Below are 113,603 nucleotides of genomic sequence, written 5' to 3'. Positions count from 1 at the left end.
TGCTAGCTGCCTTAGTGGGGTCATGCTGGTTGTAGTTAATTCATCCGGGTCCTGGTCTCTCATCATCCTAGGTTATGAAAGCAGAACTGAGACTCTAGTTAAGAAGGTTCAGGGGCCAGCCTGAGGGAGATCATACCATTCCTTCCTCCAGTGCGACCAACTTCCTGTCACCAGTGTGTGTGTGTGTGTGTGTGTGTGTGTGTGTGCGCGTGTGCATGTGTGTGTGCGCGTGCGCTCTCTCAAATTTAAAGCACCTGTGGCCACCAGGTGACGCTGGTTCTCTGTGTTTCCTTTCTGGCTTCCCTGTTGAGGACAGAAGGTGTCAGTAAGACTGGGAGTCCAGAGATAAACGCCCCGTGCTGGCCAGCAGGGGTGGAGACCCAGGGATCTGCATGCCTCACTTTTCCCCAAAGCTTAGGAAGAAAAGTGAAGAATTAGACACTATTCAAGAGATATTTATTGTCTATTTTGTTGGGGTGGGAGAAACAGGGTGGGTACCAGGGCTTGAATGTGAGAATCATGTTGGTGATGCTGCTCTGGTTTCGTGCTATCCCCTCCCTGCCCTCAAGTCCAGGGTTTGAGAGAACAAAGTGAAGTCCACAGAGATTAAGACGAGGGCAGAAACAAAGTCGGGGTGTGCCAGATTGATATCCTCTTATTCAACACATTTCCAGAGTCCAGGAATCCTGCCTCCTAATGGAGAACATATGCTTTCGAGTGTCTTCCTCCCACAAAAATCACAGAAGCCTATACTGAGTCAAGTTCAGGTACCTGAGGCAGAGGTCGAGGCAGGTGGGGTGAATAGAACCGATAAATAACATCAGCCTGGGAGCACAGAGCTCCAATCAAGGCTCTCTGAAAATTAGCTCTATGAACTTGAGCAGGATCTTGCGTTATTCTGGACCTCAGGTTTTATCATCTGTGCAATGGTGGGGGTGGGGTGCACCTTTATCAGATGCCTCATGCTGTCCTAAATCCTGTAAATATTTTGTGTAATCCTCACAAAATTTACCATAAGGTATCTATTATAATCTCTTGCTTACAAATGAAAAGAGTAAAGCACAAATAGGGTAAGCAATTTGTCCTAAGTCCAAGGGCGTGTCAGTAGTATGATCATGATTTGAGGGTCGAGAGTCTGACTTTAGTACCAGCCCCCATGTCTAGCAACTATAGGACAGAAGCCTTTTTATAACTAGAATCAAATCACCAGATGATCCCTAAAAATCCTGCCTGCTCAGACCTTCTAAGATTCTGAAAGTTGAGAGTTCTCTGAAGGGTTGTAAAAGGTTTCACTTTTCATATTCCTTGAAGGTGATTCAAAAGCTTTGGCAAGGAGCTCCGCTGTGGCACAAGAGAATTGGTGGAGTCTTGGGAGCGCGGGGACTTGAGTTCAATCCCCGGCCCTGGCCCTGCACAGTGGGTTAAGGATGCACCATTGCCGCAGCTTTAGCTTGGGTAGAGACTGCAGTTCAGATCTCTTCCCTATGCGAGCTCCATATGAGGAGAGGCAGCCAAAAATGAAGAAGAAAAAAAAAAGAGAGAGAGAGAGAGAGAAAGAAAGAAAGAAAAAGAAAAAGCTTTGGCACGTAGAAAGGAGCAGCAATAGGGACTGAGGTTAGACCTCAGGAGGGACTTCCCAATTATCAGTCGCTGGAAAAAGAATGACTCAGGGGACACAGGAGGAAACCCTAGAGTCTGAGACCAGAGAGGACAGATCTTAGCAGGAAAGCAACCCCCTCCTCCCCCTTCCACAGCTCACACACCCATCCCAATCCCTGATCTCGGAAGGCGCTGAATGAGGGAAAAGAAGAGGAAGATTATCTCAGTCTTTCTCCTGCAGCTGTGTATGGCGCCTGTGTGTCCACGCACGAGGTCCCTCAGGATGCGGAGCTCACGCGTGTCTTGGGGAAGTGTACGCATTTGTCTTGGGGAAGAATATCACGGGGGCCTTCCTGAGTGTGTCAGTGTCTGTCTCCCTTTTCTCTTTATCTCTGTCAGTCTCCCGCACGAGCTCCTGCTCTATCGCGGACTTTCTGACGCTATCTCTCAAGGCTTCTCTTTGTCTCTCTCCATCTGTCCGTCTCTCCTGTAGGCTGTCTTCATCGCTTGTACCTCGGTTATCGCCTTTTTTCTCCCGAGCTACTCCTCTCCCGCCCGCCCCCGGCCCGCTCTCCCCGCTCCCCCTCCCCGGTCCCCCGCCCAGGCAGCTCTAGCTCGTCCGCACACTCTCTCTCCAACGCTGTCTCTTACGGGCAGATTTATGGTCAGCCCAGGGCCTTTCATTGGTTAAGCGCTGACAGGACTTGATTTAACGCCGCCTCTCATTGGCTGAACTTGACAGGCCGATTTACGAGTCACTCTGCCATTGGCCAAACCGCCTTGGTCCTGATTTATGGCTCGGCGGCGGCGAGGCGGGGGAGGGCGCCGCTGGGAAGCGAGGATGCCCCTCCCCTCTGCACCGCTTCCGTCTCCCTCTCCCCTGCTTTTTCTCCCCTTGCTCTCCCTCCCCTCAAGGAACCGCACTCCCTCTACCTGTTCCTCAAGCCCTCTCCTTTTTCCTCCAAGGAGAGGGGAAAATAGGGGTGTGGTAGTGTGGGAACTGAAGCAGACGAAGGGGTCTGAAGGGGTAAATAAGAGCGGAGAAATCTGAGAGCTGGAGTGGGATAGGGAGAGAAAAAGAGACTGGAAAGGGAAGTGTCCTGAACTGAAGAGAGAAGGGGAAACGGGCGCGAAGGGGGTGACAGAAAAAGGAAGGCTGAGGAGAAAAGGAAGGCTGAGGGAGACAAAGGGAAGTCTGAGGAGAAGACGGGGAGAAACTGAAAAGAAAGCGCGCTTTTGAGGGGGCGGGTAGGCAGAAGCCGGGAGATTCGGGCCCTGAGAGAGACTTTTCAGACCTCATTATCCAGACTGAATGAAAAACAGAAATTTCCTCTTCAGACAATGGCTCTGAAATGGGAGACTTGGAGGAGTAAAGACGCAAAGAAAAGGGCAACAGAGAGGGGAGAGGGGCGCAGGAAAGAACGGGAAGGTAATAGCAAGAAAGGAAGGAGGGAGAAGGATGGAGAACTAAGGGAGCTCCAAGACAAAACTAGGGTTGGTTTTTATTGGAGGGGGTTGGTGAGAAAAGACTAATCCCCAGAAGAACTATTGAGAGCCCACAACTCCTCCTCCTCTCCAAGAAGACCCAGAGGCGTCTGCCTGGAGGCAAGTCAGACGCCACCCCCAGGAGATGTTCTACTTCCTCGAGGCTGCAGTAGGCTCCCCTTCCCAACACCTCACTCCTCTCCCTTGCCCACCTCCCCAGTTAAATTTATGAGTTCAGGGCTGGCCTTCAGGAATTAGGAATATTTATGCTTCTTTGAGAGTGAGGTTTGGAAGGTGATAAATAAGGGGCCATTGAGGGGGGTGCAGCTGGGGGCTCCTAGTTTTAGTGTGGCCACTTTCCCAAAGCCCCCACCCACCAGTTCCCTCTCATCCTGAGCCAGAGAAGAGAGAACTGAGGGAGGTGGGGAATGGGTTTCAGATATCAGGAAGGGGGTTCGACTATTCTGGAGAGCCCCTCAGAGGACTGCAGAGAGCTTTGCAGCAGAAAGGATTGAAGGCAGATGGGGGAGGAACTTTCCAGTCATCCTGGCATTCTTATAGCCTCTGGAGTGCCGTCACAGCATTTCTGCAGAAGATGGAGAGACATGGGGAGAAGCCAGTTTCCCCTCTGCCCCCCTAAACTCGGTTGCTGAGGAATAAGGGAGAGGAGCCAGGAAATTCAGAGACAGGTTTCTCTGACTTGTCACCTCCCTCACAGGCAGAGGAAGATTTGAAACCTCCCCCCCCCCCACCACCACCACGGACCACAGCTGGGTCCCTGGGAAAGGAGGCTAGGAATGTGGGGCTCAGGGCATCTCCTAGGAGTCTCAGCCTCCAACCTGTCCACCCCCACTGCCAGCTGAGAATTAAAAGCAGCCAGTAGTTCAAGATACCCCTTGCCCTGGGCCTCCAGGAAATGAGGGAGGGAGAAAGGATCTGTTCTGTGGATCCACAAGACTTCTCCGGCCCTCAGCTCCAGGAGCCGAGTCTGTGACACCCAGCCCAGCCAGAGGACTTGCTCTGAGCTTGGGGAGGTAGTGAACAAAAAGGGGGTGTGCGGTCCATATGGGGGAACCTAAAGAGAACAGAGAGAGTTGAGGAAAAGCCATCGCTCCTTCCCCATACACACATTGTGCCTCCCATCCACTGTGGCTTCAGCAAGGATGGCCACCGTGTTTGCATGTGCACACGCGTGTACACACACACCCGATTGTGCTGCCTGGAGTGGGAGAAGGGAGGGACAGAAAGGTCTAGACTGGCCCTTTAAGAGCCACTTAGGGTCAGAAAGCCTGGGCTACAGAGAGGGGAAGGAGCTGATGTCAGAAGACGGATGGGCAGCAAGATGGGGATTGATGCTAATGGGGGAGTTAAAGCTAAGTACCCAGACACTCAGAGGGCAGAACTGCAGATCTGTCTTCCTTATGCTCAGCCCCCTCCCCAAACCAGGGCTGTAAATCTGCCTTCTCAATTGGGGGAAGGGGGAGTGAGGAAAAACGAGATGCTCACTACTCCCTTTTCCTGTTTTTTTTTCCTTACTCTGTGCAAACCTCCCCCCCAATTCTTTTGTCCACTCCAGTGTCTCCTCTCAACAACTCATGAATACTTCCCTCTGAAATTTCCAATTTCTGGCTTTCCATCTGGAATTGAGGGAAGGGTTTCAGCTTGCAGAGGAGTTTAAAAAGAAACCAAAGAAGGTCTCCCTCACCAGCCCCCTGGGTGGGAATGGGTTGGTGGGATTGTGGTGAGAGACTGGTAGATGGGAAGCTCCCCGTGGCCTCGGTCTCTCTTTCCTTCATCCTTTGGCAGGAAGCAGGATGTTGGGTGCCAGGAGCTGGGAAGGGTGCAGCTTCAGAGTTAGGTTTGGGGAGGCCTCTGACTCATGGAGATTCTGGAGGGGCTGGTGGGCCTCTGAGGGCCGCTAGGGAAGCTGCGGGAGCTGTCCACTGAAAGATATATGGTCTGGTTTCTCGGAAACTCCTGGATCATACTGTTCCCTCTCTGTGAGCACACACCCTGCCTGCTGAGTAGAGACAATTTCGGGCGAATAGTCTATTTACTCTCAAGCCAGGGTCCTGCTGCTCCTCATACCTCTTGGGAGACAGCTGGGGACCTTGGGGAGGAAGGCCTCCTCAGAGGGGCTGGGGCTAGTAACCCCTGTGGCATTCCATTTCTTCTTTTGCTTCCAGGTGAGACAATATTTCCCATCTTTGGTATCTCCCATCTTTCAGGGCTCATCATCACCCTTATCTCCGTCTTTATTGGGGGCAACGAGGGTCTGTTCTGGAGAAGTCCTTCTAGATCAGAGGAAGTTCCTCTCCATCCCAGCTGTTGTAGTGCTAAACCTGAACTCTTTTCTAGTCTTGGAAACAATTGGCACCTGATTGCTGCCTGGTTTCCAAATCCTCCCCAGTATTTGTAAGAAAATGACCCTAAGACTCTCATCTCTTCCTTCCTCCCAGATTTTCCTTCAGAGGCCTAAAATCACCTTGAGGCCATCCTGTTTCCTCAGTCTTCAGGGACAAATGAGAGAGCGAGGTTAGAGTGGAAAAAGAGGAGGAGCGGGGTTGTGAGCAGGAGCCTTTGCAACCCAGGCTTCCTGCCTCCCAGCATCTGGCCAAGCATTCCCTCCCATCCAGGGAGGTCAGCCATTGCCCTCAGTCCTGGTCTCGGGGCTGCTTCTCTATCCTGGTGATAAATCCTGTCTTTGTCTCCCCTCCAACCCAGGCCCCAGGCGGCTGGGGGGTCAGAGGCTGGGGGAGGGGTCAGTGCAGAGGAGGGAGTCCTACAAGGAGAGTGGGAGGAGAAGATGGACAGGAGCAGCTGGTGAGCAGGCATGGGGGGTGGGCAGTGAGGGGATGGGGCCTCTCGATGCCTCAGATCCTGACTGCACATTCCAGCAGGCCTGCATTCCAAGTGAAAAAGCCAGGATTCCTTGAAATCCTGGAATTACCTTGGGAATGGCCTCTGGAGCATCAGGGATACTGGGGGTGGGGGTGGGGCTGGTACGGGGTGCCTCAGGGAAGGAGGCTGCCGAAAGAAATGGGAGAATGAGAATATTGGGGGATCATCTCTGTCCCCACCACAAACTCCTCCATGTGTGTGCCCTGCATGCATGCGCATAGATGGACAGACACATACACATTCATATGCACAAGATTTAAGGCCCAGCCGTGTGAGGCAGCCCAGGAGGGCCAGCCTGCTCCTGGCCTGGCCTCTCTCCAGCTGCCTTCTCTTGCTGTGACTTTCCTGTCTCCACCGTTCCATTCTTCCTCTCTGCTCCCAGCCTTGCTGCTCTCTTCCTGTGGGTGTCTCTTGCTTCCCCAGTTTGCTAGGCTGGCTTTCTGCTAACTCTCAGCCTCTGCCCTCTTTTGCCTCTCAGTCACTTTTTCTGTCTTTGCATCTTCCTGTCCCACTCCTCCCACCTCTCCTACTTCCATGGACTCTCCATCTGTCCTGTTCTGCCTCTGCTGCCCTTTGGACCAGCCATCTCTCTACTCCACAGCCACCCTAGAGCCCTCTGTCTGGCCTGGGACCATCAGATTGCAGAGAGGGGTGGAAAGGAGAGATGAGTGACAGTGAATGAGTCTCTGCTTTGATGGGAGGACTGCACTGTGTTATGATATGGGATGGAAGGAGGTGGGGGGGGCAATAGGTAACCAGGATGTTCAACTAAGGGAGGAGGGGTGACATGGGAGGGAAGAGAGATTGATAGAGAAAAGACACAAAAGGGCAAAAGCACTAAAGAAAGAAGGATAAGGACTTAGGCTTCCCTTTATTTTATTCATTCATTCTTTTTAGGGCCACACCTGTGGCATATGGAAGTTCCCAGGTTAGGGGGAGAATCAGAGCTTTAGCTGCTGACCTAGCCACAGCCACAGCAACGCAGGGATCCAAGCCAAGTCTGTGACCTACACCTCAGCTCACGGCAATGCTGGATTCTTAACCCACTGAGCCGGGCCAGAGATCGAACCCACAACCTCATGGATACTAGTCGGGTTTGTTACCGCTGAGCCACAATGAGAACTTCCTAGGCTTCCCTTTAGGTGTATGGTTTGGGTCAGTCTGAAGGCAAAGCCGAGGGGCATGTACTGAGTCCAGTTGAGACACAGATCCAGAGACGAGATCTGGAGTCCCAGTCAGAGAAACGAGGGTGCGATCATCCACCAGGCAGCCACAATTCTGAGCTCTCTTGCCTACCTGGGAAGAGCTCTGAGACCTCTTTCTCCTCTGCAGACAGTTCCCTCCCCACTCCCCTCCTCCTCCCCAACCCCTCCCCACCCCACCAGTGAGAATGACATCAGCGCTGGCTGCCACCGTGCTCAGCCCTGCTGATGTACTCTCCCATGGGTGAAACAGAGGCCAGTCACCTCTGCCCCATTCATTCTCCAGTCCTCCAGTCTGGGAGCTGGGGCTCACACCAGCCAGCACCCTGGGGTGGGAGTGGGAGGAGGCTGTACCAGGAAGGCCTCTGCAGGACATGGTGGAAAAAAAAAAAAAACGGGAAGGGCATTGACACCGGGGGGAGGGAGAGGAACTGGAGGGGGCCACTGAGGAAGAGGGGCTGCAGCACTAAATCACCCTGTGGGGGGGCTCCCTGTGCCTGAGCTCAGTGGGGTGGGGAAAGGATAGACATTTGGAGAGGGGGAGAGAAGAATGGGGAATCGCCACATCTGGCAGGCAGGTGTCTGGCACTATTCAGACTGTAGTCACTTTCCCAGCCAAAGGGGAAGAAGGGGGAGAGGGAAGGAGGGGCTTCCCAGGGTCCCTGGGGGAAGAGGGAAAGGCTCACAGAGACAGAGGCCTGGCCCAGAATCAGACAGAAAGAGACCAGGGGAAGGAGACAATCAGTCCCTGGTCCCCAGCCTCCTTTTTCACTCAGTGCTGGGGATGGCTTTGTTGGATAGGCCAGGGCACCTAATGGGAAATAGAGGAAGCAGGAAACGTTCAAACCAGGCCAGGTTGAGGAAACAAGCTCAGAGAATCCCAAGTTTGAGAACCGGACAGAAGCCCGTTCCCCACATCATCACTGATCAAGCAGCCCTCGAATGGAATCTCACACCGACAGGGACTCACCCCCATCCCCTCCACACACACACCAGGGTCCATGCTGGGTGATGACTAGGAAAATTAGGATGGTAATCTTTTTTTTTTGGTCTTTTTGTCTTTTCTAGGGCCGCACCCACAGCATATGGAGGTTCCCAGGCTAGGGGTCTAGTTGGAGCTGTTGCTGCCGGCCACAGCCACAGCCACATCAACACCAGATACGAGCCGCATCTGCAACCTACATCACAGCTCACAGCAACCCCGGATCCTCAACCCACTGAGCAAGGTCAGGGATCGAACCCACAACCTCATGGTTCCTAGTTGGATTCGTTAACCACTGAGCCACGATGGGAACTCCCAGGGCGGTAATCTTAATGACTGGACAATGCTTTTCCCGTGGGTCAGCTGGGCAAGCACAAAAATACCTAGCCCTCATCCAGCCCCCTGTACCCCAACTTTCAGTGCAGGACTGCAGGGTGCTATATCCAAGCATTTTTCTTTTTTACTATCTGCTAAGGGGAACCCTGGGCCCAGGTGCCCCAGAGCTGCTGAGCTGAATTGCTAGGCTCTCAAAGAACAGGCAAGACTGGGCAACTCTAGGTTTCGAGTCTTGATGCTAGAGACATTCTTCCTCCTGCGGTTACCTTCCTTCCCTCGTCCTTTCCTATCTGCGGTGCTAATGCAGTCTCTCTTGCCTAACCCTGGAATTACAGGCCCATCTCCTGGGCAGTAGAGGTGACAGCGGAGACCCTTCAAATGGCAGTGCAGAGAAGGGCTCCCCACACTGCCCCCCTCCTTAAAATCCTGCAGAGGAAGGGGGAAAGAAAACCAAAGCATTCTCCTGTCGCCGAGGCAACCATAAAAACCCCCAGCTAAATCCATCTTGTGAGCTCACCGCCCCATTAAGATGCAGGGCCAGGCTCTGCGCCAGCCCAGCCACATTCATTTGTGCGAATAAAGGTGGAGGAGGGGGAGGGGAGCAGGCTCTGGAGGGACGGGGAAATGGCGAGGAGAGGTTATTTACACCACCGTCCTGACCTTCTGGAGCAGCGCTGGCTCCGATAAATAACCCGCTCAGCGCCGTTTCAGAGCGGGAGTGGGAGGTGCAGGAAGGGAGCCGGGGCTGCAGGCGAGCCCCCACGCAGGTGCGCGTCTCCGGGTTACTAATGGCTGAGGCGGGAGCAGGCAGCTGGCTTTGGGGGTGGTGGGGGAGAACTCAGTTCCCTGGGACTCCCACTGAGAAAATACCATCCCCACCCCACCCCTGGCGCCAATTTCCAGGCGAGTGGACGGAGAGATGCCAAGGAGGCAAACAGCCTTGTAAATTAGGGATGGGGGGGCGGGGGAGGGGAGATGCTGGGGAGTCTCTGAGGTAGGAGAGAAGAAATATTATAAGATGGGGAGCGCGGGGTGGGGGGGGAGGCTAGAGGAATAGGAGCAGCTGCCAAAAAGAGAGGAAGAGGAACAGAAACATCACACAAAGGCAGTTTGGAAAAAAAAATGTTTTATTCCTTTTTGCACAGAGCAGTACCTGAAGGTGGCCATCATCCTGACTCCATACATCTCTTACACAAAAACGCCCCCCTCAAGGATGCCCAGTTATCTGCCCCCACTTCAGTCTTGGAGAACTGGCAGTGAGTGAGTGGGGCAGAATGCTAAGTCTCAGGAAGGTTTTTTGAGACATTTTTGTGGGAAGTTTTGAGACCCAACAGTGGTGTTCCATCCTCCATCTTCCTGGGAAAATCCAAATCCCAAAGGTTTTCGGAAGAAAGGTACCTCTCTCAGCGACCAAGGCTGGGGAAGCGCCCAGACCTACTGCCTGGATGTAAGACTGAGGCAGAGAGAGGACAGAGTTAAGCGGCAGAGATCGCAGCCCCAAGACAGACGGAGGGAAATGCATTGTGAGGGAGAGAAGGGGACTGAGAGAACCCAGAGGCCCAAGTCATAAATTCCACTCTGTCCCCCAGTTCTGAGCAGATACTCTTCTTCCCAAGACCAGAATGGAGTTTTGATTCAGGGACTGGCCTTGCTCCAGGGCACAGAGAGAACGAGCCAGGCAAAGATCCCACGGGTGGTGAAGGTAGTGAGTTAAGCTATTCGGACCAAGAGATGGACACTCCCACAAGGAGCACTCACAAACCACAGCAGTTTGAAGCTATAAGCTAGGATCAGAGTAAAAAACTGCAGCTGTGTCTGAAAAACAGAATTTTATAAGCCCTCTCCAATAAAACTTAAATCACCGCTTCTTCCCCTCTGTCTTTTGCCTATGAGCTGTTCCCAATCTTTCTTCCCAGGCTGGAGGACTGGGCAGTAAGAGGGACCCGATGTGCCTCTCCCCACCCCCACTCTTTCTATGGAAAAGAATTCTCTCTCCCTCCCCTCGTTGGACATATGGGCTGCTGAGACGAAGGCCGCGTAAAGGCAAAGGGAGGAAAACGCTCAGCACATTCTTTCTCCTGCTTTGATCTGAAGGGTACAGAAATTGAGGAGAAAATATGGGGGATAGGAGAGCACGGGAACATAATCCAGAGGAGAAAGGAAGAGGGTGCCTTCCCAGCCCTGTGTCCAAACCTGCTGAGAGCTTTACTCCCAGAACCGCAGAAAAGACCGAGAAGGAACAAGAAGCATATACGGGTTTGGGGGGCAACCACAGACAGGATGGAGAGTTAAGGATCCCTGTGATCCCCGAGATGACCCTGAGAGTGTCAGTTGGGGGACTGGATGAGAAGTCACAGCAGACATGTGGATTTTTTGAGGGAGTGAGGAGCCAGGCATAGTGGGGTCTTCACCGGAGGAGTGACCACTTGATCTGTTCCTTGGCTGATTGCAGCACCTGCAGGGACAAGGGCGGCATTGAGGGGCTTTGCTGGGGGGAAGGGCAGGGGTGGGGACTGGGGCTCTCCTTCCCCTCACTTGCCTTCCCTGTCCTTAGAAGAATGGCAAATAGAAAATCCCCAAGGGTAGAGGGATGGGAAGAAGCTCTCTAAGGCCCTAGAGGACTGTCAGTTTGGGAAATTCCAAAAAAATTCAAGTCCACTGGGGGGATGAAGAGAGAAGAGGTATACCTGGGAGAAAAGAAAAAAACTGGGGGTTACTGGACATATGTTAAGCGGGGAGGGGTTACCACATCCAGATGGACCTCTTGGTGAGAATTCCAAGTGGGCAGAAAACAGAATCCCTCCCTGGTGTGCCACCACCTCCCACCCTCCCACCCCCCACCATCAGGTAGAGACAAGCTATCTGCAAAGTAGCAGAATGGATCTGCAAAACCTGCATATTCTAGAATATGCATTTCCAGCTTAGCCCTCATTTGAATAATAAGAGAAAGAGAGAGAATGTGTGTGTGCAGGCACACAGACCATCTGCTTAAGGCAAGCCTCTGCTGGGGAATAAATCACTGAGTGAGGCATCAGGCAGGGAGGGTTTGAAGGGTACAGTGCAAGGCTGACAGCCACCGCTCAGAGGAAACTGGGACAGGAGTTGGGGTGGGGTAGGGAGCAGTGGGCTCTATGAGTCCCAGTTCTCTGGATGTGTCTTCAGTCTCTAGCCTCCTTCAGGCTGGGTGGGACTTGGTGCAATGCTACGCTAGCCCTCTTTAGTGACCCAGTCCATCTGGAGAGGGAGAAGGAAGAAAGGCATACCTGAGACACGGTCTGCTCCGTCAGGGGAACGTCTTCTCCCTACACACAGAGAGAGAAGCACTCAGCATGGGAGAAAGCTGGAGGAGGACCTGACTGAGGTTGAGCACTGAAGGAAGAGGTGGTCCTTTAAACTGAAGCAAAGGGCAGAGGCCCTGAACTTCTCAGTCCCTCCTAGGGATTAGTTAAGACAGCAGCAATTTTACTTGGCCAAAGGGACTGTGAGTAAAAAAAGGGTCATTTCATCCATCTTGTTTTAAGGCAGGAGCACTTCCTAAAAGATTTATTCCATTCCAAGTAATCAGGTTATCTGATCCTCAACTTGGGGGTGGGAGACCTGATTCCCTAGTCAGAGAAGACCTTCCCTGAATATCAATATCGCTAGGGAAAGGATGAGGGGGAGCCGGGGTAGTTTAATGGATCCCGCAAGGCCTGATGGGTAACGACAGCATGTTAATTTGAAGAAATAAACTGCTGCAACAGCAGCCTGAGAAGGGGAAGGAGGGAGTTGGTGAGGAGGGGGGGACCTTCTCTCTTGCCACATAGAGACATATGTTAGAGGAGAAGATTAAACTATGCAAATGGAGCCCACGGCAGTTAAGGGAGAAGATTTCCCATTACCCGGCACCGCCAGCCCTCACTCTGTGGAGGTCAGAGCTGGGACATTCTGTGAACGGGGAGAGTGGCTTTGCTCAGACAGCTCTGCACCCCTACAATTTGCTGGTGGGCACCCAGCAGGCTTGGAGCTTTCTATGGTCAATTCAGAGGCCTCCTTCTGCTATCACTAGCGCCAAAGAGGACAGAGGTCCCAGCAAATAAGGAGGTCCTGAGGGAGAGGTGGTGGTCTCGGTTACATAAGACTTGAAAAGACAAGCAAGACATTCCTCTGCCTCAGATGATTGGGATTCATCCCCATGGGCAGAATAAGCCAACATCAAATCCCTTTATTGTTTTACAACCATCGATATGAAAGTTCCCTTAATTTCATTTATGATTTGAGAAGGATGTGTTAAATGTGCACTCTGTGCAAAGACTATTATAAGATGCTGGGTTACCAAGTTAGGGGCAGAAATACAGTCCTTCTGCTTCCCTTCTTTGCAACAATGAGAATTTGAAAGGGAAAGAGATGGTTACAGGTATTCCACAAGCCCCGACCCGTGGCTGCCCTGAGCAGGTGCTCCGGAGCGCTGGAGGGTGAGCAGGAGAGGGAGGCAGCAGGGCATAGTCTCACTTACCCTTAACGCTACCCGGTGTACCACTTGCTGGGGATCACTCTCCAGGATCACCCTGAAAAGACAAAGCAGAGGCCACTGTTGACTCTGTCCTGAAGGATCAGTTTTCTGTGGGGATCCTCTGGTGGTTCAGCTTGCTTGCCTTAGGAAGGGGCAGCGGCCCCACCCCCCTCACCCCAGATCCAGGGAGGTCAGAGAACTCACCCTCCATCTACGATTTCATCCACAGCCAAGAAGAGCCCCTCCATGTTCTCCAGCAGAGCTCGCTTTTCTACGTTTTTCCTGAGTCCCCAAGAGAAAGAACAAGAAAGACCTGGGTTTGAAAGGGATCTTAGGACACTGTCTGAGGTGGTGAGCCTAAACTAGACCAATAAAGGTCTCCACCAACCACGCAAAGTAAATAAGAACTTTCTGGCTAACTCACTCTATCCCCCTGCCTACTCGAACTTGCTGACTAAGGATTAGGAATGCCAGGAAAGAGATTTTAAATACACATACAGTCGATTTCTGACTATTCGAGGGCTGATTTCCAGAGCTATTGTTTCTTTCCTACCTGCCATGATGCTGCCGGCAACATTGCTCGTGAACACTGACGTCAGTGGGTGGGAAAAGGAAAGATACAGAGCGAAGAAAACTCAATGTGGAGGTGGCGGGAGGTGGGGAGGGGCTGAGTACAGACTCTCTTTGCACTCAAGCTCTGACAAACCTTCTAAGCTCTCTCTGCTCCCCCTCCCCCTCTCTCCACAGCTCTGCTCAGGCCTTGAAAAGAAGCCTGACTAGGGGCCTGGGACTGGCCGGCATCCACCCCAGATCCGGTGGTGGGTATATGTGGCCAGTCACATCCGTCCGTTTGACTCTTTCACTGGATCACTGAAATGAGGTCTATTCATTCACCTGGCTAAGGAATAAATCATCCCCTTCCTGAAGAAATCTGAGCCATTCACCCTGCTGATTTGGTGCGGCTGAGAGTGCCTGCTGGTCTGGTCCGGACGGCTGTCTGTACTGGGTTCACTTGGGAGCCCTGCATGTCTCCAGGAAAAGTATCTTATATCTCTTTCGTTGCCCAGCTTTGTGGGGAACAGAGGGCTGCTGCAGAGGTGGAGGCGGGGAGAGGGTAAAAGGCATATTTTTCCTGTTCCAAGGAGGGAAAAACTAAGGGCTGGATGTGAAAAATTGCTGCCCCCATTCTCAAGGTGTTGATGTCTGGGACATTTCCCTACACTTGCCCTTTCTCTACCTCAAAAGTAAAGAATGAGGCCCAGGAAAGCACCGTGAGGGTGCTCGGAACTGTGAGAGAGCCACTGGGGAATGCAAGAAAGAGTAGACACACAGGTGAAGATTCTGCTCCCTGCCAATCTCTTTTCTCAGGAGAATTATTCCACAGGAGTAACAGACTCTCCCATCCCGTCTTCCCCATCAGCGCAAATTACTCTGAAATAATAAGCTCAACTTCTCAAGGTAAGCCAATCCCTAGAGCCTCTGCTGATCCTCCACAAATCCCTGGCCTGAAGAAGAGTGACTTTCTCTCGCAAACAGATGTCAAGGATGGCCTGCTCACCTCAGCATCTGGCTCAATGAGTCGAAGAGGCAGTTCAGAACAGCCATGAGCATCAGCTATTTGGAGACAGAGAAGCAGAAAGATAAGATTGCTGCTACCTGAAAATAAAACCCGCTAATTCATTAAGCATCAAAAGACACAGGCTTTCGGAGTTCCTGTTGTGGCTTGGTGCTTAATGAATCCGACTAGGAACCATGAGGTTGAGGGTTCAGTCCCTGGCCTTGCTCAGTGGGTTAAGGACCCGGCGTTGCCGTGAGCTGTGGTATGGGTCGCAGATGCGGCTTGGATCTGGCGTTGCTGTGGCTGTGGTGTAGGCCGGCGGCTACAGCTCCGATTAGATCTCTAGCCCGGGAACCTCCATATGCTGTGGGTAAGGCCTTAGAAAAGACAAAAAAAAAAAAAAAGACACAGGCTTTCATAAAGGACCAATAGCATACGGTGGAAGTGAGAGCAAAATAGGAAGAGGACCTGTGGTTTCTCACAGAAATAAATTCTGCTACATGATCCCACAATCTGAGTTCTCTGACCAGACTGTTCAAATGGAACTTTCTGTCATGGTCCTCTTTGTGTCTTTACCAACTGTATATGTGTTACCCTAAGTCTTATGTAGAGAATCATTAACCAAGCAATAGCTGAGGTCAGACAGCTGTGGAATGAGCAGGGACTGTGGAATTAGACAGACCTGGGCTTAAATCCCAACTGAGCCATTTCTAGATGTGTGACCCTGGGAAAGTTATCAGGCTGAACCACATGAAACTGCCACTTTTGTAGTTCAACAGTGGTCATATACAAGTAATTCCATATGGTTTTGCAAGCTTTAGTTTCCTCATCTATAAAACAAGCGCACTAACGCCGAAAACTCATAGAAGTGCTAGGAGGTTTAAATAACAATGTATTCTACAGAGCACTTATACCAATAAGAGCTCGGTAAGAGTTGGTTCACTCAAATTTTTATTTTGCCCCAAATTGTGTGGGGGCCTATTTTTACTTATCTACTCTCCTAGAAGTTTCCTGCACACAGGAGGCAGGTTAGGGCTATATCCTCGGTCTTTTCAAGCGAGCCATGTTGTACGGCTTCAACGTGTCCCAAAATGTTGCCTAACTGACCCAAACTCAGTCAGGTGTGGACCCTTCATACAGGAGAAGCATCCCCTGAAGCTTGACCACACCTCAGAAATCCATCTTAAAGAACGCTACTCAGAAGTTCTCTTGCGGTGCAGTGCGTTAAGGATCTGGAGTTGTCACTGCAACGGCTTGGGGCACTGCTATGTGGCAGGCTCAGTCCCTGGCCTGGGAACTTTCACATGTTGTGGGTGCGGCCCAAAACACTATTCAGGGAAAGTCATTGATATTATAGGTTAGTATGTAGGAAAACATAGGTGGTGTGTCCAACATGGAGATAAGAGAGAAACCTGGGAACACTTCCATTCTAGGTTGATTCAGCTGCTCAGCCATGTCTGTGAGGCTGACAGGGATCTCCGACAACTTCCTTAGCCCGTCCGAAGCCAGAGGGATGTGGCAGTCATGAGATCCTGCCTGTGGTTCAGGAGGTGGGAGCAGAGCCGGTGGGGATTCTCACCTCGTTTTCATAGGAGCTGCCGATCACATAGAAATAGAGATCGATACTGCTTTTGTATACCACCGTCAGGCCTTCCAGGAGGGCGATCTCACCTGGGGGGGAAAGAGCGGGTGGCCTGAGGAAGGTGGGGACGAGGAAGTAGGACAGAGGGAGTTACCAGCAACTCCTGGTTTCCAGCTGTGTGGGGCTGAGGTGAGGGAGGTCCTAATGACCCCCAAAGACCGAAGTTAACCCGCTTTTTCTTTTTGGGTGGGAGCAGAAGGTGGCAAGTATGAACTTGGGGGCGTCTAGATGCATCGTCTCCTCTAACCGTACCACCCCCTGCCCACCACCCTGATTTCCCTCCTTGTACATGAGACAGGATACTAGTCGATCCTTCGGAGGTGAAAATGCAGAGCGGTCACCTTTACAGACTTCCATTTACCTGCCCTAATGGATGCGGTACAATAAGCAGAGCTGCAGTTAAATTTGTCAAGTGAGGCTCATAAATCCAGGGACTAGACAGGTAGCTAACAGCCAACCTTCTAGCACGGTATTCCCGCGTGAGGTACACTCACCTCCCCATTACATTTCTGAAGAGTTTATTATATGAGGGGAGGAGGAAAAAAGAGAAAAAGGAGGCAGAGTCATTTTATCCTTTCTCCCGCAGTCCTGCCGCCACCCCCTTCCCGCTGTGGCTCCCCTGCCACCGGGAATAGTGAAGGGAAAACGACCTACTGTCAGTCCGATGGGTCTTGTTGAAAATGTTCTTCTCAAAGGCCTTTTGCTCCTTGACACTGGGGTAGGTGTCGTCATAGTACTGGTCAGAGGGAAAAGAGACGGGTTGGGTCGTTAGAGCTGGGAGCCTCGAATGATTAGTGACTGCCCTGGATCTTGGATTTCTTTCCTTTGAGGCATGAGAGAGGGAGAAATATGGGCACAAAGAAGGAAGAACTCTAGAGGCAGGGAATGGGTAATGTGTAATCTGACACAAAACACATTTTTTAAGGACCCTGCTGTAAGCCACCCATCCTCACATTTCTAAGACTGTAAAGCAAGAGGCCTACAAGCCCTGTGAGGCAGCTCTGCCCTGTGGGCATTCAGGGACAGCAATCCTGAGCCATTCCTAGGCGCCACCCAAGGTCAGGGGGCACTGCGAGAGAACATAAAAGGCACCAGACCCTCAACCACTGTGTGAAGCTGAGGAACGGGAAGGGCTGCAAACACCTCTGCAAAAGAAGGGCAAGCCCTGCCCGATGCCCTCTGCTCTCTTGGACCGTAGCTTTCTTTCCAGCAAACTGAAAGGAGTGGGAGGGCAGCTAGCCCATGGCAGAGCCCACTCCCAAGCTCTCCCTGGCATGGGGGTGGAGATGCAGGCTGCTAAATCGCTCTGCTCTTTAGGGGCTAATCCGTCGCAGTCAGCTGAAGACCTATGACAGGTCTGGCATTTAGTAACTGGATAACTGTTTCAAAAGGTGTCCTGCATAGTTACATCCAATTACAGGGAGGAACAGCTGGTGAATTCTAAACTAATCTCTACCTGCTGATTGATTTATGCCATGCTCGCCCGGAGTTAATACACCAGGGACAGAAAAAATTTCTCCAGGAGGGGGGGAATATGGAGGGAGAGGAGAGGGGTGTCCGTTCTCCTCTCTTTCAATAGATTCAAAGTTAGAAACATCACGCTGGGTAAGTCAGGAGCTAATGTGCTTGCTGGTGACTGCAGACCTAGGGCTGGAACCCTGGACCTGCGAGAGAATCCCCTGGAAAAAGCCAGGCAAGGTGACAAGGTAGAAGGAAAAGGGACAGGAGTGATGGACACGGGCAGGCTGCTTCTCACATCTAGAAGCTGCTTTGTTCAGAAACCAAGGTTTCAGAGCTTTTCCCTGTTCTGTGCTGATGACACAGTCTGAGGATGGCAAGGAGGGAAGCAGGGCAGCTAAGAGACAGAAGCAGGTTAGGTTTCATCTGGAGTAGTCACAGGTAGATGGAAGAATTCTCAAAATTATAGCATCGATGAAGATGCGTTAATAAGGCTGGTCCCAATATCCAAAGCTCAGAATAAGTCTCTTGCTCCTAAACTAATCTGAAAGGGAATCTCACCTTGGCAAAAAGTCGGTCTCCATCATTGTCCAGAATCAGGATGGCTTTGACAGTATACAGGGAGGGTTCCTGAAGAGATATGAACATACCTTCAGTCCTGAAGGCTCTGGCCACCACGAGCAAACCAAAACCCTTCCCTTGGTCCCACTGAGACTGCAAGGGGATAGAGAGGTGCCTCTGCATGTCCCTTGTCCCAACCTGGACACTTCCCACTGAGAATGACCAAGTGGTAAATGACCTGAACTGGGGAAAGGGGCATTTCCACAAAGGACTCCAAAGCAGCACCAAAGAAACAGTTTATGTGAGCCAGACTCACAGAGGGCTTAATCAAGGTAGGTCATGCTGTGTTTTCAAATATTATGCTACAGTTATTTTCCAAATTACTCTCCCTCCCCAGTCTCCCATGCACAGGTGGGTATGGAATGTGACCAGATTAATTCGTAGGCACTGCACGAGGCTATCTGCAAATGGGGCTAAATGCCCTAGTGTACTTGGAAGTTTCTGCAGTCCCAATGCAGCAGCAATGCAGAGGCATAAAGCACGGCTTCTCTAAACCACCCACACACTGAGCAGAGGGAAAGGAGCACGCATGCGTGCAGACACAGACACACCAGTCCTGGATGCAGCCCAGGGAGACATCCATCTCCCAAGACCTCCCCTGGGATCCCAACTCTTCTACTATATACCCTGACCACTACCACTTAACTTGCCAAGACAAAAACCAGTCTGAATTTCCGGGGAGTTAAGAAGCAGTAAGGAGAAGAGCCATCTAAGAAACACTGTGGAGCCTGGCGATAACGAGCAGGAGAGGAGTGTTCTTTCAAGACCAAGAATCAGAACTTGAGGAAACTGGCTGGCTCTCATAAAGAAATCAGAGCCCCAGCCTTCACGGTTACAACTCAAACTCAAAGCATATGACTCTGCAAAAGCGCCTCTACTCCTGAAACTTCTAGGGAACCAGCTAACCAGGAAAGGAAGAGGAGGAAGGGAGGGGAGGTGGTGGTACTTGGGACGAGGTGTTTGCAGGCTCACATTCCCTGACTTTCTAATCAGCATTTCTTACCATGGACATCCTTCTCCTGTGCTATGAGACAAAGCTGTTGCTTTGCTAACTCCCTTTGCTGGCCTTACTTAGGAAACACAAAGTCCTCACAGGGGCCAAACATGTTCACCAAGCATATGGTTAACAAAGACCCAAGAGTGAGGAGGAAAGAATCACTGCCAAGGATCTGCCGCCCCACAGGACAGAAATGTTTTGCTCGCCAATTTATTACAAGTGTCCGGAACAAGACCTGACATATTAAACTCTCAATGCATAGTGAATGGTTATGAGAATAAATGAAATTTGAGAGTGAAGTAAAATTTATTGATGCAGTCAGCATCTAGGGGACCCTCTTATAATCAGACTTCACATGTAGGTGGATTTTCTGGTGTGGTCATTTGGGGTGATATTACTACCAAGTCATCCTCCTCTGATAGACGCTCCTTAGAGATGCCCTCACTATACACATTTCTCTCTGAAATACTCTGTCAAACTAAGGGACTGTGTCTAGCAGAAGGAAGTCCTCTAGAGTCTCATCTAAAAGGTCACAAATAGAGCAGATTTCTTAACTCCTAATCCCCTAGAGAAAGAGCTTTCCATAAAGCAGGCTCGATTCTATAGCAACCTGGTTCCTCAATTCACCAAAAAGGAGTGACACCTAGGGAAATGAGTTTAACAGAGGAAAGGAAGTCCATAAGGAAGGAACTTTAGAAGAAATAGTTTTTCCCGCAACCTTCCCCCTGGAAATCTTTGAACCTGTTCCTCTATCTTAATTCACAGCAACCTTAGAGAGCTTCTCAGTGGTTTAAACCAGGCATTGACCTGGCACAGGTAACTGACACTTGCAGCCAGAGTCTGGCGTTCATAGAAAGAATGGGATCCCAAAGCAAAAACAAACAAAAAGCAAAAAAAACCTTATGGCCACCAGCCAACTAGGAGCGTCAGACAGTGTCTTCTGTGGCCAATGGGATAAGAAAATGTCTAAAACAGCTGGCAAAGAGAGACAAAGACTGCTGGGTTCTGCTCCCAGCTCTTCTCACTGGCTTCCTGGAAGATACTATCAAGGAAACCCGCAAAGTAAAAACAGGGTTCTTCCTGGGGAGCATAAAAGACAGGCAAAGGAAGGCAAGGAGAAGACCAGCTGTGACTCACTACAGGTCTGAAAGGGGTAAGAAGACATAGAGAAAAGGCTGGTCATTTCAAACGTCCAAAGGAATAACCACACTAAATAAAGCTGAGAACTTGGGCAACAGCTGAAATGCTGCTTTACTTCTCTACTCTTGCCACGGCCAGAGCCGGCAGCTTCTCCTTTACTTCTCCTGCCACCTCCTGACTGCAGCTGGTTCCACTTCGGCCTGGGGCCTTTACCTCTCAGGAGTGGGGAGGGCCTGGAGTTCCTCTCATATCATAAAACCAGCCAGTTTAAAGGCCCTAGAAGCCATTACTGATCATGTAATTTCATTTTCAGGTTTTTTTGCAAAGGGCAAGTTTATAAATAACTCCCAGCTACTGAGAAATGGGTTTCCTGGGCAATGGACTAGGCTTGACCTTGTAACACATTAAATGCTGATTATTGAGAAAGACCCTGTAAGCTTAGGGCTATGTTCAAAGGATTGAAAAGGTCTATTCTTCCCTCCCACTCCCAAATGGGTAGCTGCTAGAAAGCTTTCGAGACAAAGTTCTGTGATGCACTGACTTTCAGAGAGCCACAGCCTGAGTGTATAACAGAACTTCACCTCAAATGCTAATGGTGCCTGGAAATGATGTGTGGGCAGACTGGCTTGTGGGAGGTTGGGTGGCTCAGATTTTCATGTCTGTTTTTATTATCAAGAAAACCAAACTAGACTCCTCAGGAGAGCTGAACAACACCGAACAAGCAACGAGCCTACTGCAAAGGAGCCTCTGATCTCAATTAGGGGCTTCTGAAGCCTAATGAAAAACATCAATATCTCCCAGTACCCCTACCCCAGCACACAGAGGACTAGAGGGAAAGAGTCATTCCTAGTGCTGCCCCCTGTGGGCTTCTGGATGACCTGCAGCTTCCTCAGGACTAACAAAAAGAAAAAGATAGCTCTGGAGAAAAGCACTCCCTATTTGTATCCTGGATGTCAAACTCGGAGAGATGGGCTCTGCAAAAGCACTGAGTTAAGATCATGATATGCTACCAGAAGAGAATTAGACTAGTGTTTGTAGCAGGGAGATATCTGGGGCCATGACTATTTGATTCTTTGTTGAGGGAGGAGGATGCCAGGGAGAGGGAGGAGTGGGAAGGAGGGAGCCAAGAAGCCTTAGAGGAGCTGGAGGATGCTATCCATAAAGCTGAAAGGACACAAGTAAGAATATGGTTGAGTTTCCTAAAAATGTCTTAATTCCCTACTTGTAAAGAAATCTTGGGAGTTCCAAGGTGCAACAGTATCTGCAATACCAGGATGCAGGGTTTTTTGTTGTTGTTGTTTTTTTTTTTGTCTTTTTGCTATTTTTTGGGCTGCTCCCACGGCATATGGAGGTTCCCAGGCTAGGGGTCGAATTGGAGCTGGAGCCACCGACCTACGCCAGAGCCACAGCAACACGGGATCCGAGCCGCCGTCTGTGACCTACATCACAGCTCATGGCCACGCCGGATCGTTAACCCACTGAACAAGGCCAGGGATCAAACCCGCAACCTCATGGTTCTTAGTCGGATTTGTTAACCACTGTCCCACGACGGGAACTCCCAGAATGCAGGTTTGATACCTGGCCTGGCAAGCAGCTGGATATGGCCTGGGTTAAAGGATCCACTATTGCCACTGCCGCAGCTGCAGCTCGGATCTGATCCCTGGCCTGGGAACTCCAAATGCCTTGAGGCGGCCAAAAAAGAAAAAAAAAGAAAGAAATCTTTATGGCCATGCCAAAAAGTAGTACTCTGGGTTGTCAATAAGTTTTTTTTTTTCTTTTTTTTTTTAGGGCCACACCCACGGCATATGGAGGTTCCCAGGCTAGTGGTCGAATCAGAGCTACAGCCACTGGCCTACGTTACAGCCACAGCAATGCCAGATCCAAGCCATGTCTGTGACCTGCACCACAGCTCACGGCAACACCAGATCCTTAACCCACTGAATGAGGCCATGGATCAAACCCACAACCTCATGGTTCCTAGTCAGATTCATTTCTGCTGCACCACGATGGGAACTCTGGCAATAAGTCTTGATCAACTAGAAATAAGATACTCCTCCCTCAACCTGTCATTATGTAAAACCAAGACAGTAAAAACTATGAGAAATTTCTAGATGCTGCTCCCAGTTCTACATGGCCAACCAGGTATTTTGCTCCCTGACTCTGTGCTGATTTTCTTTAAAATAAAGAGCTCCTCTGGGATTGTGGGCCCCAATTTGCCAGCCACAAGCTGAGGGACTTCAGATAAAACAAGACGAATTAGCTAAAGGCTCTGACAGAGAAGCGCAGTTTTCACATCTACCCAAGGATTTGCTTAGATTCAAGCAGCACAGCTCAGGAAAGACTGGGAGCCACAGGTACCAAACATTCCCCTGCTGACGTGAGACCAAATATTGGTTATTAAGAGGATACTGAACACAAGTCTTAGGAAGAACTGATAGCAGGAAGAGACACCTAGCTGATGGAAGAGGCTTCCTATCTGATATGGATACAAAACATGAAAGCACAGGCACTGGAAGTCTGCCACTACAGGGAAAAAAAAAATGTCTCTAAACTCCTAAAATCCTTTATTGTAGTCTGCCTCAGCTGCTAACCCAAGTTCTACCTTTCTCTAGGTCTCAGCTTTCTCACTGGAGAAATGAGAGGCCTGAGCTAGCTAAGGTAAGGTCAACAACTTTTTTTGAGTTACAGAAGACCCCTGCGATAAGCTGACAAAATCTAAGGTCCTTGTTATCAGAAAAATTCACAACTTTTTATGATTTCAAGGACTTCATAAACCTAGGTTCAGAATTAAATGAGATTCTCTCTGAAAACAAAATGATGGTGTGGGGAGAGGAGGAAAAAAGGGGAGGATGAGTGATACTTCTGTAAATCACCCCCTCTCCTCTGCCAGGCACCAAAGAGTGACTTCAACAAATATGCGTGTGGCCTTCATAAATTAATAAATGATTGAGAAAACTAGCACAGCCAGCAGGGGGAGCTAAGGTCACCACCACACCCCCTCCAGCTTTCAGTGACTAAATTTGGTGGCTCTAAGAGATGCAGGACAAAGATAAACCAGCCCCAAGCTCTTCAGGAATGCAAAGTCTCAGGTCTTTACTTAAAATTCAGAAAGCCACCTGCTAGATAATCTTGTCACACAGTCCCTAATTCTTCAACTATTCTGGAAATGAAAGAATCATAAAAATGGGGGACAAAGCAAGGAGCACTGCAGGGAAGAGATGAGTCGAACAAGCAGAAATCAGAGTAGGCCATACCCAAGGCCTGAGAGCAACATGAGAACTTCCTTCCTGCCCAGTTTGATAATCTAAGGGCCCTCATTTAAATATCACGCAGCAAGGGGAAGAAAGTCAAGCAGGGCTAGATCTGCTTCTGATGAGACCCTGTCCATGATTTGTATAATTTATTCCCCACCCCACCCTCCATCCGCTCCTGGAAACAAAAAGCTAATCTGAAGGAGTGGACTCAAAGTCTCTGAGTTCATCTTTTAGTCTCTTTGCTCCCCCAAATTGACCCCTGAGGTAGATCTGCATCCTCACCTACTTTCAGTCTCCCTCTTAAAAACCACATAAATAGAAAAGGAATTCGAGAAAATCAGCAGACAGGGCTATCCAAGCCAACTGGCTATGGGATGGGGATATCTGTCTTAATAGCAGGAAAATTAAAAAGCCAAATAAGGGAGTTCCCACCTGTGGTGACAGTGGGTTAAGAATCCAACTGCAGCAGCTCAGGTCACTGTGGAGGCATGGGCTCAATCCCCGGCCTAGTGCAGTGGGTTAAAGGATGTGGCATTGCCATGGTGTGGGTTGCAGCTGCAGTTCAGGTTCAATCCCTGGCCCGGGAACTTCCATATGTCACAGGTACAGACATTAATAAAAAAAAAAAATTAAAAAAAAAAAAAAAAGCCAAATAAGGAGACCTAGGCTTCATCTGCAGCATCTAAGACTTAGGTTAAACAACTAAAAAAACTTCCTTAAGAGATGAGATGGTCAAACACCAGAAGAGGTGACACCAGCTAGGGAATCCAAGGACAGGAGAACTCTACTAATCTGTGAGAAAGCCTCTTCTGTGCAGAATCAGCAGAGGCAGAAGGTGATAGGGCCCCTGCCAATAGGGGTATCTCATGATGTGCATGGACTCGACCTCCCAATCCATCTTCATCAGCTGCCCGTGGGCACTCTGCCTTCCATCTTCCTAATTACTCTAGCATAAATGGGTAAGGTAGGCACTGATTCTTTATTCCTATCCTTTCCTTTCTTTGCTTCTCTAGTTCCCCTTTCCACAACCAGTCTTGTCAATATCTTGACTCTAACCAAGTCATGTTGATGAAGTAAAGTAAAAACAGTAGCAAATACCTAGATGAAAAAGACCCTACATCTGCCAATAGGCTCCTTCAAATATCTGGATAATTGCATTCATCCTCTGCCTCCCAGGGAAGACCTGGCTTCTCAAGGGTCTGGCTTTCTTCACATGGAGGCCCCCTCCTCCTCTTCTGATCGTGTGACAGCTCCCCTAGACCTCTGATGTAATTTATACCTTGCCGGGGACCAACTCTTTCCCACCACTGTGAAGGAGAGGGAAAAAATATATATAAATACGTCGGAAATCTATAACGAGGTCTTCTTGGAGGGCAAGACATGGGGAGAGTTAGAAGCAGCGTCAATTGCTCTTTGGGGGTTTTAGTTCAAGCCGAGGTCTGCTTCCAGCAATCAACCATTAAAACAAGCCGGCCAGAGTAACAGCACAGTTTATTCTGATCATTTAATTTGAAGTGTCAATAAATTAAACTTCAATCAATTAAACTAGGTGTGCAATAACCCAGATGGACACCCCGACACCAACATAATCACAATAAAAATTTTTATGGCTGCCAGGGACCTCACCGGGGGCAGTGCTGGCACCGCTCGCGCCCTAGCTGAGAAATATATCTCCACAGTGCAGGAACGAGGAGATTGCTTCTCCTAACGAAATGGACAGGCCAGGCACCAGCAAGGACGCAGCTGGGAGAGGGGCACAGGGGACTGCCAGGAATGAGATGGGAGTGCTTTGGGGGCTTAATGTAATTGATACCTTTGCCCAGAGCAGGGGGAGGGGGCATTTAGGCCAAGTACCTCTACAGTTAGTGCCAAAAGAATTTAACAAAAGCCCCATTAAAATGATTCAGGAAGCGAAGGCCACAGAGCAATATCAACCTTTAAGAGTCACTGATGTATTCTGCATAGTTTCTTCCTCCATATACACAAGTACTCTTGTGCACTTTGGATGCCCTGACTTTTGAACGAGGCTTAGGATTCAGGATCTGGTCACTGTTGTAGGATAAAAATTAATTAAGGGGAGAGAAAGAAGAGAATTAAGAAGTCTAGTCTGTAAAGCATGGAAAAGCACTCAGAAAGTGAATCCAGAGAGGATTAGGAAAAAATGAAACCTATGAGGAAAGATTGAAGGATCCAGACTTCTAGGGTAGGGGAAAAAAAGGTAAAGGGGAAAGGGAAGAAGAGGCTAAGTCATTATCTTTTAAGATTCCATAGCTATTAATGGAGACTGGTGACCTGCACAAATTCCTCTCCATTCACAACTAAGACAGAACCAGCAGAAAACAGCAGGAAAGAGGAAGCTGAGTTCAAAGATGCAGGCTGGGAGCATGATTACCAAGCACTGGCAATAGAAGATGAAAGGGTCTTTCCTTAGAGACCTGAGAAAGACTGGACAAATCTGCTTGAAAACTAGGATTGGATTACTTAATTCCAGAAAGAAATGTGACTCACTGTAAAGTACCTAAATGAAGGGAGCCTACTGGTAGTTAGAAATTCCCATATTCAGCTCAAATTTTGAATGATGATTCTTCTTGACCCCATCTAGCTCACTCTTCCCTTCTTCTCAATATCCTATGGCTATATGTCTTGCAGAGGTGAGGACAGAAGAATATGCTTTGATCAGATTTCCCCAAAGGTCCAGGCGAACCAGGAAACAAATGTGGGAGGAGGAAGCCTAAAGGAACTCTAGAAGCTGTCTGCCTTCTCTAGGGAGTGGCTTGTTAAATACTGTCTGGGTACAGTAAACTCTTTAGCTCAGTAGGGCACTAAGGTTAAGTTCCAGTGAATTCTTCATACTTTTCATGAAGATGGTGACCTAAGAATCAGGGGATGCTGCTGAGTAGACAGAGGAGGGGATGAGATTAAAAGGAACAGGGAGGAAGGGTGATTCTGAACCAGATGGAGGTAAATTCTGTGGACCAGTATGTGAGTGTGGAGAGAAGAAAAATTAAAATTTAGGAAATATCACCTGATTCTCAGATTCCTCATCTGAACCACTGAACACTGAAGATTTTTTAAATACTGTTCTCACTTCTCCCAAGGATACTACCAAACCAGTACCATTGTGGATACAGAGGAACTGATTCATTACATACGATAACGCCTTAGGACATTAGGGCTTCATTCTCCCCTGGAACTCCACCTGAGAAGGGCTAGAATGGTGAGAAAGGTATATAAATTCTTAATTGGGGGTCCAAAATATACTGAAATAGTAAAGAGGAAAAAAACAATGTGGAGAAGAGCTGACGCAGAGAAAGGAAAATACTAGTTTAATATCCTGAGAACTATGGAGATCAGCACAAGAACTAATACCTGGTGGTACTTTGTCCCCAGACAAAGCTTTATATGACTGATAGTTGAAAGTACACTTTGGCATACTGAAGAGGGGGAAAGCCCACGATGAGATAACATCAGAGAGACATGGTCTGGGAGGATTGGGAATCAAAATCTAATCCTAGTTTTGACATTGTGCTTCCTTGAGGAAGCCTTTTTTCCTAAACCTCCATTTCCCCTAACCCCACGTTACACACGTTCCTCATGACAAAGAATCAGTAAGGTTTCTAAAGCAAACTTCAGGGGTACCTGACCAGGTTAGCAAGGATCTATGAAGGTGGCATCTTAGGTATAGATTAAAATGGATATAAAGGGGGTTTGAGCCCTGGCCTGGGAACTTCTGCATCCCCCAGGGGTGGCCAAAAAAAATTTTTTTAACTAAAAAAATATATAAAGAATATGGAAACAAAGAGGAAGGAGAGACAAGGACTGAGGTAAGAGAAAACCTGACAGAAACTTTCACATATAATGCCCTCAATTCACCACTTGTTAAGAGATCCCTTGTCAAAAGGTCTTCTCAAGTATCATTTCCCTCACTCCTTTACCTCTAAGCAGACTTCTAAACAGATCTAGGGGGCAATCTAAAAATTTCTTTTGCAGTTCCCGTTGTGATGCAACAGGATTCTTGGGAGCCCTGGAATGCATGTTTGATCCCTGGCCCAGCACAGTGGGTTAAGGATCCACCGTTGCCACAAGAGTGGCTTAGTTTGCACCTGCAGCTCGGATCTGAGCACTGGCCCTGGAACTCCTTATGCCACAAGGTGGCCAAAAAGAAACATTTCTTTTTTTTCGGCTGTGCCTGCGGTATGCATAAGTTCCCAGGCCAAGGACTGAACCCATGCCACAGCAGTGACAACTCCAGGTCCTGCTGGGCCACTAGGGAACTCCCAAAAATTTCTCAAAACTTCCAAAGACACCAATTCCCTAGAATTTATCCCAGTCTGTTAAGGGGTTGACGGCTTAGTAAAGAAAATATCTTACTAAAAACTGATCAGATTTTAAAGCTTCCTACCTACACTTAACCAACCCATATAATCGGAAGGAATTATCATATCTTTGCATTTTGAAAGCAGGAAAATGAAACTTGTTATTCTCTTTTACCTGAAGAAGATCTGGATTAAAGAGAGCTGAAGGAGAAAACAACAAACAAAAAAGACAAAAAAGAGACCTAGAGTTTGACTCAATTAAGGAAGGAGCTAGGAGCTAAATACCTACACACACATATGTTAACATTCTCAAAATGCAAAATTAAGGGGGGAGGCATGCATTATTTTGAAAGAAATGCTCTGATTTAGTTCTAAAGAAGGGATAACAGTATTTTTTTTTTTTCTTTTTAAGGCCGCACCCTCGGCATATGGAAGTTCCTAGGCTAGGGGTCGAATCGGAGCCACAGCTGCCAGCCTACACCACAGCCACAGCAACGCCGGATCCTTAACCCACTGAGCAAGGCCAGGCCCTCATGGATGCTAGTCGGGTCGGTTAACCACTAAGCCACGAAGGGAACTCCCAGTTTTTCATTTGTTTTTGAGCAAGTAAAAAGGATCTCATGGACAAGGGAACTAACACAACCCTTCAGCCATCAAATTTTCATATAACCAGAGGAATAACTGGCATCCCAGATCCTACAATAAGAATCCCCAAAGTTTAAATAAGGAGGGAAAAGAAAAACAGAATAAGGAGTTTGGGAAAATATTCCATAATCCATGCTGACTTTACTAGGTATTCCAGAACTTTAATGGAATACTGATTCTTTATCATGACAAATCCATATAGTAGGAATTAAAAGGAAACCGAAGAAGAAAATAGTTTTTCCTGAAGGAATGTGACAGGGAATTGAATTATCAAGAGAGAGTCAAAATGTATCAGTTATCAAGAGGAGCGTGTGATGACAAACACCTGCACTCTATTCTTATAATTTCAGGCGAATCTGGAGATTTGGAGAAATTCAAATCAGGGTATTATCTACAACGCTCAGAATCAGGGAGAACCTGAAGGACCCCAATCCAGTACGCTTATGATCCTATGAGTCTTAAGGACTCCAAGGGCTTGCTCCCTTCAACTTTCCACCGACTCTGCCCTTTCCCCGGCACAGCTTCCTACTTTAAACTGAGGCTTTAACGACTGCACTAGGCCACATGTTTATTCCAGGGGAAGGCAAGAACGTTCGGTCCCCGAGGATTACCCGAACTCCCCTTTCTACCCCCTCCCACTCAGGTCGAATCCCGATTCGCGGCCCCTCGGGACATCATAGCCTCTCGGCTGCCCCTCTGGTTCCTACCAAAATCAGCGCCTCCATCTTGCCCCGCAGCTGGTGCCGACGTGGAGCCGCCAAGACAACGCCGCCGCTGATTGGCCTTACGTCCTTATTAGACCCCGCCCACCCTGCGGGCTATTGGACTTCCAGGTGTCAGCTATTGCTTTACTGACCAATCAGTTTACTAGCTTGCTTAGCGGAAGCAAGGTGTCCAGCCAGAAGGCGCAGATATTTGATTGTCAGTTTAAACACTCAATAAAACGACAAAACCTCACGACTGAATGGGGCGGGAAGGTCAGTGGGGCAGGGTTGTTTCCATGGGGAACAGAGGAAGCGATTATTAATTTCCAATTGGCTGGGCGGAGGGCACGTGATATCGTCGGCCGGATTTAGGAGCTTTAATTCGCACTTCCTTTAGGGGGCGCTGTGTCTCTTTAGCCCTTAACACTGGCAGCTCTTGGAATCCTACTCTGCTTCCCATTCCAGAGCCTCCATTAGGTCCTTGATGTCCACGGTTGCTTTGGCAAACCGTACTAGTACTAACTGTTCATTAGACTCAGATCTCTTCAGCATACTCACAGAAAGTCTGCACAGCCATAGAGTAAAGCCACAAGATGCCCAGGGTGTTAACTAGATAAACACCAAGGCCGCTGGGAGTTGATTGCCAGCAGTAACGATCTGCCTAAGGTGGAGTCCCAGACTTTGCTAGACCCAGGGAAGGACAAGAAGCCAGGAAGTTTCTAAAAGAGGATTTTCTTTTTTTCTTTTCTTTTTGTTTTGTTTTGTTTTTTAGGGCCGCACCCTAAATCCTTCATATGGAGATTCCCAAGGTAGGGGTCAAATCCGAGCTGTAGCTGCTGGCTTACGCCACAGCCACAGCAACGCAGGATCCGAGCCTCGTCTGCGACCTACACCACAGCTGACGGCAACACCAGATCCTTAACCCACTGAGCAAGGTCAGGGATGGAACATGCATCCTCATGGATACTAGTCGGGTTTGTTAACCACTGAGCCACCAAGAGAACTCCTAAGAGCACATTTTCTTTAGCCGGACATGAAACAGGATGTTAGAGCTTTGGAGACCAGCAAGGAAAGAGTAGGAGGGACAAAGGAATAAAGGATCCTGGATGAGGTTGGGTAGAGCGAGCAGGGTCTGCGGTTTTCCAGTAGGGACAAGCCCGTTGCAAAATGAGAAAAGAGAAGTTTACTGAATGCATGGATTTCACAATAGAGAAGGATTTTGATGAAGTTTAGCTTTCCCTTACTCCCCAGTTCCTTGGTCCCTGACCCCTGCTTAGGTCAGGGACACCTTCTGCTGCCTTATAAAATTCTCCAGAGGTTTTTGTGGGTGTTCCTACCCCCGCCACCACCACCACCACACACACACACACACTCATCTCTAACAATTATGTCTTTAGAAACTCTCCAAGAAGAACATCCAAACCTAGGAGTTTTTCCAATAATTTCAGAGTAGAGTAAGATGTCCTAAGAAAAAAGTATAGAACAATACAAAACAAACTACAGAGCTATGTTAGTACATATGCTATGAAGAAAGGCATATGATTTTCTGTTAAAGTCCCAGGGGACAAGCATCAAATCTGGAAGAAACAGGGCTTTAGCTTTTATCTGTTCCTATGGGGAATTATTCAAACATTTAGCATCCTGCCTGGCATCACAAGGTAGTCCTTGGCTTGGCAGTTTAATGATAATGCTAAAATTTACTTGGGAGTTCCCCTTATGGCTCCGTGGGTTAAGAATGCAACTAGTATCCTTGAGGTGGCAGGTTTGATCCCTGGCCTTGCTCAGTGGCTTAAGGAGCTGGTGTTGCAGCAAGCTCAAGCATAGGTCACAGATGCAGATTTGATCTGGTGTTACCGTGGTTGTGGCATAGGCTGGCAGCTGCAGCCCTAGAGAGAAAAAAGAAACATTTAGTGATCATTTATGATGTGCCAGGCACATGATAAATCTTTGAACACATTATTTTATATATATATATATATATATATATTTTTTTTTTTTTTGCTTTTTTTTAGGGCCTCACCTTAGGCATATGGAAGTTCCCAGGCTAGGGATCAAATTGGAGTTATAGCTGCCGGCCTATGCCACAGCTGCAGCAACTCAGGATCCAAGCTGAATCTGCGACCTACCCCATAGCTCATGACAATGCTGGATCCCCAACCCACTGAATGAGGCCAGGGATCGAACCTGAATCCTCATGGTTCCTAGTAGGATTCATTTCCACTGCACGAAAACAGGAACTTCCTAATGTATTTTTAGAAGTGTTATGAAGTAAATGGTTATTACTCTCATTTTAAAGATGACAGAAATGGAGTCCAGAACAGTTAAAGAATTTACTTAAGGCAATACAACTGTTCATTGATAACTATGCATTTGAGCATAGATGGTCTGGTTTTAAAAACACATTCTTGGAGTTCCCGTCGTGGCTCAGTGGTTAACACCCTGCTAGTATCCATGAGGACACAAGTTCGATCCCTGGCCTCGCTCAGTGGGTTAAGGATCCAGCATTGCCATGAGCTGTGGTGTAGGTTGCAGACGTGGCTCGGACCCCACATTGCTGTGGCTGTGGTATAGGCCACAGCTACAGCTCCGATTCAACCCCTGGCCTGGGAACCTCCATATGCCTCGAGTGTGGCCCTGAACAGACAAAACAAATAAATAAATAAATAATAAAAACACATACTTGGAGTTCCCATTGTGGCTCAGCAGTTTAAGAATCTGACTAATATCCATCCATGAGGATGCAAGTTTGATCTCTGGCCTTGCTCAGTGGATTAAGGACCTGGCATTGCCTTGTGCTGCTGCATAGTTTGTGGATTTGGCTCAGATCTGGTGTTGCTATGGCTGTGGTGTAGGTCAGCTGCTGCAGCTTTGATTCAACCCCTAGCCAAAGAACTCCCATATCCTGCAGGTGTGGCTTTAAAAAGAAAATAATAATAATTATTATTATTATAATTTAAAAAAAAATAAAAACACGTTCTTACTCATGATCCACTACTCTGACTTGTGGCTTCTCATGTATCCCAGTCCTGCCTGAAGTCCCCTTTACAAATCCAGATGTTCTGTAGGGATCCTGAGGAGGAAGACTGTGTGATGTGCTTGGGTTGTGGGAGGGGGTTGGCACCTCTTTCTTTATGGAGTAACTGACAATTTTTTTTTTTCGTCTTTTTAGAGCCACAACCATGGCATGTGGAGATTCCCAGGCCAGAGGTCAAATCAGAGCCGTGGCCACAGGCCTATGCCACAGCAACAGCAATGCCAGATCCAAGCCACATCCGTGACCTGTGCAGCAGCTTGCAGCAATGCTGGATCCTTTAACCCACTGGGCAAGGCCAGGGATCAAACCTGCATCTTCATGAATACTGGTCAGGTTCTTAACCAGTTGAGCCACAATGGGACCTCCAAGTAATTGAAAAATTTTCACAGTCAGCCATTGTTCCAGAAGATGGCTGGTTTTAAGCTCTTCTGCCTATTAAGTAACTGTGCTGTGGGAGAAGACAACTGGCTGGATGGGAGACTTTAGTTCTTGTTGTGACTTTTCCTTAATAAGAGGGAGAGGAGTTCCTGCTGTGACACATCGGGTCTGGAGTTGCCGCAGCTGTGGCAAAAGTCCCAGCTGCAGATCAGATTCCATCCCTCCCCTGGGAACTTCCACATGGCACATGCGCAGCCATAAAAAACAAACAAACAACAAAAAAGCAGTGGAAGTGTTGTGGCAAATTTGGTACCCTCTCTGGACTAGAGCTTCCACATTTTTGAAAATGGGAAACCTCAGACCAGAGCTTTCTAGGTCCTACCTAGTGTTTAAGTCCTATGGTCATTGCTGTTCTTGCTTTTGTCTCCTTTTTACCTGGAAAACCTTTAGGAACCAATCAAATGGATAATGCATGTTGCCCCACCCCCCAGTCTCTCTCTATATACTCATGATATAAAATCAGGTAGAAAAGGTTACAAACAATTTATTAAAAATATGTGGAGGGAGTTCCCGTCGTGGCGCAGTGGTTAACGAATCCGACTAGGAACCATGAGGTTGCGGGTTCGGTCCCTGCCCTTGCTCAGTGGGTTAACGATCCGGCGTTGCCGTGAGCTGTGGTGTAGGTTGCAGACGCGGCTCGGATCCCGCGTTGCTGTGGCTCTGGCGTAGGCTGGTGGCTACAGCTCCGATTCAACCCCTAGCCTGGGAACCTCCTTATGCCGCGGGAGCGGCCCAAGAAATAGCAACAACAACAAAAGACAAAAGACAAAAGAAAAAAAAAAAAAAAATATGTGGAGGAAAAAGATTTGAAGGAAATATGTGAAGATGTAACCAGTAGTTATTTTGAAATGCTAGGACATTTTTCAACGTTCCCATATTTTTCAGCTGTCCTAAAATGTATGGGAGCCTTTTTTTTTTTTGGCAGTGCACAGAGCATGTGGAAGTTCCCAGGACAGAAACTGAACCTGTGGCCACAGCAGTGACCCAAACTGCTGCAATAGCACCAGGTCCTTAACCCACTGTGCCACAGAACTCCTCTCCTCACTTTTTTTTCTTTTTTCTTTTTTTGCTTTTTAGAGCTGCACTCATAGCATATGGAAGTTCCCAGACTAGGGGTCAAATCGGAGCTACAGCTGCCAGCCTATACCACAGCCACAGCAACGCCAGATCCGAGTCGCATCTTCGACCTATGCCACAGCTCACGGCAACAGCGGATCCTTAACCCACGGAGCGAGGCCAGGGATTGAAACCACGTCTTCATGGACACTACGTCAGGTTCTTAACCCACTGAGCCACAAGGGGAACTCCCATTTTTAAAGCGTAAAATTCAGTGGCATTAAGTATATTCATATTGTTACACAACCATCATCACTGTTCATCTCCACAAACTTTATCAAAACTAAAACTCCGTACCCATTAAACAAAGACTCCCCATTCTCCCCTCCCCCAGCCTTTGGTAAGCACTATTCAACTTTCTGTCTCTGTGAATTTGACCATTCTAGTACTTTATATAAGTGAAATCATATAATTTTGTCCTTTTGTGTCTGGCTTATTTCACTTAATGTAATGTCTTCACGGTTGTGTAAATCTTTGAGGGAGTGATTTCATGGGACAGAGGATTTAAATAAAGAAATTGCAAAGACGATGGAAACGAAACTGGAAAGATACGTTGTGGCCAGATTGTGAAATACCTTGAATGCAAACCTAGGTAGCTGCCTTAGTGGGACCACATGATTGTGGGAGTTGGTACTGTTACACTCTTTGGGGAAATATTATGGCAATATCCTGTAAAGTTAAAGGTGGACACATCTTCTTCTCCTAGAGAATTAAGAGAATTAAAAACACAGCAGGTACATAATGACACATACATAAGAATGCTTATTGCAATATTGTTTGCCAGGGTAAAAAAAAATTTAGTGTTTATCAGTAGAGGAATAGCTTGTACACCCAGCATTCTTGTCATGGCTCAGCAGTTAATGAATCTGCCTAGCATCCATGAAGATGCAGGTTCGATCCCTGGCCTCGCTCAGTGGGTTAAGGATCTGGCGTTGTTGTGAGCTGTGGTGTAGGTCGCAGATGAGGCTCAGATCCCACATTGCTGTGGCTGTGGTGTAGGCTGGCAGCTGTAACTCTGATTGGACCTGGGAGCCTCCACATGCCTCGGGTGCAACCCTAAAAAGTAAATAAATAATTGTACACCCAGACTGTGAAATAATATGCAGTTTAAAAAAAATGTATGTTAGAGTTATATGCATTTACTTGGAGAAATGGGAATGGTATGTTAAATGACAAAAATAAGTTGCAGAGGGAGTTCCTGTCATGGCGTAGTGGGTTAAAGGATATAGCACTGCTATAGCTGTGACATAGGTTGAAGCTGTGGCTTGGATTCAATCCTTGGCCTGGAAACTTCCATATGCTGTAGTGTGGCCATAAAGTAAAATTTTAAAAATAATGAAATAAGGGTACCCACTGAAATTAGTTTAAAAAATTAAGTTGCAGAGGAATTTATGTGGTGTGATTCCATTTTATTAATTTTTAAAAGTAAGATTTGGAGTTCCTGCTGTGACACAGCAGGTTAAGGATCTGCTGTTGCCACAACTGTGTGGCTGGGATTTGATTCCCGGCCTGGGTATTTCCATATGCTGTGGGTGCGGACAAAAAAAATTAAAAACAAAAATAAATAGTAAGCGCCTCATCATGAATAACTATGTTAGTAAATGCTTCTACTCTATTCTATTCATTCATTCACTCATTCAACAACTTTTTTTTTTAAATTTTTTGTCCACCTGTGGCATATGGAGTTCCCGGGCCAGGGATCAGATCTGAGCCGCAGTTTGGACCTACACCACAGCTGCACCAACACCAGATCCTTTAACCCACTGTGCTGGGCCAGGGATTGAACCTGTGTTCTGGCACTGCAGAGACACCGCTGATCCTGTTGAGCTACAGCAGGAACTCCTAAACAAATATTTATCGAATGCCTTCAGTGGGCCGGCCATTCGTGCTAGGCAATGGGTACATAGCAGAGAACAAAACAAGCAATTATGCCTGCCCTCATGGAACTTGCATTTTAGTTGGGGAGCAGGAGCACAGAGTAACCAAAGAAATAAGTAAGCTGTATAAGAGGTTAGGTGGTGATAGTGTTATGGAGAAAATAAAACTGAAAAGGAGGCTAGGGGGCAATCCTACCACATAGCACAATTTGGAGTGATACCATTCAGGTTGCAGAGAAGTGCCCTCACTTTTTTTTTAAATGGCCATTCTAGTTGGTATAAAATGGTGTTTCATTGTGGTTTTGATTTGCATTTCCCTAATGACTAATGATTTGAGCATCTTTTCACGTGCTTGTTTGGCTGCTGGATATTCTTTTTTAGAGAAATATCTGTTCAAGACTTTTTTTCAATGGTCACACCTGTGGCATATGGAAATTCCCAGTCCAGGGATTGAATCCCAGCTGCAGCTGTGACCTATGCCACAGCTTTGGCAATGCCTGATCTTTTAAGCCACTGAGCCAGTCTGGGGATGGAACTCATGCCTCTGCAGCAGCCCAAGCAGCTACAGTGGAACTCCAATATTATTTAAACAATTTTTTTCTTCCTTTTTTTTGGTGGGGGGTGGGGGGGGGCTGCACCTGTAGCATATGGAAGTTCCTAGGGTTTGAATTGGAGCTGCAGCTGCCAGCCTATGCCACAGCCATGGCAATGCCAGATCCGAGCCACATCTGTGAACTACACCTCAGCTTGTGGCAATGCCAGATCCTTAACCCACTCAGCGAGGCCACAGATCGAACCCACATTCTTATGGATACTAGTCAGGTTCTAAACCCCATGAACCACAACTTTTTTGTTTTGCTTTGTTTTGTTTTGTTTTTTAGGGCTGCACTCACGGTGTATGGAGGTTCCCAGGCTAGAGGTCGAATAGGAGCTGTGGCTGCTGGCCTACACCACAACTCACAGCAATGCTGGATTCTTAACCCACTGAGCAAGGCCAGTGATCAAACCTGCATCCTCATGGATGCTAGTCAGATTCATTAACCACTGAGCCACGACGGTAACTCCCCAAGACATTTTTTAAAAAATGTATTTATGTATTTTTTTGGCTGTGGCATTCAGTCACTTGATGTGGGATCTCACTTCCCAGACCAGGGATTGAACCCGGGCCACAGAAGTGAAAGCTCTGAGTCGTAACCACTAGACCACCAGGGAACTCCCAGTTATATATATATTTTTAAATGGGTTGTTTGTCTTTTTGTTGGTAAGCTCTAAGAATTCTTTATATATTCCAGATATTACGCCCTATCAGATCTATGAACGGCAAGCATTTTCTCCTATTTTGTAGGTCGTATGGATGAAATTTTAAGATGATTATAATTTGACGATTGTGTGTGCAGGAACGATTGGAGGAGAGATGAGAGGCAGAAAGACCCTAGAAAGCCATTGCATTTATTCAAGTTGCAGTGAACACAAAATAGCAACCATAGGAAAATGCCCCCAAAAGATTGTCCCACAAGTGAAGCTAGGAAAAGTCAATGTGCAATGGATGAGATCAGCCATATATAGAAGTAGCAAATAACCTGATGTAGTTTCAGGAAAGCGTAATTCTTTTTTTTTTTTTTTTTTTTTTGCTTTTTTTTTTTTAGGGCCTCATCCACAGCACATGGAGGTTCCCAGGCTAGGGGTGTAATCGGCGCTACAGCTGCTGATCTACACCACAGCCACAGCAACAGCAACATCAGATCCGAGCCGCGTCTGCAACCTACACCACAGCTCACGGCAACGCCGGATCCTTAACCCACTGAGCAAGGCCAGGGATTGAACCCGCAACCTCATGGTTCCTAGTTGGATTTTTTTCCTCTGTGCCACAATGGGAACTCCAGGAAAGCATAATTCTATCAATATATCTAAAGTTCTAGCAGCCTAATCACTTAAAGTAAAATGGCTGAAACCCTAACACAATCAAGCTCTAACCCAATCAATTATAATAAAATGGCTGAAGTGAACATAAACAGAATCAATTATATTAACTCTGCTAGAGCTGAAACCCAATCAGCTGAATTGTACCTTGTCTTCATAGAAGGGTCTATCTTCATAGATAGTCTGCATAGAATTACCCCTCTCCAACCAAAAAAAAAAAAAAAAAAATCACTATTTCTCCAGAAGAACATTTCCCTATTTGTCCAAGCAAGTGATCATTTTATCTTTTTACAAAGGAGAGGGATGAGGTTCTATTAGCCATTAAAATTATCTAATTTAAATCATTGTTCACTAAACAGCCTTCTAATTATAATATTTGGCTTCCAAAATTGTTGACTATTTTGATCGGTCATTAAGATTGCCCAGGCTGTGTAAATCAACTATATGGCTTATATATCATGTTTTTGTTTTTGTTTTTCCTATGCTCAAGGCATGCAGAAATTCTCAGGCCAGAGACTGAACCTGAGCCACAGCAGCAACAATGCCGGATCCTTAACCTGGTAGGCTACTAGGGAATGTTCTTTTAAGTTTAGTTAGCATAAGTCAGTTGTCCCAAGATTAATCAATTGACCAAAATCAACTTCTGGGCTTTTGAGCTGAGGTTAGAATCCTCTTTCTTTTTTAGGCTTATTTATTTATTTAATTACTTGATTATTTATTTATTTTTGCTGTTTAGAGCCACCTCCATGGCATATGAAAGTTCCCAGGCCAGACAAAAAAAAAAAAAAAAGGAGTTCCCGTTGTGGCGCAGTGGTTAACGAATCCGACTAGGAACCATGAGGTTGCAGGTTCGGTCCCTGCCCTTGCTTAGTGGGTTAACGATCCGGCGTTGCCATGAGCTGTGGTGTAGGTTGCAGACGCGGCTCGGATCCTGTGTTGCTGTGGCTCTGGCGTAGGCCAGTGGCTACAGCTCCGATTGGACCCCTAGCCTGGGAACCTCCATATGCCGCAGGAGCGGCCCTAGAAATGGCAAAAAGACAAAAAAAAAAAAAAAAAAAAGAAAGAAAGAAAGAAAGTTCCCAGGCCAAGGGGTGAATCGGAGCTATAGCTGTCAGCCTACACCAACAACAGCTCATGGCAATGCTGGATCCCCGACCCAGGGAGCGAGGGTGGAGATCAAACCCTCACCCTCATGGATACTAGTCGGATTTGTTTTTGCTGCTCCACAACAGGATCTTCTAGAATCCTCTTAAAGAGACAAATCAACAATGTTATTGTTTTGTTTTTAGGGCTGCACTCATGGCATATGGAAGTTCCCAGGCTAGGGGTCAAATCCAAACTACACCTGCCAGCCTACACCACAGCCACAGCAACGCTGTGATCTACTGAGCGAGGCCAGGGATCAAACCCGAATCCTCATGGATATTAGTCGGATTCGTTTCCGCTGAGCCACAACGGGAATTCCCAACAAATGCTTTTATTTCTTGTCACTCGAACTTCAACCCAGGTATGGAAGGAACTTTATCTCATGTACTTGGGAACAGAGTGAGAGGAGTTTTTTGTTGTTTGGCTTTTCCATTTTAGAGTGGAACCAGAGACTCAAAAAAGTGATTCAAATTGCCTAGGGCCACACACAGTTCACCTAGACTGGCTGAAGCTGAAACCCAGTTGAACTGTACAAGGACTTCATAGAAGGGGGAGAGAATGTACATAGAGTTTCCCCTCCTCGACAACAACAACAACAAAAGTTGTCAATATTTCTCCAGTGACATTTAGGAAAAAAGATTCTCTGTTTGGCCAAGACAAGTGAACGTCTTATATATTTGCAAAAGCAATGGATGCAGTTAAGAGAGCTGAGCCCTCTCAACTCCTAGGCCAAGGCTTGCTTTGCCTCTCCCTCAGGCAATCATACACTGCCTCTACCCCAGCCACTGCAGATCGGGCAACGGCACAGACAGCGGTAATCACAGACAGCAGGGTTGGCAGCCACAGCTGTTGATCTGGAGGTGAGGGCACCTGCAGGATGACTGAGAAGGACACCTCCCTCAGGTCTCAGTGGGACACTCCCTGACAGCGAAGCAGATCTTGAGGCGACAACAGAAAAGGTAGCATCTTTCTGAACTAACAGCAGTCTGGCTTTGTCTCTGAGTTATAGGAAGTGTCTCCCCAACATACGACTATGGTGAAACTTAAGACCACAAAGGCAGGAGTTCCCGTCGTGGCGCAGTGGTTAACGAATCCGACTAGGAACCATGAGGTTGCAGGTTCGGTCCCTGCCCTTGCTCAGTGGGTTAATGATCCGGCGTTGCCGTGAGCTGTGGTGTAGGTTGCAGAAGCGGCTCAGATCCCGCATTGCTGTGGCTCTGGCATAGGCCAGTAGCTACAGCTCCGATTAGACCCCTAGCCTGGGAACCTCCATATGCCACGGGAGCGGCCCAAGAAATAGCAAAAAGACAAAAAAAAAAAAAAAAAAAAAAAAAAAGACCACAAAGGCAATAGGTAGGGAATTCTACCCGGATGAACTCTTTTTTTTTTTTTTTTTTTTTTTTTTTGGTCTTTTTAGGGCCCCACCCTCAGCATATGGAGGTTCCCAGGCGAGGGGTAGAATTGGAGCTGTAGCTGCGAGCCTACACCACACCACAGCAGTGCAGGATCCGAGGCATGTCTGTGACCTACAGTACAGCTCATGGCAATGCCAGAGCCTTAACCCACTGAGCAAGGCCAGGGATTGAACCTGCATCCTCATGGATTCTAGTCAGATTCATTTCGATTGAGCAGTGACCGGAACTCCTGGATGAACTCTTAAGAATGCCACCTTGTAAACCTCTGAATTATTTTTCTCACTCTTCCTCATGACTGAATCCATGCAGTCAGCTGCACCTTGCTGCGGTGCAGAATTGAATGTTAGCCATGCACTCAGGGAAACGAATTTTCTCATCGCTTCACAGAGCTGAGAGGAGATGGCCTTACTTAGGAACAGGAATACTTCATTTTTTTTTTTTTTTTTTTGTCTTTTCCAGGGCCGCACCCACAGCATATGGAGGTTCCCAGGCTTGGGGTCGAATCAGAGCTGTAGCTGCCAGCCTACACCACAGCCACAACAACTCAGGATCCGAGCCAAGAATGCAACCTACACCACAGTTCACGGCAACACCAGATCCTTAACCCAGTGAGCGAGGCCAGGGATCGAACCGCAATCTCATGGTTCCTAGTCAGATTTGCTAACCACTGAGCCACAACGGGAACTCCGGGATACTTCTTCGATTTTATTTAATTTATTTTCTTTTTGGCTGTGCCTGCGGCAGGCGGAAGTTACCTGGGTCAGAAATGGAACAATGGCCACATCAGTAACTCAAGCTGCAGCAGTGACAATGCCAGATATTTAACCCACTGAGCCACCAGGGAACTCCTGCTTCTTTCATTTTAGTGAAGTAAGGTAGAAGGTTAAGGAGTTCCCATTGTGGCTCAGCGGTAATGAACCTGACTAGTATCCATAAGGATGCAGGTTCCATCCCTGGTCTCACTCAGTGGGCTAAGGATCCAGCGTTGCTGAGAGCTGTGGAGTAGGTCGCAGACAGGGCTCAGATCCTGCGTTGCTGTGGCTGTGGTGTAGGTCAGCAGCTGTAGCTCTGATTCGACCCCTAGCCTGGGAATTTCCATATGCCTTGGGTATGGCCCTAAAAAATAAATAAATAAGGTAGAAGATCAAGCATGTAGAAGCAAATAAGCTGGTAGCTTCGATGTTGAAAAAAATATAGGGCCGTTTCATCTAATTGCATCTATCTTATCGATGAATTTTGAGGCAAAGTCATCTGCTGAGAGAGAAGTGGAAGGGCTGCTGGAGATTTTTCAAAGAGAGAAGATGCGAAATAATTGAGCCGTGTAGAAAAGAGACTTTGCCAGGGAAATATAGAACTATTTGACAATGCTGAGTTTAGGGAGCATAAATCTGAAGTATACTAGTCAACAAGACTCTGGGATTTCCTCCCTCAATAGGTAGCTGTCCAGGAGTTCCCTTTGTGGCTCAGTGGTTAACGAACCTGACTAGTATCCCTGAGAATAAAATAAAATAAATAGAGAGTTCCCTTCATGGCTCAGTGCTTAATGAGCCCGACTAGGAACCATGAGGTTGTGGGTTCAATCTCTGGCCTCACTCAGTGAGTTAAGGATCCTGCGTTGCCCTGAGCTGTGGTGTAGGTCACAGACACGGCTCGGATCCTGCATTGCTGTAACTGTGGTGTGGACCAGTGGCTACAGCGCCTATTCAACCCCTAGCCTGGGAACCTCTATATGCCTCGGGTGCAGCCCTAAAAAGCAAAATAAATAAATAAATAAAATAAATAGTACTAGAGGTCCTTGAGACAGAAGGGTGTTAGGGTGCAGGAGGGTTGTTAGGATACCAGAGGGGGAGTTCCCGTCGTGGCGCAGTGGTTAACGAATCTGACTAGGAACCATGAGGTTGCAGGTTCGGTCCCTGCGCTTGCTCAGTGGGTTAATGATCTGGCATTGCCGTGAGCTGTGGTGTAGGTTGCAGACGCGGCTCGGATCCTGCATTGCTGTGGCTCTGGGGTAGGCCGGTGGCTACAGCTCCGAATCGACCCCTAGCCTGGGAACCTCCATATGCCGCGGGAGCGGCCCAAGAAATAGCAAAAAAAAAAGACAAAAAAAAAGGGTACCAGAGGGAAAAGCAGAAGATGGTAAACAGAGGGTGAGATGCTTTCAGTTTCCGAGAATTTTATCTGGATTGAATTGTTCTCAATTTCTCTTCTTTTCCAACCCTGAGTTTTCCCTTATTTCTTCTTCCCACCTCTCCTCCCACCAGAGAGAGAGAAGCAATGAAGTCCAATTTTCATTTCCTGTCTGGACCACTGAGAGCCTGGATCTCCACCAGTCCACAGATGGCTCTGTCTCTCTTTTTCAGTCTCTCCATTCTGGAAAAGGGAAGCTGATGGTTGGGGGCTGGTGAGGCCAGGAGCCCTTGACCTTCCCCCCTGTGGGTGTCTCTGTCTCTAGCAAGTGACCTCTTTGAGGAAAACAAAGCCAGGGACAGCAGCAACCAGGCTGTGAGTGTGATTTCAGCTGCAACCGGGCGGAACAATTACAGAGGAGAACCAGAGAATATGGAGGCACCTTCATGGAAAGAGCTTTCAACACAAGAGAGTGTGGGAAGGGGCCCAGAGGCACTGAGCAAATGGGACAACCCTCATCCTGGGTCTCCAGTGCCATACTTGAGACTTGGGGATTCAAAAGGACCCAGGCTCACCACAGTGAAGAGAACCCAGGGTGCCCTATTCTTGTCACTTTAGGCCAAAATGGTCACTCTGAGAGACCAGAAGCCCCTCAGGAAAGCCCTCTGAGTTTTCCCAGGGGCATTCAGCCCAACCTGCCCCAGAGTCCTTGGATGGAGAGGACTGTCTTCGAGCTTTGATAGGTAGCTAGACTATGGGGGGAGTGGACCCTGAGCCTGGTCACCATGACATACTCTGCTGTCCCAGGAAACTGCAGGAAATGCCCCTTCCACCCAAACTTCCTTTCACAATCCCAGGACTCCCAGACTCTGTAACTGATCAAACTGCTATGACTTTCCCCCTACAACTGTGTATCACACATATTCTTTCTTCTGCCTGCCCAGAATGCTGTCCCCCATTTTTCTCCCTATAAAATTCAGTTTTTCAAGATTAGTTGAAAGTTTACCTTTTCTCTAAGGCCTTCCTTGAGAAAATTTGTCGCTCCTTTTTCTTTCTTCCTTCCTTTTTTTCTTCCCTTCTTTCTTTCTGCCATGCCCACAGCACACAGAAGTTCCCAGGCTGGGGATTGAACCTGCACCTGCCACCCAAGCCACAGCAGTGACCACACCAGATCCCTAACCCAGTGAGCCATCAGGGAACCCTTGCTCCTTTTTCTTTCTTTCCCCCAAATGTAGCTTATCCAGTTGCACATCGCATCACCATTTATCTGTTTATATACATGTCTGCCCAAAGGCAAGGCTCGCTCCTTAGTTATCTTGGTATACTCCGAATGTGATAATCTGCTAAATATTAGATAAATATTTATTGAATGAGTCATAGTATATTGTACTCCAGAACTAGACACTTTGAGGTATACATAAAAAAGACAAACCAGGAGTTCCCACTGTGGCACAGTGGGTTAAGAATCTAATTGCAAGAGCTTGGGTTGCTGTGAAGGCTTGGGTTCAATCCCAGCCTAATGCAGTGAGTTAAAGAATCTGTCATTACCGCAGCTGCGGTGTAGGTTGCAGCTGCCGCTTGGATTTGATCCCTGGCCCGGAACTTCCACCAGCTGCAGGTGCAGCAAAACAAACAAACAAACAAACCAAAAAACCCAGAAGTTCCTTTTGTGGCTCAGCAGTAACAAACATGATGGAGTACCCATGAGGACTCGGTTTCGATCCCTGACCTTGCTCAGTGGCTTAAGGATCCAGCGTTGCTGTGAGCTGTGTTGCAGGCCGGCAGCTGCAGGTCTAATTCGACCCCTAGCCTGGGAACTTCCATATGCCATGGGTGTGGCCCTAAAAAAAAAAAGACAAAACATAAGATTCAGTCCTCGAGAAGAAGTTTATTAGTTAACAATAATTTAATTTATTTAATATTTATTTGATAATAATATTAGATGTACCATTTATGTGCCATTTAATACTTCTTAGTATATATATCTTTGGTGCTGAATTACTAAATTAAACATACAGACCCAGTTTTTAACTTCCCACAATAACTTGTAAAATAAGTATTGTTATTATCCCCACATACAGATGGGTAAAATTAGATTCAGAGATGAAATAATTTGCTTGAGAGCCAAGGTTTGGATACAGGCATTTATTTCTGACTCTAAAACTCTTGCTCTTGGAGTTCCCGTTGTAGCTTAGCAGGTTAAGAACCTAACTTAGTGTCCTCGAGGATGCAAGTTCAATTCCTGGCCTCACTCAGTGGGTTTGGGTTAAGGACCTGCATTGCTAAAAGCTTCAGCTTGGGTCATAGTTCCAGCTCAAATCCAGTGTTGCTGTGGCTGTGGTGTAGGCTGGCAGCTGCAGTTCCCGTTTGATCCCTAGCCTGGGAACTTTAATATGCCTCAGGTGCAGCTGTAAAAATAAATAAATAAATAAAATTAAAAAAATAAAACTCATGCTCTTAACCACTATACTACAACACTTGAGACAAGTTTTGTATAATACCGTTTATATCATCACTATTACAGAATGATACAACAAAACGCAAAATCAGATGGTTCAATCAGATTTTTTTTTTTTTTTTTTTTTTTTTTTTGCTTTTTAGGGGTGCACCTGAGGCATATGGAGTTTCCCAGGCTAGGGGTCCAATCGGAACTGCAGCTACTGGCCACAGCCACAGCCACAGCCACAGCAATGCCGGATCCTTAACCCACTGAGTGAGGATTGAACCCAAAACCTCATGTTTCCTAGTCGGATTTGTTTCCTCTGCACCACGACGGGAACACCCAGGAATTTTTTTTTTTTTTTTTAAATCTTTTTCTTGGGCCGCACCAGTGGCATATGGAGGTTCCCAGGCCAGGGGTCTAATTGGAGCTGCAGTCACTGGCCTACACCACAGCTCACAGAAACGCTGGATCCTTAACCCACTGAGCGAGGCCAGAGATTGAACCCGCAACTTCATGGTTCCTGGTTGGATTTGTTAACCGCTGAGCCACAACAGGAACTCCTAGGAAAATTTTTAAATGAAGTTATTCTTTGGTACGTAAAATTGCAAAAGGAGTTAGACAAGAGAAATATGCGTAAGGGTTGAGGTAGCCAGAGAAGAGTGTCATGGAGATAGAACTTGAACTGAACTGGACCTGGGAAAGTGAATCAGAAGAAGGGGTCCAACGTTAATGTACTTTCTGTATAAGCGGTGTATGCACATTGTCTCATCTGATCCCTCACAAGAAGCTCTGTTGTCCCCATTTACTGAAGGCTCAAGGAGATTAGGCAGTTTTCCCAAAGTCCACGCTGCTGAGTGTTGAGCCAAGACCCAAACCCAGACCTCTCTTCCACCCCATACTGCCTCCAGTTGGGAGAAAGGGCCAAGGAATGCATTCTGGTGCAAGGGAACAGCAGCAACAAAAATAGGAGGCCGGAATGAACAGGATGCCTGTGGAAAGGAGGAAATAAATAGCCAGGCATCAAGCCTCCCAGCCTCTTAAGGAGCAGAGGGTGGGACTTCCTAGACAGCTCCGCCCCCTCCAGGGGATTGCAACAGGGTAGGGTGGGGGTTGGGATGCTGAGGTTCCTGGAAGGTGACTGAAGCCCATAAGGTTGGCACTGTGCCCACTGTGTGGCTAAAACTGGCCCCGCCCTGTGGGGCTGGGGTGGGAGAGCCATGGCCCAAGGGCTAGTTCCTGGAAGTCTACCACTCACGGCCCCCAAACACGGCTGCCTCCTAGTCCTGTTTCTCTCCTGGATCCAGTCTGCCTCCTGGCTTCAGGTGTGTCCCACATAGACTGTTCTCAGTCCCTGAAGCATTGAGGCACTCTGTCTCCAGGTTTCTATGCTTCCATCCCCTAAGACGGACAGACTCACTTTCTGGTTGTTCTCCCTTTCATCTTCCCCCAAACTCCACGAAATAGATATTATCATCATTATCTCCATTTTTCTAGGGAGGAAACAAAGCTCAGAAAGGGTTTGTTGCCCAAAGCCTCAGAGCCAGTGAATGCAGGGACTCAAGTCCAGGTCTTAAGATTCAAGATCTGGTCCTCTCTCATTTTACTCTATATCATGCAACCTACTCCTCTCTCTAGTTTTAGAATTAAGCTCTAGGGGTTATTTCTTCTGGACTATTCCAGACTCAACTATCAGCCTTCATCCATTTCAGTTTCAGTGCCAGGCTCCGCTGGCACTGCTCTCAGATGCCCGTCTCTGGGAACCTCAGTCCTGCCCAATTCCCTGGGCCCTTGAAAGCCACAAACTCTTTCGACCTGAGAGTGGGCCTCAGTGTCTCCTCAACTCCTGAGTCAATCCTCTAAGAATTTTTATCTGCGGAAAGGAACCTCCTCAAGGACTGTTTTATCCTAGCCTCATCCAAACTGGAACACAAGGAAAACCCAGTGGATGGCTTAGGACATCTGACTCCACCATCTGGGCCTCAGTTTCTATCTCCCCTGCCTTGCTTTAATAAGAGGGGCCTCACTATTCCCTAGTCCCAGACCCCCTCCAGCACCTCCCCCAGCCATCCGGGGCAACCGCCAGGCTCTGCAGCCTAGGATAACGCCCAGCCCTCCCTTGCACCCTGTGGCTGCCTCCCCTTTCCGTCTGTTGAGAGAGGAAGCCAGGGGGTGGCGGGTGCAACCCTGCAGGGCACTGATAAAAGGGCCAGCCCTGCCCCCGCCCCCTGGGGCCACTGCGGTCAGCCCAGCAGGCAAGCAGGCAAGGCAGCCAGCTCCCTCCGGGACCTGTGGCCCTCCCCTGGTTCCACCTCTACCCACCCCGCCCTACTCGGGAAGCTGGTTGCATAACCCAGTGGGGTGTTTGGCAACATTGCTTGTGGCTTGCCCTGATGCTGGTGGCGGTGTGCACACGCGCTGGGGTGTGGGTGGGGTGGATTGACCTGGGGCGACAACAAGTCAGCCTTTTGGGGATGCGTGAGCAGCATGGATGGAGAAGCGTATAACAGGAGAGCCGTGTTTTTCTCCGTGTTCTGTCTCTGTCCCCTTTGCTGAAGCGGGCGAATCTTGAGCATAGGAAAATCTTAGGTGTTCTGCCTTGCCTAGTCATAGGTATCAACCAACCCATTCACACTCCTGATCCCCTGCTAATCATACATCCAGTCAAGGAGATTTAAGATAGAACCGGGTTGACTCTAGGAATCTGAGAGGAGGGGGATAAAGGAAACATCCCCGCCCCTGAGGGCTGTAACGGGTGTTCTGGAGGCAGGACACACAGGCTGGTAACTGCAGTAACAGCATCTTCCTACAGGAGGGGAGTGCGGGTGAGGTGGGAGCGGCACCTCCACCTGGCGAGTCGCCCAAAGGAAGGGTGTCTGTTCACTTAGCTGAGCCTGCACAACCACGTCTGCCCGCCCGCCCCCCGCCACCTTAAGCAGTACACTGCTCCAAACGTGTCTATGCTCGCATGCAGGATTAAATACAACCTCTCCAATGTGATTTTCAAGACTTTCCAATCTAGCCCCAGTCAAACGCCTCTGGCTGCCTCTGGCTTATCTTTCACTACTTCTGACCCCACACTCCATCCTAAAAAACCCAAAGTGCTCCGTGTTTGATGCCTCTACGCCATCACACCTTCACTTGGAATGCCCTTCTCCCTTTCTCTGCCTGGAGAACCCCGAGTCATTCTCCACAGCCCAGGTTAATTGTCTCCGCCTCTGTGAAGCCAGATCTGAATTTCACCAGGCAGCAATTCTGCTCCGTAGCACTTTATGTAGACCTTTATTAATGTAATTCCCTGCTTAGACTGTTAATGCAGACACAGACTATGTCTTCTTCATCTCTGGGTTCCTGGGATGGGAAACATAGCAGACACTCAATAAATATTTGTTGAATGAATGAATGATGAGTAGACACTCAGTAAATATCCATTCATTCATTGGATAACTCATGTTATCCATAGTTGTGCTGCCATGCCACCAATAGTGTCCTGCACTGGTAGCTTTCATTCAGTAAATGTTTGTTGACTAGCTGTAACCTGATATCATTATTTAATCAGCCATAGCATGACTATCACCATTCCTCATCCTCTCTAAGGGGCCCAAATAAGTATGCAAGTGAGAGAGCTATTGACTGCTCATGTAGGTGACCCAGATTCATACCCAGGTCATCAAGAGACCCTGAACCCACATGTAACAGGCAGTGAAGCCATGGGTCATCGCCTGTCCTACGGAGATCGTGCCTGTAGAATCATGATTTCCTGGGATGGGGACAGAATTCGAAACATTGAACCATGGGAGTTCCCTCTGTGGCGCAGCGGAAATGAATCTGACTAGGAACCATGAGGATTTGGGTTCGATCCCTGGCCTCGCTTAGTGGGTTAAGGATACAGCACTGCCGTGAGCTGTGGTGTAGGTCGAAGACCTGGCTCGGATCCCGCGTTGCTGTGGCTGTGGCGTAGGCTGTCAGCTGTAGGTCTGATTGGACCCCTAGCCTGGGAACCTCCATATGCTGTGGGTGCGGCCCTAAAATTAAAAAAAAAAAAAAAAAAAGAATTGAAAACATTGAACCATGGATTTGGCATGAGTTTTGATCAAACCCACACACACAGACTGCAAGGAGGATGCAAAGAGGCAGGTATCGCCTTGCGCCCCTTGTGTTCCTGGGTTGTGTTCTGTGTGTAGGCTGTCCTGAGAGAGGACTGGGGAGGCTGAAATGGTGAACACTTGAAAGACTCCCAGAAGCTCTTCTTTACCAACTGGGAGAGGACATTTTCATTATTTTAGTAGCGAACACAACCCCAACAGAGACGGTTGGCTGAATGCCAGCCCTGCCTTAGGGTGGCAACTGCTTGCCTCTCCAGTCTTTGTTTCCAATTTTACTTGAACATCATAAGAAGAACAATCGAAGGAAAAAAAAACTGTAAGCTGCAGCTGTAAGGACTGAAGCTAGATATAGAAAGGACTTTCCTTAGAGCTGAAAGCCACTAAAATCTAGGAGGAAGCAAGACTTTTCTCCTAGTCTTGAGAGAGAGAGAGGTCTATTTGCTCTGGGACTTGGGTTGTGTGTTGAAGGCAGAGGGATGAACAAGCAACTTCTGGGGGTACTTGTTGGCCTGCTCCAGAGCGACTGTGGGTGTTGGGGTATGGACCTGGTCCCCTACACACAGGTCCTGGTCTGTCCAGGGCATGTGGCTGCCATGTGGCTAGAGTGCTTTGCCTGGGAAGAAAGGACAGAGGGCACCCAGGGTCCCCTTTAAGGGAGGTGAATAATGTTTCTACTGGCCGCCTCCCCCTTCAACTCCCCTCACACACTGACAACAAACCTGGCCAAGAAAGAGGCCTTTGTCCTCGGACATCTGAAGCTGCAGGGGGAGGGGAGAAGGCTACAGGTGAAAGGACACATCAAAAGCAGCCGGCCCTCCTCCCCCCAAAAGCTCCCCTACCCCTTTCCCAGATCCCAGGCTTTCCTTCTATAAAAGCAGTGCCCCGAATGCCCACCTGCCTAAGAGCTGGGATGCTAGACATTTGGTTCTTTTCTTCGGCAGCCCTCCATCTTACCGTGACTCAGTTTCCCTGTCCCTGAGAGAGTCAAGGGGGGCAAAAAGAAGGAGGTTACAACTTGTATAAAGTTTAGAGGTCACTTTGCCACGGATCATCCGGTTGGAATTCATCATATGCATGGGAGAAACACAGAGCTAGCTGGACTCCTGGGCTCAAAAGCAGGGCTGGGAGAGGCTTGGAGCCATGTGTGCCCCCGCTGGCCTGGCTGGGAGCAAGGTAGGGGCGGGGTGTGGGCAGAAACCACACTGGGCTCAAGTTTCCTCTCTTGGCCAGAAGGGGCAGGAGGAGAGGAGGGCCACGGGGAAAGGGGAGGGTTGGAGGAAGGACGGAGAACTCAGGCCGAGAGCTTCAGAGAGGAGGCTGGTGCGCCTGTCTGCCTGCCCCGGAGCTCCCCACCCTCAGCCGAGCCTCCACACTGGGTTCTCAGCGATGGCCCGGGGGCGGGGCATGGCCCTCCCCGGTTCTCAGAGGTAGCGGGGATCCTCACCCCCCTGGAGGTGTCAGCCCAGGCCCAGCCTCCCCAGAGACAGCAGCCGGAGCCTCATCTCTCTCCTCAACCCTGCTTGGACCCGCCACAGGTGCCTGAGGGGCCAGGTGGGAGGAGGATTCCAGTGGGATCCAGGGGCAGGCTGGGGCAGTGGAGGAGCCAGAGGGAGAAAATAACCAACTTGCCTCGAATTCCTGGGCGATCTCAGATTTTCCCAGGCTGCCCTTGGTTTAGGAATTTGACATCTTTGGGAATGTCTCTGGGAGAAGACCTAGATGGCTTCTGGAGCACACTGGGATTCTTGGGGTGAAAGGCTGTGGATGGGGACCAGACAGTGGTCCCCAGAGGCGTGCCTGAGGGACTGGGGAGTGACCCTGAGTAACCCTTCAGCAGGCTGGCTGCACTGTGGCAGCGGACAGACTCTCAGGTATAAGGTACCACCCTTTCGCCTACTCCATTCCATCACGCTGCCCCATCCAGCCATCTGGGAAAATTTAGGGGAAGGTGAGGAATCGGGGACTGTGGCTGCCTGGATCATTGAGCAGAGGTGTTGCCGCAGGGTGGGCTGAGCTCTTTCTCCCTTGGCCCCTTCTCTGCCCTGGGCAGAGGGCAGTAGGGATCAGCTGGAACTGAAAGGGAGAGGAAGGCATCCCATACACCCCAGGATAGTTCCCTCTGGCTGGAAATCTTGGCAGCTTGGGAAGCGAAGGGCTGGGATGCAGTGGAAGAGAAGAGGTAGGGTATAGAACCGCTGGGACTGAGATTCTCTAGTCATTGGCCCCTGAAAGAACTGGAGTTTGGGGTCTAATAACCAAGTGACAGGATGGCAGAAACTTGTTTCTCTCTCCCTCGTTCCCATGCACCGGTATGAGTCGTGTATGCCCCCAAGAGACTGGAATTTTACTGTGATGAAATCTTTTCCCCACCCCACTCACTCTCCTCCCCCATCTTTCCCCCCACCCCCTTTTCAAAGCTTCCATTCTGTTTCTTTCTCTCGCCTCTGGGTGCCTCCCTCTCTTTGGAGATTCTTTCTAATCTTTCTAAATAAACTGCTCACCTGCCACTCCATACTCCAGGTTTTGCTGATCCCTCCCCATCCTTTCACTGCCTCTGTTGACATCTGGAGAGGTGGGGTGGTCCCGTAAGCCACAGAACAGGGTCCCAGAGGCATGCTCTATTTCTGTATCTCCCCCTTGTCAAGGCACTAGAGCCCTGGGGCAGCAGATGAAGCCAATACCTTCCTGGCCCCAGCATCCCTGCCTAAATGGCCATCATTCTGTATCCTTAGACATGAGGCTTCATGTCATTCCGTTGTGTCCTCAGGGATTGTGACAAGATCCTTCAGGGAAGGCCCAGCAGGATGAGAATAAAGAGGGTAGATTCGAGTCCCAGGAGACGGCACCCATCCTACCTGATATGCAGTGTTGGGGAGTAAGATGGCTGGGGGATCTCAGAGTGTGGGCTCAACTAGAAAGTGGGGATTGATTGTTGCAAAAGGAAAGGGACACAGGGAGGCCCTCTCCTCACTCCCATGATCTCTCCAGCTTCTGTGCCCTCTGTGATGTCCTATTTGATCCAATTCTGACCATCCCCTCCTCCCTGAGCTATTCCACTGGTGGCCAGTCCCCTGGCCCGTCCTCAGGAACGTAGGGTCCTAAGACCCAGAGGAGCCTATGCCTGGTGTAGAGACCACTGCCTGTCCCTGAGTGTCTAGGGAAAAGCATCCTTTTTGGCCTCATGTGAACTTGCCCCTGTACCTGAGAGTTGGTTGAAGTTGATCCTGAGGTTCTCTTTAACTCCCTCTTCCCTAACCTCCTGCCTCCCCCAGCAACCCCTCTGGATTCTCATCTCCTCATCCCAGGGTGAGGGGAAGGTTGAATTCCTGGTCCTTATGAGAAGGGGCCAATTAGCTGGTCTCAGGGAGCTGGGCAGCCTAGAAGCCAACCTTGCCTGGATCAAGGGTGTGAAGCTAGAAAGCTTGAGATTACTTGCCAGGCTTCTTTTCTGGCTTTGGATGTAAATCCCTATGGTTGAACTAGTTTAGCAGTTTTCAAAGTAAGGTGGGCCTCTGGCATCAGAAACACCAGGCCACTGTTTAAAATGCTGATCGCTGGGTGCCTGCACGTTTGAATTCAATTCCATAGGTCTGGGGGCGGGGTTCAGAATTCTGTCTTTTTACAAGCATCCCAGGTGAATACAGCTCATGTTAACGTTAGTGACTGCCCGAGCCAGATGCAATCTACTCTAGGGGGTCCTCCAGGTCTGTCTCCGTTTAACGAGGGAGACTGAATAGGAGGCCATTTGCCCAAGACCATGTATCTGGAAGGCCAGAGAACCTGGTCTCCTGCCTCCTAGGGCAGAATCTTTGTACTGCACCTGAGTCAGATCCGGGAAACCCTAAGGAGGGACAAAATGGGATATGTGTGTGTGTGTGTGTGTGTGTGTGTGTGAAGGACTATGAGGCAAGAATCATTGTCCCTGCCCCCTAAAACCCCTTCTCCATTCACTTTGCCTTTGGGCAATTTCCGCCAGAACCTGGGTGGAGGAAGGTGGGGTTCCGGTGTTGAAATGGCATCCTGGACAGACATAAACACCCCACCCTCTGCCCACTGGCCAAGGCCTGTGCCTGCACCAACTCCCAGTCCTGGGGATGGCAGGGTAGGAAGGGGGTGGGGGCAGGGGCCAGGGGAGATCCTCCTTCGCAAGGGTCGTTTGCACTTCACACTAATTTCGGGCTGAATCAAACAGTGGATTCCATACTGAATAGCTGTGACAGGCCATCCTTGTGGTGACTGAGGTCATCCCATCCTAGGCTCTATCTTTCTCTAAATCCGTCCCCACCGCAACCTGCCTGCCTGCCTTTACTTCTGTGGCCAAGGTAGGGTGCAGGGTCAGGCCCTAAGAGATCAGGAGGCCCTTGCCAAATTTACTTGGAATCTCTTGCTGAAGGCGGGGTGAACAGATGCATGGTGAGACGGTTGGATGAGGAAAGAGGCTGGCAGAAGGGAGAAGATGAAGACAAGTGTGAGGGGTTGCTGAGAACATTCAGCTGCCCGAGCAGACAGGGACCTCCAAGTTCAACTTGTCTAACTCCCTGGTTTTACAAATGAGGAAACAGAGGCTCAGAGAAATGTGATGACTTGCCCAACATCGCGCCATTGCTTTGTGGCAGAGCTGCAGCTAGAACCCAGATCCAAAGACAAGGGGACAGAGGGAAGTGTGTATTCAAGCCTCTAAAGAGTGATTCTGTGGAAGAGAAGACAGACTGAGATTCCACAGAAAGGGCTGACCAGTGGCAACCGCCAGGAGAGTCTGGGCATGTGGAGACAGGGGAGTGGGATTGGGAAGGGGCCTGGAAGGCAGCGTAGACTCGTACAGTGAGCGAGGGTGGGTTCCAGACAGACCTGACCCTGCTATTTATGAGCTTGAGTCTCAATTTCTCAATGGATCTTGTAGGATGTACGTGAAAATCAATCTCATAAGCGAACGCTTCTGAAACACCAGCGCAGTTCTTGACAGATGCTGAATAAGTCTCTGCTATGGTTGTTGCATGACCTTCGGAGAGGAAAGACCCCTGGTTGTCTGGGGTGGGGAATAGCCAAGATGACCCTGCAGGACACAGGGCAGAGGTCCAGTGTCTCCAGAGACCATTCCTCTTCTGCTGCCTGCAGCTGATAAACCTCTTATCTGGCCCAGGCAGGGGAGCCCAGGGCCAGGATAGGAGGAGAGGGCAGGGCTGCTATCAGCCACCAGGCCTGGGCTGTATCTCAGAGAAGGGGCGGGGCTGTCTGCTGGCTCTTCCCACAAGGCGCTCCTTGGGCATCCCCAAGCGCTTGCTCTCATCTTGGAAAGAAAAGACTGAGATCTTAAAACTGAAGGCAGAGGAGGACAGCAGAAGTGATCCCCTGATGTTGCAGCAGGAAACAGGCGGAAAAACACCCTTAAATGATGTGACTTCTGTCCCGGCCAGTGATACGGTTTTGGGGACTAAGAAATAGGGGAAAGAGAAGGCATCTTGTGAAAAGAAGATAAACACCTACTGTGCTCCCAAAGGAACTGCCTACAGCCAGAGCAGGTGAGGTAGGGATAACACGGCAGAAAAGGGCTTTCTTGCTTAGGGAGTTGGTTGATGAGTCCAGCACGAATGGGGGGCAGTGAGGTGTCTCCTTCCCTGGCTGGAGGAGCCTCTCCATGGAGGAGGACAACACTGCTGACCCATGGCAGGGGACTTCCTAACCCCTGTTTCTCCTTTGACACAGACTGCTGGGACCATTTGGGCTTTCAGGACCTTGGACCAGGCCCTGGCCCAGTAGGATGCCCCCGTGTCCTCCCCAGCAGAGCAGGAACAGGGTGACACAGTTGCCCACTCCGGAGCTGGGTGAGATGGAACTGACTTGGCAAGAGATCATGTCCATCACTGAGCTGCAGGTGAGTGGGGGTGGGAGAGTTGGGGGTGGGAGGGGCGGTAGGGGGAGGGAAAAGGGAGAAACGGGGAGTCTGGCTGGGTCTGAGGCAGGGGGCTGGAGCAAGCAGAGCCCAGGGGCTCAAGATGGCAATGCTTTAGGCGCTGTAAAGAGAAGGGCTGGAGCTGGAGGGCGATCTGGATGGCAGACGGGGGAGCCTTGAGGGGGAGGGGGTGTGGATGAGCAGGAGATAGGAGTGGTGGGGAAGGAAGGATCTGATTGGGGGTGTAAGCTCTCTCAGCAGCCACTCTGCTCACGTCTCTCTACCCCACCTCAGGCCCCGTCTTTCCTTCCTCACCTTCTATGCTGACTCCTCCCATCCTGCCCATCTTCCTCCTTCATTCCCCCCTCAGCAGCTGGGCCCCTTTCCCTCAGGTAGCAGAGCAGTAGTAGTTCAGGGGCCTCGGGAAGGGGGGGGGCAGGCTATGCCGGGGTCCTCTCCTTCTGCTAGTTGGACAAAGGGGTGTCTGTTGGTTTAACAATGATGCCTTTGTCGCCAGGCGGGCTGGAGCAAGGTGGCTCCCCGATGTGGGTTGGGGGCCCTGTTTCTAGCATGTTCTCTCCTCCTCTCTGCACCTGGGCAGGGACAGAGAGACCGAAGGGGAGAGGGCAGAACTAGTGCAGGCTCCCTGAGGTACCTCTTAGCCTCAGACCTGGCTCTATGCCCACCCCATTCTCTCCCCAGCCATCAAGCCCCGGTCCTCAGGATCTGCCCTGAGCCCTCTTCTCACACAGCGGCTCCCTCTGCTGGGCACCCAGGGCATGGCCAAGGGCCTGCCCTTGCCCCTTTGACTCTAGATAATGGTGGCAGGAAAAGGGTTCTGAGGGTCATCTTGGATAATGACTTGTCTTCCCGAAGGAACTGAAGGAACTAAAGGGAAGTGAGCCATTTCAACCCAGGGAGAATGTCTCCTGAAGAGGAGGCGACCCCATAGTTGCTGCAGCCTTAGGTAGTCTCTTCTGAAGTCTGACCTCAGTGACTTCCCTTCCTGGTTAAGCTGCTTTCTTCATGAAATAGCTGTATCGAAACTTTGCAAGAAACTTTCAATGATGCTTAGCAGCTTTCTGGTCTCTTGGCTCACTGGGTCTTTCGGCAGGACCCAGCTTGGTTCTGAGAGAGAGCTGGTGTCTCATCTTCCTCAGCCTGTCTCCAACCCTCTTGGTGTCTTTTCTTGCAGGGCCTAAATGCTCCAAGTGAGCCATCGTTCGAGCCCCCAGCCCCAGTCCCGTACCCAGGGCCCCCGCCGCCTCCAAGTTACTGCCCCTGCTCAATCCACCCGGATGCTGGCTTCCCCCTTCCTCCACCACCTTATGAGCTGCCAGCACCCACATCTCATGTCCCGGAACCCCCATACTCCTATGGCAACATGACCGTACCAGCCTCCAAGCCACTGACCCTCTCAGGCCTGCTCAGTGACCCCCTCCCAGACCCCTTGGCCCTCCTGGACATTGGGTTGTCTGCAGGGCCATCCAAGCCCCAGGAAGACCCAGAATCCGACTCAGGATTATCCCTCAACTACAGCGACGCTGAGTCTCTTGAGCTGGAGGGGACAGAGGCTGGTCGGCGTCGCAGCGAGTATGTAGAAATGTACCCAGTGGAGTACCCCTACTCACTCATGCCCAACTCCTTGGCCCACCCCAACTATGCCTTGCCACCTGCTGAGCCCTCCTTAGCCTTAGAGCCCTCCTCGGGCCCTGTGCGGGCCAAGCCCACTGCTCGGGGGGAGGCGGGGAGTCGGGATGAGCGGCGGGCCCTGGCCATGAAGATCCCCTTTCCTACGGACAAGATCGTCAACTTGCCGGTAGATGACTTCAACGAGCTGTTGGCGAGGTACCCGCTGACGGAGAGCCAGCTGGCACTAGTCCGGGACATCCGAAGGCGGGGCAAGAACAAGGTGGCTGCCCAGAACTGTCGCAAGAGAAAGCTGGAGACCATCGTGCAGCTGGAGCGGGAACTGGAGCGGCTAGGCAGTGAGCGGGAGCGGCTTCTGCGGGCCCGAGGGGAGGCCGACCGGACCCTGGAGGTCATGCGCCAACAGCTGACGGAGCTGTACCGTGACATTTTCCAGCACCTGCGGGATGAAGCAGGCAACAGCTACTCCCCTGAAGAATATGTGCTGCAACAGGCTGCTGATGGGGCCATCTTCCTGGTGCCTCGGGGGACCAAGATGGAGGCCACAGACTGAGCTGGCCGGAGGGGTGGGACTGGTGATGGAGGCTTCCTTCATGCTCGTCTGAGAAAGGTTCTCTGCAACTCTGAGGCCCAGAAGGAGCTGAGTTCTGCAGACCAGGAGGGGGCAACCATGGGCAACCTGGCATTTGGAAGGTCCAAGGTGTGTTCAGTGAGGCTTGCCTGGAGGCGAGGAAGGGAGGGGAGGGCTGGAATCTCTCTTCCGTGATGCAGTTTCCTAGGTCTCCAATCTCTTGTTTGAGCTTCGGTATATAAAGCGCTCTCCAGAAATAGCCTTCCCCTGTGTCTTCCTTCTCAAGGGAGGGTGATGAAGCGGAGCGCTCCTCAGAGCTTGCTGCCTATTGGTGGCGGCGAGTTCTGCCGAGTTCGTTTCTTTCCCCTACAGCTCTGTTGGGCTGGACACATGAACTTGAATTGTGTGTGGAGAGAGCTACCACCCTCACCCCCCTTTTCAGAGCCTGGGGCCATAGATGATTTGAGGATCCCTACCTTCCCCGGTGGTCCCCTATTTATAGGGCTGGGATTGCTGCTGAAGCTGGTTAGACGGCTGTGAGAGGTCCCCCGAGGGTTAAGCTTGACCTTTTGGGAACTTAGGAGCACCCCAAATCCTGGAAGGCCCACAGGCCTTCTTTTCTGTTCTCCCCCTCATGTCTACTTCTACAAGACTCAGCCTGGGTTCTGATGTGCCAGAGCTGTCTCAGAAGACCGAGTGAGCTGACCTTGATTGGAATGACAGAATCTGATTGGACAGCCAAGTTTCAGGGCATTCCCACTCATGTCTGGGTAAAATCTGCCCCACAGCAGAGCGCAATATGCATTTCAGTGAAATCTTTTTTCTTTTTGGTCTTTTTGTCTTTCAGGGCCACACTGGCAGCATATGGAAGTTCCCAGGCTAGGGGGTCCAACTGGAGCTGGAGCTGCTGGCCTACACCACAGCCACAGCAAATCTGGATCTGAGCCACATCTGCAACCTACACCACATCACATCTCACAGCAACGCTGGATCCTTAACTCACTCTTCGGGGCCAGGGATTGAACCCGCATCCTCATGGATGCTAGTTGGGCTCGCTAACTGCTGAGCCATAACGGGAACTCTTCAGTGAAATCTTCTGTCTCCCTGGTTATGTTAGACAGATGCTACCATTTTTTTTTTTTTTTGCTTTTTAAGGGCCGCACCCAAGGCATGTGGAAATTTCCAGGCTAGGGGTCGAATCAGAGCTATAGCTGCCCGCCACAGCCACAGCCACAGCCACGCCAGATCTGAGCCGTCTGCAACCTACATCACAGCAAAGGCAGATCCTTAACCCACTGAGCAAGGCCAGGGATTCAACCTGCAGCCTCATGGTTCCTAGTCGGATTCATTCCCGCTGTGCCACGATGGGAATTCCCCCTTTCCTTGTTTTGAAGCCCACCTTTTCTAGATTCTTGAAGATCTAAGGCCTTTTATTTTTTCTTAGAACAGATTAAGTTTCGGAATCCTTAGCCTCATTGATCAAAATCCAATCAAGCCTCATATACCTTCATTTCCTTGCTTGGAGCTGGGGTGGGTCCCATCTTCCCTAGTCACTAGATTATCTCTTTGGAGTATTTTTTCTTTTCGGCTGCACCAATGACATGCAGAAGTTCTCGGGCCAGGGATTGAACCTGTACCACAGCAGCGATGACACTGGATCCTTAACCCCCTGCCACAAAGGGAACCTTTGGAGTTTTTTACTTCTATTCAACTTTACTAGCTCCATTCAACAGAGTAAACTTATTTCCAAGTTCTGATAGTCACTACAGTTGTGAGACAAAAAAGCAAAGGTGATCAAACACGTGGAATCTTCTTGTCTACTGATTGGGAGAAACATGGTCTCTAGGGAATGAAATTTTCCTACTAGTACATCTGAGGACAGTCCAACTTGTCCACGCTCTCAAAAACTGGAGGCGTCCCCGTCATGGCTCAGCGGAAATGAATCTGACTAGCATCCAAGAGCACGCAGGTTTGATCCCTGGCCTTGCTCAGTGGGTTAGTAGAGATCTGTTGTTGCCGTGAGCTGTGGTGTAGGTCGCAGACGCGGCACAGATCTGGCGTTGCTGTGGCTGTGGTGTTGGCTACAGCTCCAATTTGACCCCTAGCCTGGGAACCTCTATATGCCGTTGGTGGGGCCCTAAAAAAAGACCAAAAATAAAAACTTGAAAATGAGGTTACAAGTAGTAGCGGGATTAGTTGTTCAATTTGCTTATTCACAAAACGGATATTAGTCACAAAAGGGATAGTAGACAAAAGGGTTTTTCATTCTAACCAAGCTCACAGATGGTGATTTATTTGTCCTGTGGCACATGGAGGTTCCCAGGCTTGGGGTCGAATCAGAGCTGTAGCTACCAGCCTATGGCATAGCCACAGCAATGCACTGTGTGGGCGACCAGCACCACAGGACGCTAGTCGGGTTCGTTAACTACTGAGCCACGAGAGAACTCCACAGATTCAATTTAGACACTTATTCAACATTTACTAGGCACCTGAGTTTCAGGCATAGGGTGCACAGAAGACAGATACCTCTTGGAGGTAGACTGCAGTGGGTTAAAACCCATATACATGTATACATCAGCACCTAAGGCAAAAGATGAAGTGACCAGGGATCTCCACAGGTCAAGAATTTTAACATTTATATTTGTTATTTCTTCCCCTAAAAACAGGGGATTTGCTTTTTTTTGGCCACACCCACATTATTAGTTTCCTGAGCTGCAGCTATGCTGGACCCACCCCCACCAACCCATTGCACTGGTCCAGGGACCATAAACGGTGCCTCCACAGTAACACCAATCATTAACCCACTCTCTGCCATTAAACCATGTAACTTACTTTTTCGCAAACTGGTAGCCTGAGTGGTCCTGTCCCTCTAAATCATGGTTGTGTGAAACAGATAAATCTTCAGTAGTGGAGATTCTTACTCATAATTCTGATAATAACTAACCTATATTCTCTTTAGCAAGGCTGGAAATTCAGGCTAAATAATGACCTTTGAAGATGGTATCTGCTTAAAGAGCTCAACCGCTACTTTCAGGTTCACTACCTTTGACAAAAAAGCTTCTATACTGTATAACTTACTCTTGGCTACATTTCAAGCCTGAAATAGCTAATAAATGCTTGTTCATTATGACGGCCCCAAGAACTGGTAAGCAGAACTTACCAAATTCAACAGCAGCCGTTGGCCTTTACTACATGATTTTCACTTGCCAGAAACTACAAAAAGGACATACTCAAGAGGAGCAAGCAATAGTAAACAACTTACTTCTAACTGGCCAAGATTCACTCTAGCAGTGAAAGCCAATTTCTAATTTTACTAAACCACAAATGCTGATAGGGCAAAATTTAAATCACTTCTAACCCAATCCTCCCTCCATGTGAATTAAAACTGGTACAGCTGACTATAGGGAACATCTGGAAGGGGTGGGTGAGGGGAAGGCATTTAACTTTGACTAAAAATTCTCCTGGTTTACCAGATACTTAACAAATAGTATGGAGATAAAACAAACGGAACCAAGTTAAACGTGTCTTTATTTTCCAAAGTCCATTCACAAAACTGAATTGATTAATTTCAGCTGCATAGCAGCTAATGATTACTGCATAGCAGTTAAAATGAACAGTGAGTGGCTCAGAGAAATGTCCTCTTAAGGATGTTCCTGCAACAAAGAAAAAAAAAAAGGATATTACATCCATTCTCCTCACTGGGAGCCCAGCTGCTAAGTTTCTTACTGGTTACACAATCTAAGAACAAATAAACCAAATGAGATTCTTACTTTTTTGGTTCTAAAGCACAACTTGCCATTTTATTTTGGGAATATTAAACTCTGTTACTTTATAACTTACCTTTTAGCCATGAGCTTGGACTGAAGAGTTCCCGGTTTTTTAAGAGCTGATAAGCCTGTAGTAGCAGACTCCTCCCTAGAAAAGTAAAGGGCCTTTAGAACTAGCTTTTCTCTGAGACAAGTTCCATCTCAGGCTAAATCCTCCCACCCCCATTAATGGTCCACCCACCCTCCCACCACAATTTTGGGGAAAGATTCTAATGCATTACTTTGAGCCACTGTTTTAAGATAATAGGTCAAAAGAAGGTAGAAAACAAATTAAAAGGGTAGAAATTATCACAGAAATGATTAAAGTGCTCACTTCCCTCAATTGGGAGCCACCAAGAATAGGGTGTCAATTTAAAGCCAATTATCTCCAGAAAAACCAAGATCAGCTTAACTGGACTAGTTTTGGCTCAACACATTAGGGACAATTTAAGAGAAAACTGGACTTTAGAACTATATGGATGTAAGTAAAATCTGTTCTTACCTACCAGCATAGCAATAAAACCTTTTCTCCTGGTTCTGACTGCTAGTCCTAAGAGTCAGGTGTGCCTTACTCTGGTCTGCCTCCTTCCTTGCGATGGTCACTCAAACTTCACTCCCTCCTAGCTTTCATGGAGGGTGCCGTGGCCTGCCCCTGGCTTATCTGTACTCCACATACCACAAGTGTCTACTCTCAGCTGTAGAGTGTCTGAGCTCGGAGCCATTCGCGCTATACTTGCTAGCAGTTCCTAGTAGCTGAACATCTCTCCTGGATCTTTAAAGGCATTGTCACGAATCCTGAGGTATCTGCAAACTCCCTCAATAGTTAAGGTTCCACCTGCCATTGCAAACTCAGCCAGTAGTATCAAGCCCATGGAACTATTATCCATGTTTTCCATTTCCCACCCACCTCCACCTCCCACACAACCCCACCCACCCCCTCCCAAACTTCCAAGTCACACACCCATGGAATGGAATACATAGTCCTATAGCGATAAACATATCTCTAGGCTACTGGGTACAATGGCACTGAAATTGAGGGCACCAAAGGGGAGGGCTCAAAGGAAGCTATATACAAATAACAATGATTTGATATTAAGTAAACTCTTATAAAGATTTAGAAATCATTTTCTATATACAATCAACATTTTAGGGTGGTTGTGTGATCTTGTGCCACATTTAAAGGAAAACTGCAGTCAGCATGAATATAAGCATAATACAGTTCCTCACCACTTCTGCAATTTTAATTTCCATATAATTAACTAGTACGGTCAATCCATAAACCTCTATAAAGACCCACCCAATCAGAACAAAAACTGCAGTTTTCCTTTAATGACTGTTTTGGTGTTAAACGTAAAATTCTTACTGGTACTGGTCAGTTTAAAAAGGTCTCCCCAAAACTTCTAATTTGTGGATTTACGGGGTGGCATTAACCAGCAGCTGGTTTCTACTCTCTGGCAGAGTTTTGAACTTGAATTGTGATAGAAGCATTCAACATTATTAGGGGTAGCGGGTAGGGAAAGTCCAAAGCTCTGCCAGTCCCAAATCCATACAGTTGCCATTCCATTCAAGAGGGTATTAAATCGTTTATTGATTACACATGATAATGGATGATACACAAGCTTCATTCTCATCTATAACTTTATCTGGTACCATAATTCAATTTAGATATATTGCATAGGATGTGCCAACAATCATATTAATAACCAAAAAAAACCTCCATGACTTTGCTTGGGTGGCCCCTTTAAGGGTGAACTCCAGGTCACAACACAGTTAACTGTCAGTTCAACTACACCAAGGTTTCTGAAGACAAGGGCTTCTCCACCCAAGCAGGTTGTAAATTTCAAATGGAACCTGGCATCACCCTGAAGGTATTCTAACTTCACACTGTTGGGGTAATTTACCAAAATGGCTTCAGAGTAGACTAACTTTACACAGCACATTTAAAAAAAGACACATTTATTCAGCGTCATGATCAGACTATTACATTTAGCAATCAACAGCATGGGTGCAAAAAAAAAAAAAAAAAAAAAAATCTACATTAAAACCCTTTGTTGGAATGCTTTACACTTTCCACAGAACAGAAACTAAAATAACCTGTTATACAATTAGTCACAAATACAGTCCTCGAGTTTTTTTGCCCATACACATGAGTATTGTCTAAAACATGTCTTCTTTGTAGCAGCTAGGCCCTGCCACCACTGTGCTTGGCTGAGTTCACAAATCTGTTGTAACCTGTAGCTTCCCTGTCACTTCTCTGGCTCTCCTCTCCTGCTAAGCTTTGTTTCCTGTTGAACAATATGGAATAAAGTTGTTAATCTAAACATATTAAGACTCAAGGCTACAATCCAATAGCAAGTTTTCTTTCCCACAAATTTTGCTGATCTGAATATTAACTTAACATCCACAATTTTACTGCAATTTTAATGTTAAGTATGTTGCACTGCTCAGCTACATTAGGGTTACTGGGTTCATTATCAATTTTAAAAAAAGTTAAGTAAAAGCACAAAAAGGTGTTCACTTACCTGGCAGTAATAATTAAAACCTTCTGCCACTGCCATAGCTACTGCTGCTGCTGGAACCGCCATAGCCACCTACGAACAAATTTGTTCCCTTAAGCTTTAGAAATACCAACAATACATAATGCTTTTATATTTGGGATGATAAAATTCAAATTCACAAAGTTTGGGCCCGTATGGTTTCCCCAATTCAACAAGCTACCAGTCACTTACAATTCAAAGTTTTAAGCTGTTAACTTTTTGCTGTCTAAGAACTGCCTAAAGATCAAATGTTTCCCTTTATCAAAGCTCATTTACCCTCCGAATACCACATATATACTATACCTTGGTTTCGTGGTTTGGCAAAGTATTGGCCTCCACCACCATAAGGGCCAGAACTTCTGCCTCCAAAATTTCCTCCTTTCATGGGTCCAAAATTTGAAGATTGATTGTTGTAATTGCCAAAATCATTGTAGCTTCCGCCACCTCCAAAATTGCTTCCTAAGAATAGAAAAGAGGCCTTTACCTGTTACTTGGGAAAATGATAAATTCTAGTGTTCAGAGCAAATGATTACATGATCTACCTGCCTTTCTCCCAAACTCTGGTTGTTTCAAAGTTTAATTACATATTTCATTCCTTCTGGGCAAGGCATTCAGTTGAATAATCCAGTAGCTAGAAATTTACCCCTGACTCACCATGGTAGAGCAAGTAGTATAGTCTCTAGCCTCGAAGGCTGTTGTTACCCATCCAGGGGCACCGCAAACACATGCTGGATACATCAACTAAGTGCCTAAATAAAAGCTAACCTAATCCCGATTAACTGTAGGCACCACTATCCCCCTTAATCTATTTGGGAGTGAGGCGGCCCCAGCTTAAAGCTAGGAGGAGGTAGCATTGCAAGCCCATTAAAAGAAAGTACCATGCAGTAAAACACATTATGCCTAGAGAGCATCAAGTTCCCATATGGCTAAGCTAGCTATTTGCACCAAGTACTTGGATCACTGGATACCTACCACTACCACCGCCAAAGCCGCCTCCGCCTCCTCCGTTGTTATAGCTGTCATAGCTGCCACTCCCGCCATAGCCACTGCCCTGGTTTCCATAACCCTGTCCACCACTTCCATAGCCTCTGCTTCCTCCAGAGTAACCAGGGCCGCCTCCTCCATAACCACCTACAAGAATACAATTCTTCTCAATAAGACACAAGTATTCAACATTCAAATTCTGTGCAAGCATGATGGCTAAAGGCCGGCTCACAACATGCTGTAAGAGTCAAACTTGAACTTATCATGCACTAAAGTTTTAGTATCTACTAGCCTATTCTAAAAGTAGTCAAACTTTTTACCTGTAGTTTCTTAAAAAACAAAAAAATCCAACAACAAAACGAACTAAAAAAACCCACACACGCACACACAAAATTTTAACAGTAAAAACAAAAAAACTTACCGTCATTACCAAATCCATTATAGCCATCCCCACTGCCACCATATCCACCACCACCACGACTGCCACCAAAGCCACCTGGAACAGAATTTAAAAGCCAGGTTTGAAGTATGTGGATCGCATACAAATCACACCCTTCTAAGCCTAAATTCTAAGAAGCGTTAAAATAATAAAAAACCATACATACCTCGACCACTAAAGTTTCCCCCACGACCAAAGTTGTCATTTCCACCAAAACCACCTCCACGACCACCACCAAAGTTTCCAGAACCACTTCGACCTGAAGAAAAAAATGTTAACGTTAAATTGTACCGGTTAAAATCATTCAAAATGATGCTTAAGGTTTAATTAAGCAACAAACTCACCTCTTTGGCTGGATGAAGCACTAGCCATCTCTTGCTTGGATAGGGCTTTCCTCACTTCACAGTTGTGGCCATTCACAGTGTGGTATTTCTGAACTGAAAAATTTGAAAGTAAGACACCATCTCAGAGTTTAGGACACAAATGGATTTCAGAACTCTTAGCGAATGCCAACCACCTGCTACTTACTGACAATCTTGTCTACGGAGTCATGGTCATCAAAAGTTACAAAAGCAAAACCTCTCTTTTTGCCACTGCCCCTGTCCGTCATGATTTCAATCACTTCGATTTTCCCATACTGTTCAAAATAATCTCTTAGGTGATGTTCTTCAGTGTCTTCTTTAATGCCACCAACAAAAATCTTTTTCACAGTTAAGTGGGCACCAGGTCTTTGAGAATCCTAAAGGGGGAGAAAATAGTAACAATCCTAAGACCATGTTAATACTAAGTCTGTTACATCCCCTTAATGTGAGTGAATCCTGCTAATCGAACATTTCCAGTCGATGAAACACAAGAAAAACATCACTTACTTCTCTTGAGACGGCCCTCTTTGGTTCCACAACTCTTCCATCCACCTTGTGCGGCCTTGCATTCATGGCTGCATCCACCTCCTCCACAGTGGCATACGTGACAAACCCGAAACCTCTGGAGCGCTTGGTGTTTGGGTCCCTCATTACCTTTAATGTTTATTTAGCACATGGTAAGACACCAGAAGTTACAGCCTTTTCTACCTTGACTAAGGCAATGGAAAACTTTCTACCAACCCTCTAAACGAAGCTCTTCAATGACCACCGCCCCCACCCCTTAAACCTAACAATTGGGAGCTTTTCAGCTATGAAGCCACACCTTCCTTTGTCAAGTAAGCTATAAAGTCAATAGGAATCTTCATAAGCATTCAAACAGCAACGACAGCGAGATAAGCCAAGAAAAACAACTAGCTCTAAGGCCTTTTGTCTCTTCCAAGTCTTACCACACAGTCTGTGAGCGTTCCCCATTGCTCAAAATGGCTCCTCAGACTCTCATCGGTTGTTTCAAAGCTCAAACCTCCGATGAAGAGCTTCCGCAGCTGTTCGGGCTCTTTGGGAGACTAGAAGTAGGGGCAAAAAAAGCGTTAAATAGGGCTATAACGCAAACAAGCTCCCCGCTACAAGAAGCAACACCAGGTAGCAACGTACGAAGCTTTTATTGTTCCCTCGGGTCGCTGTAAGCCACGTGCTTCTCCCCATCTGGGGAGGCGGTATGTTGGGGGCTGGGAAGCGGCGAGCGCATGCGCCCCTTACTCTCCCTACGACGCACGCGCAACAAAAGGACTGGGAGGGCGTGCATCGCCAAAATTGGACTACAGCTACTCTTTAAGAAAGTCGTCCACTAGGACAAGGATGAAAAACAGACCGAATGTGTCCACGAGCATTGCAAAAAAGAACGAGAGCAGCGTGATAACCAAGGATTGCACGACGACAGCCTCATGGCGACGAGGACAAAATGGCGACCTGAACTCAGGGAGGGGTAGGCCCCGGCAGCGACCGAAGAACTGCCGAAAAGGCTGGTGCAAGCAGCCAAACCAGACTGCACCCTACCAAACTCAGCAAGCGGCGAAGAAGAAAACGCAGATGAAAAAAGAGTCTCACTCACCTCTGACTTAGACATGACGGTAGTGGGGAGGAGGTTACAACGATGCTTACTCGGCGGCGTCCGGGGGCAGAAAGGAGTAATCTAACGAACGAGTCTGCCAGCCTACCTTCGGCCTCGCTTTTTTATCCCGCCTCCTCGCGTTCGGCATTGGTAGACTCCGCCCCTGAGTAGCTCTGATTGGATATTTGACATAGCTTTCCCCCACTATTGGTCTCTCGTATGCGTTGCTGTGTAACGTCATCCGTTTGGGCGTTCTACGCAGTCTCAACCCCTCCCGGTCCATTGGTTCCTAAGTAATATTATTCTTAACTAGACTGATTGGCTGGTCAACCAATGATTCATATTTGAATTATTTCGGGTATTGAGATAACTTTTTAATTAGCTATGTCCGGAATATTCAACGCCTGTGTCAAAGCATTTTTAATACTATGTATCAAAAAAGTAGCTAGCATGTGACAATTTGGCGGAACGGGGGCGGGGGCAAGATCGCCTGCTGAGCGCATGTGTAGTAAAATGGCGAGTTTACGCAGGCGCGCTAAGAAGTTCCGCCCGGAGCTTGCAACACGTGAAATGGCGGGCAGGAGACAGCGGCGAACCTAAGGCGCCTGCGTAGTGGCGGGAGTTGTGCCCCCTTTTGCGCAGGCGTAATGGGCGGGGAAAGGGTCGGGTCCCAGGATTGGTCGCGCAGGCGCAGGGAAGGATCCGTTTTGGCGGGCGGTTGGCGTTGCGCAGAAGGCGGCGGCGGCGGTGGCTTGTGGTCCGGCCGCACCACAGAGGAACAGGCGAGGCGTTAGCGTGAGTGATCGGTCTCGACCCCCGGTAAGTGGCGGACCATCTTGCCTACCCATACGAGGTCTTGAACTGACTCCAACTGGGCCCGTTATTGTGTGAAATGAATGGACCTCGGGGTGGGGGCTCGTGAAGGGGGAGCGGTGAGATCGGCCAACCAATGGAAGAACGGGGGCGGGATGTTTTATCCCCGTAGGTTCTGTGGAGCTTTGCAGCGGAAGAGTTTGACTGGCGAGTGTATAGGCCAATTGGGGCTGTCCTTAGCTGCCGACTCATCGGTCCTTGGGCCATCGGTATGTGGGAGGCGGGCTTTCTCCTCCTGAGCAGCATCTCACTGAGCCAATGAGCACGAAGCGCGCGGTAGGTTGGGCTCCTCCAAGAGGCCACGATTTGACTCCAATGGGGGATGCGGGAGTTGGGCGGTTAGGTGGATGGACCAAATCGGGAGCCAGTAGGCGAGCAGCCTCTGGAAAGCGCTCAGGCTGTTCGTCCAATCAGCGCTCCAAAAGAGGGAGGTCTTAGATTTGGGGATGCGAGGAAGGGGATTCAATGCCTGTGATGGCGCGTAGGGGCTATTTTATTCACAATGACTTTAACAAAACCTGTGGGCCTCCGTGCCACACTTCTCTGGTAGGAAAGCTGTTAAGTTTGGTCCTGTATTCCTCGGTTTTGGCTCTTTCCCCCCCACAACGGTATATCTCACCATCCAGCACTTTAGGTTTTGGAGGGGAACAAGGGATGTCAAAGACATGACTGGAAAACTCGCTTCTTTAGGAAGACTGCCTTGAAATGTTAGAACAAATAGAATTTATTTGTACTGTTGTGGAATAGCACCCAAGAAGAGTCTACAAAATAACAGTAATGCATATTTCCACAGACAAAGAAATATTTGTGAACCCATAGGAAATGTTTCGGAAAACTGCATAGCAAAATATGTTAACCTCTAGGGATACAGTGGGTTGGAGACACATCGCATCTCCAGTGTTTACATTTTTGCAGGGATAATAATTTGTAATTAAAAATAAATTTAAAAGCTCGTTGTTTTTGTGTTTTCAGTTATAGTCAAGTACTTCTCACCACCTCCTTACACCTCAAAAAGGTGCTGTTTTTCAGTTAAGAACTAAAGCGATTCTTGGTTTAAACAAACAAATTTTAAAAAGATAATTTTTTTTTTTGAGTACTGATAGTCATGATGTTAAGTGCTTTACAAGCATTGTCCAATTCCTTTATCTTAGGCTCTGCTCTGAGGAACTTTCTCCTCCATATATATATATCTCTTTACATTGTTACAGATCTTCTTAGGCCTTCTTTCTGCTGTTCCTTTAAGGATATCTGGATTTGGATAAAAAGGAAGTTGCTTAAGGAGGGTGATACTTAGGGTGCTGGAGACGGAACCCATCCATCACCTGGGTTATTTTTTGCCTTTTGATTATAGAATTTCAAAGTATTTCCTGTGCAGTCCATATCCTGTTAGTAATGCTTGTTCTACTCATTCCACTATGTTTTAGTAAACCATAGAAATTTTCATTACGTTTTGACTGTATGAGAGTCTATACTGCCCCTCCCCCTTTTTTGGCCGCACCTGTGGCATAAGGAAGTTCCTGGGCTGGGGATCTAACGTGCACCACAGCAGTGATCCAGGCTGCTGCAGTGGTGATTCTGGATCCTTAACCTACTGCCTCATAAGAGAATTCCTATACTCCTCTGTTATTAACTGCCTTATTTAGTATCAAGGGACAGTTGTTTAAATACTGTAGTAAGTTCAAATACACATGAAGAAGTTCTGTTATGATTAGAGATCTTTGTAACACTGTGCAAAAGGATGATTTTTAGCTGAGCTTATCCTGAACAGATTTTCATGTTTTCTGATACTTGAAATGGAAAATCTGTTTCATATTTGCGTATAAACTATAGGTATGCTAATAGTGTAGCTACTTGGTTTATAAGAACTGAAGTGATATAGATTAAGAATTTCTGTCCCTAATTTATTTAAATTTGAAAGGAATACAATCTTGATCTGTAGGGTTTCTCAGCTTCAGTGCTATTTACATTTTGAGCCTAGTAAGTGCATTTCACCTCCCCATACCCCCACTTGTGACAATCAAAGTTTTCCCAATTGTCCTGGGAGGGAGGGGTGCAAAATCTCCACTTGGAAACCATTTATCTGGGAGTTCCTTTCACGGATCAGTGGTTAACGGGCCCAACTAGGATCCATGAGGATGCAGGTTCGATCCCTGGCTTCGAGCAGTGGGTTAGGGATCCAGTGTTGCAGTGAACTGTGGTGTAGGTTGAAGATTCTGCCTGAGTCCCATGTTGCTGTGGCTTTGGCATGGGCCAGAGGCTGTAGCTCTGATTCGTCCCCTAGTCTGGGAACTTCCATATGCCATGGGTGCAGCCCTAAAAAAAGGACAAAAGACCACAAGTAAATAAATAAATGAAAATAAAAAATGAGACATCGTAGAGTTGATTATCTTGTCAAAATATTTTGTTTTTTGCCAATTGGAAATCAGAGGGAGAAGATGAATGTTTAGGAAGTGTCCTTGGTAAAGTGGATCACTGAGTCCTTATGATTATCTGTTCAGATAGAGCATGATCATTGTTTCATTGGGTAAAAGAAAACTTTCATTAAGATTTTTACCATTTCTTGCAGTTTAAACATTGATTGCATCTTATGTTTGGCTTCCTGAAATAATAGCAAATGTGTTTTTGAAGAATGTAGACTTTGCTTCAGATGTTTCTTGTATTCTTATCTGATTTATTTCTCTTTCCTTTACTAGCATTCTTTTGGATCAGTATCTCAAACTTTTTTGACCTTGACCCAGAGTAAGAAATACATTTTACACTGACCCTGTAGGCACGTTGAAAAAAGTTTCACTATGCAGATAAATGTTCAAAGCACTGACATTTTCTCTTCTGTAGTACACTGTATCATTTGGTTAAAAACACAAGTCGATTTCTGCTAAACTGATTTTTCAGCTATGTAGAGACACATGCGTTGGAGGAAAAAGAAATACTGATTTGGGAGTTCCCTTATGGTGCAGTAGGTTAAAGATCTGGCATTGTCACTGTAGAGACTCGGGTCACTACTGTGGTTCGGGTTCAGTCCCTGGCTCAGGAGCATGCTGTAGGTGTGGCCAAAAAAAAAAAAGAAAAGAAAAAGAAGGAATACTGATCTGAAGAATAGATAACCAAATCATCCCACCTTAGATTACTCTTGAGTAGATTGCTCTCATCTCCAGCTCCAGTTACTTGGGTCTATAAAGAAAATGATCAGCCACCCCTTATTTGATGTTTTTAATTTGAAACATTTCATGACTTCAACCTAGACTTTTTGGTGTACAAATAAAAATTGCATGTTTTATTGTGAATTCTTTTAGAGTGTCACAATTAGTAGGTCTGACAAACATTTCTCTCTGGTGGGGTAATTTTTCATTGAAATTCTGAGACTGTCACATTGAAAATCCCAAGTTTAGACTTGTATTTCTTGCCTTTGGAGTACCTGGTTTGGTTGTTAACTTGTTAACCACTCTGTTAACAATAAAAAGCACTGAACCTAGTATTACAAAAATTAAGTTTTAAGCACTTATGCTTAGAACTTAGAGGCATAATATTGTATCCAAACAAAATGATTTTTCACTAAAAGGGAAAATAACATATCTTCAGTGGTTTTTCTGAAATCTAGTAAGTAGAAAGCTTCTTGTCTGGGTAGGCAGTGATCAGGATGATAACTGGGGCAAGAGAAAGAAAGAACATACCTCTGAGGTGACTGGATTTTTATATGTCTAGGCAAGTTCTGTTGATTTTCTGAGCCCTTGACAGTAGCTCTGGAAAGACAGAAAGGTATCCAGGGTACAAAGGTTTCTCAGAAAGACTAGTAATTTTTTCCATTTATTGAGGTATTTTATTCAACCACATAGCGTGATTTATATGTCTTATTGAAACAGCACATTTAACATCCCCTGGTAAAGCATTTCTTTTTTTTCCTTGTCCTTTTAGTCTATTTTTATTTCCATTCACTTTAGATGAAATTGGGCCTCAATTCTCTGAATGTTGATTTTTAAAAGCAGTAAATTACACTGTAAGATAACATTTATGACTGAGTATGGCTGATACTTAAACGTATTACTGATAAACTTGGACTCTGGGCAGTTGCCTTTTTTTCCCTGACAGAAACTGATTTTTCCTTCCCTACTTATAGCGGATGGCTTTAGCTGACCATTGCACTAATGGGAAGGAGTCCAGGTCATCCTGAGAAGAGTTGGCTTGTGCAGAGTCCAAGACGCAGATTTGTTAGATTTCTGTGAGCCACTTGAAGCCACATATTCATTTCTGATGACAACTTTACACTTGTGTTGGCAGAACACCCACAGTGACAACTGTTGCCTATGTTTAGTCTGTCCGGGAGCTCTACCAGCTAGCATGTTTGGGAAAACCTACACTGTTCTTGTTAGCAGCTTTGTAAATATTAGACCTTTCTGCGTTCATCTTCTCAGATCTGCCATACTTTGGGGAAATTGCATCCTGTGATCGATTGCCTTAATTTATCCTTCGAAATGAAGGAGTAAAGGTTTTAGGCATTCTTTGGGTTACTTAAAACACAATTCTTTTTGGATCATTAATTGGAATTATATATGTCCAGCTTATGATTTTTAAAATTTTATTTTCCTTATGTGTTAGTTTCTTGTGGTTGCAATTACCACAAACCTGGTGTCTTCAAACAATAGGAACTTCTTTTCTCTCACAATTCTGGAGGCCAGAAGTCTGCAGCCAAGGTGTTGAGCCCATTCTGGAGGCCCTGTGGGAGAGTCCCTTCCTTCCATTTCCAGCTTCTGGCTGTTTTCAGTATTCCTTGGTTTATGGCCTTGTCTTTCCCTGCTGTGTCTTCATATTTCCTTCTCTGTGTGTCTGTCTCAGAACTCTGGCCTTTCTTCAAAGGATACATGTGATTGAATTTTTTTGTTTGTTTTTTGTCTTTTTGCCATTTCTTGGGCCGTTCCCGTGGCATATGGAGGTTCCCAGGCTAGGGGTCTAATCGGAGCTGTAGCCACTGGCCTACGCCAGAGCCACAGCAACGCGGGATCCGAGCCGCATCTGCGACCTACGCCACAGCTCACGGCAACGCCGGATTGTTAACCCACTGAGCAAGGGCAGGGACCGAACCCGAAGCCTCATTAGTCGGATTCGTTAACCACTGCTCCATGACGGGAACTCCTGTCTTTTGTCTTTATAGGGCTGCACCCGTGGCATATAAAGGTTCCCAGGCTAGGGGTCTAATTGGAGCTGCAGCCACTGGCCTACACCAGAGCCACAGCAACGCAGGATCCGAGCCGAGTCTGCGACCTACACCACAGCTCACAGCAACGCCAGATCCTTAACCCACTGAGTGAGGCCAAGGATTGAACCCACAACCTCATGGTTCCTAGTCGGATTCCTTAACCACTGAGCCACAACGGGAACTCCCTCTTTTTTTTTTTTAAACGTGATTGAATTTAAGCCCCACCAGATAATTCAGGGTTAATTTCTGCTTTCACATCATTAAATCACATCTTAATAATCATGCAGGTTTGAGTGACTAGGTCATGGTCTTTAGTGGGGTTGGGGGGGTGTGATCATGCAGACCATTATACCCTATTTCTCCAATCCCTATCCAAATATAAGTTATTTTCTAAAATGAGGGGTGGACTTCCCTGGTGGCCTATTAGTTAAGGATCTGGTATTGTAACTGCTGTGGCTTGGGTTCAGTCCTTTACCCGGGACCTTCTGCATGCTGTGAGCATGGCCAAAAAATATAAAATAAAAATTTTTAAAAAGGTGACTCAAAAACTCATTCTAATATTTGGGGCCATTATAATCCACTGGTGGTCTTGCCTAGGACTTGAGGGACAGAATACTGAGTTGTTGGCTGGTTGTCAACCCCTCAAGTATTAAGGAAAAAGATTGTATACATGTATGTGTAACTGGGTCACCATGCTGTACAGTAGAAAATTGACAGAACACTGTAAACCAGCTATAATGAAAAAAATTAAAATCATAGTATTAAAAAAAAAAAAAAAAAAAGACAGCCCAGGGTAGCAAACATGTACTTGTTAATTGTGTGGAATTTTCTTAAAAAAGTATCATGAACTAGCTGGGCCACTTTTCACTGTCATTCTTATAAGGCTGTGGACTATATGGTCTGAATTTCCTATCCAGTAAGGATAGTTCATCAAATTTAAACACAGTCAATTATATCCCCATTAAAAATTTTTAAGGAGTTCCCTGGTGGCTGAGTGGTTAAGGATCTGGCTGGCATTGCCACTGCTGTGGCTCGAGTCCAGTCCTTGCTCTGGGAACTTTTGTATGCCTTGGGCACAGCCAAAATAAATAAATACATTTTTAAAGGAGGGGAATAAGCAGAATTTTAAGAAAGAAAAAACAGCACTGCCAGATTTTTCTACTTGGAACTAAATCATGGACCTAGTTTAAAATTTTTTCTCATGCAGTCTTATTCTTCAGTCTTAATAAATATAAGTGCCTTTTCCATTGTGTTTCTTTGCTAGGAAGGACACCAGAAAGCCTGGGATTGAGATGGTGTCATTGAAAGGACTATTTCAAGATCAAGTTTTATAACACACTCATTATTTATTTCTTCATGGAAAGGAGGAACCAAATTGAATTCAAGTATTTCTGTGATTGTAATCTACAATTCTTAGAATAAAGCAAGTTCATATCTGAGCCAGCGGGCATAATTATGTCAGAATAAAATGCCCTCTGCTAAAGAGGTCAACTAACAGGCTGGGAAATCTATCTTAAGTTTGGTTTCTGAGGCAAATCCTTGAACTCCATGTGCCTTGTTTCTCATCCCTAAATCAGTGAGACTCACTTACCGCACAGGGAGTTATGGAGGGTAATATACTGCTAATTTGTTCAGTATTTCACAATAATAAATTATATCTAGGAATCTGATAAAACATAGGCAAACCCCATTTATATGTGTAATGGGAGACAAGCGTAGATAAAACTTACAGATAGTACAGAAAATTCATTAAAGTTATTTTTAAACTACTGTCATCAGACATTTTACCTTCTGTTTTCTGTGTATTTTCCAAAGTGCTTTTCTTGTTCTTTTTCCATAACAGACATGAGGTAGGTAGGACAAATAGCTAACACTAGGTTACATGATAGAGGGATCAATTCAGGAGGACACAACAATCCCAAATTTTACACAACTAATAATAAGCATCAAGGGGGTTCCCTTCGTGGCTCAATGTAACAAACCCAACTAGTATCCATGTGGGTTAAACAATCTGGATCCGGCATTGCCTTGAGCTGTGGTTAAGGTCACAGATGCCGCTTGGATCCCACGTGGCTGTGGCTGTGGCTGTGGTGTTTAGGCCGGCGGCTACAGCTCTGATTTCACCCCTAGCCTGGGAACCTCCATATGCCACGGGTGTGGCCCTAAAAAAGACCCAAAAAAAAGCGTCAAAATACAAGAAAAAAACAATAGAACTAAATAATACACATCTGCAGTTTTGGAAATTTTAACACCCTCATTCAGTAATTAATAGAATTAGATGAAAATCGGTAAGGAAATAAACTTGAACAATACTGTCAATGAACATAATATAACTGACATTTATTGAATATTCCATCCAACAGCAGCAGAATACACATTTTTTTTTCTTTTGAAAGCGGGGGGCGGGGGTAGTCCTACAGTGTGCTGTGGCTTGTTGTGGGATCTCAGTTCCCAGACCAGGGATTGAATTCAGGCCATAGCCGTGAAACCGCCAAGTCCTAACCACTAGACTACCAGGAAACTTCCTTTTCTTTCTTTTTTTAAGAAAAATATATTCTTTTCAATTGCAAAGGAAGATTTACCAAAACAGACCATCTTCTGTCATAAAACAAATCTCAAAATTAAAAGGATTTGTAAACATAAAAATACAAAGGATGTTCCTGACCATAACACAATTAAATTAGAAATCAGTAACTGAATGACATCTGGAAAATCCTCAAACATTTGAAACTAAACAACACACTTCTGAGCAATCCATGGATCAAAGAGATCACAAAGAAGAAAAAGATTTTGTCCATGTCCATGGTATGCAGAAGTTTGGGGACCATGGATCAAACCCTCACTATAGTAGCATCACCGATCTCCAGCCCACTGAGCTGCCAGGGATTTCCATTTAGAAAATACTTTGAACTGAATAAAAATGATAACATGTCAAAATTTGGGATATAACTAAGTGCTTAGAGAAAATTTTATAATTTTTATAATTTTAAATGCTTTAATTATAAAGGTAGAAAGGAGTTCTTTTGGCTCAGTGGGTTAAGAACCCACAGACCATAGTGTCTGTGAGGATGTGGTTCGACCCCTGGCCTTGCTCAGTGGGTTAACAATCCAGCGTTGTTGCAAGCTGTGGATTAGGCTGTAGATGTGGCTCAGATCTGGTGTGGCTATGGCTTTGGTGTAGGTCTGCAGCTGCAGCTCCAATTTGACCCCTAGCCTGGGAACTTCCATATGCCGCAGTTGTGCCTTGGTTAAAAAAAAAAAAAAAAAAAAAAAGGCAAAAAGATCTAGAGTCCATGTTTCTATTTTAAGAACCCAGAAAAAGAAGCAATAAGAGTAATGATGTTTAGGAGTCACCGATGTGGTGCAAAAGGCTTGGCAACATCTATGCAGTGCCAGGACTTGGGTTCAATCCCTGAATCAGTGAGTTAAAGGATCTGGTGTTACTGCAGCTGCCATGTAGGTTACAGTTTCAGCTTGTATCTGATCCCTGGCCTTGGAACTATATGCTTCAGGGTGGCCAAAAAAGAAAGTAATGATGTTTAAGGGTACAAACTTGTGTGTAACAAGTAGTAGATAAGCTCTAAAGATATAATGCATGGATAATGAATGTAGATAATAATATGTTACTGTAATTATGTAATGTAATAAATATCACATTGTCTACCATATTACAAAACACAAATGTATCAAAGTAACTCTGTAACCTTAAAATTATAGTGTTACATGTCAATTTTTTTTAATTAAAAAAAGAAGAGCAGGAATTCCCATTGTGGCTCAGCAGCAATGCACCATCCATGAGGATGTGGGTTCAGTTTCTGGTAGTGCTTGGTGGATTAAGGATCCAGTGTTGCGGTGAGCTGTGGTGTAGGTTGCAGACATGGCTTGGATCCTGCGTTGCTGTGGATATGGTGTAGGCTGGCAGCTGCAGCTCCAACTCCAATTTGACCCCTAGCCTAGGAACTTCTGTATGTGTGGCCCAGAAAAGAAAAAAAAAAAAAAAAAGCAAATTAAACCGAAAGAAAGAAAATGAAGGTAAAAGCAGTAAGTAGTTGATGAAGTATAAAACAGAAAAATCAATGAAATTGAAAGTTTTTTCAGATCAATAAAATTAATAAGCAAGTTTGATCAGGGGAAATATAAACACAAATTACTAATACCAGGAATAAGAGAAGGGATATCACTACTGATCCTATAGATGCTTAAAGGGTATTGAGAGGAGTTCCCACCTTGGCACAGTGAGTTAAGAATCTTACTGCAGTAGCTCGGGTCCTTGCAGAGGCTGGGGTTTGATCCCTGGCCTGGCACATAGTGGCTTAAAGGATCCAGCATTGAGGCAGCTGTGCAGCTCAGATTCAGTCCCTGGCCTAGGGATTTCCATTTACTGCAGGTGAGGCCATTAAAAAGTGGGGGAGGGCCAATAAGGGAATATTAGAACAACTATGCCAATACATTCAATATCTAAGATAAAATGAATGGCTTCCTTGAAAGACAAACTACTGAAGCTCACTTCAGAAGAAATTCAGAACCTCACTAGCCTTATATCTATTAAGAAAATGGAATTTGTAGTTAGAAACCTTCCCACAGAGAGAACTCCATGTCCGGATGGCTTTATGGGGTGAATTTTCCAACCCTGATGGGAGAAATATCAATTCTATACAGGCTCTTCCAGAAGATAGAAGAGGAGGGAACACTTGCCAAAATGTTCATTATTTTTAAATTCCACTAGCAGACATTTATATTCTGTTTGGTCTACATTTTTAAGTGTTTTCTGCACACACACACACACACACACACACACACACACCCCACTGCCATAGACCTATGAGGTAAGTAGGGCAAGTAGCTAACACCCTTCAAGTTAAGTGAACTGTCAAGTTCAACCTTTCAGTGATCTCCTTGGGATAGGACCCACATCTTATTCTTATTCATGATATTGCCGCTGTTAACAAGTTGCCCTTTTAGTAGCTTTTTTGTATTACTCTTTGGAGACCCTGCTAACCAGTGCTGACTTAATCAAGGAGACACTTAAAATCCTTAGTCCTTAAGTTGAGGACTGGGCTAGACTCAATGCCCATGCATTGCTTGGCAGCTACTAGGCCCTCAATAAATGTCCCAACCAATAACCAACCAATCAATTTTAGAGCAAAGAACAAAATTACTATATTAATCATCCTTTTGGCATAGGATCTGAATTGGGAGGATGGTTGGAAGCCAGACAAGAAGAGGCAGAAACATCTCACTTGGTTTAAGCAACATGTCAGAATGCTCAGTGGAAGAGCTGGGTGGTCTGACATTGGCCATCCCTTTGGCTGTTTATCTGATGGTGGCCTTTCTTTGCATTTAACTATCAATATATCTGAAGTGTAGAGCACACTTTTATGATATTGTGGTATAGTAATTCACACTTAAATGTCAATAGAGACACTTGCAAAGATGTACAAGGTTCAATAATTTCTGGTGTGGGTTTGTTTCTCCTGTCATCACCCATTATGTATTTTTTTACAGCTTTTAAATTGCCACGGAGAGGAATTGGTCAGGATCTTAACAGATGGCCAAGGAGCTGCCAAGGATACTGTTGTATAGGATGGGAAAAAGTTCAATACTGGCTTGATTTTATTTGTCTAAATTGTAGACTATGATTTCAGTGTAATTCATGTCACTAACACACCAAGGTAACGGCAAAGCACAAAATTATGCCATATGCTCTCTTTACCCCCTGAAGTTTTACAGTCTGAGATATCGTTCTTATTCCAATTGTATAAAAAGTCCTCTTTGGGGGGGGGTCAGGATATATTAATTAGATTTTAGCATATTGATTTAAAGTCTAATACCATCTCAACAGTAATATTAGAGATTTTTAGATATTTTAGTTTATGGTTATGCAAATTTGTATGTCTCCTGAGTCTCTGCTGAACAAAGACTCTGATAGAATATAAATTGTCTGGCATAGTAGAAGCTCTTCCTTAAAATAGAGGATTTGTTGAAATGACCTGATGGGGCCCTGGTAACCCTTAAGCTGCTGATGTCCAAAATGTGTACAAGCTAGATAAGCATAGTCTTTAATTTTATGGCTGTTTGGAAAATACCTTATGACCATAATTTTATTTGGGGGTGGACATTTCAGTTCTTTTTTAACCCTTCCATATTTTGTGAATATGACCTGCCAGAGTGGTATGTGAAAATTGAAGTTTCATGGTAATCTACTCAAATGTTGCTATTACCCATTTTTTCTTAAGACATCAAGAATTTGTATGTTACTGCTAAATATTCCAGTGAACCATACTTAAAACTTTTGAGCAGTTCTGAGAATTGCTGTAATACACTTTCATTTATATTTTTAGTGGTGGTCAGAGCTTGGAGGACAGTATAGCTAAGTGAAATTTATAAGGCAGCCTTTATCTCTATTTATAATCTATATGTTTTAATCTAAAAGAACAAATGTCTCTTTACTCCCTTGCTCGCTGGAGCAAGAGTCTTAGATAATCAACAAATAGGATACTTGGCCCCAGAATAATTCTGTGACTGGCTGAAACAGTGCCTTGGCCTGATTTTTAAAGAATCACAAACTGGAGCTGTGTTAGCCAAGGGAGAGCCTTTCCTCTTTCCACACTCCTCTCTATTAATAAAGTTTGTGTTGTCTGTTTGTGGCTTGTTAATGATAGGGGTGTTAACGACCACAGTTAATCTTCCTCCTCAACTCTTTCCTAATCCAGTCTCTTAAACAGACATTTAAAAAGCTTTTAACTCCTTTTGAATTGGGTGCTCATAGGCTTTTGGTGGAGGTGGAGTGATAGTTATCAGCTCATTTAACAAAACCTGAGACAGCCAGGACAGCTGTAATGTGCATCTCTATACTGTGTTTTTGTTAAAGTGCCACATGCCTAATACTTTGGAAATCATAAATCTAGTGGAAGAAAACATCTTTATAAAGGGTATTTTAGTTTTATGCTGTATGTATTACAAACCTAAAGCCAATGGTACTTGTAGATCCATAAAGAGCAAAGAACTTAGACCAGATTAAAATGGTTCTGTAAATTTAGTTTCTTTTCATCTGTTTTATTTTCTACAATATGGCTATAAAGAAGATGCCTTAAAGACAGTGTTGTAGCTGACACTTTAATCTTCATATAAGCCAACAGGTTTCATCAAGGGCCTTAGGGGAGAAATGGGAATTTATCAAGCCTGGACCAACTAAAGTCACCCATCATGGGCATATTTAATTAATAATGTGATAGGGACCTTTAATATGCCCTTGCTCTTTCCTGCTCTTTAGAATGGCTTTCTTTATAGAGGATTTTGCTTTCTTAGTGGCCTTGGAGAATTTATGTTAAATTTCTAAAATGGGAATTCCCTTTGTGGCTCAGTGGTTAACTAACCTGACTAGGATCCACAGGGATGCGGGTTCGATCCCTGGCTTTGTGCAGTGGGTTAAGGATCCAGCATTGCCGTGAGCTGTGGTGTAGGTTGCAGACACAGCTTGAATCCAGTGTTGCTGTGGCTGTGGCATAGTCCAACAGCTGTAGCTCCAATTCGACCCCTAGCCTGGGAACTTCCATATCCCAAAAAAACTCTAAAATGAAGAGAGCTCAGTGATTATATATTTTGACATTTTTAAACAATACAAAGAAAGCTTAGAGAAAGATATAGAATTATATGTGTATATATATCCATATGCTTTTGCTTGTATGTGCTACACCAAGATCTAAGAAAAGCCACGAGGACAGCTGGCATAGTGACTGGGGGGAGGGAAGAAAAAATTAGTGACTAGAGGGACTAGAGTGGAGCCTGAACTAGACAGAGCAGCGGGATACCAGAGATCCCATGTAGGTGGTTCTCTGCTTCTAGGATTGATTGGTTAATGCAAATAGCTAATCATCCCTCCATTCTTCTGGATTGCGCCAACTTTGTATAATGACCTTTCTGTAATTTCTGAGTACTGGCACTTTTACCATTTTTTCTTTTACCTTTATAATGTGTGGGTTTTTTTGTTTTGTTTTGTTTTGTTTTGTTTTTAATCCCTCTCTTTCTGCTTCACCTCCTCACCACCACCCCCCCTTTTTTTCTGGAAGATTCGTCTGTTAAAGAAGTTTCCTGTCATCACCTTGGAATGTGGGTTCTGACTGTGCCTGACCACAAAGCTTTTTGATGTTTGTCCAAGGCTGAATTCTCACCAGATCCCTGGTTTAGGTGTTTTCCCCCAGTGCTCTGAGGCCTATAAGGTGAATTTGCCTTGTGTCATTTATGTGAAGCGTTGGTGGACCCTGCCTGCTCTTTCTCATGATCTGATGGGCAGTTAAATTGCTGGACTGTCTATAGTTGTTGATGCCTTTACCAGAGAGTTCCTGTGTATGTTTAAGAAAAGGCTAAGAGTTGTTATGTCTGTACGACTAGAAACTTGAGAAGCTGCTCACCCTTTCCCATGGAGATTTCTACAAGGATAATAAGGTTGTGTGCAGAGGCTCAGCCCTTCTTCCTCTGTCATGGTATCAAGATTCTACCTTAATCACTCCATCATCCTGCCAGCCATGTCTCATTTCTCACACTGGAAAGCTCCCTCCTCCCAAGCTCAGCGTGAACCACCAGTCTCGATGCTTTATCTGGTCCAGGCACTAGCCCTTAAATTGTCCGTCTGGCTTTGTGTTTCATTTGACCCTAATACACTGGGTCACGCTGTCTAGAAGAGAATTATGTCCCCTCCGATGTCTGAGTGCATTTCTCATTTCTTACTGCTGCTCCTGAGCAGATCTGTAACTTCAAGGTTAAGATAAGACACATTCCATCAGAACTATGTCGTCATCCTTGCCAGCTTCTGATCTGTGACTGTCCAGGAGATTTACAAGACAATTGCATGCCATTCTTTACAGAATATTATGGTTGGACTCTGACTCTTGGCATCAGGCCCAATTTGATTTGTCAGCTGTTACAAAACCCATTTCCCAAAGAGAGAGGGATCTTAGCCTTGTGCCTTTTAGGCGGTTCTTAAGAGTGGGAAGGAAGGACTTGATCTGGCTCTTTATTTCCTGATTTTTTTTTTTCTTTTTTAGGGCCGTACCCACAGCTTATGGAGGTTCCCAGGCTAGGAGTCAAATAGGAGCTATAGCTGCCAGCCTACACTATAGCCACAGCAACTCGGGATCTGAGCCACGTCTGCGACCTACAGCTCACAGCAATGCTGGATCCTTAACCCACAGGGATCGAATCTGTGTCCTCATGGATACTAGTCAGATTCATTTCTGCTGAGCCACATCAGGAACTCCCTTTATTTCCTGATTTTTTTTAGGGAAAATTCAATTTATTGTTGAATTCACTTGTTTTAAGTGTTAATATTGCTGTCATTTTTTCCTATCCTTTATCCCTTCACAGAATTGCTGTTAGCCCTTTCATTCTGCTATCTCCAATGCCTGTCTTAGTTTCAAGGAATAAGAATTTTGCCCTTGGAGTTCCCGTCGTGGCGCAGTGGTTAACGAATCCGACTAGGAACCATGAGGTTTCGGGTTTGGTCATTGCCCTTGCTCAGTGGGTTAAGGATCCAGCGTTGCCGTGAGCTGTGGTGTAGGTTGCAGACGTGGCTTGGATCCCGTGTTGCTGTGGCTCTGGCGTAGGCCAGTGGCTACAGCTCCGATTCAACCCCTAGCCTGGGAACCTCCATATGCCACGGGAGCGGCCCAAAGAAATAGCAAAAAGACCAAAAAAAAAAAAAAAAAAAAAAAAGAAAAGAATTTTGTCCTTGAGGGAAAGAGTATCTGCCTTTTCTCTGAAGGTTATTAGTTTACCAGCACCTAGTTAACAAAGACACTGTTCTTCCTTGCTGTCTAACGAACATGTTGAACTGCAGGAGTTACTGCATGTGATATGATTTAATGGCTTAGGAATTTGGAAGGTCCCATTTTTCCTGCCTCTGTTGTATTAGGTCCTGTAATATTTTTTACAAAAGCTTCTCTTTGAAGGCCCTTTGGTTTCAATATAAACTTACTTTTTCTCTAGGAGATAGGCAATGGAGATTTATTTGGTCCATTTTAGTGATTCTGGGGTTAGAGCTAAAATTTATTTACTCACCATCACACATGGCAAGTTAATCACAGAATCACAACCCCGATCTAATTCTTGTGGCATTATTTAAATATCCGTTATCTACAAAAAGTTTTAAAAAGTTAGGAAGAGTTGAAATGGGCAGTTTTTACTCACATTTCCTTATGGGTCTATTCAAGTTTGAAGAAATCCTCTATGGATGAAAACTGTCCACTTTGCTCTCATGTCCTAGTATTTCTTCTGATAGCCAAAATAGTCACGATTATATTTTTCTCCTCAACGGATCCTTTGCTTTTTTAAAAAATTAACATCGGCACCTGCAGCATGTGGAAGTTCCTGGGCGAGGGGTCAAATTGGAGCTGCCCCTCTCAGCCTGTGCCACAGCCACAGCAACACTAGATCTAAGCCCCATCTGTGGCCTGTGCTGCAGCTCAGTACCAGATTCTTAACCCACGGAGCAAAGCCAGGGATTGAAACTGCATCGTCACGGAGACAATGTTGGGTCCTTAACCTGCTGAGCCACTCTGGATTCTTTGCTTTTGATTGTCCCTTTTTCTTAATCTTCTGTGACAGCAGCCTCTAGCTCTAAAGACCCATGTCTGTCTGTAAAGTAGGGCAGTGTTTTGGAGATCTAAAACATTCTTTAGGGGAGTTCCCGTTGTGGCACAGTGGTTAACGAATCCGACTGGGAACTGTGAGGTTGCAGGTTCGATCCCTGGCCTTGCTCAGTGGGTTAAGGATCGGGCGTTGCTGTGAGCCGTAGTGTAGGTCGAAGACACGGCTCGGATCCGCATTGCTGTGGCTCTGGCATAGGTCGGCAGGTACAGCTCTGATTGGACCCCTAGCCTAGGAACCTCCATATGCCACGGGAGTGGCCCTAGAAAAGACAAAAAATAAAATAAAAAAAATAAGACATTCTTTAGGACCAAGAAAAAAGAAAATTCATGGGACTGCGAGTCTCTTGAGTATTTCTTTTGTCTCAGTTCTCCTTTTCTCAAGTATTAAGAATCCTTACTATATGAAGCTTTAAGTTATATTATATAATTTAATGTTCCAGGTGCATAGTAATTATTTTAAAATATGTTTTATAACATCACAAGAACAATTAATGAGGAGTTCCTTGTTGCACAGCAGGTTAAAGATACGGCATTGTCATCTCTGCAGCTCAGGTTGCTCCTGTGGCTTGGGTTTGATCCCTTGCCTGGGTACTTCCACATGCCAAGGGTATGGCCAAAAAAAAAGTTAAAAGAACAACTAATGAGAAGTGGTTTTAACAGTAATGGTTATGACTAGATGCTCCCTCTACCCTCTTTTAAAAAATCTACTTAATTAAATTTCTTCCTAGCCTTAATTTCAGTTGAAAGGTTCTTTGGTAGCCCTTCAAGTCTCCAGAATCTGTTTCTTTTTCTAGTAATCCCCCAAGAGAAGGAAGTTGTATAGTATCTTTGAAATACTTCCCATTCCCAGGTCCTCCCCACACCAACAATTTTAATTAACTGTTCAGTGACAGATGGTAGAAAAGGCCTTGTCTGAAATGTTTCTGGAGGGCTGGATTAGGGGGTGGGCAGTTCATTCTGATCATGTGTAGATGGATTTAGCTTTTCCCTGGCGGTCCCCCCTTCTAGTTGAGCTATAATCCTGTTAGTTGATCTTAAAATGCTATTGATTAATTCCCAGTGTTCTTAAAGGAATAAGCACAAGTTTTGGGTTTAAAACCCTGGAGCCAGTTCTCTAGAGCTCTGAAGCCTTAGCCTTGAGGCCAAGGGAGGTACCTTCCAACTTCTCCACCCAGTCTTCACTGAAAAGGAAAGTTAAGCCTTTTAACTTTTCCGTTTGCCTTTCTCCCCCTAGTCTAGTACTGCTGCCAGTTGCCATGGCAATGGACTGGGACAGCTGCGCAGTGGCGCCTAGGCAGCTGGGTGGGGGCGGGGGAGCTGCCAGCCCGCCAAGCCCCAGACCTGGGAGGGGAGGCCCCTCCTGTTAGCCCAGAGGGAAAGAAAGAACTGGGGCGATCCGGTAGGTAAAGGAGGGAACCCCCATTCATCTTCTACCTTTGGGGCTCCTCTTCTGCATGAAGGTATAAAGGGAGATTTTCCTCTTTCCTCCCTCAAACTGAAGAACACATATGTAAATCCTTGTTTTTCCTTGTGAGGCAGGGGAGGCCATAGCCACAATGCTTAACTGCATGCATCTAACCCGGGGCTGGTTTTAACCCCAGCGCTCTGACCTAAACTGCTCAGCTCCCGGAAATTCCAAGGTGAGTGGGGGTGGGGGTGGGGTATTCTCCCTGGAATAGGACATTTCCTGTCTCTGGTGAGGTTGGAGGCTGCTTTTATTTTAAATAAATCAGATTTTTTTTTTTTTTTTGCTTGAAGCTTAGGACTTTCTTCTGAATTCATGGAAAAATTATTTTGAAACCCCTTACCTTAACATTCCTCTGCTTTCCCACCCCACTTCCAAGTAAAGTATTTTAATAAAACCATAGTTTTATTACAGAACAGTAAGGGGCACAAACAGTATTTTGGGTGGGCAGACCTATTGCTAGTAAGTTCTGCAGGTATGATTCCCAACTGTATACTCTTGAAATAATTCCCTAAATCTTGCCAATATGAAGTAAATCGATAAATGCAACTTTTTATGCTACTTGAACAAAATTCTGAGATTAGTAAGTGGCCTTCCCTATTCCTATGGTGGTCTTCTGATCAGGATGGAAATATTTTTTGAGTGCTGAAAAATCTTTAAAGATTACGGCAAGATAAAAATGGAGTTCAGCTAAGAAAACAATTCTGCTCTGTAATCCAGATTCTAGGCACCATTTAACATGGTTAAGGAAGAAGTCTTAAAAATGGGTATGGTAGCAACAATGTGGGAATTTTAAAAACTAGAATCTCTGTTGAGTACCCCCTGGTTGTGCATATTTCTGAGCTTAACTCAATTTCCATTTGTGTTGCCTTGCTTCAGCTTTCCTTGGGCCTATGAATGGTTCCTCTGTGTTTTGAGCCTTCATGTTGATGTGAGTCTGGGACCAGACTTCTTTTCCTCCTCCTCTTCCTTTGGCCCAGAGTCAACTCCAGTTAGAGGAGAGGTACCTCCTTAGTATTTGGATTAGTTGAGCCTTAAGAATTACTGAACAACCCAATGACTAATTTTGATTTTTAGGACTAAAAATTTATTTCTCCTCCCTCCCTGCCTCCTTCCCATGCCCAAGTGAAAGAAGAGGTTTAGTGTGTTTGAGATGTCAGCCTCACTTTTGTGAGCTGATGGATGCTCTGAAGGGACAGGCTCAATTTGTTTAAGGGAAATGTCCTGAATCACTGAAAATGTGGTGAAAGATGCCCGAGCAGGCATTTTCTGTGCTGCTAAGAGACTGTTCAAGGCGCTCAGAGCAGAGGAAAGTTAAATTTTGATGGCTTTTCATTTTTTGTTTCTTTTTTATAAAGAACCTTAGTCACTTTGGGGGGAAAGGTTTTAGTTCTGTCTTGGTTCTTCTAACAGAATGTTTTTCCACATTTTCCAACGAGTTTATGCCTTGTAAACAGTTACAGAAGTATCCAAGACTAAAATCCCACACACTACTTATTTTTTGGAATCTGAAATTAGAAGAGTTAGATAATTGTGCCATCTAATAATTTTGATCTTGTTAGCTGAAGAGAAAGTTGTGGTTTGGAAAGTGAGGATTTACCTGTTTTTGATTAAATTCTTAGGACTCATCTATAGAATGCCTCAAGACCCAAGAAAAAGGTACATGGAAACTTTGTTTTCTAAGTGAATATATAATTTATTTAACATTCAAACTTTGTTAAGGTATGTGCAATATGGCAGTTTTATAGGGGAGCTGCTTTGTATTATACCCCCTGCATTCCATCAAGAAGAGACAGAAAATTTTAACTGCTCACCTGGATTCTGACCGTTATGTCCTTCGCACTTGCAGGAACCCGGTGGCCTTAGTCCTTCAGGTGGAACAGCGTGAGACATGGGAAAGAAAACCAAGCGGACAGCTGACAGTTCTTCTTCAGAGGATGAGGAGGAGTATGTTGTGGAGAAGGTGCTAGACAGACGCGTGGTTAAGGGGCAAGTGGAATATCTGCTGAAGTGGAAAGGCTTTTCCGAGTAAGTACATTCTCTCAGGCTGTGAGACTTTGCACCCGTGCACCATCACCACCGTCTTTGTCTGTTTCTTTCTCTGCCAGCACTCCTTTCGTAAGAGTCAGAAGACACCACAGTAAACTAAGCAAAGTTTCCCCTTTCTTGGAGCAGATGTTCTAAAGAGAAGGCTTTTCAGAGGCAGTATAGTGACTTTAGGAGAGTAGACATGGGGCTGGATTGCCTGGGTCCAGATTCTTGCTCTACCACTTCTAATAAGAGCTGAGTGACCTTGGTGAAGTTTCTTAATCTTTTTTCCTCCTCTGTAAAAGAGGGATAAGAAATAGTATATAGCATAGAGATGTTGGGGAGATGTGTAAAGCCTAATACATCAGTGTAAGTATAAACTGTTATTATTACTATTCTTTTGGATATAACTAAGCTAAAGTACATACATTTAAGCAAAAGGAGGAGGTCCCTTGTGCCTCAACAGAGTAAGGATCCAGTGTTGTCACTGTTGAGGTGATGGTGAGGGTCACCGCTGTGGCTCAGGTTCCATCCCTGGCCTGGGAACTTCTGCATACCAACAAAAGAAACAAACAAAAAGCATAGCTCATAGCTTTTCATAATGATCTTTGGACCTCGAAAGTATCCTAGGATGAGGCACTCATCTTAATGAGAGGCTTAGATCTGAGACCACATTTCCCCCAAATATTTGTTTTTTAAAATTTCAAACCATATATACAGCTGAGGCAAAAAAAAATTGAATGAACACTCAGATACACACCACCTAGTTTCTACAATTACCTTTTTTTTTTTTCCAGCTGTGCCCAAGGCATTTGAAAGTTCCTGGGCTAGGGATTGAACCTGTGCCACAGAAGCAACGTAAACTGTAATCTTTCCCTTTATCCCTCAATGTAGCTTTTTTTTTTTTGCTTTCTGGGGCTGCACTTGTGACACATGGAGGTTCCCAGGCTAGGGGTCCAGTGGGAGCTATAGCTGCTGGCCTATGCCGCAGTCACAGCGACATCAGATCTGAGCCTCGACTGTGACCTACACCACAGCTCACGGCAATGCCAGATCTTTAACCCACTGATCGAACCCGCAACCTCATTGTTCCTAGTTGCATTCATTTCCACTGCGCCACGACGGGAACTCTGTTCAATTTAGCTTTTTAAATAATTTATTTTAAAGACTTTAAAACCCCTCTTTTTAAGTTAGTTATGATGATACTGAAGTGTTGACCATTTAGAATTAGGCGGTAACTGACTTTATGCTGACATGCTGAAATAAATTTTTTTTCTTTTGGAATAAATAGAACTAGACATGTTGGAGTTGATGGTTCAGTGAGTTAAGAATCTGGTGTTTTCACTGCTGTGGCGTGGGTTTGATCCTTGGCCCAGGAACTTCCACATGCTGTGATTTCAGGCCCCCAAAAAACCAAAAACTAGACACATATTGAAGCGTAGAACAGGTAGCTTGAGAAGTGAAATACATGAAGCTGTGTAATCATTAGGCATTTTGCCTTAATTTCTCATTAGTTCTCTTCCCAGGATGCCTGATAACAAAGAACGGATTTTCTTAGAACCCCAGTGAGCTGCTAGGAACTGGTTTAGGCTCCCTAGAGTGGTGCTGTCCAATAGAAATGTAATGCAAGCCACATATGTAATTTTAAATTTTATGGTGGCTACATTAAGACAAGTGGAATTAATTTTAATAATGTGTTTTATTAAACACAACACATCAAAATGCTACTTCAAAATTAATTAATTTTAAAATTATCAGTGAAATTTTACATTTCATGCTAAGAATTCAAAATCTGATGTATATTTTACATTTTATAGCACATCTCCATTCATACTAGCCACATTTCAAGTGCTCATTAACCATGTGTGGCTAGTAGGTACCACGTTGAATATCACAACTTTAAAGTGTGAGACTTAAATATCATGAAAGATTGAATGTTTTCACAGTATCTTTGGACAAAGGAATGATCAGGAGCCTTTGGATTATATCTAAAATTATTGTTTCATGTGGAGCACTGCTGGTGTTTGGGCGGGGGGGACGGTTCATACACTGTACGGGACTTAGCATCTGTAGCACACAGAACACCAAATGTGGGTAGCACAGCACTCAGAATATTTCCATATTTCTAGAGTGATTTCACAACATCCTCTAGAGATGAGAACTGTGAATTTGAGGACCTAGGGTACTAGGAAATAGGAATTTAAATACACCTCAAAAAAAATTTTTTTTTTTTTTCCCTTTTTAGGGCTGCACCTGAGGTATATGGAGTTTCCCAGGATAGGGGTCAAATCAGAGCTGTAGCCATCGGCCCATGCCACAGCCACAGCAACGTCAGATCCAAGCTGAGTCTAAGACCTACACCACAGCTCATGGTGATGCCAGATCCTTAACCCACTGAGAGAGGCCAGGGATCGAACCCACACCCTCATGGTTCCTAGTCAGATTCGTTTCCACCACACCACAATGGGAACTCCTCACCGTAAAATTTTAAAGGTGTTTATTTGGCTCATTGTATCACCACTGGAAATTCCTGGGCATTTTGAAGACTTTCAGGACTATATAATTGAGCTCCAGGTATCTTTCACAGATAGAAGAGGAAGAAAAGGTTTAGGGTTGATGGATTAAACATTTGTCCTTACTTTGTCAGAAATACCTGGAGTTTCATTTAAGACTGCCCCAGCAAATTGTGCCCCTTCAGCCTTGTCTACAACTCAGTACCTACTGCTCACTAGGCAGTGGACATATTCTATTTCATATGTCTCTTGAATTCTCATAACAGCCTTTAGAGGTATTTTCAGTTTATAGATGAGGAAATTAGTTGTTTGCCAAAAGTAACATAACTGGTAAATGCTGAAACAAAGATCCAGCATCAGATTTCTTTGGTGTTAAAGCCCAGATTCTTTTTAAATTATACCGTGATGTCTTTTGGGTGAAAAGTGGTTAATGTAGACACAGCAAGATACAAATATGGTGGGAAAAGGGATAATCTCATTTAGAGGACTGGCTTTCCTTGCTTGAACCAGAGACTCTCCTACCTCCACATCTGCTTGCTTATTGTGCTGCAGTGTTGGCATGCCTCTTGATTTTGGCACCTTAATTTCTTCTGGGATAGTAAACTATATAGTTTGTGGATTTGGGGGGAAAGTTATTGTATGAGGAAGATTTTTTTTTTACCGAAAGAAGAGCTATGAGGGAGAGGCTTTTCCAGTTTGGAAATAAATTTTGTCTCATTCTGAAGCTCTTTTTGCAGAAAGTTGAAGTCTAGAGTAAATATCTCAGATTTTTCTATTCTGCTTCTTATTTGAGTTGAGTTTTTATGGCGTTTGTTCGAACCATTTCTATCTAAAGATACCTTATTTAAAAAAACAAAACCAGGTGTTCCCATCGTGGCGCAACAGAAATGAATCTGACTAGGAACCATGAGGTTGTGGGTTCAATCCCTGGCCTCACTCAGTGGGTTAAGGATCTGGCATTGCTGTGAGCTGAGGTGTAGGTCACACACATGGCTCAGATCTAGCGTTGCTGTGGCTCTGGCATAGGCCGACAGCTATAGCTCCAATTAGACCCCTAGCCTGGGAACCTCCATATGCCACAAGTGTGGCCCTAAAGAGACAAAAAAACCCAATAAAATAACTAAAATATATAGTGCATAAATGTGAAAAAAAAAATTCTTAAGTCATTGAAGGGATTATAGAAACTGCTTCTATGATATCTTTACAAAGTGTCTTAACATAGCTAGTTCTGTTTTCCTCATAGTACAATTCCCTTGATCCAAGTTTAGTTAGATATAATTATTGAGTTTGTATTTTTTTGTGCTTATCAGTCTAAAATGTATTTGGACTACCTAGAGACGATAGGCTTGAATCCAGAGCTTTGAACTAATGCAGTCAAAATTCCAGTTTTGAATCTTTTCCTTCTAATGGTATGCCTACATTGTAATGCTTTAAGCCCATATTGCTTTTTTTCTAAGTATTTTCGATCTTCTAATAATTTGTTGACATTTCTTCAAAATATAAGTCACATATTTAGGATAATATAAACTGGACAACGTATTAGATTTTCCTCTCCAGGATTTGCATAGACGATTATATGTATGAAATCACATTATTTTGCCACTTACAGAGCAGAACTCATATTTGAGTTTTTGTTTTTGTTTTTCCTTTTTATGGCTGCACCTGCAGCATATAGAAGTTCCTAGGCTAGGGGTCAAATTGGAGCCACATCCGCAACCTGCACCACAGCTTGCAGCAACGCCATATCCTTAACCCACTGAGCGAGGCCAGGGATTGAACCTGCATGCTCATGAACACTGTGTCCGGTTCTTAACCTGCTGAGCCACAATGGGAACTCCCAATGTTTGAGTTTTTAATAGCTTTATTGAGACATAGTTTATATACCATAAAATTCATTTATTGGAGTTCCCGTTGTAGCTCAGCAGAAATGAATCTGACTAGTATCCATGAGGATGCAGGTTCGATCCCTGGCCTTGTTCAGTGGGTTAAGGAATCGGTGTTGCCGAGAGCTATGGTGTAGGTTGCAAACGTGGCTCAGATCCCGAGCTGCTGTGGCTGTGGTGCAGGCTGGCAACTGCAGCTCCAATTTGACCCCTAGCCTGGGAACCTCCCTGTGCCATGGGTGCAGCCCTAAAAAGCAAAAAAATAAAAAAGAGCTTCTGGAGTTCCCTTTGTGGCCCAGTGATAACAAACCCACCTAGTATCCATGAGGACATGGGTGCCATCCCTGGCCTCAGTGGGTTAAGGATCTGGCGTTGCCCTGATCTGTGGTGTAGGTCACAGACGCAGCTTGGATTCTGCTGTGGCACAGGCCAGCAGCTACAACTCTTGATTTAACCCCCTAGCCTGGGAACCTCCGTATGCCGCAGGTGCAGCCCTATAAAAACAAAAGAAAAAAGAAAAAGAATAGCGCTTCTTTTCTTGCCTACTTGTCTTCTTTAAATAAGGCATTGGATTCCCCCCCCCTTATTTCTTTGCTTTTTTTCTCCATTCTTCTTGCCCAGGGAGCACAATACTTGGGAACCTGAGAAAAATTTGGATTGCCCTGAGCTAATTTCTGAGTTCATGAAAAAGTATAAGAAGATGAAGGAGGGTGAAAATAACAAACCGAGGGAGAAGTCAGAAAGTAACAAGAGGAAATCCAATTTCTCCAACAGTGCTGATGATATCAAATCCAAAAAAAAGAGAGAGGTAAGCTTTATTTTCCTTTTTCCTCAACAACCTATTTCTTCTGCCACTGTGGCTCCCCCTTCCCCCCAAAAAGGGCATTATTTTGGTTGTTTCCCTTCTCTGGATGGCTACAAGGTAAATTGTTGAACAATAGAGCGTCCAGGGAGATATGTTGATTGACTACAGCGCCCCCTCCTGACTGAGTGAGGAACATAATATGAGTCCTCTAAATTGGGGTTAAGGTGGGAAAATGAAATCCTTGGAAAACATCTCATACTCTGCCTTATTCATGAATACAGGCAGAGTTATCTTAGAGTCTTTGGTGAATTTTGTAAGGATAGAAAGGAACTTTAAAATGTCTTACCATTTCACTTTTTTCTTTCGTGCCAAAATTAACACTTATTTTCAACCCTTTATAATTCTCTGTCTTTTAAAATTAAGGTGAAATCCACAGAACATATAGTTTACCATTTTGAAGTGTACAGTTCAGTGGCATGTATATTCCCTTCTGATCCTACTATGTTTTTACATTAAATAAGAAATTAGTTTTCATTTTCCTTTTGGATGTTTTTATTGTTCAGTTTGGAAAGTATGTTTATGAAATTTTGGTTTAATTCAGTTGCTTTGATCCTTCTGATCTTTAGCTCTCAAGTAACTAGCCATAAGCACTATTATTGCCTCTCTTCTTTTTTCATTTATATCTTTTCCATCTGTACACACATATACAGATAACCCACCTCCCCAGCTTCTACTGCTTTCATTTATTTCAAGGCTGTGAAGCCTTTTGTGGTGAAAGATGTATCATACCCTTAAAGTTTAATAAAATAAAAGCATAAGTCTGCTTCTGAATCTTGTAGTGTCACTGCCATAAACATCCCTATTTATCTTCGTTTTCCTTGGATACCCATGTTTCTAGAGCATCAGTTCTGAGCCCTGGCTGCACATTAGAATCACCACAGGAGGTTAGGGGACAATGCTTCAAAAAACTCCACTGCCCAAGATAACACCCCAGACTAATTAAGTTCAAATTTCCGTGGATTGGACATTGTCATCAGTGTTTTATAGAGACTTGCACAAGTGATTCCTGACCTCCAGAGGAGAGAAAATGGGAGACCAGCTTTCCAAAAAGAATGGAAATAAGAGTGAAAGATTGGAGGCTCCCAGTGAAAGTGGATTCTAGGTTTTTGTCTGTCTCCTTATTTGTTTCCATGATTAATTTTATTTTTTACAATCTTATTTTTAAAACTGCCCTGTTCTGATGAGGTGTGTATAACATTTGATATAGTGTACTGATAAATAATTTGAGAATGCCTTCTCTTCTCTAAGGAGCTAAGATTTGATTCTTTCTTTTTTTTTATTAGTCCTTTGTATTTTGGTTTTGTCATTTGATTCATTTTCTAGCTAAGTAAAGAGACTGAAAAACAACACAGCATAAGACCTGTATAGCCATTTGTGACATATAGTTTGTATTTCCTCAACTTACAGTTTCTCTCCTTTTAAAAATGAGCAATCTGACTTTGAGCCACTGGCCAGTGTAGAGAGTTTCATTCCTAGGCCAGGTTCTGATGCTGCTGACCTTGAAAACCACCCCCACATGTCCCTTACATTGTAATGTTCATCTGGGGCCCCTTGACAGCATTCTCAGCAGTGCTGGCGGCTGTCAGGTAGGCAGCTGGGAAGATGGGTGATTGTGTGTTTTAAGGGTGCAGGAGGGGATTGCGTTTCTTTCTTTAGACCACTGCAGAAGAAATTTGTTAGTCGGCATTATGCCTGATTTAAGATTACTGCCTGTGTGATGATTTTAGCATTTTCCTCGCCTCGGCTCCTTTTCAGCATCTCGAACATTTTTCTTTCCTTCCCTCCCTATGTGGCAAACTGTTTTCAGCCGCCAGCTATGATTTACGACTCAGTTCGTGCGCCAGCATTCCAGCTGTGAGCAGCTGTGTGCACATCTGGGAACCTCCTCCTTTTAAGCACCCCCAAAAGAGGCTATGTTTTTAAGTCTGTATGTCCCCTGATCCATGCGTGGAATTTCCTTCCCAATGTTGGATTCTGGTATCTTTGGGGACCACCTGGACGCTGAATGCTTTGTATCTCAGAAGAAAGCAAGGCGAATATCAGAGCAAAGAGATTTTATTATGAAAATCAGATATCAGAGATTTAGTTCAATTGGGCAGTCTTTCTAAATCTTTTTTTGTATTGACACTAAATAAGCTTGCATTATCTTCCATAAAAAGGTTTTTTTTAATTACCTGGTTTGTATAAAATTTCACCATTTTGCTCTCACAAGTGGCAGCACACCTGAATCAGACTCTAATGCTCCTTGTCTGGACTGCGTGATTATCGTTTGACCAAGTCTGAATAATTCCTTACAGAATTATCAGTCTAGTTCTGCTCTCTTTTTTTATTTTTGTTTTTTTCGGGGGGCTTTTTTTGGCTGCAGCAAGCAGCAGCTTAATGTGGGATCTCAATTCCCAGACCAGAGATTGAACCTGGGCTGCAGCAGTGAAAGCGTGCGTCCTAACCACTAGACTACCAGGAAAGTCCCCAGTTCTGCTCTCTAATGCAATTGATCTATCCCCTTCAGGAAGGGATAGACATAGACCAGGGCCTCTTCCCCAAATGTGTGGGTGTTACAGTATGTGAGCTCTGAAAAGAAATTTTCTGTTTTATGATAATGCCTTGAATTATCCTTATCTCTGTTCTTCCATAAGCATAGATGACTCTGGGAAAAGAAGTATTAAAAATATTGGTCAGTGTTAGGTGAACTAAAAGTCTAAAAAAATAAAGATTAAGAGGTTTTATATTTGAAGTTTATAAAATGAAAAAGGGTTTCTTTCAGGTAACCCCTGTGGACTTGTTTATCAACCCAGAAGGAACAATTTAGCAGTAGTCCATTTATAATAACAAGATTAAATGAGGGGATAGAGGATTTTCTATATGATGACTCCAGAATATTTTAAAGGATATTAAATAGTTTTAGGGGCCACTCCAAATCCTTTGAAGGAATACTGGAAGGACAGCTGCAACTTCCTGTAGAAATATCTCTGTCACTGGCTGATGCAGTATTGTATTTAGATCCTAAGAATTTTATGAATTGGTGACAAAAGTGATATCTAGTGATATTAACTTAGGTTGTGCTTTGTTGAGCTGAGAAACGGGAAGGTTTTTTGACTGTTATCTCCAAGCTGTAACCTTTCTTCATCTTCTATTTATAGCAGAGCAATGATATCGCTCGGGGCTTTGAGAGAGGATTGGAACCAGAAAAGATCATTGGGGCGACAGATTCCTGTGGCGATTTAATGTTCCTAATGAAATGGTGAGAGAGATTGGGCCTCACTCTGCAATTGTGTTTCTTTGCCAGTGACTTGAATTTGTACGGAAGATAGGGAGAGAAGACTGAGTAATTTTGATTAAGAATTTTGATCGTCAGGGAGCTAAATTTTTAGCTGATACCAACTGTCAGTATTAAATGGGAATTATAGTTCAGAATGGATTTAAGACATTTGAAAGCTTTAGTATTAAGCCAAATTATAATATATTAGCACACATACTAATGTGTAGATTTGAGGTAGGAAACATATAAACATGACCTAACCATTTAATTTACACAGTTGTGAATCATTTACCATCAGACCACGAGCCTGTGGCCATGGAATAGGAATTGAGTGAGGCTTTCTGCCATCACTGAGGACCAAGACCACTCAATAATGTCTAAAAGAGAAGAGTAATCTCAACAAAAAGCATTAAGAATAATACTGGCCAAAGCACAAATTATTTCATCCGGTAGAGGGAATGGATCTTAGAGGAAAGTATAGTTACTTCCCCTCAATTTGGTTTCTTAAAGACAGAGTGATTTATAGTGTGGCCCTCACTACCTCTCTATTTCCAAGTGTTCTGGGCTTGTAATTTAAGTTTGGTCTCTAAATAGAGAGTTCATGCTACAGTGCCACTAAGGAAGCTAATTACCTTAGAAGTTGTATAGTCAAGAGGTTTAATATTTTATCTGATCGAAATTTTGTTGGTAAATTACCCAGAAGTCTGTATTTGAAGAATCACTATACTCTGTCTGCATAAGGAGCTGTATTGACTGCTTTTCCCACTCAGCCATATGTGGTACTTATGATTTACATTCACATGTTAACTAGCTTTTTCCACCACAGTCCAAATTTGGGTAGCTGCTCTTAGCGATGTGTTTCCCTCCCCACCCCCCTTCTCATCCATAATGCTTACCTCTATGAATTCAGCATCTCTGTTTCCTAGGAAAGAGGTTAGCTGTCTTTGCTCACATCTCGGTGGGATTTTAATTTAAAAATTTTTTCTTTCTTGATTTGGATTTCTGGTTAAGGAACTTACTGGATTTCTTTTTCATATTGTAATTGAAATTTGCATTTAATGCCTACATTTTATTTTAGTGACTAGATTTTACATTCGTCCTCACTCTGTTTTATAAGGACTGTTGCTGACCGAAATTTCTACTTTCTTACTGTTCTAATCCACAGTTCTGACCAAAAGGATGAGTGTTTAAAAGGTCACGCAGGAATTCCCCTACTGGCTGGGCAGAAACGAATCTGACTAGTAACCAAGAGGTTGAGGGTTTGATCCCTGGCCTCGCTCAGTGGGTTGAGGATCCGGTGTTGCCGTGAGCCATGGTGTAGGTCACAGACGCGGCTCGTGTACTGCATTGCCTGGATACCGTGGCTGTGGCGTAGGCTGGCAGCTGTAGCTCCGATTGGACCCCTAGCCTGGGAACTTCCATATGCCTCGGGTGTGGCCCTAAAGAGCAAAAGCCAAAAAATAAATAAATAAAAGGCCACATGATGAGGAGAGTTAGGACCTTTCAATGATCCAGATGATCCAAAAAGTGGATTGAGCAATTTATGCTTAATCAATAGGGCTGAATGTAGGTTTGATTGTGTCTTTGCTCACATGCTCATACCCACACATAAAAATTATGGGAGCAGAATTTATATAGTAGTTTAATTTTCAGCCTTTTGGTTAAGCCTGCTAGGTTTCCCATCTATTCTAGCTTAAGTCTTCTGATGTGGTAGTCGAATGATGTTTACTAACTCGATTCATTTACTTAAATTTCTCCTTGAAAATGTGGGACTGTTAGGATCCTTTTCCCTTTGAAGTCAAGATGGAGAAGAAATCAAGTCAGCTAAATCATAATTTAATGACATAAACCTGTGTTTGGACACTCTCTCACCTTTCCTCTCATTCTAAATCTCATAATTCTTTCTCTCCAGGAAAGACACAGATGAAGCAGACCTGGTTCTTGCAAAAGAAGCTAATGTTAAATGTCCACAAATTGTGATAGCATTTTATGAAGAGAGACTGACGTGGCATGCATATCCTGAGGATGCGGAAAACAAAGAGAAAGAAACAGCAAAGAGCTAAAGGAGGGGGTGGTCTCTGTCATTTCTCTTTGTACATAATACATTCACCTTCCTGCCTCCTCTCCCTTCTACCCACCCCCTTCTATCCTAAACACATCCATAAAAAATGTGCTTATCACTGTGCTCCACAGGAGAAATGTTGGTATTGGTTCTCTTGTAACATAACTGATGGTCTGATTCATGATAAGTGTCTCTCTGTGAAGACCAGGCATTTACATACTGTGTGTAATTCCCACAGTTTTTTCCTTTGCCCTGCTCTCTTCCTTCTGCTCCCCTGTGACCTCAAGATGAGTTTTAACTTTTTAATCACTTTAGAGTTTTGATCTTCAGGGTTGGTTGCTTTTTAGATGGGGGATTTTGTTACATTGATGAAGAATTTTGGTTTCTTGCTTTGGCTCTTAGAACACGTTGATGACCAGCTAGCCTTTGTTTTGAGATGTTGGGATGGAAATGATGTTGCCCATCTTTTGAAAAAGCCAATAGCAACTGCCTACCTGTTGGGGCTTCCCCCAACCTCATTCAGCTCTACCCAGGAGAATACAGGGTTTCTGGTGTGGTCTTCTGGGCCACCCTCTGTTGTTCATCCTCACCCATCCTCCAGAATAGCTCCATCCTTTGGAGGACTTGAAATTTTACATTCAGATTTGTCAAGGCACTCCTTTTAGCCCCAGGACTCTTGGCCTTGTTTCTTAGCTGTCCCTGATTCTGCTTCTGCAAGTTGGTGTAGTCTGTCATAAAATGACAAAATTATTAACTGTGGAGATTTTTAGCTATTAGTACATGAGGATGGTGGGGTAGGATACAGTTGTCTTTATTATCACATGTGGTACATATGTATTATTTCCTTTCACCCCTCCCATTTGGGCTATGTATTTATGTAGGTGTGAGTGACTGCCTGGTGCTTGCTTGTGCCAAGGTGCTAGGCACCCTCCAACCCTGCCAACTTTTGTGGCCTCCCAAAGCATTCCTGTTACCAAAGAGGCTTCAAACCTGACCCTCACTTCTCAGTGGACCCACGTTTCTCCTCCATGCCATTATTTTCAGTGGGGAATTCTTGGAGGGGAGCCATTGGCCACCATATCAATTTTAAATATTCATAGTGTCTATAATCATAAGTTTCCTGCTTTGTTGACTCTTGGATTTGCCACCAAGAGTCCCCAAAGTATTAGTGCTCTTACTTTTTTTCCACCTTTAAACTCGTAGTGGTATCTTATTTTTTCAGTGCATTTCTATGGAAATTATCACCTTGGAGAGTGACAGGCCCCGGCATTAATTAGCATGTTGACACAACCTCTCCCTTCTTGGCAAGATAGTTCTCTTTTGGCTTCTTCCTGCTCTGCCCTTATATGTAGAGATTATTTTTCTGATTATCTCCTTCTGCCTTTGTTCCCCAAGAAATGCCCTACTTCTCTTTACCCTTTTTTTCCTCATAATTGAAGGGGGCTAGAGAATCAAGACTAAAAGTAATAAGGAAATAGCAGGGTTTTGAGCATCCTTGTCCCAGCCCAAAGCTGAGGAAATATGAACAAATGCTTGAAATAGCCTTAACTCTAGAGTTCACCAGCCATTGAGGTGGTTTTTTGGGTTGCTTTTGATTTTTAAAACATACAGCTGTCTGGCCAGGAGTGTTCAGTCATTTCTAGATTATTCAGAGTAATGAGAATGGAGAGATTGCTCCAGTCTACAGACGCGCTGAATGATATGCAAATCATACACCCATTCATAGCATTTGTTACCATTGCTTCCCTGCTCAGCTGCTGATTGAATTCTGTGTGCTCGTATAAATTACGTCAAAAATTATACTGCACAGTTGAGAAGACAGCTGTTGCTGCGTGACATGACAGGCCAGAACAATGAAGCTTTTGGCTTCAGCCATCCAAGAAAATCTTTCTGAATAGTAATGTGATTGGGTGAGAACTCAGCCTATACCTCAAGTGGGTAGGAGTTTTATCTCCATCTTCCTTAACTCTCTGAAGGAATTAAAGGCCTAGATCGAGTGCTGGATAATTGACAGTTGTTAGGACTTAATCTGATGGGCATCTGAAAGAAAGAAAGGATGGTTAGGAAAGAGATGTTTCATTTATAAGTAACTAAGGATATCAATTGGGGTGTACTAGGATAGGGCAGAAGTAGGCCAGAGCCCCCGAGGAGGTGATCTGGGCCTCTCAAGTTTGTAGGTGGAAAAAATGACAAATTATCCATGTAGCCAGGAGCAATGGGCATGTAAACAAACTATAGTGACCGTATTTTTAGAGCCCAAATCTAGCTTGTGGATAAAGCACATCAGAACTATTTGGTCCTGAGAGTAATCCTAAGAAACCTGGGACACATGGTTGCTGATGTTAGAGGTAATGTTAAAGACATTCGTCAAGAATCTGGTTTCTTTTGGAGTTCCCTTGTGGCATGGTGGGTTAAGGATCTCATGTTGTCACTCCTGTGGTTTGTTGGTTCGCTGCTGTGGTGTGGGTTCAATCCCTGGCCTGGGAACTTCCACATGCTGCTCAGTGACTTCTATAGGAATGGAGGGAGCCAGTGACCAGTACTGACCTTAGCCTTTAGCAGAAAGGGAACGAGATGCCTGCCGGTGCCCCCGACATTTGTTAGTGCTAGGCAGCTGTCCAGGCCCTTGGAGAATTGCAGCCTCAAACAGAAACCTGTTTTCATGGGGCTTTCTCCTCTCAGAAGGGTTAACCCTGGGCTAAGCACTCCTAAACATCTAGGTGTTGGGTGCTCAAAATATATTTTTCCTATGTTAGGTCCTCTTTCAAAACATCTCTTTAAGCTGAATTTCTGGTAATCAGCATTCAAGGGTTTCGCTTTCCACAGAATATAGCAGAACTTTGACCAGCAGAGTGTACCAAGGTCAGTGCAGCTGCTTTTCTGAGCCCTGGGCTGGGCAGAGGCCCTCCCATTAAGATCAGCTGTTAGAGAAGGTCAGCCCTGATGGACGCACCCATTTTTAACCTGGAGAGACTCGGATCATCTTTCCTCCAGCAGTCGGGCTGTTAGTCTGCTTGGGAGAGCGTGGACCTGTGGTGTTCCTTGACTCTCAAAAGTCTGGATGATCCTTGGCTATCCCCCAGTCATATGTCTGTATTCCTTTTTGTCGGTGGTGAAAAGTTGGTCCTGTTCCTGTAGCTTGGGCAGTTTTGATTATTCCTAATTCTTCATTCCTGTGCTATTGCCTACCTGCAGTCCGCTTTCCTTATCTTCAGGCCATATCCTAGGGCCTTGGGGAAGGGGCTTGTGATTTTCATCTTGTGATTTTGTTGGTTCTGTGTTTAGCCCAGCTCACCTGAGGTACAGTGAGGGGTCAGAGGGATCTGTGTTTGGGCTAGGGAGTGATTGTCTTTGTCCTTAGAGTTCTAATTCAAGGGCCTAAAATAAGTTTGCACTGATATGAGAATTGCACAAAGGGTTATGTCACTAGATTTGAAATGTGGAAATGGTTTCTCACAAATTAGGTCAAAGGAAAAGCTTGTTTTTCACCCTTGACTCCATCCTTTTGGCTTTGGTTTGAAGATTGGTGTTGAGATCTGTACTTTTGTAATCAGACCACCAAGCAAGCTTTACTTATGTCTGGGCAGAGAGGGAAAGTGTCAGGTTTCATTTTGGTTTTACCACTAATAAAAAAGTTAGTATTCTCAAAAATAGAGATATTACCAGCTTTGTACCCAAGAGCCTATGCTTGGAATTGGGCGCCCCCTACCCCTACCCCCCACAGCACACAGTTAATCTTGGTGGATTTGTATTGAGGCATCCACATTTCAGCCACTTAGTGGGTCAACACTGATTTCATTCAACAAGCATTTTATGGTGCTGGGGATACAAAGTTCAAGAAGATACAGTCTCTGACCTCAAAAGATTTTCATACTGGTATGGGATGAACTGACGGTTAATAGTTTAGTGTAATAAATGCTATAAATGGGTACACATTTCAGATTTAGGGCAGAGACAACTGGTTGGTATAGGTTGTGGCCCTAGAATAAGGGGGGTGACAAATTGGTTCATGTGTAGGTAGAAAAGACCTGTGACCTTGGATGAACTGAGCTAACTGGCCATAGAGAGACCACAGCAAAGGCTTGCTTTATTCCAGAAAATAAAGGTAACCGAGGGTAGTCAGGAATACTGTCTGAGAGAGAAAACAACAGGTGAGTGAGTGGGGGTTGAGAACCCTTGGTTTTGGTCCCCATTGTAGGCTCTTTGCCCAAGTGTTTAATGTTTTAGTTAATCCTTGCTTGTGGAAAGTATTAACTATGTTGCAGATCCAGTTATGTATTGTTACCTTATTGTATGAGTTGTTCATACCTTTTTCAGTTTCTCATCCCTTTTGAAGGAATTAACATGAAGCAGGCTTGAAGCCTAAAACAGGGACATATTCCAATGACAAAAAGATTTGCTAAAAAAAAAAAGCATCTTAGGGCACATCTGGTAACACCTGGGCATCTATTCTGGGCAGTATAGTTTTACTTAACCACTGCAGGATGGTGATTTCTAAGCAGAGACTTGCATCAATTATGTGAAAACCTCTCCCAAAAATACTTATGCCCTGGAGTTTTGGATTTAATCAATCTAGGGAGGTCCAGGGTGAGGCCTAGCCCTGTTAGGAAGAGTCTGAGCTTAAGAAATGTCTTAGTTCTGACCATGCGACCATGGGAAAAATGATACTTTTCTCTGCCTGGGTAATTGAGAAGTGGGTAATTGAAAGTTGACTAGATTTGGAAGCCAGAATTCCCAAGAATTAGAATAACTGTTTTAGAAAATTAAAGAGTGATGGTTCTTTGGATAGCTCCATAAAAATTTCTAGTTTCTTTTTGCCTGTGCTGAATTTCTTGAATTTTAAACTACCTCATCTTGTCTTTTTGGAGTTACTTCAACTTGTTGCCACTTAAACATCATGCTTGACTGTGGTGGTGGTTTTCCAAGATGGACTATTTCCTGTTTGCTGAGAGCCTGTTTTCTTGCCTTTTATCCTGATCCTCATTTCACCTAACATCAATTCATATAGCTCCTCTGTCAGAGAAATATTTTAAGATAGTTTAGCATCTTGGCTTATGGGAAGAAAGTGATCCTCCAATGCTATTTGTCTCTGAGGTCAGTGAGAGAAGGAGTTAAAACAAGATGCTGGGGGAGGGGGGAGAACCTGCGCTGGAGGCAGCCAACAAGGGAAGAGCCATTAATTAAGACAATTTCAAAGTCAACTGATTGTGATCATTAATGTCACAATAGATCAAAACCTAATTATCACAGCCTAGGTAAGAGCCATCAGTATTAATCAGAAAATCTAATAGGAAACTATTATCAAGAAATTAGGCCAAATTGAATGCAATGAACTTTTTATCTTCTCTCTCCTCTCTTTTTTTTTCTTTCTCTCTCTCTCTTTTTTTTTTAATTTGGCAATGCCCCCAGCATTGGCAGATGTGACCCTCACAATTGACCCAGGCCCCAGTAGCCAGTTGGTCATGCTTTTTGAAAAAGTCCAGCAGACTGAACCTGAACTGTCTCTGCTGCGTTAATCATTCTTGAACTTCCTCATCACCTGGACTTGTCCAGTGTGATCTGCAATCAAGGGAAAAGGTTTCAGTGAAAAAATATAATTTAGGCCTTGGGGTGGTTGGCCCTTCCTGGAACTGGAGTGTCCCTGGTGAACATTATACTGTGTGTATTGATGAATCCTTTGAGCTTCTCATCATGTACATAGGGTCCTGTTGCTCTGGCTACTGCAAGTGGGTACAGAGTGCCTGGAGATTCTTCAAGAAGACCTGAGAAGATAGAATTTCATCATGTCACAGCACTTTTAAGTCTCAAGTCAGTGTTTCGCAGTTTCCAGTAGCTTTAGGATTTGATTCTCAACCAGGGCTGGCTGTGGTTTAGTATTTTCCCCCCTAGTTTTAGGATAAGGGTCATAGTGATTTCTATCAGAATCCAGTGTAAATCCAGAGGGAGGGGGGAAGTGTTTTCCTTTTGTCTTTCTAAGGAGTCCTGCCTCTGGCAGGAGGTAGGAATATTACAAGAGTCTTCTGACTAGTTATAGAGAGCACTTCAAACCCTCCCCCTAAATGGAAAAGTATCATCATTTATATCCTTAATCTTGAGCTGTTTGTGAAGATACTGCAACTCCTGAGGTTGAGCTGAGGCAGAAAGATTGGAAAGTGTGGTGGGGAGAGGCAAGCAGCAGCAGGGGTGAAGGGGTGTTGGTGGTATTAGGGTTCCTGAGCTCCTAGCTTAGCCTGTAGAGAATGTTGCTGCTGCCACCGCTGTTGCTGGCCCTTCCCCACCAACCTTGCAGCTCAGAGCACTACCCAGACCACCACTGAGGAAATGGTGCTTGGCTTTCTGCTTGAGCGTGTGGTCTTGCTTTATTCTGAATTTTAGCAATTTGGGTTACTTAGTACAGAACTTTGAGAAATTGATGTGACTTAGTCCTTCGCCTCTTAGGATGAAGCGAGCATTTCTGTACAGAAGAATTCATGCCCTTAATGTTTTGAATGTAATTTTGTTTTCAAATCGTCCATTAACACATGACTTTCAGAAGCAGTTTGCTGCTTCTCCAAGGTTCATTGCATATGCTAGATAACTAATAGGCCATCAGTTAATATTTGTGGGTCGATTGAGTTCATCTAGTTTGTAGTGAGGTGTGCCTCCCGACTCCCTTTTGCTCCCAAGTGCATGGGAGAAGTAAAATGCTCTAGGGAGTGGAACAAGAATTGAGTGGATGCAGACTCTGTGCCAACCTCCTCAACTGATTCATAATGGCTGACCTTGGGCAAGTCACTCCTTTCAATGCCTCAGTTCCCCATCTGTCAAATGGGGGTAATAATACTGACTACCTCACAGGGGTGTTGTGAGGCATTGTAAATCAAAATTGATAGAATACTTTAGGGTCCTCAATGGAGGACGCCTTGAGCCGAAATCCAGGCCTGCCATAGGCTTTTGTCCTCACTGAGCTGTCCCAAGGTTGGAACTACTTAGTGACCTCGGCAAGTTCTCTGCCCCCCACCCCTCATCAAAGCTGCTAGTTCAGATGTTGACAGTGTTTTCAAGAATGTTGGCGTCTTTTGATAGTCCAGACTGACTTAGGATGTTATGGGGGAAGGCACTTAGTATTTTCTATGGCTTGCATCCACAAAGAGAGGCTGTTTGAGACCCAAGAGCATTGGATTAGGGAATCAGGGATGCTCCTGCTTGTTTCTCTGCAGGTTGGGAACTAAGGTCCTGTACCCCATGGACTTGGAACAGACTTGGGCCGTCTTGGGAGCAAAGTGCACACAGTGGGTTTGATTTATAACTTTGCTTTTTGCTCCCTGAACTGATCTGAGGTCGGTTGGATCACTTCACCCCTTCGTGGTATCTGTACCCAAGCCTCCCTGCCCCCCATGAGAACCAGCTGGTTCAATAAGCATAACCACTTTCTCCATCCCCCACCAAACAAGAGCCACATTAGAAAAAAAATTTATTGGAGATATACTTAACATTCAGAATTGGGCATTGATACTCCTGAAAACTTCATCCAATTCACTGTACTCAGCATCTGTCATCTCTTTCTCAGTGTCTACAGTTTGAACCTGACTTTGACCTTTTTTCCCCTCTGGTTTGGGAAAACTTTGGACACTTTCTATTTGCCCAGGTGTGGGCTCAAGAGCCTTACTATCCATCTCAGTTTAGGGGCTCAGCCAGCTCCTCTTCCCAATAGGGCTCTTTCCCTCTCCTTGACCCTAGATGTGTAACCCCTGAAAAAGCACAAGGTCCCGGCCCCTTGCTGCGGTCCCATTTCGGTTCTCGGTGTTTTGTGGACTCTGCTCCTCTGTTCACTGCAGTGGCGGCACCAGGCGGTTCTCTGGAGGATGGAGAGAGCACAGTCTGACATCCTGCCAAGCAGCCAGGAGTTGATACGCCCATGGCCCGCAGGCCTTCCCTCCCCTTCCCTCAGGATGGGATCGAATAGACATGAGAGGCTGGGTTTCAGCGCTCTGTACCATCCTGAGTAGCAAACAAATCACACTTTGTAGCCAGATTTCTGAATGGAAAAGTGGAAAATTGAATTCTCTATGGACCTTTTTGGTTTGTGGGGGAGTTTTGGTTGTGTTTCCTGGTTTTATTTCAGCCAAACATGTCTGCTTTTGATTTTTTTTTTTTTTTTAGGATAAGTGATATATATATATGTTCGCCTTTTAAATGTAAATGTTTAAAAGTAGGCAATTTATGTGTTTCCACAACTGACATCTGATGCAGACCTCATTCTCTCCCCCTCTTCCACCCTCCTCTTTTCCCTCTTTTCATACTCTTGTATTGGTTCTAATAAATGGTTGCTTTTCAAATACGGATCCTGAGTAGTGGTTTGAAGATCTGGATCTTAGGCTTCTTCCTTAATTTGGGCCCCGAATGTCAGCTGGTAATCGCACGTGTGTTTCCGAAAGCTGGGTGACTTGGAGGAAGGACAAGGGCTTTTTTTCTAAGGATCGTTGGTCTCTGACTTTGTGAGACCACAGGGTGGCGCAAGCCTGAGGGAAAAAGAGAACAAGCATCCTGTTCCTACTCCATTCCCTTAACCCCTTCAGACTATGGCTTCATGGTCCAAGTGGCTCAGAGAATAAATATTAACCTTTAGGAACCCAGGGACCCCTTGAAAAATCAGCTCCTGGTTACGAGAATTTGCAGAAAACCACATTGACAAATAATCTGAATCAGTTTTGAAAACCCCAGTATATGTGAGTTTATAAATGTAACTATTTTTTTGGATTTGCTTCACAAATGCCAAAGAAACTGAGGCCTTAATGATTGTTAGTCATGGTGGGGGTATGGGGGTAATTGGAAGCTGGCTTAGGAAGGAAAAGGGAGTGTGTGGATAATCAAGAATTTATTGGGTAAATAAGCCTGATGCAGATCTTATGGCAAAAACTGAGGAGTGAGAAGTGAAGACAGAGGGATCCCAGAACCCAGACATCCTCCCACGGAGAGGCGCCTCCTCCAAAGGCCGAGCCCTCTCGTTTCCACGATCTCTTATCTGCAATTCCTCTTGTTTTCCCTTCTTGCTGCTGAGTTATGGGGTCTCCCCAGTCTAATCTCGTAAAGTCTTATGAAGACATCTGTAGGTTGGCTGGTTTAATGGTCCATGACCCCATAAACATGGGACAGGAGAGCCATTTGGTCCACTTCAGAGCCAGACCCTTCTGGACATTATTTATTTCCCACCTCTGAAGCCTGGGACTGCTTACCCCTTTCCTTTCCATCTCTTTCTAGCTCTCTCACCATCACTCTGCTTTGTCTCTGCCTTGGGCCCATCAGAGAGCATGGCTCCAGGGTTTTGACACCCCCTCCCACTCCTAAACAACTATGTCTTGGTTTTGTTTCCCTCTGGTGTGTCAGGGGCTATGCCTGCCTGGCGCTCACTCAGATGAGCTCATCACCGCTCATAACTCTTCTCCCGGGAACCCTGCCTCAGCGTGCTGGACTGGGCCAGGGCTGGCCAGTTGTGCATCCCCTTTTGTCTCCACTAAAGGGGCTGCAGAGCCCAGGAAATCAATGCAGCCCCTACAGCCTGGGGAAAATGGAGGATCGCTATGTGGGAGTCTGCGCTTAGCTGGATGGCTGAGCCACAGCTTGAAATCACCCTGTTAAGAGGAAGGAGCCCCCCAGGCAGCCTCTGCCCTGTGAAAGGGAGTGTCAGCTGGGGGATGAGAGCCCCAGGGTTGAGAGCTGCTGCACATGGGGCGTGTGCAGAGGGGAGCCTGTTAGAGCCTGTGGATACACCGAGCTGCTTCCCAAGCCTGGGGTGTGACTATGGGTGGGGGCAGGGTGGGAAACAAGGCAAAGCTTGGCCACCTGATGGGTGAGCATGGATCACGCACAGCACGGTGGGCTGTGTTATTCCAGCAGAGTGGGGAGTAAAGAGTGAGCGAGAACCCACATGAACTCCCCTGCTCAAAGTCGGGACACGCTGAAGGCAGAGGAATGGAGGGGTCTGGTTCTTAGCTCCTAGGCTCTGGCCTTTGTTCCCTTCTCCCCATCGCTCTCCTGCTTCCCCCACCCTCTCTGCAGCTGTAACATCTTGCCTTCCAGGTGCCAGCTCCCTCCTCTCTCAGCTTCTGTCTTTATTTGTGCGTCTGTATTTTTTATGCTTTCTCCCCTTTGTCTACTCTATCGTGTGTGTTTTTCTCTTTCTTTGTCTTTTTTCTTCTCATTTCTAGCCTCCCCACCCCAGGTTCTCCCCACCCCCTTCAAAGTCCATAAGCAGCCTCAATTTGGACATTTAATTTCAACCCCATCAAATTATTATCTTTCTTGCAACAATCTGGGACTCTTTACGAGCTCGTTCTACCCCATGCCACCTCTGGAAACAGGTGCATCTCTTTCTGCACATAATGTGATACCCCCTCCCAGACTGGGAGAGGCAATGCCGGCTCAACAGCCTCATGCCTCTTCTCAGCAAAGCCTTATGTGATCATTTGGTTATGAGCCAAGGAGAGAGGAAGAGCTGCTGAGAATTGAGCTTGCCGATAAATATGGGGGCTGCCGAGATGAAAAGGTTTGGGTTTATTATTGCACCCTTTCCTTTTCTCTGCCCCCCCTCCCCCGCTGCTGCTGTCTTCTGGGGAAGGAAACTGGTGGGGAGCTGAGGTATTGGCCACAGCTGCTGAAGCTTATGAAATTCTGCTTCTGCATCTGCAGCAAGGGTGGAGGTGGGGGCAGGTGAGGTCTGCAGCGACAGGGAGGAGGACAGGTGCACAAAAACTCTTGCCTGTGCTGCGTGGGAATGGGGATGGACCATTCCTTCTCCAGTCCGGTGCCATGCAGCCCCTCTGGGCAGCCTGGTTCTCCTTACTTCCCTCACCTCTGCTGTAACCCTCTGCTGCTTTCTGTTTCAACTCTTCCTGGCAGGGGCCAGGAGAGCCAGCTCCCAGAGACCTGGGCCTGACAGTGCTCCTTTGTCCTCCTTTCTCTAGTTCCCACCTCACCTCCCCAGTCTTGTCTGAGGGGAGAGGCGATGGAGCTGCCGCTTTGATCCTGGAGAGCAGGGCAGGGGCTCCCTGTTCCTCAAGGATGCTGGGGAGGCTGCAGCACAGGCTTCTAGACCGGGACACAGAGGCACAGGATGCTCTCTCTTTCCCAGTGTTCTCCACACTTCTTGCCTCTCCCTGACTACTTGCCCCTCTCTGATTTTTTTTTTTAATCATCTTCTCAGTTCTTCCCCCCTCCTTTTTTTTTTTTTTCTTTTTGTTTTGTTTTATTTTGGGCCAGACTTGTGGCATGTGGAAGTTAGTTCCCAGACCAGGGATTGAACCCTCTCCACAGTAGTGACACCAGATCCTTAACCCGCTAGGCCACTAGGGAACTCCTCTCTCCTTGTTTTTTATTTCCATGTTATAAAAGTAAAACAGCTAATAAGAGGGCTGGAGGGAAGGGATTGGGAGGGAAAGAAAAGTACGCAGATTTTCTTTTCACTTCCCCGTTTGGAAGTGTGGGGAAGAGTACGATCACACATTTTTCTCTTTCTGGGAATTGGAGCATCTCTCCACCCTCAGTCCTCCTCATTTTCTCAGTAGAGATGTCTAAAACAGTGATTCTTAACCTTAAAAAACAGTTTCTACTTTTATTGTTTTTTTGTGTGTGATTTTGTAGGTGAGAGAAAGAAACCCTTGCCATCCCTACAAAAACAGGTCACTGTGTGATATTTTTCTTTTTTTTTTAATTTTTTTTTAATTTTTTTTTTTTATTTTCCCACTGTACAGCAAGGGGGTCAGGTTATCCTTACATGTATACATTACAATTACAGTTTTTCCCCCACCCTTTCTTCTGTTATATTTTTCTGTTAAAAATCTTAAGATAATTGGAGTTCCTGTTGTGGCTCAGTGATTAATGGACCTGACTAGCATCCATGAGGATGCACGTTGGATCTCTGGCCTTGCTCAGTGGGTTAAGGATCTAGCATTGCCCTGAGCCTGCGGTGTGTAGGTCACGGACATGGCTCGGATCCCACGTTGCTGTGGCTGTGGTGTAGGCCGGTGGCTACAGCTCCGATTGGACCCCTAGCCTGGGAACCTCCATATGCTGCGGATGCGGCCTTAAAAAGACAAAAAAAAAAAAAAAAAAAAAAAATTAAGATAATCACTTTTAAGAACTTCATAACCCTCCTTGAGATTGGAATCTAGGGTGTAGTAACAAGGCTGGAAATCACTGCATTGTAGTGGCCAGCTGAGCCAATTGGATCCTTATTTCAGTCTGTTTTTTTTTTCTTTTTTTTTTTTTTTTGGTGCCTTTCAGCGTGAGAGTAAAAGCTTTCTTCTTGGGGAACTCAATTCATCAGACTAAGGGATTATGTGACAGGTGGAAACCGCTTCCCTGATGCCTTACCCCACCCCTAAAATGCTGTCCCAGCCCGACTATAGAGGGAAGCGAGGAGCAGGGACTAGATCTCTCATCTCCTTTTACATCGCTCCACGTTTCTTTCACTTATTGAGGGTCTGAGGGTTTGGATCAGAGAAGAGGTTTTCTTGTTTGGATTAAGGAGCTGGGTCAGGCATGGTTAAGAATGAAGTTGCAAGCTAGGATAGAGGAGTGTGAGAGAGAGAGAGAGAGAGGGTGGAACGGCGGGACGGAGGGAGGGAGGTACAAAGTCATTCCTGTGAAAAACCGGGAGACTGGCACGAAAGGAAGAAGGGTAGAAAACAGGGTGGGCTGGGCATGTGCGCGTGCGCGTGCGCATGCGCCAAAACAGATGCGCGGGATGTGGACACACACCGAGGGGCCTGCGAGGCCCTTGGAGGCTGCGTCCTCTGCGCCCAGGCATCCTGTCTTCCCCCAGATGCATGCGGCTGGAACTTCGCTTCGAAAGAGCTCTGGGCAGTGAATCAACATAGCGTTTACTCTCGTGTTCTGAGTTAGAATAGTCTTTGCTCTCGAGTGGATAACCATCCTGAAAAATCTAAAACATATTTTTGATTATTTCAGAAGGCCCTTCTGCACCCTGACTTCAATTTCCAGCCTGATGGAGGGTGGAGGGCCTGGAATCCTGGTGTTTCTTCCTTCAATCCCAAGTCCTGCTTCATGTGGTCCCAGGAAGAGAGGAGAGTGTGATTTTTATTTGTGGGGGAGGGCCTTGGCAGTTCAGGGGTCCCACAGGCTGCAGATAGGGTTGCACTATTGTGCATTATAGATTTCTAGAACTGAATAACAGTTGCTGTCTCCAAAGATGAGATGGGACAAACAGCTCCTTGTTTGCCCTCCCCCCCCCCCCGAGGAAATGACAGGTCTGTGTGTGTTTGAGGGTTCAAGGGATGTGTTAATTGGATTGTAACTCTCGGAATGTATATTTTTGTTCATTTGAATATGTTAACTCCCAAGTTGTGTTACTGTAACCGTGGGGAAGCAATGGCCTAGGGAATAATTCAAGGCAGCAGATAATCCCCAAACCCTTTATGAATATACTTGAAAGGTGCATGGGACGGGCTTTGCTAGGTACCTGCGGGCTTCTCTGGGCCAAGAGGAGAAAGTCATTAAGGGCGACAAAGCTCCTCTTAGCTCCACACCAGGACAGCCGTATAGATCGGAGGCAGGAAATTGCAGGCAACATGTCTGGTCAGGTGGAAAGGCAGAGAGGCTCGAAAGGGCCTCAGGGGCAGCATGCTACTGCAAGGCTAGCAAACGTGTTGAAAGGCCAAGGGCACAGAGAGTGGCAGGATGAAGTGTGGATTGAGAGAGGTTAGAAAGCAATAGAAACTCCCAGCTGACCTTGCTCCGGAATTAGCCAAAGCACCAGCCCAGAACTGCCTGAGCACTGGAAAAAAATCGTTAGGTGAGAATTCAAGTGGAGATTTGTCATTCATAGGCTGTGTGAATTTCCCCTTCCTGTGTCAGTTTCCTAGGGGAGTCAGCTCAAATGGTAAATGATTATTTCATTTTTCACAAAATCATAAGAAAAAATTGATAAAAGTGTAAAAATTATAATCCTATCTTGTTAATATAATACATATTTTTTATGTTTGTGGGATAGATCAGATTTTGTCCATAGGAGACAAATTCCTATTTTTACATTTTTGTATATTTTCGCTCATTATAAAATATTTTCCAGGAGTTCCTTAGTGGTGCAGTGGGTTAAGGATCTAGTGTTGTCACTGCTGTGGCTCTGGCCACAGCTGTGGCTCAGGTTTGATCCCTGGCCTGGAAATTTCCACATGCCAAGGGTAGAGCAAAATAAAAAGTTTCATGGCACCATGAATTCTTTCTTTCTTTTTTTTTTTTTTTGGTACCCCAGGTGAGACCCAAATAACACTATGTATTGTTTAAATTTATTATGAATGTACTATGTATGGGTCCTATCAGGTCCTGGGGTCTGGAAGGCCCCCTTCTACCTCTCTGGCTGCTTCAACACAACCTCGTACCTTTGAACTAGTGGTGTTTCCAGTGTTCTACTCTCAGCTCTTATTCTCATCCCTCAGTTTCTTCTGTTTCCTGAGATAGCTCATCCACTCATGATTTCCACCATCGCTTATGATAAGGCTCATGACCGCCAAACCTGTGAGTGGTCTCTTGGGCCTCAACTCTTTCTCTGTCCTCTAAGTGTCACTTGCCTTCTGTGGCCTCCTCTTGAGTATCCTGGAGACTTGTCAAAGCAAAGAGCTTTACAGATGGAGTGACACGTTGTCCCTGCCTTCTGGAGCTGAGACAGAGTTCCTGCTGGGGGATGGCAGTGACATCTACAGACTTTCTGCAAGATGGCCAGTGAACAAGGATGTAAACATAATTTAAAAGATGACATGAGGGAGTTCCTGCTGTGGCTTAGCAGAAACGAATATCACTAGTATCCATGAGGACGTGGGTTCAATCCCTGGCCTTGCTCAGTGGGTTAATGATCTGGTGTTGCCGTGAGCTGTGGTGTAGTTCACAGACGCGACTTGGATCCTGTGTTGTGGTTGTGGTGTAGGCCGGCAGCTACAGCTCCATCCCCTAGCCTGGGAACCTCCATATGCCTCAGGGGTGGCCCTAAAATAGCAAAACAAACAAAAACCAAATTAAAAAAAAAAAAAGCAAAACATGGAGTTCCTGTCATGACTCAGAGGTTAACGAACCCAACTGGTATCCATGAAGATGTGGGTTCGATCCCTGGGTTGTGGTATAGTTAGCAGACGTGGCTCGGATCCTGCATTGCTGTGGCTGTGGTGTAGGCAGGCAGCTGCAGCTCTGATTCCACCCCTAGCCTGGGAACTTCCATATGCTGTGAGTGTGGCTCTAAAAAAACCAAAACAAACAAACAAACAAACAAAAACATGGTTGGCAAGACCTTCACTGTCCGGGCTGTCTGACCCCATCCTCTCTCCCTCCCTCCTGCTTTCTGCATGGGACTGTCAAAATCTCAATTCCCTTATCATCGAGGCTGTCCCAGCAGTGAGGTTGCACATTATGTCCCTTAAAGCACCAGAGGGTGCTGGCTTCTGAGTTTGGGATCTTCAAAAAGTGGCTCATAAATCCTTCGTGCCCTGGTAGGATCTTGGGCCTGCGAGGAGAGGCACAGAGCACAGAGGGGGCAGTTGGAAGGAGATGATGGACAGCTCACCTCAGAGAGCAGAGGAAACATTTGGGATGAAGAGAGGACAGGATTTCTAGAGGGAGAAAGGCTGGGAAGAAACTAAGTCTCAGAAGAAAGAGGAGAGGAAGTAAAAAGCATGGGTACATAAAAGGAGAGGAAAAGGAATTCCCACTGTGGCTCAGCAGGTCATGAGCCTGACTGGTATCCGTGAGGATTCGGGTTTGATCACTGGCCTTGCTCAGTGGGTTAGGATCCAGTGTTGCCTCGAACTGTGGCGTAGGCAGCGGCTGGCTCCAATTCGACTCCTAGCCTGGGAACTTCCATATGCTGCAGGTGCGCCCTAAAGATAAAATAAATAAATAAATAAATAAATGGAGAGGAAAAGAAAAGAGTATAAAGAAGGGTGAGAAGGATGAGGTGTGGAGTTCCGGTTGTGGCACAGCAAAAATGAATCTGACTAGGATCCATGAGGATGTAGGTTCGATCCCTGGGCGCG

At 45.8% G+C, this 113,603-nt stretch overlaps 4 protein-coding genes and 1 non-coding gene across 16 annotated transcripts; 2 read left to right on the top strand and 3 right to left on the bottom strand.

The window, feature by feature from the left end:
• COPZ1 (coatomer protein complex subunit zeta 1) lies at nucleotides 9,618-29,424 on the bottom strand. Of its 2 annotated transcripts, none has more exons than XM_001927549.5 (9): nucleotides 29,336-29,424; nucleotides 18,217-18,285; nucleotides 16,852-16,933; nucleotides 16,135-16,226; nucleotides 14,556-14,611; nucleotides 13,202-13,279; nucleotides 13,001-13,052; nucleotides 11,769-11,807; nucleotides 9,618-10,960 (listed from the first exon to the last, which is right to left on the bottom strand). In XM_001927549.5, the coding sequence occupies exons 1-9, from the start codon at nucleotides 29,351-29,353 to the stop codon at nucleotides 10,913-10,915; spliced, it is 534 nt and encodes a 177-aa protein (XP_001927584.1). In that variant the 5' UTR covers nucleotides 29,354-29,424; the 3' UTR covers nucleotides 9,618-10,912. The 2 variants fall into 2 exon arrangements, with proteins under 2 accessions (XP_001927584.1, XP_013853037.1); XM_013997583.2 differs by having other exon boundaries at nucleotides 10,312-11,192.
• MIR148B (microRNA 148b) lies at nucleotides 20,922-21,001 on the bottom strand. Its single transcript, NR_035387.1, has one exon. It is a non-coding gene; the product is annotated as a microRNA 148b (primary transcript).
• On the top strand, nucleotides 50,181-57,319 carry NFE2 (nuclear factor, erythroid 2). 2 transcript variants are annotated; one of them, XM_021090964.1, is made up of 3 exons: nucleotides 50,181-50,486; nucleotides 54,655-54,823; nucleotides 56,037-57,319. In XM_021090964.1, the coding sequence occupies exons 2-3, from the start codon at nucleotides 54,710-54,712 to the stop codon at nucleotides 57,042-57,044; spliced, it is 1,122 nt and encodes a 373-aa protein (XP_020946623.1). In that variant the 5' UTR covers nucleotides 50,181-50,486; nucleotides 54,655-54,709; the 3' UTR covers nucleotides 57,045-57,319.
• HNRNPA1 (heterogeneous nuclear ribonucleoprotein A1) lies at nucleotides 60,573-66,958 on the bottom strand. Of its 5 annotated transcripts, XR_002343824.1 has the most exons (12): nucleotides 66,800-66,958; nucleotides 66,138-66,254; nucleotides 65,698-65,844; nucleotides 65,357-65,567; nucleotides 65,173-65,265; nucleotides 64,995-65,087; nucleotides 64,811-64,885; nucleotides 64,378-64,536; nucleotides 63,709-63,864; nucleotides 63,391-63,459; nucleotides 60,903-60,977; nucleotides 60,573-60,715 (listed from the first exon to the last, which is right to left on the bottom strand). XR_002343824.1 is itself a non-coding variant. In XM_005663854.3 (11 exons), exons 1-10 carry the CDS (start codon nucleotides 66,812-66,814, stop codon nucleotides 63,404-63,406), a joined length of 1,122 nt encoding a protein of 373 aa, XP_005663911.1. In that variant the 5' UTR covers nucleotides 66,815-66,958; the 3' UTR covers nucleotides 62,432-63,153; nucleotides 63,391-63,403. The 5 variants fall into 5 exon arrangements, 3 of the variants coding, with proteins under 3 accessions (XP_005663911.1, XP_005663912.1, NP_001070686.1); XR_002343825.1 differs by lacking the exon at nucleotides 64,378-64,536; XM_005663854.3 differs by lacking the exons at nucleotides 60,573-60,715; nucleotides 60,903-60,977 and adding an exon at nucleotides 62,432-63,153.
• Nucleotides 67,464-105,908, top strand: CBX5 (chromobox 5). 6 transcript variants are annotated; one of them, XM_021091742.1, is made up of 6 exons: nucleotides 67,476-67,618; nucleotides 67,785-67,881; nucleotides 86,824-87,002; nucleotides 92,020-92,206; nucleotides 95,404-95,504; nucleotides 97,435-105,908. In XM_021091742.1, the coding sequence occupies exons 3-6, from the start codon at nucleotides 86,866-86,868 to the stop codon at nucleotides 97,583-97,585; spliced, it is 576 nt and encodes a 191-aa protein (XP_020947401.1). In that variant the 5' UTR covers nucleotides 67,476-67,618; nucleotides 67,785-67,881; nucleotides 86,824-86,865; the 3' UTR covers nucleotides 97,586-105,908. The 6 variants fall into 6 exon arrangements, with proteins under 6 accessions (XP_020947399.1, XP_020947401.1, XP_013853036.2 ...); XM_013997582.2 differs by having other exon boundaries at nucleotides 67,785-67,948; XM_021091740.1 differs by lacking the exon at nucleotides 67,785-67,881 and having other exon boundaries at nucleotides 67,464-67,618.

This window comes from Sus scrofa, chromosome 5 (assembly GCF_000003025.6).
Source record: "Sus scrofa isolate TJ Tabasco breed Duroc chromosome 5, Sscrofa11.1, whole genome shotgun sequence".
NCBI classification, from domain to species: Eukaryota; Metazoa; Chordata; class Mammalia; order Artiodactyla; family Suidae; genus Sus; species Sus scrofa.
The sequence above is the reverse complement of the archived record's forward strand: the minus strand, read 5'-3'. Positions and strand labels throughout refer to the sequence as shown.

What these genes read in the sequence shown, in the direction of transcription:
- NFE2 (XM_021090964.1), top strand. Translation starts at nt 54,710, where the DNA reads ATGCCCCCGTGTCCTCCCCAGCAGAGCAGGAACAGGGTGACACAGTTG. An exon ending in TGTCCATCACTGAGCTGCAG is followed by an intron (nt 54,824 to 56,036) that starts GTGAGTGGGGGT and finishes CTTTTCTTGCAG; the next exon opens with GGCCTAAATGCTCCAAGTGA.
- CBX5 (XM_021091740.1), top strand. Translation starts at nt 86,866, where the DNA reads ATGGGAAAGAAAACCAAGCGGACAGCTGACAGTTCTTCTTCAGAGGAT. An exon ending in AAGTGGAAAGGCTTTTCCGA is followed by an intron (nt 87,003 to 92,019) that starts GTAAGTACATTC and finishes CTTCTTGCCCAG; the next exon opens with GGAGCACAATACTTGGGAAC. An exon ending in TTAATGTTCCTAATGAAATG is followed by an intron (nt 95,505 to 97,434) that starts GTGAGAGAGATT and finishes CTTTCTCTCCAG; the next exon opens with GAAAGACACAGATGAAGCAG.
- HNRNPA1 (XM_005663854.3), bottom strand. An exon ending in GAACGCTCACAGACTGTGTG is followed by an intron (nt 65,845 to 66,137) that starts GTAAGACTTGGA and finishes TAAACATTAAAG; the next exon opens with GTAATGAGGGACCCAAACAC. An exon ending in TGCCAAACCACGAAACCAAG is followed by an intron (nt 63,460 to 63,708) that starts GTATAGTATATA and finishes ATTTGTTCGTAG; the next exon opens with GTGGCTATGGCGGTTCCAGC.
- COPZ1 (XM_013997583.2), bottom strand. An exon ending in GCAGCTCCTATGAAAACGAG is followed by an intron (nt 14,612 to 16,134) that starts GTGAGAATCCCC and finishes GTCTCCAAATAG; the next exon opens with CTGATGCTCATGGCTGTTCT. An exon ending in CGGAGCAGACCGTGTCTCAG is followed by an intron (nt 11,193 to 11,768) that starts GTATGCCTTTCT and finishes CTTTTCTCCCAG; the next exon opens with GTATACCTCTTCTCTCTTCA.